Below are 121353 nucleotides of genomic sequence, written 5' to 3'. Positions count from 1 at the left end.
ACAGACCACTTCTCAGTTCCTATGCTTCCTGGCTGATGTTTTGGTCACTTTTGAATGCTGGCGGTGCTTTCACTCTAGTGGTAGCATGAGACCGAGTCTACAACCCACACAAGTGGCTCAGGTAGTGCAGCTCATCCAGGATGGCACATCAATGCGAGCTGTGGCAAGAAGGTTTGCAGTGTCTGTCAGCCTAGTGTCCAGAGCATGGAGGCGCTACCAGGAGACAGGCCAGTACATCAAGAGACCTGGAGGAGGCCATAGGAGGGCAACAACACAGCAGCAGGACCGCTACCTCCGCCTTTGTGCAAGGAGGAGCAGGAGAAGCACTGCCAGAGCCCTGCAAAATGACCTCCAGCAGGCCACAAATGTGCATGTGTCTGCTCAAACGGTCAGAAACAGACTCCATGAGGGTGGTATGAGGGCCCGACGTCCACAGGTGGGGGTTGTGCTTACAGCCCAACACCGTACAGGACGTTTGGCATTTGCCAGAGAACACCAAGATTGGCAAATTCGCCACTGGCGCCCTGTGCTCTTCACAGATGAAAGCAGGTTCACACTGAGCACGTGACAGAGTCTGGAGACGCCGTGGAGAACGTTCTGCTGCCTGCAACATCCTCCAGCATGACCGGTTTGGCGGTGGGTCAGTCATGGTGTGGGGTGGCATTTCTTTGGGGGGCCGCACAGCCCTCCATGTGCTCGCCAGAGGTATCCTGACTGCCATTAGGTACCGAGATGAGATCCTCAGACCCCTTGTGAGACCATATGCTGGTGTGGTTGGCCCTGGGTTCCTCCTAATGCAAGACAATGCTAGACCTCATGTGGCTGGAGTGTGTCAGCAGTTCCTGCAAGAGGAAGGCATTGATGCTATGGACTGGCCCGCCCGTTCCCCAGACCTGAATCCAATTGAGCACATCTGGGACGTCATGTCTCGCTCCATCCACCAACGCCACATTGCACCACAGACTGTCCAGGAGTTGGCGGATGCTTTAGTCCAGGTCTGGGAGGAGATCCCTCAGGAGACCATCCGCCACCTCATCAGGAGCATGCCCAGGCGTTGTAGGGAGGTCATACAGGCACGTGGAGGCCACACACACTACTGAGCCTCATTTTGACTTGTTTTAAGGACATTACATCAAAGTTGGATTAGCCTGTAGTGTGGTTTTCCACTTTAATTTTGAGTGTGACTCCAAATTCAGACCTCCATGGGTTGATAAATTGGATTGCCATTGATTATTTTTGTGTGATTTTGTTGTCAGCACATTCAACTATGCAAAGAAAAAAGTATTTAATAAGATTATTTCATTCATTCAGATCTAGGATGTGTTATTTTAGTGTTCCCTTTATTTTTTTGAGCAGTATATATTCTTAATTCCATTCCTTTACTTTAGATTTGTGTGTACTGTGGCAGGTTACCTTAGTGTTCTTGGGCACAGGGACTATGGTGGTCTGCTTGAAACATGTTGGTATTACAGACTCAGTCAGGAAGAGGTTTAAAATGTCAGTGAAGACACTTGCCAGTTGGTCAGCACATGCTCGGAGTACACATCCTGGTAATCCGTCTGGCCCCGCAGCCTTGTGTATGTTGACCTGTTTAAAGGTCTTACTCATATCGGCTACGGAGAGCGTGATCACACAGTCGTCCGGAACAGCTGGTGCTCTCATGCATGTTTCAGTGTTACTTGCCTCGAAGCGAGCATAGAAATAATTTAGCTCATCTGGTAGGTTTGTGTCACTGGGCAGCTCGCGGCTGTTCTTCCCTTTGTAGTCTGTAATAGTTTGCAAACCCTGCCATATGCGACGAGTGTCGGAGCAGGTCTAATTTGATTTGATCTTAGTCCTGTACTGACGCTTTGCCTGTTTGATGGTTCGTCAGAGGGTATAGTGGGATTTCTTAGAAGCGTCCGGGTTAGAGTCCCGCTCCTTGAAAGCGGCAGCTCTACATTTTAGCTCAGTGCGGATGTTGCCTGTAATCCATGGCTTCTGGTTGGGGTATGTACGTACGGTCACTGTGGGGATGATGTCATCGATGCACTTATTGATGAAGCCAGTGACTGAAGAATCCCGGAACATATTCCAGTCTGTGCTAGCAAAACAGTCCTGTAGCGTAGCATCTGCTTCATCTGACCACTTTCTTATTGACCGAGTCACTGGTGCTTTCTGCTTTAGTTTTTGCTTGTAAGCAGGAATCAGTAGGATAGAATTATGGTCAGATTTGCCAAATTGAGGACGAGGGAGAGCTTTGTAAGCGTCTCGTGTTTGTGGAGTAAAGGTGGTCTAGAGTTGTTTTCCCTCTGGTGGCAGATTTAACATGCTGGAAGAGATGAGGTGAAACGGATTTGAGTTTCCCTGCATTAAAGTCCCCGGCCACTAGGAGCTCCGCCTCTGGATGAGCGTTTTCCAGTTTGCTTATGGCCGTATACAGCTGGCTGAGTGCGGTCTTAGTGCCAGCATCGGTCTGCGGTGGTATTAAGGAATCTACAAAAAATATAGATGTAAACTCTCTTGGTAAATAGTTTGGTCTACAGCTTATCATGAGATACTCTACCTCAGAACCTCGAGACTTCCTAAGATTTCGTGCACCAGATGTTGCTTACAAATATACATTAGGCCGTCACCTCTTGTCTTACCAGAGGCAGCTGTTCTATCCCGACGAAAAAGCTTAAAACCCGCCAGCTGTATGTTAATCATGTTGTTGTTCAACCACGACTCTGTGAAACATAAGATGTTACAGTTTTTAACGTCCCGTTGGTAGGATATACGCGCTCGTCTATTTTTATTATCGATTGATTGTACGTTGGCTAATAGGATCGATGGTAAATGTAGATTACTCTCTCTGCAACGGATCCTTACAAGGCACCCGGACCGTCGTCCACGATATCTCCGTCTTTTCCTCCTGCGAATGACGGGGATGTCCGGCGTCCGTCAGAAACATTATGTACAAAATAAGTTACAAATAAAGCAAATAAACATACACAACTGCACAATTGGTTACTGGATCGTAAAACGGCAACCATCTCCTTTGGCGCCATTATCCTTCTCAGCCATTATTATGCAGTGTCTAAGGCACTGCATCTCAGTGCAAGAGACGTCACTACAGTCCCTGGTTCGAATCCAGGCTGAATCACATCCAGCCGTGATTGGGAGTCCTAAAGGTGGAGCACAATTGGCCCAGCGTCGTCCGGGGTAGGCAGTCATTGTAAATAAGAATTTGTTCTTAACTGACTTGCCTAGTTAAATAAAAAAAACTTACATTTAAAATGGCAACATTTTCTCTATGCCCCATGGCAAAATGTGTACAATTGCAGGAAATTAACTCTAAAATGTATTTTTTTTCCTATCCGCTGTCAAGAGGGGGGGCTGCTAAAAAAATAATATCAAGGTGGTGGGGGAAACAAAATTTTGCTTTGGGCCCCAAAAGGATAGGGCCGGCACAAGACAACTTACTGTTAAAAAGTTTAGAAAGCAGAGAGGTTGAAGATCTTTTCCTCATGAAATGAATTATGTGACGGCAGCAATGACATCGTGTTTTTTTTGTCTATCTTGAACATACTGTATGTAGATATGACTGTATCTAGTCTCTGAATAATGTCTCTCACACTCGGAACTATTTATTATGTAGTCATTTTACCCCAAGCGTAGAAAGCCGGTGCACTATGTCCCACCCTCTCTTTCCTCCCTCTTTTCGCGTGTTTCAGAATGGCTACTCGCAAGGAATCAACGTCGACACCAACCGCCCCGATGGCTTCCACGTCTCCGGGAGCAACTTTAGATTCGCCCGTGAAGCAAATTCAGATCGAGGGGCTGGTGAGTTATTAACTACGAGGTTATTTGTTCCCGGGTTTTGGAGGCTGTGGGACGGGAAAGGCTGGGTTGAAAGTGTGGCTAGGCTAGCTAGCTTTAGCATCATGGCGGACACAAGCGGGATGTAGGGAATGTGTTATAACTGTTCAATGTGGTTGGATAGTATCGCTGTCTGTACATTTTAGTTGTTGTGACAACAAAACCCCGATGACCAGACGGTGACCGCGGTCTTGTTGCTAAAATAAAGAAATAAATTATAACGTTATGGTGGTTAGTACTGCCATACTGAGTTTCATCTTGTCTCAAGAGGACCACAATGGAAACAAGTCCCAGACTTTGTGTGTTATCCTCAGTGATTTTATTCATGTGCATGTATGGCTTTTAAGTTTTATGTGTGCTTGTTTTTGTTAGTTTTTTTTTTAATGGTCGAATTAATAAACTAAACTAAAAGCCATATTTTCCCCCCTTCTAGTAAATGGTAGTGACGTCACTCCCTCCATATGGCAGAATATCCATCTCAAACTATGTAGTTAACAGCTGTGGACAAAAATACCCCGTTTTCATACCTGAGTGAATGTAGACACCTTTTAAAAGAAAATTACTCAAGTAAAATACTACTAGAGTAAAAATCTAAAAGTATTTGGTTTAAAATGTACTTAAGTATCAAAAGTAAAAGTATACATGTAAAATGTCTTATATTAAGCAAACCAGACCAGATTTTTTTACATTTACATTTACGGATAGCCAGGGTCACAGTTAAACACTCAGACAATTTACAAACAAAGCATTTGTGTTTAGTGAGTCCTCCAGATCAGAGGCAGTAGGGATGACCAGGGATGTTCTCTGTTGAGTAAGTCCTCCAGATCAGAGGCAGTAGGGATGACCAGGGATGTTCTCTGTTTAGTGAGTCCACCAGATCAGAGGCAGTAGGGATGACCAGGGATGTTCTCTGTTTAGTGAGTCCTCCAGATCAGAGGCAGTAGGGATGACCAGGGATGTTCTCTGTTTAGTGAGTCCACCAGATCAGAGGCAGTAGGGATGACCAGGGATGTTCTCTGTTTAGTGAGTCCTCCAGATCAGAGGCAGTAGGGATGACCAGGGATGTTCTCTGTTTAGTGAGTCCACCAGATCAGAGGCAGTAGGGATGACCAGGGATGTTCTCTGTTTAGTGAGTCCTCCAGATCGGAGGCAGTAGGGACGACCAGGGATGTTCTCTGTTTAGTGAGTCCTCCAGATCAGAGGCAGTAGGGACGACCAGGGATGTTCTCTGTTTAGTGAGTCCTCCAGATCAGAGGCGGTAGGGATGACCAGGGATGTTCTCTGTTTAGTGAGTCCTCCAGATCAGAGGCAGTAGGGATGACCAGGGATGTTCTCTGTTTAGTGAGTCCTCCAGATCAGAGGCAGTAGGGATGACCAGGGATGTTCTCTGTTTAGTGAGTCCTCCAGATCAGAGGCAGTAAGGATGACCAGGGATGTTCTCTGTTTAGTGAGTCCTCCAGATCAGAGGCAGTAAGGATGACCAGGGATGTTCTCTGTTTAGTGAGTCCTCCAGATCAGAGGCAGTAGGGATGACCAGGGATGTTCTCTGTTTAGTGAGTCCTCCAGATCAGAGGCAGTAGGGATGACCAGGGATGTTCTCTGTTTAGTGAGTCCTCCAGATCAGAGGCAGTAGGGATGACCAGGGATGTTCTCTGTTTAGTGAGTCCTCCAGATCAGAGGCAGTAGGGATGACCAGGGATGTTCTCTGTTTAGTGAGTCCTCCAGATCAGAGGCAGTAGGGATGAACCAGGGATGTTCTCTGTTTAGTGAGTCCTCCAGATCAGAGGCAGTAGGGATGACCAGGGATGTAATCTGTTTAGTGAGTCCTCCAGATCGGAGGCAGTAGGGATGACCAGGGATGTTCTCTGTTTAGTGAGTCCTCCAGATCAGAGGCAGTAGGGATGACCAGGGATGTTCTCTGTTTAGTGAGTCCACCAGATCAGAGGCAGTAGGGATGACCAGGGATGTTCTCTGTTTAGTGAGTCCTCCAGATCAGAGGCAGTAGGGATGACCAGGGATGTTCTCTGTTTAGTGAGTCCTCCAGATCAGAGGCAGTAGGGACGACCAGGGATGTTCTCTGTTTAGTGAGTCCTCCAGATCAGAGGCAGTAGGGATGACCAGGGATGTTCTCTGTTTAGTGAGTCCTCCAGATCAGAGGCAGTAGGGATGACCAGGGATGTTCTCTGTTTAGTGAGTCCTCCAGATCAGAGGCAGTAGGGATGACCAGGGATGTTCTCTGTTTAGTGAGTCCTCCAGATCAGAGGCAGTAGGGATGACCAGGGATGTTCTGTGTTTAGTGAGTCCTCCAGATCAGAGGCAGTAGGGACGACCAGGGATGTTCTCTGTTTAGTGAGTCCTCCAGATCAGAGGCAGTAGGGATGACCAGGGATGTTCTGTGTTTAGTGAGTCCACCAGATCAGAGGCAGTAGGGACGACCAGGGATGTTCTCTGTTTAGTGAGTCCTCCAGATCAGAGGCAGTAGGGATGACCAGGGATGTTCTCTGTTTAGTGAGTCCTCCAGATCAGAGGCAGTAGGGATGACCAGGGATGTTCTCTGTTTAGTGAGTCCTCCAGATCAGAGGCAGTAGGGACGACCAGGGATGTTCTGTGTTTAGTGAGTCCACCAGATCAGAGGCAGCAGGGATGACCAGGGATGTTCACTTGACAAGTGTGTGAATTAGACCATTTTGCTGTCCTGCTAAACATTCAAAATGTAACATACTTTTGGGTGTCAGGGAAAATGTATGGAGTAAAAAGTACATTATTTTCTTTAAGAAAGTAGTGGAGTAAAAGTTGTCAAAAATATAAATAGTAAAGTACAGATACCCCCCTATAAAATGTAAGTACTTTACAGCACTGGTAGTTAGTCTGTAGCTCCCTGTGGCTCAGTTGGTAGAGCATGGTGTTTCCAACGCCAGGGTTGTGGGTTCAATTCCCACGGGGGGCCACTATGAAAAAATAAATAATAATTATAATTATGAAATTAATTGAAATGTATGCATTCACTACTGTAAGTCGCTCTGGATAAGAGCTTCTGCTAAATGACTAAAATGTAAATGCAATAACTGGAAACACGTGCGTAGTTAAGAGAGATGTTGCCATGTCTGTCAATTTGAGACACATTCATGTTCAGCCGTCACACAAAACACACGACTGACAGTCAGAGCCAGAAGTGGCCCCTGCTGTGTCCACAGTACAAAACACACGACTGACAGTCAGAGCCAGAAGTAGCCCCTGCTGTGTCCACAGTACAAAACACACGACTGACAGTCAGAGCCAGGAGTAGCCCCTGCTGTGTCCACAGTACAAAACACACGACTGACAGTCAGAGCCAGAAGTAGCCCCTGCTGTGTCCACAGTACAAAACACACGACTGACAGTCAGAGCCAGGAGTGGCCCCTGCTGTGTCCACAGTACAAAACACACGACTGACAGTCAGAGCCAGAAGTAGCCCCTGCTGTGTCCACAGTACAAAACACACGACTGACAGTCAGAGCCAGAAGTAGCCCCTGCTGTGTCCACAGTACAAAACACACGACTGACAGTCAGAGCCAGAAGTGGCCCCTGCTGTGTCCACAGTACAAAACACACGACTAACAGTCAGAGTCAGAAGTAGCCCCTGCTGTGTCCACAGTACAAAACACACGACTAACAGTCAGAGCCAGAAGTGGCCCCTGCTGTGTCCACAGTACAAAACACACGACTGACAGTCAGAGCCAGAAGTAGCCCCTGCTGTGTCCACAGTACAAAACACACGACTGACAGTCAGAGCCAGAAGTAGCCCCTGCTGTGTCCACAGTACAAAACACACGACTGACAGTCAGAGCCAGGAGTAGCCCCTGCTGTGTCCACAGTACAAAACACACGACTGACAGTCAGAGCCAGGAGTAGCCCCTGCTGTGTCCACAGTACAAAACACACGACTGACAGTCAGAGCCAGAAGTGGCCCCTGCTGTGTCCACAGTACAAAACACACGACTGACAGTCAGCCAGAAGTGGCCCCTGCTGTGTCCACAGTACAAAACACACGACTGACAGTCAGAGCCAGGAGTAGCCCCTGCTGTGTCCACAGTACAAAACACACGACTGACAGTCAGAGCCAGAAGTGGCCCCTGCTGTGTCCACAGTACAAAACACACGACTGACAGTCGGAGCCAGAAGTGGCCCCTGCTGTGTCCACAGTACAAAACACACGACTGACAGTCAGAGCCAGAAGTAGCCCCTGCTGTGTCCACAGTACAAAACACACGACTAACAGTCAGAGCCAGGAGTGGCCCCTGCTGTGTCCACAGTACAAAACACACGACTGACAGTCAGAGCCAGAAGTAGCCCCTGCTGTGTCCACAGTACAAAACACACGACTGACAGTCAGAGCCAGAAGTAGCCCCTGCTGTGTCCACAGTACAAAACACACGACTGACAGTCAGAGCCAGGAGTGGCCCCTGCTGTGTCCACAGTACAAAACACACGACTGACAGTCAGAGCCAGGAGTAGCCCCTGCTGTGTCCACAGTACAAAACACACATTACACAAACAAACAAAAAAAAGCTCACAAATGAACTGGAAAACCAGAAATAACAGATTTACATCGAGGCTACATTGACCTTTTCTCCTGCACTACCTCTGTTTTGCCAACAGAGGGCGAAATTGTTTTACTGGTAATAAAATCTCCTAATCAATCTGCAGTAGAAAAATACAGAATTAGTTTTTTACGCTTCTTCACGTTCCATCAGAGGAGAGGAGAGGAACTTGACTGAGCAGCTGCTGCTAGAACACGATTTGATCATCCTCATTAAATCAACAGCCAGACTAGAGGACTAGGGTTCAATAAGAGTCTACTGTGTACGGTTGAGTGCTTGGCTGTTTAGATCCAAGGAGATTGTTATGAAGAAATATGGACTCATTTTGGGATATAATTGGCTGGGCCGCATCTCAAATGGCACCCTATTCCCTAATGTAGTGCACAGTGTCCCATGGACGAAAGTAGTTCGCTATATAGGGAATAGAGTGTTATCTGGGATGCAAGCCTGTGTTTTTTTGTCTTTTGAAATACAAAACAAAATCTGAATTTTTCTAAAGGACAGTTTTGATCATTGTGAAGGACAGTTATTCCTAGTGTAGCTAAACTATTCACCAGCTCTGAGTACTTGGAGACAGCTAGCTATTTGCTATTCCATTGCATCACGTTAACTCCAGAGATGTAGAGAGAGGCTGGCTCGCAAACAGAAACCAGGAAGTCCTGTTGTTATGCAATGAGAGAGAGAGAGAGAACATTTTGAAGAAGAGCACGGGGATTCTCCAAACTAGAGCAGGGATACAAAGGACTAACTTTTTTTCGGTTATATTCACCGTTTCTATGTCAACATAGGTCATCTACATGAAACGTGTAGAGGGGGAGGTCTGACAAAGTACGCAGAGGAGTGATGGGAAGTTGGGCTCTCTTTACTGACTCGGATCAGTGATTGGTTGATACAGTATCCTCTATATTGGAATATTATTTTTCTGCTTGTTTGCAACAGTGTAAAAAAATAACTAAATAAATTGTAAATAAAGTAATACCATTCTGTTCTAACCCAGAGAATTATACATTATATTAAAAATTATACTTAGATTAAAAACGGCAGAATCTTGTTTTAGCTGATATTTTTCCGTTGTTTGATGCTTGGTGCTCGTAGGCTGTTAACCTCTAAGGGCTACTCAACAGCCAGTGTAATCCCGTGGCGCGTTATTCAAATTCCTCAAAAATGCAAAAACTTCAATTTTTCAAACATATGACTATTTTACACCATTTTAAAGACAAGACTCTCGTTAATCTAACCACACTGCCCGATTTCAGAAAGGCTTTACAACGAAAGCAAAACATTAGATTATGTCAGCAGAGTACCCAGCCAGAAATAATCAGACACCCATTTTTCAAGCTAGCATATAATGTCACATAAACCCAAACCACAGCTAAATGTAGCACTAACCTTTGATGATCTTCATCAGATGACAACCCTAGGACATTATGTTATACAATACATGCATGTTTTGTTCAATCAAGTTCATATTTATATCAAAAAACAGCTTTTTACATTAGCATGTGACTAGCATTCCCACCGAACACTGCCGGTGAATTTACTAAATTACTCACGATAAACGTTCACAAAAAGCATAACAATTATTTAAAGAATTATAGATACAGAACTCCTCTATGCACTCGATATGTCCGATTTTTAAAATAGCTTTTCGGTGAAAGCACATTTTGCAATATTCTCAGTAGATAGCCCGGCATCACAGGGCTAGCTATTTAGACACCCAGCAAGTTTAGCACTCATCAAAGTCAGATTTACTATAAGAAAAATGTTATTACCTTTGCTGTCTTCGTCAGAATGCACTCCCAGGACTTCTACTTCAATAACAAATGTTGGTTTGGTTCAAAATAATCCATAGTTATATTCAAACAGCGGCGTTTTGTTCGTGCGTTCAAGACACTATCCGAAAGGGTAAATAAGGGTGACGAGCATGGCGCAATTCGTGACAAAAAAAATCTAAATATTCCATTACCGTACTTCGAAGCATGTCAACCGCTGTTTAAAATCAATTTTTATGCCATTTTTCTCATAAAAAAGCGATAATATTCCGACCGGGAATCTGCGTTTAGGTAAACAGACGAAATAAAATAAAGCATTCGGTCGACTCGGGCACGCGCCTAAGCCCATTGTCCTCTGATCGGCCACTTGCCAAAAGCGATAATGTGTTTCAGCCAGAGGCTGCCTCGATATCGTTCAGCTTTTTCCCGGGCTCTGAGAGCCTATGGGAGCCGTAGGAAGTGTCACGTTATTGCAAAGATCCTCAGTCTTCAATAAAAAGAGCCAAGATGAAACACAATTTGTCAGACAGGCCACTTCCTGCATGGAATCTTCTCAGGTTTTGGCCTGCCATATGAGTTCTGTTATACTCAGACACCATTCAAACAGTTTTAGAAACTTTAGGGTGTTTTCTATCCAAAGCCAATAATTATATGCATATTCTAGTTACTGGGCAGGAGTAGTAACCAGATTAAATCGGGTACGTTTTTTATCCGGCTGTGTCAATACTGCCCCCTAGCCCTAACAGGTTAAACAAACAGGCAACAGAAGTGATTTTATAAAGCCAGGCGCAATTCAAATCTAATGTTATTAGTGACGTGCAGCGAATACAACAGGTTACAGTGAAATGCTTACTGATGAGCACCTAACCAACAATGCAGTTAAAACTAATATTGATAAGAATAAGAGATAAAAGTAACAAGTAATTAAAGAGCAGCAGTAAAATAACAACAGTGAGACTATATACAGGGTGTTACGGTACAGAGTCAATGTGGAGGCTATATACAGGGTATTACGGTACAGAGTCAATGTGGAGGCTATATACAGGGGGTACCGGTACAGAGTCAATGTGGAGGCTATATACAGGGGGTACCGGTACAGAGTCAATGTGGAGGCTATATACAGGGGGTACCGGTACAGAGTCAATGTGGAGGCTATATACAGGGTGTTACGGTACAGAGTCAATGGGGAGGATATATACAGGGAGGGTACCGGTACAGAGTCAATGTGGAGACTATATACAGGGGGTACCGGTACAGAGTCAATGTGGAGGCTATATACAGGGGGTACCGGTACAGAGTCAATGTGGAGGCTATATACAGGGGGTACCGGTACAGAGTCAATGTGGAGGCTATATACAGGGGGTACCGGTACAGAGTCAATGTGGAGGCTATATACAGGGGGGTACCGGTACAGAGTCAATGTGGAGGCTATATACAGGGGGTACCGGTACGGAGTCAATGTGGAGGCTATATACAGGGTGTACCGGTACAGAGTCAATGTGGAGGCTATATACAGGGTGTTACGGTACAGAGTCAATGTGGAGGCTATATACAGGGTATTACGGTACAGAGTCAATGTGGAGGCTATATACAGGGGGTACCGGTACAGAGTCAATGTGGAGGCTATATACAGGGTGTTACGGTACAGAGTCAATGTGGAGGCTATATACAGGGGGTACCGGTACAGAGTCAATGTGGAGGCTATATACAGGGGGTACCGGTACAGAGTCAATGTGGAGGCTATATACAGGGGGTACCGGTACAGAGTCAATGTGGAGACTATATACAGGGGGTACCTGTACAGAGTCAATGTGTGGGGGCACCGGTTAGTTGAGGTAATATGTACATGTAGTTGGAGTTATTAAAGTGACTTATGCATAGATGACAACAGAGAGTAGCAGCGGAGTAAAGATTAACACTTAGGCTATTGATTATAGACCTAATTAAATTGGGGTGTCCTCTCTCTCCTCCATTTTCTTAGCCTAATTGTCTAAGGGCTGTTTCCTCGTCTCTGCTGCTGCCTCATTGTTCTCCATCTCAATATGCTGGTTCATTTAGTTATTATGCACGTAGCTACATAGGGAAAGGTGCCAATTCTACAGTGCACTGAAAATGATGTTTTAGAACCGTGGACAGCCACTGTATACAATGACACGGGAGAAAGTGCTTTTGTTGTGAGGGGGGGGGGCTTGGTGTGAGAAGCAGGGGGGGCTTGGTGTGTGAAGCAGGGGGGGGGGGGCTTGGTGTGAGAACAGGGGGGGGGGGCTTGGTGTGAGAAGCAGGGGGGGGGGCTTGGTGTGAGAAGCAGGGGGGGGGGGCTTGGTGTGTGAAGCAGGGGGGGGGGGGGGCTTGGTGTGTGAAGCAGGGGGGGGCTTGGTGTGTGAAGCAGGGGGGGGGGGCTTGGTGTGAGAACAGGGGGGGGGGGCTTGGTGTGAGAAGCAGGGGGGGGGGGGGGGCTTGGTGTGAGAAGCAGGGGGGGGCTTGGTGTGAGGCGAGGGGGGGGGGGGGCTTGGTGTGAGAAGCAGGGGGGGGGCTTGGTGTGAGAAGCAGGGGGGGGGCTTGGTGTGAGAAGCAGGGGGGGGCTTGGTGTGAGGCGAGGGGGGGGGGGCTTGGTGTGAGGGGGCGGGGGGGGCTTGGTGTGAGGCGAGGGGGGGGGCTTGGTGTGTGAAGGGGGGGGGGCTTGGTGTGAGCGAGGGGGCGGGGGGGGCTTGGTGTGTGAAGGGGGGGGCTTGGTGTGTGAAGGGGGGGGGCTTGGTGTGTGAAGGGGGGGGGGCTTGGTGTGAGCGAGGGTGCGGGGGGGGCTTGGTGTGAGCGAGGGGGCGGGGGGGGGCTTGGTGTGAGCGAGGGGGCGGGGGGGGCTTGGTGTGAGCGAGGGGGGGGGGCTTGGTGTGTGAAGGGGGGGGGCTTGGTGTGTGAAGGGGGGGGGGCTTGGTGTGTGAAGGGGGGGGGGGGCTTGGTGTGTGAAGGGGGGGGGGGCTTGGTGTGTGAAGGGGGGGGGGGCTTGGTGTGTGAAGAGGGTTTTACGCTTGCTAAAATCTGTCCATAATATGCCCAGTGTGTTTCTATAGGCTTATTTCTGGACCTAAGCTTGTTGCCCGTCTTCCCTCCTTTGGGTCAACGACTCCCATTGTTAGGGCAGAGACGTGCATCTCTTCAATATCTACAGATCTCTGGTGTAAATGGGGAGGTGAACCCAGCAGAGGAGCGAAGGAGATGAGACCAAGAATACAATATGAGAACAAGCAGACACACTCAGACAGATTAACAAAACCTTGATTCTTCAGATACAGGCATTTTGGAATGTCGCACAAAAACATACATTTTGAAGGAATCAATTTAATGCAATATATCGTCCATGTTGTGTTTTTATATTTTTGTTCAGTGTAGATATACCGTACCAGTCAAAGGTTTGGACACCTACTCATTCAAGGGTTTTTCTTTATTTCTACTATTTTCTACATTGTAGAATAATAGTGAAGACATCAAAACTATGACAAAATATATATTTAGTTTCTTCAAAGTAGCCACCCTTTGCCTTGATGACAGCTTTGCACACTCTTGGCATTCTCATTCACTGGTAGTGTATATCGGGAATCACCCTTAAGTCTGAAAAAATGTAGCTATGATTTTTAGGTCATATGACCCGGCCCCCTCCACAGAGGCCCGCTGAGGCCCGCTGAGGCCCACTGAGGCCCGGCCCTCCCAACAGTTCTATTTAGCGTTACACCAGATTAACAGGTAATGGAGGTAGAGGCCTCAGTTAGCTACTTCCAATGCTTGGCAGGTACAAACCTTCCAACATCATAGATTCTGAGTCCCTAACATCCAGGCTACTCAAAGCTAACTTTGTATTTCAGACAGTGTGTTGCATTACCTTCAGAATGTATTGTCTGTGTGGGCTATTGATTTATGGCCTGGAATTAAGGATGGAAGCCAGCAGTGATTTCGCCTACCATTTAGATTTTTTTTTGCTTCATTCAATTTTAAACCTGTTGATTTTTTTTACAATTTTAGTGGCCCACATATCAATCTCTCGTCTCCACATGAAGTTTGCCCCACCAGCTGTTGAGCGAGATCGATCTGAAGTAGTAGAGAAACTTACCTTATAAAAGTCCGACGGGCTTTACTTGCAATACGTAGTGGTATTTGTATGAAGCCTGGATATCATAACAAAGCCACTAGCACCTGATTTAACCCGTAGTCCTTCAGGAGATGGGTTACATCGATCTGTCAGGGTTCCAGCTCTGTTGTGACGTGATGAAAGGATCGGCGTGGCTGGGTGAAGGTTTAGAATACGTTAGATGAGAATTTACAGACTTTAATCTGACCCTGTGGCTTTGAGAGAGAGAAAAAAAGGACATTTGCAGCAGTGATGGAGGGGAATAGGCTTGAGAAGGTGTCCATTCCGTCCACGATAAAACGTGGGCGGAATCCAGACGTTAAAACACAATTTTTTTTCAACAATATAAAACAAATGTGTTGAACTCGGGAATCAAGTAAAATGTATTGAAAATAAATGATTTTGTCCAAGTTTATCATGACATGAACAGAATCCTTCAGTGATTTGTAATTCCTGCAACTTTCTGAAGAGGTGAGTGTGTGTGTGTGTGTGTGTGCAGTGCACGAGTCTACCACTTAATGTAGCCGTTAGCGATGATGCTAATGAAAAGTGTTCTGGTAGATTGAAAGTTCCCCTCTCACCTTCTCTGTTAAATGTTAACTACGAAGTAGCCTATGCTTACCTGGCAGAATGACCTCATTAATATTTTCATATGTCCACTGGGTATTTGTTTTGCTAACTCTACTATCACGTGCGCTATTAAAACCCCGAGCACAACAGCCTCTTGCTAGTTGTTGAATTGCCTAAACACGACTATTTTAGTTATCAATGTTTTTTTTTATTTAAAAAGATATAAACGTTTTCTTCCGCTTTGTCGCTTGTTGACAAAAAAAATGACAATTATATCCATTTTAATCCCACTTTAACACAAAATGTGAAGCAATCCCTTTCACACTGTAGAACATCCAATGTTATTGTTACAGTAGCCTACCAAGAAAGTCATTTCTCTGTTCTAAGGACCCCCCCTGGTCTGTTATTAAGACTAACGCTGTTCTAAGGACCCCCCCCCCCTGGTCTGTTATTAAGACTAACGCTGTTCTAAGGACCCCCCCTGGTCTGTTATTCAGACTAACGCTGTTCTAAGGACCCCCCCCCCCGGTCTGTTATTAAGACTAACGCTGTTCTAAGGACCCCCCCTGGTCTGTTATTCAGACTAACGCTGTTCTAAGGACCCCCCCCCCCTGGTCTGTTATTAAGACTAACGCTGTTCTAAGGACCCCCCCCCTGGTCTGTTATTCAGACTAACGCTGTTCTAAGGACCCCCCCTGGTCTGTTATTCAGACTAACGCTGTTCTAAGGACCCCCCCTGGTCTGTTATTCATACTAACGCTGTTCTAACGACCCCCCCCCCTGGTCTGTTATTCAGACTAACGCTGTTCTAAGGACCCCCCCTGGTCTGTTATTCAGACTAACGCTGTTCTAAGGACCCCCCCCCCTGGTCTGTTATTCAGACTAACGCTGTTCTAAGGACCCCCCCCCTGGTCTGTTATTCAAACTAACGCTGTTCTAAGGACCCCCCCCCTGGTCTGTTATTCAGACTAACGCTGTTCTAAGGACCCCCCCCGGTCTGTTATTCAGACTAACGCTGTTCTAAGGACCCCCCCCGGTCTGTTATTCAGACTAACGCTGTTCTAAGGACCCCCCCCCCCCCCCCCGGTCTGTTATTCAGACTAACGCTGTTCTAAGGACCCCCCCCCCCCCCCCCCCTGGTCTGTTATTCAGACTAACGCTGTTCTAAGGACCCCCCCCCCTGGTCTGTTATTCAGACTAACGCTGTTCTAAGGACCCCCCCTGGTCTGTTATTCAGACTAACGCTGTTCTAAGGACCCCCCCTGGTCTGTTATTCATACTAACGCTGTTCTAACGACCCCCCCCCTGGTCTGTTATTCATACTAACGCTGTTCTAAGGACCCCCCCTGGTCTGTTATTCAGACTAACGCTGTTCTAAGGACCCCCCCTGGTCTGTTATTCAGACTAACGCTGTTCTAAGGACCCCCCCCCCCTGGTCTGTTATTCAGACTAACGCTGTTCTAAGGACCCCCCCCCTGGTCTGTTATTCAAACTAACGCTGTTCTAAGGACCCCCCCCCCCCCCCCTGGTCTGTATTCAGACTAACGCTGTTCTAAGGACCCCCCCTGGTCTGTTATTCAGACTAACGCTGTTCTAAGGACCCCCCCCCTGGTCTGTTATTCAGACTAACGCTGTTCTAAGGACCTCCCCCCCGGTCTGTTATTCAGACTAACGCTGTTCTAAGGACCCCCCCCGGTCTGTTATTCAGACTAACGCTGTTCTAAGGACCCCCCCCCCCCCCCCCCTGGTCTGTTATTCAGACTAACGCTGTTCTAAGGACCCCCCCCCCCCGGTCTGTTATTCAGACTAACGCTGTTCTAAGGACCCCCCCCCCCGGTCTGTTATTCAGACTAACGCTGTTCTAAGGACCCCCCCTGGTCTGTTATTCATACTAACGCTGTTCTAAGGACCCCCCCTGGTCTGTTATTCAGACTAAGGCTGTTCTAAGGACCCCCCACGTCTGTTATTTCAGACTAACGCTGTTCTAAGGACCCCCCCTGGTCTGTTATTCAGACTAACACTGTTCTAAGGACCCCCCCTGGTCTGTTATTCAGACTAACGCTGTTCTAAGGACCCCCCCCCTGGTCTGTTATTCAGACTAACGCTGTTCTAAGGACCCCCCCCTGGTCTGTTATTCAGACTAACGCTGTTCTAAGGACCCCCCCTGGTCTGTTATTCAGACTAACGCTGGTTCTAAGGACCCCCCCCCCCCCCCCCCCCGCGGTCTGTTATTCAGACCTAACGCTGTTCTAAGGACCCCCCCCTGGTCTGTTATTCAGACTAACGCTGTTCTAAGGACCCCCCCCCCCCCCCCCCCCCCGGTCTGTTATTCAGACTAACGCTGTTCTAAGGACCCCCCCTGGTCTGTTATTCAGACTAACGCTGTTCTAAGGACCCCCCCCCCCCCTGGTCTGTTATTTCCCATGGTGCCACATGGCTCCCTGGTATTGTAATAACCAACAGGGGGCCTCTCCTCTGTTCCAGCCGTGTGAGGTTGTCTGTTGTCTTGACCTGCTTCTGCTCTTATCAATGTGATTTATGAGGAACTCCATGACTTGTTGTCTTTCAGCTTGTTACTCTTGTGTATTCACACTGTTGTCCTCTTTTGATTTTTCACCTTTATCTTCCTCTTCTCCGGCGTGTTCTCTCTGGAACAACAGAGCAGTAGGTCTTTGCCCTGTCATCTCTCTATGGTGTCCCTTTTATTTTGATTTGATTTCACCTTTATTTAACCAGGTAGGCCAGTGGAGAACAAGTTCTCCATTTACAACTGCGACTTGGACAAGAATAAAGCAAAGCAGTTCCACACAACAAACAAACAACACAGAGTTACACATAAACAAACATACAGTCAATAATACAATAGAAAAATCTACATACAGTGTGTGCAAAATGAGGTAAGATTAGGGAGGTAAGGCAATAAATAGGGCCGTAGTGGTGATGTAATTACAATATAGCAATTAAAACACTGGAATGATAGATGTGCAGAAGATGAATGTGCAAGTAGAGATACTGGGGTGCAAAGGAGCAAGATAAATAAATAAATACAGTAGGGGAAGAGGTAGGTAGATAGATGGGCTGTTTACAGATGGGCTGTGTACATGTGCAGTGATCTGTGAGCTGCTCTGACAGCTGGTGCTTAAAGCTAGTGAGGGAGATAAGTGTTTCCAGTTTCAGAGATTTTTGTAGTTCGTTCCAGTCATTGGCAGCAGAGAACTGGAAGGAGAGACGGCCAAAGGAGGAATTGGCTTTGGGGGTGACCAGAGAGATATACCTGCTGGACGCGCGTGCTACAGGTGGGTGCTGCTATGGTGACCAGTGAGCTGACTAGGATTTCTATATAGGATCTTAAATCTGCCACTTAAACCTGCAATCAAGAGAAGGACACCTATTATTTGGTTCTTCGGCCAAAATCTTCCAGAGAAGCCGTGGAAGACTGGAGGATAACCTGTCCATGGACAGTCAGAATTATTCCCCTGAGTCCAGTGGAAACCAAGACTGGAGGATAACCTGTCCATGGACAGTCAGAATTATTCCCAGGGTCCAGTGGAAACCAAGACTGGAGGATAACCTGTCCCATGGACAGTCAGAATTATTCCCCTGAGTCCAGTGGAAACCAAGACTGGAGGATAACCTGTCCATGGACAGTCAGAATTATTCCCAGGGTCCAGTGGAAACCAAGACTGGAGGATAACCTGTCCATGGACAGTCAGAATTATTCCCCTGAGTCCAGTGGAAAACCAAGACTGGAGGATTACCTGTCCATGGACAGTCAGAATTATTCCCCTGAGTCCAGTGGAAACCAAGACTGGAGGATTACCTGTCCATGGACAGTCAGAATTATTCCCAGGGTCCAGTGGAAACCAAGACTGGAGGATAACCTGTCCATGGACAGTCAGAATTATTCCCCTGAGTCCAGTGCAGCCCAATAATCCACGACAGTGTCTGGCTTGGTCCAGTTTCTGACAAATACTTTCTCTTGCCCTTTTTCTGAAATCATCTCACATTCTCTCTCTCTCTCTCTCTCTCTCTCTTTTTCTCTTTCTCTTTCTCTCTCTCTCTCTCTCTCTCTCTCTCTTTTCTCTTCTCTCTCTCCTCTCTCTCTCTCTCTCTCTCTCTCTCTTCTCTTTCTCTTTCTCTTTCTCTTTCTCTTTCTCTTTCTCTTTCTCTTTCTCTTTCTCTTTCTCTTTCTCTTTCTCTTTCTCTTTCTCTTTCTCTTTCTCTTTCTCTTTCTCTTTCTCTGTCTCTGTCTCTGTCTCTGTCTCTGTCTCTTTCTCTTTCTCTTTCTCTTTCTCTGTCTCTCTCTCTCTCTCTCTCTCTCTCGTTCCCTCTCTCTCTGTGTCTCTCCAGGTGGTCCTGAAGATGATCAAGCATTACCAGGAGGAGGGTCAGGGCAGTGAGGTGGTCCAGGGTGTCCTGCTGGGCCTGGTAGTGGAGGACAGGTTAGAGATCACCAACTGTTTCCCCTTCCCTCAGCACACTGAGGACGACGCTGACTTTGATGAAGGTACACGAGAGCACTGTGCTTGGAATTGGAAACCTACTGCTCTTCTCTCTCTCTCTCTGTGTGTGTGTGTGTGTGTCCTCTCAATGTTCAGTGTTTCTCATTATATCTCCTGTGTGTCTGTCAGTACCTCATCAGAGATCATTCCTCTCTGACCGGCGCCCCTGCTGCTTCCTGTATCAAACCCTGTTTCTCTGGGCAGCTTGTTGGCACACAGTCAAACTGACTGACAGGCGTAGTCTGACACCAGGAAGGGAAAGGTCTCTCTAATCATGTCTCTCATTTGTCTCACTAACAAGCTACTGTCCTGAATTCTGGGTAATAACCGAGCATGAAAGATTGCTAAAGGTCGTTAGTATCAGAGGTCTGTCTGTAGTAGTGAGCCAATCAGAGGTCTGGATGTAGTAGTGAGCCAATCAGAGGTCTGGATGTAGTAGTGAGCCAATCAGAGGTCTGTCTGTAGAAGTGAATGGAGAACAGTAACAGAGATATCTAGTAGGTCTGTCTGTAGTAGTGAATGGAGAACAGTAACTGGGATATCTAGTAGGTCTGTCTGTAGTAGTGAATGGAGAACAGTAACTGAGATATCTAGTAGGTCTGTCTGTAGTAGTGAATGGGGAACAGTAACTGAGATATCTAGTAGGTCTGTCTGTAGTAGTGAATGGAGAACAGTAACTGAGATATCTAGTAGGTCTGTCTGTAGTAGTGAATGGAGAACAGTAACTGAGATATCTAGTAGGTCTGTCTGTAGTAGTGAATGGGGAACAGTAACTGAGATATCTAGTAGGTCTGTCTGTAGTAGTGAATGGAGAACAGTAACTGAGATATCTAGTAGGTCTGTCTGTAGTAGTGAATGGAGAACAGTAACTGAGATATCTAGCAGGTCTGTCTGTAGTAGTGAATGGGGAACAGTAACTGGGATATCTAGCAGGTCTGTCTGTAGTAGTGAATGGAGAACAGTAACTGGGATATCTAGCAGGTCTGTCTGTAGTAGTGAATGGAGAACAGTAACTGGGATATCTAGTAGGTCTGTCTGTAGTAGTGAATGGGGAACAGTAACTGAGATATCTAGTAGGTCTGTCTGTAGTAGTGAATGGAGAACAGTAACTGGGATATCTAGTAGGTCTGTCTGTAGTAGTGAATGGGGAACAGTAACTGAGATATCTAGTAGGTCTGTCTGTAGTAGTGAATGGAGAACAGTAACTGAGATATCTAGTAGGTCTGTCTGTAGTAGTGAATGGAGAACAGTAACTGGGATATCTAGTAGGTCTGTCTGTAGTAGTGAATGGAGAACAGTAACTGAGATATCTAGTAGGTCTGTCTGTAGTAGTGAATGGAGAACAGTAACTGGGATATCTAGTAGGTCTGTCTGTAGTAGTGAATGGAGAACAGTAACTGAGATATCTAGTAGGTCTGTCTGTAGTAGTGAATGGAGAACAGTAACTGGGATATCTAGTAGGTCTGTCTGTAGTAGTGAATGGAGAACAGTAACTGGGATATCTAGTAGGTCTGTCTGTAGTAGTGAATGGAGAACAGTAACTGAGATATCTAGTAGGTCTGTCTGTAGTAGTGAATGGAGAACAGTAACTGGGATATCTAGTAGGTCTGTCTGTAGTAGTGAATGGGGAACAGTAACTGAGATATCTAGTAGGTCTGTCTGTAGTAGTGAATGGGGAACAGTAACTGGGATATCTAGTAGGTCTGTCTGTAGTAGTGAATGGAGAACAGTAACTGAGATATCTAGTAGGTCTGTCTGTAGTAGTGAATGGGGAACAGTAACTGAGATATCTAGTAGGTCTGTCTGTAGTAGTGAATGGGGAACAGTAACTGGGATATCTAGTAGGTCTGTCTGTAGTAGTGAATGGGGAACAGTAACTGAGATATCTAGTAGGTCTGTCTGTAGTAGTGAATGGAGAACAGTAACTGGGATATCTAGCAGGTCTGTCTGTAGTAGTGAATGTGGGCCACGTCCTGGATACTCCACTGATTGGGAAGTCATGTGTTCTAATAAGCCCAGTCGCTGCACGACAGTGACCCATGACCCCAACATATTTAGCCCTCTAGTGTACAGAACACATTTAAATGAACAGACAGCATTGAAACGGGTCAAAGTGGTATAGGGCAGTAGAGGCGCTTGAAGATTTGTTTTTGTAGTCTTGGGTCTGGGAAAAATTTGACTTTTTTTTTTTTTTTTTATAAACTCATTTAATGCAATTCCAAGTAATTATACATGACTGGAGACTTTTTAAAATAGTTTTATACTCAAACGATTGGCTGCTTTGACACTGACAAATGGAGAATGTGAGATCATTAAAGAACAACGTGGTCTTGAATCCATCAATAGCCGAGGTCGAGGTGTGTGGAAGAGAGAGACATGGTACAATATGAGGAAACTATAGTCCTAAACAAGCTTTCCTGTTTCACCGTCTCACCCAATGAGGTGCAGCTCACTCACAGGCGGTGGCCAATGGGCTCGTGCCTAAAGCCCATCTCTCCTGTTTTAGTTTGGTAAACCAATACTATTCGCTCAATAGGTCTATTTGGAAGTTAATCAAATATTTTTGGTGGACTACGTACAGTCTTTGTCTCGGCGGGAGCCATTTGCTTTCCAAACTGTCTTATCCCGCGATTTGTATTTATAATATTGCGAAAGGCCTGTTTTTTTGTTGCTGCTGCTGCATGCGGTTCACTGACAGATTTGTTAAGCGTTCCAGACTGTAGGCGATGCCTTGTGATTGGACTATACACCATCCACAGCTAGGCTATTAAAAAAATAAATACCCTATTGATCCTCCGTGGCTAAATTATACACCTCCTCCTAGTGTAGTATTTCTGAATTATAGACCTCCTCCTAGTGTAGTGTTCTGAATTATAGACCTCCTCCTGGTGTAGTGTTCTGAATTATAGACCACCTCCTAGTGTAGCATTCTGAATTATAGACCTCCTCCTAGTGTAGTATTCTGAATTATAGACCACCTCCTAGTGTAGTATTCTGAATTATAGACCACCTCCTAGTGTAGTATTCTGAATTATAGACCTCCTCCTAGTGTAGTATTCTGAATTATAGACCTCCTCCTAGTGTACTATTCTGAATTATAGACCACCTCCTAGTGTACTATTCTGAATTATAGACCACCTCCTAGTGTACTATTCTGAATTATAGACCTCCTAGTGTAGTATTTATGAATTATAGACCTCCTAGTGTAGTATTTATGAATTATAGACCTCCTCCTAGTGTAGTATTTATGAATTATAGACCTCCTCCTAGTGTAGTATTTATGAATTATAGACCTCCTCCTAGTGTAGTATTTATGAATTATAGACCTCCTCCTAGTGTAGTATTCTGAATTATAGACCACCTCCTAGTGTAGTATTCTGAATTACAGACCACCTCCTAGTGTAGTATTTACGAATTATAGACCTAGTGTAGTATTGTGAATTATAGACCTAGTCTAGTATTCTATAATTCTATAATTTAGCCCAAACTACTACCTCTTCCCCTACTGTATTTATTTATTTTATTTATTTTGCTCCTTTGCACCATATTATTTATATTTTATCTCTGAACTTTCTTCAAACTACAAATCTACCATTCCAGTGTTTTACTTGCTATACTTTATTTACTTTGCCACCATGGCATTTTATTGCCTTTACCTCCCTTATCTCACATCATTTGCTCACATTGTATATAGTCTTATTTTTCTACTGTATCATTGATTGTATGTTGTTTTACTCCATGTGTAACTCTGTGTTTTTGTATGTTGTCGAACTGCTTTGCTTTATCTTGGCCAGGTCGCAATTGTAAATGAGAACTTGTTCTCAACTTGCCTACCTGGTTAAATAAAGGTGAAATAAATAAATAAAATAAATAAAAATCTGAATTATAGACCTCCTCCTAGTGTAGTATTTATGAATTATAGACCTCCTCCTAGTGTAGTATTTTGAATTATAGACCTCCTCCTAGTGTAGTATTCTGAATTATAGACCTCCTCCTGGTGTAGTGTTCTGAATTATAGACCACCTCCTAGTGTAGTATTCTGAATTATAGACCTCCTAGTGTAGTATTTATGAATTATAGACCTCCTCCTAGTGTACTATTCTGAATTATAGACCTCCTCCTGGTGTAGTGTTCTGAATTATAGACCTCCTCCTGGTGTAGTGTTCTGAATTATAGACCTCCTCCTAGTGTAGTATTCTGAATTATAGACCTCCTCCTGGTGTAGTATTCTGAATTATAGACCTCCTCCTAGTGTAGTATTTATGAATTATAGACCTCCTCCTAGTGTAGTGTTCTGAATTATAGACCTCCTCCTGGTGTAGTGTTCTGAATTATAGACCTCCTCCTAGTGTAGTATTCTGAATTATAGACCTCCTCCTAGTGTAGTATTTATGAATTACAGACCTCCTCCTAGTGTAGTATTTACGAATTATAGACCTAGTGTAGTATTGTGAATTATAGACCTAGTCTAGTATTCTATAATTCTATAATTTAGCCCAAACTACTACCTCTTCCCCTACTGTATTTATTTATTTAATTTATTTTGCTCCTTTGCACCATATTATTTATATTTTATCTCTGAACTTTCTTCAAACTACAAATCTACCATTCCAGTGTTTTTCTTGCTATACTTTATTTACTTTGCCACCATGGCATTTTTTTGCCTTTACCTCCCTTATCTCACATCATTTGCTCACATTGTATATAGTCTTATTTTTATTTTATTTATTTTTTATTTATTTTTTTCTACTGCATTCATTGATTGTATGTTGTTTTACTCCATGTGTAACTCTGTGTTTTTGTATGTTGTCGAACTGCTTTGCTTTATCTTGGCCAGGTCGCAATTGTAAATGAGAACTTGTTCTCAACTTGCCTACCTGGTTAAATAAAGGTGAAATAAATAAATAAAATAAATAAAATTCTGAATTATAGACCTCCTCCTAGTGTAGTATTTATGAATTATAGACCTCCTCCTAGTGTAGTATTTATGAATTATAGACCTCCTCCTGGTGTAGTATTTATGAATTATAGACCTCCTCCTGGTGTAGTATTTATGAATTATAGACCTCCTCCTGGTGTAGTATTTATGAATTATAGACCTCCTCCTAGTGTAGTATTTATGAATTATAGACCTCCTCCTGGTGTAGTATTTATGAATTATAGACCTCCTCCTAGTGTAGTATTCTGAATTATAGACCTCCTCCTAGTGTAGTATTCTGAATTATAGACCTCCTCCTAGTGTAGTATTCTGAATTATAGACCACCTCCTAGTGTAGTATTTATGAATTATAGACCACCTCCTAGTGTAGTATTCTGAATTATAGACCTCCTAGTGTAGTATTTATAAATTATAGACCTCCTCCTAGTGTAGTATTCTGAATTATTAATTATAGGGTTGTGTTGGCTCCACCAGGACCCTTCCCATGGCTATGATTCTATCAGGAAGTAAATGATGAAGGACCCTTCCTTCCCATGACTATGATTCTATCAGGAAGTAAATGATGAAGGACCCTTCCTTCCCATGACTATGATTCTATCAGGAAGTAAATGATGAAGGACCCTTCCTTCCCATGACTATGATTCTATCAGGAAGTAAATGATGAAGGACCTTTCCTTCCCATGGCCATGACTCTATCAGGAAATAAATGAAGGACCCTGACTATGAATTAGCTACACAGCCTGATAATACCAGTGATGGTGTAGACCTTAAATCAGCATGTTTGTGAAACAGTATCTTCTAAATCAAATAGGAATACAAGAAGCATGAATATGTTAGCTACATGTGGTGCTGGTCAAAAGTAGTGCCCTACATGGGGAATAGGGTGCCATTTGGAACACACTGTGTATTCAGACAGGGTACACCCTCTGTATAATCTCCAGATTTGGTATTCTTTAAAAGTTTCAGCTACATGAAGTAGCTAAGAGAGAACGTTCAATGTAGCCCCAGATTATAGGGTCACCTAGGAAACACTTATCAACACTTTGGTTCCTACCCTGTCACAATAACTCCTCCCTGGCATTTTCATTCGTTGTCATGTCAAACACTGTATTCAAAGTGCCCACTATTATTTATATTCTGACTATAGAATTAGAATAATCATCATATTTCCAACATTTTACCCAAAGTTTTTTGATCTAAATCACAAGTCAAATCGTTATTGCAACATTTGGTTATAAATTGTCCGTATCATGCAGCCCTACACGGCAGTGTGGAAATTCTCTCAAATGACTGCAGGAAATGTATGAAAATGCAAAAGAATATATATTTTTGGTTGAAGTTGAATTGGACAATATAAACCAATCAGAATGGAGAAAGACCCATTGACATCACTTGGAGTGGTAACACCTACATCCTGAGGTCATACACTACTTATAAAGCAAATTTAGACATTTTATCATCTAAAAACATAAAATACTGTCAAATACCGTCAAATTCTGTTTATTTTTTTTATTCTGTGATATATTTTGGCCGTATCACCCAGCACTAAAGAGGACTGAGATCGGTTATTTTTAAAGGGGACTGTTTTTAGTGTGTGTGTGTGTGTGTGTTTTTAGGAATTGTGTAGCTAATGTTGAATCTGTTTTGACATGTGGATTTCCTCTTGTTGGTTTAACAGGGACAGGTCTCTCTGCCAAGGCAGCGTCACACAGTAAAAACACACACACACACTGCCTGTAGTGCACTACTTTTAACCAGTGCCCTATGGGTTTCTCTATGGGTGCTGGTCAAAAGTAGTGCACTACATGGGTAATGGGGTGCTATTTGGGACATTCTGTGTATTCAGACAGGGTACACGCTCTGTATAATCTCCAGATTTGATATTGTTTAAACGTTTCAGACGTGAAGAGCGACTGGAATAAGACTGGGCTCAGATGGGTAAGACTGGTCCTCCAGAGACGACCAACAAGGAGAATCAGGGTCGCTCAGTCCTGGCAACTTTCCCCAAATGTAAACTAGAGGACATTCAGCAGCTCTTGAAGGACAATGGAAGTAAATAAAAAAACATCTTTATTGTTACAAGTAAACATTATTATGGCTTTTGGCCTTAAGGGCTTTACCCAAATTCCCTGTTTTTCCAGAAATCCTGATTGGAGGATATAGCGGGACTAGGGAGATGGGCAGAAAGAGAGACTGTGTTATGGGGAGAGAGAGAGAGACTGTGTTATGGGGAGAGAGAGAGACTGTGTTATGGGGAGAGAGAGAGAGACTGTGTTATGGGGAGAGAGAGAGAGAGACTGGGTTATGGGGAGAGAGAGAGAGAGAGAGACTGGGTTATGGGGAGAGAGAGAGAGAGAGAGACTGGGTTATGGGGAGAGAGAGAGAGACTGGGTTATGGGGAGAGAGAGAGAGACTGGGTTATGGGGAGAGAGAGAGAGACTGGGTTATGGAGAGAGAGAGAGAGAGACTGGGTTATGGAGAGAGAGAGAGAGAGACTGGGTTATGGAGAGAGAGAGAGAGAGACTGGGTTATGGAGAGAGAGAGAGAGAGACTGGGTTATGGAGAGAGAGAGAGAGAGAGAGAGACTGGGTTATGGAGAGAGAGAGAGAGAGAGAGAGACTGGGTTATGGGGAGAGAGAGAGAGAGACTGGGTTATGGGGAGAGAGAGAGAGAGACTGGGTTATGGGGAGAGAGAGAGAGAGACTGGGTTATGGGGAGAGAGAGAGAGAGAGAGAGACTGGGTTATAGAGAGAGAGAGAGAGAGAGACTGGGTTATAGAGAGAGAGAGAGAGAGAGAGAGAGAGAGAGAGACTGGGTTATGGGGAGAGAGAGAGAGAGAGAGAGAGAGAGACTGGGTTATGGGGAGAGAGAGAGAGACTGGGTTATGGGGAGAGAGAGAGAGAGAGAGAGACTGGGTTATAGAGAGAGAGAGAGAGAGAGACTGGGTTATGGGGAGAGAGAGAGAGAGAGAGAGACTGGGTTATGGGGAGAGAGAGAGAGACTGGGTTATGGGGAGAGAGAGAGAGAGAGACTGGGTTATGGGGAGAGAGAGAGAGAGAGACTGGGTTATGGGGAGAGAGAGAGAGAGAGACTGGGTTATGGGGAGAGAGAGAGAGAGAGACTGGGTTATGGGGAGAGAGAGAGAGAGAGACTGGGTTATGGGGGGAGAGAGAGAGAGAGAGACTGGGTTATGGGGGGAGAGCGAGAGAGAGAGACTGGGTTATGGGGGGAGAGCGAGAGAGAGAGACTGGGTTATGGGGGGAGAGAGAGAGAGAGACTGGGTTATGGGGGGAGAGAGAGAGAGAGAGACTGGGTTATGGGGGGGGAGAGAGAGAGAGACTGGGTTATGGGGGGAGAGAGAGAGAGAGACTGGGTTATGGGGGGAGAGAGAGAGAGAGACTGGGTTATGGGGGGAGAGAGAGAGAGAGACTGGGTTATGGGGGGAGAGAGAGAGAGACTGGGTTATGGGGAGAGAGAGAGAGAGAGAGACTGGGTTATGGGGAGAGAGAGAGAGAGAGAGACTGGGTTATGGGGAGAGAGAGAGAGAGAGAGACTGGGTTATGGGGAGAGAGAGAGAGAGAGACTGGGTTATGGGGAGAGAGAGAGAGAGAGACTGGGTTATGGGGAGAGAGAGAGAGAGAGACTGGGTTATGGGGAGAGAGAGAGAGAGAGACTGGGTTATGGGGAGAGAGAGAGACTGGGTTATGGGGGGAGAGAGAGAGAGAGACTGGGTTACGGGGAGAGAGAGAGAGAGACTGGGTTACGGGGGGAGAGGGAGAGAGAGACTGGGTTATGGGGAGAGAGAGAGAGACTGGGTTATGGGGAGAGAGATGGGGTCTCTGACTGTGATAAACAACCAAGTCACATGGAATTCTAAAGGACGTCTCCTGCAGTTGGAACCCAGCCAGGGAACCCAGCCAGGGAACCCAGCCAGGGAACCCAGCCAGGGAACCCAGTTCCACCCAACCATCCCTCTCTATAGAGGTTTAATTAAGGAATGGAAATATTTCAACCAGATTTGAGTAAAGAGAGCGAGGGGGGGAGAGGAAGACTGAGAGGGGGAGACAGAAAGTGAGGGAGAAAGAGAGAGAGAGGAAAATAGTGAGATGGAGGGAACAGGCAGAGTGAAATATCCTGTTGGCATTTGTTTTAATTGGCCAAATGAATGCACTTAAATGACCAAATGTACTTTATGGCACTGCAGTGAAGCCATCCCAAAACAAGGCCAGTATTTATATGGGGGAGCAGTAATTATGGAGGAGGGTGGAGAGGAATACTTACTGGAGGAACCCTGCTCTTATGGCTCAGAGTGGAGGAGAGGAGGCCCATCTCCTCTGCAGCCCTTAACACGGAGGGGCCCCGTCTCCTCTGTAGCCCTTAACACGGAGGGGCCCCGTCTCCTCTGTAGCCCTTAACACGGAGGGGCCCCGTCTCCTCTGTAGCCCTTAACACGGAGGGGCCCCGTCTCCTCTGTAGCCCTTAACACGGAGGGGCCCCGTCTCCTCTGTAGCCCTTAACACGGAGGGGCCCCGTCTCCTCTGTAGCCCTTAACACGGAGGGGCCCCGTCTCCTCTGTAGCCCTTAACACGGAGGGGCCCCGTCTCCTCTGTAGCCCTTAACACGGAGGGGCCCCGTCTCCTCTGTAGCCCTTAACACGGAGGGGCCCCGTCTCCTCTGCAGCCCTTAACACGGAGGGGCCCCGTCTCCTCTGCAGCCCTTAACACGGAGGGGCCCCGTCTCCTCTGTAGCCCTTAACACGGAGGGGCCCCGACTCCAATAGGCCGCCTCCTCTCTCTCCCTTACTAATTCCATTCCTTCAGCTTATTGGCAGGCAGAGGCAGTACTGATTGTTTGTGTATTGAACTGCACAGCGTTTGTTACAATGTAGTTCTGTTTGACTGAAATGGCTGCACCGTAGGTCACCAGACTGCAGAGACAGATGGATCACAGGGATGTGTTCTTCTATCTAGCCTCTATACCGCTACAGTATAATGTGGGGGTTCTATCTAGCCTCTATACCGCTACAGTATAATGTGAGGGTTCTATCTAGCCTCTATACCTCTACAGTATAATGTGGGGGTTCTATCTAGCCTCTACAGTATAATGTGAGGGTTCTATCTAGCCTCTATACCTCTACAGTATAATGTGGGGGTTCTATCTAGCCTCTACAGTATAATGTGAGGGTTCTATCTAGCCTCTACAGTATAATGTGAGGGTTCTATCTAGCCTCTACAGTATAATGTGAGGGTTCTATCTAGCCTCTACACCACTACAGTATAATGTGAGGGTTCTATCTAGCCTCTACAGTATAATGTGGGGGTTCTATCTAGCCGCTACAGTATAATGTGGGGGTTCTATCTAGCCTCTACACCGCTACAGTATAATGTGGGGGTTCGATCTAGCCTCTACACTGCTACAGTATAATGTGAGGGTTCTATCTAGCCTCTACAGTATAATGTGGGGGTTCTATCTAGCCTCTACACCGCTACAGTATAATGTGGGGGTTCTATCTAGCCGCTACAGTATAATGTGGGGGTTCTATCTAGCCTCTACACCGCTACAGTATAATGTGGGGGTTCGATCTAGCCTCTACACCACTACAGTATGTGGGGGTTCTATCTAGCCTCTACACCACTACAGTATAATGTGAGGGTTCTATCTAGCCTCTACACCGCTACAGTATAATGTGAGGGTTCTATCTAGCCTCTACACCACTACAGTATAATGTGAGGGTTCTATCTAGCCTCTACACCACTACAGTATAATGTGGGGGTTCTATCTAGCCTCTACACCACTACAGTATAATGTGAGGGTTCTATCTAGCCTCTACACCACTACAGTATAATGTGGGGGTTCTATCTAGCCTCTACACCACTACAGTATAATGTGGGGGTTCTATCTAGCCTCTACACCGCTACAGTATAATGTGAGGGTTCTATCTAGCCTCTATACCGCTACAGTATAATGTGAGGGTTCTATCTAGCCTCTACAGTATAATGTGGGGGTTCTATCTAGCCTCTACACCACTACAGTATAATGTGAGGGTTCTATCTAGCCTCTACACCACTACAGTATAATGTGAGGGTTCTATCTAGCCTCTACACCACTACAGTATGTGGGGGTTCTATCTAGCCTCTACACCGCTACAGTATAATGTGAGGGTTCTATCTAGCTTTTACACCACTACAGTATAATGTGAGGGTTCTATCTAGCCTCTACACCACTACAGTATGTGGGGGTTCTATCTAGCCTCTACACCGCTACAGTGTAATGTGAGGGTTCTATCTAGCCTCTACACCACTACAGTATGTGAGGGTTCTATCTAGCCTCTACAGTATAATGTGGGGGTTCTATCTAGCCTCTACACCACTACAGTATAATGTGAGGGTTCTATCTAGCCTCTACAGTATAACGTGAGGGTTCTATCTAGCCTCTACACCACTACAGTATGTGAGGGTTCTATCTAGCCTCTACACCACTACAGTATGTGAGGGTTCTATCTAGCCTCTACACCACTACAGTATGTGAGGGTTCTATATAGTCTCTACATCACTACAGTATGTGGGGGTTCTATCTAGCCTCTACACCACTACAGTATGTGAGGGTTCTATCTAGCCTCTACACCGCTACAGTATAATGTGGGGGTTCTATCTAGCCTCTACAGTATAACGTGAGGGTTCTATCTAGCCTCTACACCACTACAGTATGTGAGGGTTCTATCTAGCCTCTACACCACTACAGTATGTGAGGGTTCTATCTAGCCTCTACACCACTACAGTATGTGAGGGTTCTATATAGTCTCTACACCACTACAGTATGTGGGGGTTCTATCTAGCCTCTACACCACTACAGTATGTGAGGGTTCTATCTAGCCTTTACACCACCACAGTATAATGTGAGGGTTCTATCTAGCCTCTATACCGCTGCAGTATAATGTGAGGGTTCTATCTAGTCTCTACAGTATAATGTGGGGGTTCTATCTAGCCTCTACACCGCTACAGTATAATGTGGGGGTTCTATCTAGCCTCTACACCACTACAGTATAATGTGAGGGTTCTATCTCGCCTCTACAGTATAATGTGGGGGTTCTATCTAGCCTCTACAGTATAATGTGGGGGTTCTATCTAGCCTCTACACCACTACAGTATAATGTGAGGGTTCTATCTCGCCTCTACAGTATAATGTGGGGGTTCTATCTCGCCTCTACAGTATAATGTGGGGGTTCTATCTAGCCTCTACAGTATAATGTGGGGGTTCTATCTAGCCTCTACACCACTACAGTATAATGTGAGGGTTCTATCTAGCCTCTACAGTATAATGTGAGGGTTCTATCTCGCCTCTACAGTATAATGTGAGGGTTCTATCTCGCCTCTACAGTATAATGTGGGGGTTCTATCTAGCCTCTACAGTATAATGTGGGGGTTCTATCTAGCCGCTACAGTATAATGTGGGGGTTCTATCTAGCCTCTACACCGCTACAGTATAATGTGGGGGTTCGATCTAGCCTCTACACCACTACAGTATAATGTGAGGGTTCTATCTAGCCTCTATACCACTACAGTATAATGTGGGGGTTCTATCTAGCCTCTACACCACTACAGTATAATGTGAGGGTTCTATCTAGCCTCTACAGTATAATGTGGGGGTTCTATCTAGCCTCTATACTGCTACAGTATAATGTGAGGGTTCTATCTAGCCTCTACAGTATAATGTGAGGGTTCTATCTAGCCTCTACACCTCTACAGTATAATGTGAGGGTTCTATCTAGCCTCTACACCACTACAGTATAATGTGAGGGTTCTATCTAGCCTCTACACCACTACAGTATGTGGGGGTTCTATCTAGCCTCTACACCGCTACAGTGTAATGTGAGGGTTCTATCTAGCCTCTACACCGCTACAGTATAATGTGAGGGTTCTATCTAGCTTTTACACCACTACAGTGTAATGTGAGGGTTCTATCTAGCCGCTACACCGCTACAGTATAATGTGGGGGTTCGATCTAGCCTCTACAGTATGTGGGGGTTCTATCTAGCCTCTACACCGCTACAGTGTAATGTGAGGGTTCTATCTAGCCGCTACACCGCTACAGTATAATGTGGGGGTTCGATCTAGCCTCTACAGTATAACGTGAGGGTTCTATCTAGCCTCTACACCACTACAGTATGTGAGGGTTCTATCTAGCCTCTACACCACTACAGTATGTGAGGGTTCTATCTAGCCTCTACACCACTACAGTATGTGAGGGTTCTATATAGTCTCTACATCACTACAGTATGTGGGGGTTCTATCTAGCCTCTACACCACTACAGTATGTGAGGGTTCTATCTAGCCTCTACACCGCTACAGTATAATGTGGGGGTTCTATCTAGCCTCTACAGTATAACGTGAGGGTTCTATCTAGCCTCTACACCACTACAGTATGTGAGGGTTCTATCTAGCCTCTACACCACTACAGTATGTGAGGGTTCTATCTAGCCTCTACACCACTACAGTATGTGAGGGTTCTATATAGTCTCTACACCACTACAGTATGTGGGGGTTCTATCTAGCCTCTACACCACTACAGTATGTGAGGGTTCTATCTAGCCGCTACAGTATAATGTGAGGGTTCTATCTAGCCTCTACACCACTACAGTATGTGAGGGTTCTATCTAGCCTCTACACCACTACAGTATGTGAGGGTTCTATCTAGCCTCTACAGTATAATGTGAGGGTTCTATCTAGCCGCTACAGTATAATGTGAGGGTTCTATCTAGCCTCTACACCACTACAGTATGTGAGGGTTCTATCTAGCCGCTACACCGCTACAGTATAATGTGGGGGTTCTATCTAGCCTCTACACCGCTACAGTATAATGTGAGGGTTCTATCTAGCCTCTACACCACTACAGTATGTGAGGGTTCTATCTAGCCGCTACACCGCTACAGTATAATGTGGGGGTTCTATCTAGCCTCTACACCGCTACAGTATAATGTGAGGGTTCTATCTAGCCTCTACAGTATAATGTGAGGGTTCTATCTAGCCTCTACACCACTACAGTATAATGTGGGGGTTCTATCTAGCCTCTACACCGCTACACTATAATGTGAGGGTTCTATCTAGCCTCTACACCACTACAGTATAATGTGGGGGTTCTATCTAGCCTCTACACCACTACAGTATAATGTGAGGGTTCTATCTAGCCTCTACAGTATAATGTGAGGGTTCTATCTAGCCTCTACAGTATAATGTGAGGGTTCTATCTAGCCTCTACACCACTACAGTATAATGTGAGGGTTCTATCTAGCCTCTACACCACTACAGTATAACGTGAGGGTTCTATCTAGCCTCTACACCTCTACAGTATAATGTGAGGGTTCTATCTAGCCTCTACACCACTACAGTATAACGTGAGGGTTCTATCTAGCCTCTACAGTATAATGTGGGGGTTCTATCTAGCCTCTACAGTATAATGTGGGGGTTCTATCTAGCCTCTACAGTATAATGTGGGGGTTCTATCTAGCCTCTACACCACTACAGTATAACGTGAGGGTTCTATCTAGCCTCTACACCACTACAGTATAATGTGAGGGTTCTATCTAGCCTCTACACCACTACAGTATAACGTGAGGGTTCTATCTAGCCTCTACAGTATAATGTGGGGGTTCTATCTAGCCTCTACACCGCTACAGTATAATGTGAGGGTTCTATCTAGCCTCTACAGTATAATGTGGGGGTTCTATCTAGCCTCTACACCACTACAGTATAACGTGAGGGTTCTATCTAGCCTCTACACCACTACAGTATAACGTGAGGGTTCTATCTAGCCTCTACAGTATAATGTGAGGGTTCTATCTAGCCTTTACACCACTACAGTATAACGTGAGGGTTCTATCTAGCCTCTACAGTATAATGTGAGGGTTCTATCTAGCCTCTACACCTCTACAGTATAATGTGAGGGTTCTATCTAGCCTCTACACCGCTACAGTATAATGTGAGGGTTCTATCTAGCCTCTACAGTATAATGTGAGGGTTCTATCTAGCCTCTACACCACTACAGTATGTGAGGGTTCTATCTAGCCTCTACAGTATAATGTGGGGGTTCTATCTAGCCTTTACACCACTACAGTATAACGTGAGGGTTCTATCTAGCCTCTACAGTATAATGTGAGGGTTCTATCTAGCCTCTACACCTCTACAGTATAATGTGAGGGTTCTATCTAGCCTCTACACCGCTACAGTATAATGTGGGGGTTCTATCTAGCCTCTACACCACTACAGTATGTGAGGGTTCTATCTAGCCTCTACAGTATAATGTGGGGGTTCTATCTAGCCTCTACACCGCTACAGTATAATGTGGGGGTTCTATCTAGCCTCTACAGTATAACGTGAGGGTTCTATCTAGCCTCTACAGTATAATGTGGGGGTTCTATCTAGCCTCTACACCGCTACAGTATAATGTTAGGGTTCTATCTAGCCTCTACAGTATAATGTGAGGGTTCTATCTAGCCTCTACAGTATAATGTGAGGGTTCTATCTAGCCTCTACAGTATAACGTGAGGGTTCTATCTAGCCTCTACAGTATAATGTGAGTGTTCAGTGTAGTTGACAGCTATAATTCAGGACAGATGAGTCTGGCAGGGAAACATGAATAATAACTGAATGTAACCAGCTTGATTAGATCACTGCTGGTTCACAGGTTTGCCCTCTCCCTCCATCTCTCTCTCTCTGCAGCGGTAATTGTGGAGACTGGAGACACACACACACACACACACACACACACACACACACACACACACACACACACACACACGCCCGCGGATGCACAGAAGAACAAGCACACACCCCTCTCTCTCTCTTCAGGGTGTTTATTTTAAGTCAAGGGATTAGTTTGCTCAGACATGATCTCTTCAACTGTTCTACCCATTTTTTTTCTCTCTCTCTCTCTCCCCTTTCTCGCTCTCTCTCTCTCTCTCCCCCCTTTCTCGCTCTCTTTCTCCTCTCTCTCTCCTTTCCTTCTCCCCTTTCTCTCGCTCTCTCCTTTCCTTCTCCCCTTTCTCTCTCCTCTTTCTTTCTCTCTTTCTCCTTTCTCTCTCTCTCCCCTCTCTCTCCTTTCCTTCTCCCCTTTCTCGCTCTCTCCTCTTTCTTTCTCTCTTTCTCCTTTCTCTCTCTCCCCTTTCTCTCGCTCTCTTCTTTCTCTCGCTCTCCCCTTTCTCTCGCTCTCTTCTTTCTCTCGCTCTCCCCTTTCTCTCTCTCCCCTTTCTCTCTCTCGCTCCCCCTTCACTCTTTCTCCTTTCTCTCTCTCTCTTTCTCTCGCTCTCCTCTCTCTCCCACAATTCAGTATCCAATATGCATTAACTTCATTCTCCTTTCGTAATGCATCAGCCGTCCTTCCCTTCCTTCCTTCCAGAGTTACACATCCATTAGATCATTGATTCAGTCTTGTTTCTCTCTCTCTGAGCTTCGCTAATTCAAATCATTTGTCCTTCAAAAGATGTCAACTTGAGAAAGAAACTGCTATTTTGTATTGGAACACCGGCCGCATGGCACCGAAGTGTCCGGAACGGTCCCAAGCCAGCCAATCCCAACCCTCTTCTGAGGCTGGTTACCAGACCTGGCTTTAAATAGTATTTGAAATCATTTCAAATATTTTAGCTGTGCTTGATTGAGCTTGCCTGGCTCCATGGACCAAATAGAGTAGTTTCTGAACTGGGAACCTGGCCTTTCTGACTCTCCAGGCAGGCTCAAACAAAAGCTAAAAGTATTTGAACACAGGGCTGCTGGCTTGCTAGTCCCAGTTTGAAATGTAATCCATAAATCAGGTCCCGGGGCTGCTTGTCGTGGGCTGCTTGTCGTGGGCTGCTTGCCGGGGCTGCTTGTCGTGGGCTGCTTGCCGGGGCTGCTTGTCGTGGGCTGCTTGTCGTGGGCTGCTTGTCGTGGGCTGCTTGTCGTGGGCTGCTTGTCGTGGGCTGCTTGTCGTGGGCTGCTTGTCGTGGGCTGCTTGTCGTGGGCTGCTTGTCGTGGGCTGCTTGTCGTGGGCTGCTTGTCGTGGGCTGCTTGTCGTGGGCTGCTTGTCGTGGGCTGCTTGTCGTGGGCTGCTTGTCGTGGGCTGCTTGTCGTGGGCTGCTTGCCGGGGCTGCTTGCCGGGGCTGCTTGTGTAATATGACCAACCCACTACATGTTAGTCATACTCATACTGTGGAGTCTTTATTCAATAAAGGAATTCTGTTCTTCAATAGACAGGAAGAGAAAGCAGGAACACAATCACAAGGACACCATCGGTCAGAGAGACAGACAGAGGGGGAGAGAGAGAGAGAGAGAGAGACCAAGGGAGAGATGGGGACAGAGGGAGAGACGGGTGGAGGGGAGGAGAGGGAGCTAGAGAGCCAGGGGGAGGGGAGGAGAGGGCTAGAGAGACGGGGGGGGGGGGAGGAGGAGAGAGAGCTAGAGAGCCAGGGGGAGATTGGGGGGTGGAAGGGAGCTAGAGAGCCAGGGGGAGAGCTGTTCTGCAGCATCCACATGTCTGTAGCGTGGTGATAAATGTACTGCTGGAAGTAAAGGAACGTGGAGGTGTTGTTATGCTGGGTGTTGGTGAGGGTTCCTCTGGTTCTACTGCTGGAAGTAAAGGAACGTGGAGGTGTTGTTATGCTGGGTGTTGGTGAGGGTTCCTCTGGTTCTACTGCTGGAAGTAAAGGAACGTGGAGGTGTTGTTATGCTGGGTGTTGGTGAGGGTTCCTCTGGTTCTACTGCTGGAAGTAAAGGAACGTGGAGGTGTTGTTATGCTGGGTGTTGGTGAGGGTTCCTCTGGTTCTACTGCTGGAAGTAAAGGAACGTGGAGGTGTTGTTATGCTGGGTGTTGGTGAGGGTTCCTCTGGTTCTACTGCTGGAAGTAAAGGAACGTGGAGGTGTTGTTATGCTGGGTGTTGGTGAGGGTTCCTCTGGTTCTACTGCTGGAAGTAAAGGAACGTGGAGGTGTTGTTATGCTGGGTGTTGGTGAGGGTTCCTCTGGTTCTACTGCTGGAAGTAAAGGAACGTGGAGGTGTTGTTATGCTGGGTGTTGGTGAGGGTTCCTCTGGTTCTACTGCTGGAAGTAAAGGAACGTGGAGGTGTTGTTATGCTGGGTGTTGGTGAGGGTTCCTCTGGTTCTACTGCTGGAAGTAAAGGAACGTGGAGGTGTTGTTATGCTGGGTGTTGGTGAGGGTTCCTCTGGTTCTACTGCTGGAAGTAAAGGAACGTGGAGGTGTTGTTATGCTGGGTGTTGGTGAGGGTTCCTCTGGTTCTACTGCTGGAAGTAAAGGAACGTGGAGGTGTTGTTATGCTGGGTGTTGGTGAGGGTTCCTCTGGTTCTACTGCTGGAAGTAAAGGAACGTGGAGGTGTTGTTATGCTGGGTGTTGGTGAGGGTTCCTCTGGTTCTACTGCTGGAAGTAAAGGAACGTGGAGGTGTTGTTATGCTGGGTGTTGGTGAGGGTTCCTCTGGTTCTACTGCTGGAAGTAAAGGAACGTGGAGGTGTTGTTATGCTGGGTGTTGGTGAGGGTTCCTCTGGTTCTACTGCTGGAAGTAAAGGAACGTGGAGGTGTTGTTATGCTGGGTGTTGGTGAGGGTTCCTCTGGTTCTACTGCTGGAAGTAAAGGAACGTGGAGGTGTTGTTATGCTGGGTGTTGGTGAGGGTTCCTCTGGTTCTACTGCTGGAAGTAAAGGAACGTGGAGGTGTTGTTATGCTGGGTGTTGGTGAGGGTTCCTCTGGTTCTACTGCTGGAAGTAAAGGAACGTGGAGGTGTTGTTATGCTGGGTGTTGGTGAGGGTTCCTCTGGTTCTACTGCTGGAAGTAAAGGAACGTGGAGGTGTTGTTATGCTGGGTGTTGGTGAGGGTTCCTCTGGTTCTACTGCTGGAAGTAAAGGAACGTGGAGGTGTTGTTATGCTGGGTGTTGGTGAGGGTTCCTCTGGTTCTACTGCTGGAAGTAAAGGAACGTGGAGGTGTTGTTATGCTGGGTGTTGGTGAGGGTTCCTCTGGTTCTACTGCTGGAAGTAAAGGAACGTGGAGGTGTTGTTATGCTGGGTGTTGGTGAGGGTTCCTCTGGTTCTACTGCTGGAAGTAAAGGAACGTGGAGGTGTTGTTATGCTGGGTGTTGGTGAGGGTTCCTCTGGTTCTACTGCTGGAAGTAAAGGAACGTGGAGGTGTTGTTATGCTGGGTGTTGGTGAGGGTTCCTCTGGTTCTACTGCTGGAAGTAAAGGAACGTGGAGGTGTTGTTATGCTGGGTGTTGGTGAGGGTTCCTCTGGTTCTACTGCTGGAAGTAAAGGAACGTGGAGGTGTTGTTATGCTGGGTGTTGGTGAGGGTTCCTCTGGTTCTACTGCTGGAAGTAAAGGAACGTGGAGGTGTTGTTATGCTGGGTGTTGGTGAGGGTTCCTCTGGTTCTACTGCTGGAAGTAAAGGAACGTGGAGGTGTTGTTATGCTGGGTGTTGGTGAGGGTTCCTCTGGTTCTACTGCTGGAAGTAAAGGAACGTGGAGGTGTTGTTATGCTGGGTGTTGGTGAGGGTTCCTCTGGTTCTACTGCTGGAAGTAAAGGAACGTGGAGGTGTTGTTATGCTGGGTGTTGGTGAGGGTTCCTCTGGTTCTACTGCTGGAAGTAAAGGAACGTGGAGGTGTTGTTATGCTGGGTGTTGGTGAGGGTTCCTCTGGTTCTACTGCTGGAAGTAAAGGAACGTGGAGGTGTTGTTATGCTGGGTGTTGGTGAGGGTTCCTCTGGTTCTACTGCTGGAAGTAAAGGAACGTGGAGGTGTTGTTATGCTGGGTGTTGGTGAGGGTTCCTCTGGTTCTACTGCTGGAAGTAAAGGAACGTGGAGGTGTTGTTATGCTGGGTGTTGGTGAGGGTTCCTCTGGTTCTACTGCTGGAAGTAAAGGAACGTGGAGGTGTTGTTATGCTGGGTGTTGGTGAGGGTTCCTCTGGTTCTACTGCTGGAAGTAAAGGAACGTGGAGGTGTTGTTATGCTGGGTGTTGGTGAGGGTTCCTCTGGTTCTACTGCTGGAAGTAAAGGAACGTGGAGGTGTTGTTATGCTGGGCGTTGGTGAGGGTTCCTCTGGTTCTACTGCTGGAAGTAAAGGAACGTGGAGGTGTTATGCTGGGCGTTGGTGAGGGTTCCTCTGGTTCTACTGCCGGAAGTAAAGGAACGTGGAGGTGTTGTTATGCTGGGCGTTGGTGAGGGTTCCTCTGGTTCTACTGCCGGAAGTAAAGGAACGTGGAGGTGTTGTTATGCTGGGCGTTGGTGAGGGTTCCTCTGGTTCTACTGCCGGAAGTAAAGGAACGTGGAGGTGTTGTTATGCTGGGTGTTGGTGAGGGTTCCTCTGGTTCTACTGCCGGAAGTAAAGGAACGTGGAGGTGTTGTTATGCTGGGTGTTGGTGAGGGTTCCTCTGGTTCTACTGCCGGAAGTAAAGGAACGTGGAGGTGTTGTTATGCTGGGTGTTGGTGAGGGTTCCTCTGGTTCTACTGCCGGAAGTAAAGGAACGTGGAGGTGTTGTTATGCTGGGTGTTGGTGAGGGTTCCTCTGGTTCTACTGCCGGAAGTAAAGGAACGTGGAGGTGTTGTTATGCTGGGTGTTGGTGAGGGTTCCTCTGGTTCTACTGCTGGAAGTAAAGGAACGTGGAGGTGTTGTTATGCTGGGTGTTGGTGAGGGTTCCTCTGGTTCTACTGCCGGAAGTAAAGGAACGTGGAGGTGTTGTTATGCTGGGTGTTGGTGAGGGTTCCTCTGGTTCTACTGCCGGAAGTAAAGGAACGTGGAGGTGTTGTTATGCTGGGTGTTGGTGAGGGTTCCTCTGGTTCTACTGCTGGAAGTAAAGGAACGTGGAGGTGTTGTTATGCTGGGTGTTGGTGAGGGTTCCTCTGGTTCTACTGCTGGAAGTAAAGGAACGTGGAGGTGTTGTTATGCTGGGTGTTGGTGAGGGTTCCTCTGGTTCTACTGCTGGAAGTAAAGGAACGTGGAGGTGTTGTTATGCTGGGTGTTGGTGAGGGTTCCTCTGGTTCTACTGCTGGAAGTAAAGGAACGTGGAGGTGTTGTTATGCTGGGTGTTGGTGAGGGTTCCTCTGGTTCTACTGCTGGAAGTAAAGGAACGTGGAGGTGTTGTTATGCTGGGTGTTGGTGAGGGTTCCTCTGGTTCTACTGCTGGAAGTAAAGGAACGTGGAGGTGTTGTTATGCTGGGTGTTGGTGAGGGTTCCTCTGGTTCTACTGCTGGAAGTAAAGGAACGTGGAGGTGTTGTTATGCTGGGTGTTGGTGAGGGTTCCTCTGGTTCTACTGCTGGAAGTAAAGGAACGTGGAGGTGTTGTTATGCTGGGTGTTGGTGAGGGTTCCTCTGGTTCTAATGGGCTCAGTGGCTCCTCTCCTCTGTTCTCCTCTGTTCCACCTGCTTTCTCTGATTGGCTGTAATTCATCTTAGTTAAGCAAGGCTCTGTGGAGAGCTGCCACCCTGTCTGCTGCAGGGGTGCTGAGGCACACACACACACACACACACACACACACACACACACACTGAACACACACTGAACACACACACACTGAACACACACACACTGATAAGGAAAAACACAAACACACACACACGCACACACACACACACACACACACACACACACACACACACACACACACACACACACACACACACAGAGAGAACACACACACACACACACACACACACACAGAGAACACACACACACAGAACACACACACACAGAACACACACACACAGAACACACACACACACACAACACACACACACACACTGAACACACACACACACACACTGAACACACACACACACACTGAACACACACACACACACACTGAACACACACACACACACACTGAACACACACACACACACACTGAACACACACACACTGATAAGGAAACACACACACACACACTGAACACACACACACACACTGAACACACACACACACTGCTCAGTGATAGATATCCTGCCTTGTGCTGTCGTCGCAAATGTCCCCCTATTCCCTCCATAGTGCACTACTGTTGACCAGGACCTCTAGGAAAACCCACAGGGGTCTGACTCAAAACCACTGTTGACCAGGACCTCTAGGAAAACCCACAGGGGTCTGACTCAAAACCACTGTTGACCAGGACCTCTAGGAAAACCCACAGGGGTCTGACTCAAAACCACTGTTGACCAGCAGTGGGCTGTGACTGACTGGCGCCCTGGTCACGGCCCGGGGTCACGGCCTGGGGTCACGGCCTGGGGTCACGGCCGTGGGGTCACGGCCTGGGGTCACGGCCTGGGGTCACGGCCTGGGCCCTGGTCACGGCCTGGGGTCACGGCCTGGGGTCACGGCCTGGGGTCACGGCCCTGGGGTCACGGCCCTGGGGTCACGGCCCTGGGGTCACGGCCCTGGTGTCACGGCCTGGGGTCACGGCCCTGGGGTCACGGCCCTGGGGTCACGGCCCTGGGGTCACGGCCTGGGGTCACGGCCTGGGGTCACGGCCTGGGGTCACGGCCTGGGGTCACGGCCCGGGTTCACGGCCTGGGGTCACGGCCTGGGGTCACGGCCCTGGGGTCACGGCCTGGGGTCACGGCCCTGGTCACGGCCCTGGTCACGGCCCTGGTCACGGCCTGGGGTCACGGCCTGGGGTCACGGCCTGGGGTCACGGCCTGGGGTCACGGCCCTGGTCACGGCCTGGGGTCACGGCCCTGGGGTCACGGCCCTGGGGTCACGGCCCTGGGTCACGGCCCTGGTCACGGCCCTGGGGTCACGGCCTGGGGTCACGGGCCTGGGGTCACGGCCCTGGTCACGGCCCTGGTCACGGCCTGGGGTCACGGCCCTGGTCACGGCCTGGGGTCACGGCCCTGGTCACGGCCCTGGCCGGCCCTGGCACGGCCCTGGGGTCACGGCCTGGGGTCACGGCCCTGGGGTCACGGCCCTGGTCACGGCCTGGGGTCACGGCCCTGGTCACGGCCCTGGTCACGGCCTGGGGTCACGGCCTGGGGTCACGGCCCTGGTCACGGCCCGGGGTCACGGCCCGGGGTCACGGCCTGGGGTCACGGCCCGGGGTCACGGCCCTGGGGTCACGGCCTGGGGTCTCAGCAGCAGGTTCCTGGTTAGAAAGACATTAGGACATTTATAAAGAATTAACTTCCTGCTTGTCGTGGTCTGTAGTGATGATTACATATTAACATTAGGACATTTATAAAGAATTAACTTCCTGTTGTCGTTGTCTGTAGTGATGATTACATATTAACATTAGGACATTTATAAAGAATTAACTTCCTGTTGTCGTGGTCTGTAGTGATGATTACATATTAACATTAGGACATTTATAAAGAATTAACTTCCTGTTGTCGTTGTCTGTAGTGATGATTACATATTAACATTAGGACATTTATAAAGAATTAACTTCCTGTTGTCGTTGTCTGTAGTGATGATTACATATTAACATTAGGACATTTATAAAGAATTAACTTCCTGTTGTCGTGGTCTGTAATGATGATTACATATTAACATTAGGACATTTATAAAGAATTAACTTCCTGTTGTCGTGGTCTGTAGTGATGATTACATATTAACATTAGGACATTTATAAAGATTTAACTTCCTGTTGTCGTGGTCTGTAGTGATGATTACATATTAACATTAGGACATTTATAAAGAATTAACTTCCTGCTTGTCTTTACTCACTCACTTCCTTTCCCTTTCAGGTTTATTCTATGTCACTTTCTGACAATGTAAATAGTCCCCCCCTTTGTTTTTACACTGCTGCTACTCGCTGTTTATTATCTATGCATGGTCACCTGTACCCCCGCACATTGACTCTGTACCGGTACCCCCTGTATATAGCCTCCACATTGACTCTGTACCGGTACCCCCTGTATATAGCCTCCACATTGACTCTGTACCGGTACCCCCTGTATATAGCCTCCACATTGACTCTGTACCGGTACCCCCTGTATATAGCCTCCACATTGACTCTGTACCGGTACCCCCTGTATATAGCCTCCACATTGACTCTGTACCGGTACCCCCTGTATATAGCCTCCACATTGACTCTGTACCGGTACCCCCTGTATATAGCCTCCACATTGACTCTGTACCGTAATACCCTGTATATAGCCTCCACATTGACTCTGTACCGGTACCCCCTGTATATAGCCTCCACATTGACTCTGTACCGGTACCCCCTGTATATAGCCTCCACATTGACTCTGTACCGGTACCCCCTGTATATAGTCTCCACATTGACTCTGTACCGGTACCCCCTGTATATAGCCTCCACATTGACTCTGTACCGGTACCCCCTGTATATAGCCTCCACATTGACTCTGTACCGGTACCCCCTGTATATAGCCTCCACATTGACTCTGTACCGGTACCCCCTGTATATAGCCTCCACATTGACTCTGTACCGGTACCCCCTGTATATAGCCTCCACATTGACTCTGTACCGGTACCCCCTGTATATAGCCTCCACATTGACTCTGTACCGGTACCCCCTGTATATAGCCTCCACATTGACTCTGTACCGGTACCCCCTGTATATAGCCTCCACATTGACTCTGTACCGATACCCCCTGTATATAGCCTCCACATTGACTCTGTACCGGTACCCCCTGTATATAGTCTCCACATTGACTCTGTACCGGTACCCCCTGTATATAGCCTCCACATTGACTCTGTACCGGTACCCCCTGTATATAGTCTCCACATTGACTCTGTACCGGTACCCCCTGTATATAGCCTCCACATTGACTCTGTACCGGTACCCCCTGTATATAGCCTCCACATTGACTCTGTACCGGTACCCCCTGTATATAGCCTCCACATTGACTCTGTACCGGTACCCCCTGTATATAGCCTCCACATTGACTCTGTACCGGTACCCCCTGTATATAGCCTCCACATTGACTCTGTACCGGTACCCCCTGTATATAGCCTCCACATTGACTCTGTACCGGTACCCCCTGTATATAGCCTCCACATTGACTCTGTACCGGTACCCCCTGTATATAGCCTCCACATTGACTCTGTACCGGTACCCCCTGTATATAGCCTCCACATTGACTCTGTACCGGTACCCCCTGTATATAGTCTCCACATTGACTCTGTACCGGTACCCCCTGTATATAGCCTCCACATTGACTCTGTACCGGTACCCCCTGTATATAGCCTCCACATTGACTCTGTACCGGTACCCCCTGTATATAGCCTCCACATTGACTCTGTACCGGTACCCCCTGTATATAGCCTCCACATTGACTCTGTACCGGTACCCCCTGTATATAGCCTCCACATTGACTCTGTACCGGTACCCCCTGTATATAGCCTCCACATTGACTCTGTACCGGTACCCCCTGTATATAGCCTCCACATTGACTCTGTACCGGTACCCCCTGTATATAGCCTCCACATTGACTCTGTACCGGTACCCCCTGTATATAGCCTCCACATTGACTCTGTACCGGTACCCCCTGTATATAGCCTCCACATTGACTCTGTACCGGTACCCCCTGTATATAGCCTCCACATTGACTCTGTACCGGTACCCCCTGTATATAGTCTCCACATTGACTCTGTACCGGTACCCCCTGTATATAGTCTCCACATTGACTCTGTACCGGTACCCCCTGTATATAGTCTCCACATTGACTCTGTACCGGTACCCCCTGTATATAGCCTCCACATTGACTCTGTACCGTAACACCCTGTATATAGCCTCCACATTGACTCTGTACCGGTACCCCCTGTATATAGCCTCCACATTGACTCTGTACCGGTACCCCCTGTATATAGCCTCCACATTGACTCTGTACCGGTACCCCCTGTATATAGCCTCCACATTGACTCTGTACCGGTACCCCCTGTATATAGCCTCCACATTGACTCTGTACCGGTACCCCCTGTATATAGCCTCCACATTGACTCTGTACCGGTACCCCCTGTATATAGCCTCCACATTGACTCTGTACCGGTACCCCCTGTATATAGCCTCCACATTGACTCTGTACCGGTACCCCCTGTATATAGCCTCCACATTGACTCTGTACCGGTACCCCCTGTATATAGCCTCCACATTGACTCTGTACCGTAACACCCTGTATATAGCCTCCACATTGACTCTGTACCGGTACCCCCTGTATATAGCCTCCACATTGACTCTGTACCGGTACCCCCTGTATATAGCCTCCACATTGACTCTGTACCGGTACCCCCTGTATATAGCCTCCACATTGACTCTGTACCGGTACCCCCTGTATATAGCCTCCACATTGACTCTGTACCGGTACCCCCTGTATATAGCCTCTTTATTGTTATGTAAATGTATTGTTAGTTTTCGATTAGATTCAATTTTTTTTAACTTTTAGTTTAATTTAGTAAATATTTTCTTAACTCTATTTCTTGAACTGCATTGTGGGTTAATTAAGGGCTTGTAAGTAAACATTTCATGGTAAGGTCTACGACCTGTTGCATGTGACAAATAAAATTAGATTTGGTTTGAGAATGTAGCGATGCTGTTGTCAGTGTGACGTTGAATATCTAGAAGTTTGACCGTTTTTATAAGGAAATGCGTAATAATGTAAATATTTCTCACTTTCTCTGCTGGTCTTTTAGACTCAGGTAGTCGTCTGCCGCACCACCTTTCCCTCTGAATCTTTTCAGTTGAATGAGAATCACAGAGCGTGTAACTACCTCCTCACAGGCCTCATTATAGAGCACAGGCTTTCAAAGGAGCCATTACCCATAGTCCTCTCTGCTCTCCCATGGAATGTTATTGAAGACACTTCCATCATCACTCCCACTTAAACCTCATCTCTCTCTCTCTGTCTCTGTGTGTGTGTGTGTGTGTGTGTGTGTGTGTGTGGGGTGTGTGTGTGTGTGTGTGTGTGTGTGTGTGGGGGGGGGGTGGTGTGTGTGTGTGTGTGTGTGGGGGGGGGGTGGTGTGTGTGTGTGTGGGGGGGGGTGTTTGCACCAACCACTTTCCTGTATGGCTGACATTCACCTGCTCCATATGTACGGTACGATGAGGATTTGACTAGACCGTTCACCTGCTCCATATGTACGGTACGATGAGGATTTGACTAGACCGTTCTCCTGCTCCATATGTACGGTACGATGAGGATTTGACTAGACCGTTCTCCTGCTCCATATGTACGGTACGATGAGGATTTGACTGCTCCATATGTACGGTACGATGAGGATTTGACTAGACCGTTCTCCTGCTCCATATGTACGGTACGATGAGGATTTGACTGCTCCATATGTACGGTACGATGAGGATTTGACTAGACCGACAGTCTTAACATTTACATTTACATTTAAGTCATTTAGCGGACGCTCTTATCCAGAGCGACTTACAAATTGGGCGAGAGAGAGAGAGAGGGGGAGAGAGCTTCCTTGAACTGCACCCTATTCCCTATATAGTACACTACTGTTAACACTAGCCCTGTGTACGGAATAGGGGACCATTTGGAACCCATCTGTTGATATGTGACTCGCTCTATACTTGGATTTTCTCTCACTGATTCTCTTCCACTTGTTGGTTCTAGTGTGTTTAGCAGAAATACCAGTTATTATGACCTACTTAACCAAACGTGAGAGAAATGTACATTAAGTTGCAGTGGAGAGGAGAGCTACGTTTAGTTTATAAACCTACATGTTTATTTGGCTGAAGAGTGTTTGAGTCTAGTACTACCAGTTTGCCTTATGAATAAACATGTATATTAGACTACCAGTCTGCCTTATGAATAAACATGTATATTAGACTACCAGTCTGCCTTATGAATAAACATGTTTATTAGACTACCAGTCTGCCTTATGAATAAACATGTTTATTAGACTACCAGTCTGCCTTATGAATAAACATGTATATTAGACTACCAGTCTGCCTTATGAATAAACATGTATATTAGGCTACCAGTCTGCCTTATGAATAAACATGTTTATTAGACTACCAGTCTGCCTTATGAATAAACATGTTTATTAGACTACCAGTCTGCCTTATGAATAAACATGTTTATTAGACTACCAGTCTGCCTTATGAATAAACATGTATATTAGACTACCAGTCTGCCTTATGAATAAACATGTTTATTAGACTACCAGTCTGCCTTATGAATAAACATGTTTATTAGACTACCAGTCTGCCTTATGAATAAACATGTTTATTAGACTACCAGTCTGCCTTATGAATAAACATGTATATTAGGCTACCAGTCTGCCTTATGAATAAACATGTTTATTAGACTGTAGACTGATGTTATACTGGGGGGGGGGAATGAAGAACAGAATAAAAACAGTTGCTTGGTGAGAAGATGTTAACCATCGACAGTGGAAACCCATGTTCACAGTTAGCTGTTATGTAAATGCCCAGCTGAAAAGTACCGAGGGGCTTGTCTCCAAGTCAGAGCAGGTCCGCCGTGGCCCAGCGAGACACTGGTGCCGGCCCACAGAGACGGAAAAGTCTGAGCCTTTCGGGTAGAACACCGTTGGAATTTCTCGGTGAAAATGCTCCCTTAGAGATCCTCCCTGGTATTTAACCTGGTTCTGTCTGTAAGGCTGAGAGATCCTCCCTGGTATTTAACCTGGTTCTGTCTGTAAGGCTGAGAGATCCTCCCTGGTATTTAACCTGGTTCTGTCTGTATTGCTGTAAGGCTGAGAGATCCTCCCTGGTATTTAACCTGGTTCTGTCTGTATTGCTGTAAGGCTGAGAGATCCTCCCTGATATTTAACCTGGTTCTGTCTGTATTGCTGTAAGGCTGAGAGATCCTCCCTGGTATTTAACCTGGTTCTGTCTGTATTGCTGTAAGGCTGAGAGATCCTCCCTGGTATTTAACCTGGTTCTGTCTGTATTGCTGTAAGGCTGAGAGATCCTCCCTGGTATTTAACCTGGTTCTGTCTGTAAGGCTGAGAGATCCTCCCTGGTATTTAACCTGGTTCTGTCTGTATTGCTGTAAGGCTGAGAGATCCTCCCTGGTATTTAACCTGGTTCTGTCTGTATTGCTGTAAGGCTGAGAGATCCTCCCTGGTATTTAACCTGGTTCTGTCTGTAAGGCTGAGAGATCCTCCCTGGTATTTAACCTGGTTCTGTCTGTAAGGCTGAGAGATCCTCCCTGGTATTTAACCTGGTTCTGTCTGTAAGGCTGAGAGATCCTCCCTGGTATTTAACCTGGTTCTGTCTGTATTGCTGTAAGGCTGAGCGATCCTCCCTGGTATTTAACCTGGTTCTGTCTGTATTGCTGTAAGGCTGAGAGATCCTCCCTGGTATTTAACCTGGTTCTGTCTGTAAGGCTGAGAGATCCTCCCTGGTATTTAACCTGGTTCTGTCTGTATTATTTTAAGGCTGAGAGATCCTCCCTGGTATTTAACCTGGTTCTGTCTGTAAGGCTGAGAGATCCTCCCTGGTATTTAACCTGGTTCTGTCTGTAAGGCTGAGAGATCCTCCCTGATATTTAACCTGGTTCTGTCTGTAAGGCTGAGCGATCCTCCCTGATATTTAACCTGGTTCTGTCTGTATTGCTGTAAGGCTGAGAGATCCTCCCTGGTATTTAACCTGGTTCTGTCTGTAAGGCTGAGAGATCCTCCCTGGTATTTAACCTGGTTCTGTCTGTATTGCTGTAAGGCTGAGAGATCCTCCCTGGTATTTAACCTGGTTCTGTCTGTAAGGCTGAGAGATCCTCCCTGGTATTTAACCTGGTTCTGTCTGTATTACTGTAAGGCTGAGAGATCCTCCCTGGTATTTAACCTGGTTCTGTCTGTATTGCTGTAAGGCTGAGAGATCCTCCCTGGTATTTAACCTGGTTCTGTCTGTATTGCTGTAAGGCTGAGAGATCCTCCCTGGTATTTAACCTGGTTCTGTCTGTATTGCTGTAAGGCTGAGAGATCCTCCCTGGTATTTAACCTGGTTCTGTCTCTCTAAGGCTTTGGGTCCATAGTTGCGCTGCTGTCCTTGTTGAACTGCCAGGATGAGACACTGTCTGGCTGGCTGCTGCTTTGTCTGCCTTAACAATGGCCTGGTTCTGCCTGGTTCTGCCAGGGCCTGGGGCTGTGTGACGGAGGCTAGCGTTGGGTGGGTGGGCGCCAAGGCCAGCACCTCTCCTAAATGTGTTCTATTATCTGTCACATAATCTGCTTTAAGCCAGCCTGTAGTCATGGGTTCTCAACTTCAGTCTGAATCACTCCTCCTCCTCTCTGTCTCCCTCTCCTGTCCCTCCTCCTCCTCCTCTCTGTCTCCCTCTCCTGTTCCTCCTCCTCCTCCTCTCTGTCTCCCTCTCCTGTTCCCTCCTCCTCCTCCTCTCTGTCTCCCTCTCCTGTCCTCCTCCTCCTCCTCCTCCTCTCGTCTCCCTCTCCTGTCCTCCTCCTCCTCCTCCTCTCTGTCTCCCTCTCCTGTTCCTCCTCCTCCTCCTCTCTGTCTCCCTCTCCTGTTCCTCCTCCTCCTCCTCCTCTCTGTCTCCCTCTCCTGTTCCTCCTCCTCCTCCTCTCTGTCTCCCTCTCCTGTTCCTCCTCCTCCTCCTCCTCCTCTCTGTCTCCCTCTCCTGTCCCTCCTCCTCCTCCTCTCTGTCTCCCTCTCCTGTTCCTCCTCCTCCTCCTCTCTGTCTCCCTCTCCTGTCCCTCCTCCTCCTCCTCTCTGTCTCCCTCTCCTGTTCCTCCTCCTCCTCCTCCTCCTCTCTGTCTCCCTCTCCTGTCCCTCCTCCTCCTCCTCTCTGTCTCCCTCTCCTGTCCCTCCTCCTCCTCCTCTCTGTCTCCCTCTCCTGTTCCTCCTCCTCCTCCTCTCTGTCTCCCTCTCCTGTTCCTCCTCCTCCTCCTCCTCCTCTCTGTCTCCCTCTCCTGTTCCTCCTCCTCCTCCTCCTCCTCTCTGTCTCCCTCTCCTGTTCCTCCTCCTCCTCCTCCTCTCTGTCTCCCTCTCCTGTCCCTCCTCCTCCTCCTCTCTGTCTCCCTCTCCTGTTCCTCCTCCTCCTCCTCTGTCTCCCTCTCCTGTTCCTCCTCCTCCTCCTCCTCCTCTCTGTCTCCCTCTCCTGTTCCTCCTCCTCCTCCTCCTCCTCCTCTCTGTCTCCCTCTCCTGTTCCTCCTCCTCCTCCTCTGTCTCCCTCTCCTGTTCCTCCTCCTCCTCCTCCTCCTCTCTGTCTCCCTCTCCTGTTCCTCCTCCTCCTCCTCCTCTCCTCTCTGTCTCCCTCTCCTGTTCCTCCTCCTCTCTGTCTCCCTCTCCTGTTCCTCCTCCTCCTCCTCTGTCTCCCTCTCCTGTTCCTCCTCCTCCTCCTCCTCCTCTCTGTCTCCCTCTCCTGTCCCTCCTCCTCCTCCTCTCTGTCTCCCTCTCCTGTTCCTCCTCCTCCTCCTCTCTGTCTCCCTCTCCTGTTCCTCCTCCTCCTCCTCTCTGTCTCCCTCTCCTGTTCCTCCTCCTCCTCCTCCTCCTCTCTGTCTCCCTCTCCTGTTCCTCCTCCTCTCTGTCTCCCTCTCCTGTTCCTCCTCCTCCTCCTCCTCCTCTCTGTCTCCCTCTCCTGTTCCTCCTCCTCCTCCTCTCTGTCTCCCTCTCCTGTTCCTCCTCCTCCTCCTCTCTGTCTCCCTCTCCTGTTCCTCCTCCTCCTCCTCTCTGTCTCCCTCTCCTGTTCCTCCTCCTCCTCCTCTCTGTCTCCCTCTCCTGTTCCTCCTCCTCCTCCTCTCTGTCTCCCTCTCCTGTTCCTCCTCCTCCTCCTCTCTGTCTCCCTCTCCTGTCCCTCCTCCTCCTCCTCTCTGTCTCCTTCTCCTGTTCCTCCTCCTCCTCCTCTCTGTCTCCCTCTCCTGTTCCTCCTCCTCCTCCTCTCTGTCTCCCTCTCCTGTTCCTCCTCCTCCTCCTCTCTGTCTCCTTCTCCTGTTCCTCCTACTCCTCCTCTCTCTCCCTCTCCTCTTCCTCCTCCCTTCCCTCCTTTCCTCTCTTGTCTCCCTCTCCTGTTCCTCCTCCTCCCCTCTGTCTAGCTCCCTCTCCTGTTCTTCTTCATCATCCTCCTCCTCCCCTCTGTCTAGCTCCCTCTCCTGTTCTTCCTCATCATCCTCCTCCTCCCCTCTGTCTCCCTCATGTAGCCTAGCTCCCTCTCCTCTTCCTCCTTCTTCCACTCCTCCCCCTCCTCCCTCTTCTTGTCTCTCTCCTCCATCTATTTATGTTTCCCCCAGTCCTCCTCCCATCAGTTTAACTGTTGCTAAGGCCAGAGCAGCCAGTCACTGAATCCCCAGTCCTCCTCCCATCAGTTTAACTGTTGCTAAGGCCAGAGCAGCCAGTCACTGAATCCCCAGTCCTCCTCCCATCAGTTTAACTGTTGCTAAGGCCAGAGCAGCCAGTCACTGAATCCCCAGTCCTCCTCCCATCAGTTTAACTGTTGCTAAGGCCAGAGCAGCCAGTCACTGAATCCCCAGTCCTCCTCCCATCAGTTTAACTGTTGCTAAGGCCAGAGCAGCCAGTCACTGAATCCCCAGTCCTCCTCCCATCAGTTTAACTGTTGCTAAGGCCAGAGCAGCCAGTCACTGAAACCCCAGTCCTCCTCCCATCAGTTAAACTGTTGCTAAGGCCAGAGCAGCCAGTCACTGAATCCCCAGTCCTCCTCCCATCAGTTAAACTGTTGCTAAGGCCAGAGCAGCCAGTCACTGAATCCCCAGTCCTCCTCCCATCAGTTTAACTGTTGCTAAGGCCAGAGCAGCCAGTCACTGAATCCCCAGTCCTCCTCCCATCAGTTTAACTGTTGCTAAGGCCAGAGCAGCCAGTCACTGAATCCCCAGTCCTCCTCCCATCAGTTTAACTGTTGCTAAGGCCAGAGCAGCCAGTCACTGAATCCCCAGTCCTCCTCCCATCAGTTTAACTGTTGCTAAGGCCAGAGCAGCCAGTCACTGAATCCCCAGTCCTCCTCCCATCAGTTTAACTGTTGCTAAGGCCAGAGCAGCCAGTCACTGAAATCCCCAGTCCTCCTCCCATCAGTTTAACTGTTGCTAAGGCCAGAGCAGCCAGTCACTGAATCCCCAGTCCTCCTCCCATCAGTTTAACTGTTGCTAAGGCCAGAGCAGCCAGTCACTGAAACCCCAGTCCTCCTCCCATCAGTTTAACTGTTGCTAAGGCCAGAGCAGCCAGTCACTGAATCCCCAGTCCTCCTCCCATCAGTTTAACTGTTGCTAAGGCCAGAGCAGCCAGTCACTGAATCCCCAGTCCTCCTCCCATCAGTTTAACTGTTGCTAAGGCCAGAGCAGCCAGTCACTGAAACCCCAGTCCTCCTCCCATCAGTTTAACTGTTGCTAAGGCCAGAGCAGCCAGTCACTGAAACCCCAGTCCTCCTCCCATCAGTTTAACTGTTGCTAAGGCCAGAGCAGCCAGTCACTGAAACCAGCTCCTTTGAGGGTGTCCAGTATGTAGAGAGCCTAATACAAATGTTCTTTACTGTTGAGTTATTCCTCTTGAAAGGGAATCACAATGTCTTTTAAAAAGCTCAAGGTCTCATCGTCAAGGAAGGAATGATGATATGTCTTTGTCACCTTAATGTCACCTCTCTTTCTCTCTTTGTGTGTCTTTCTCTCAATTTCAATGTAAGGGCTTTATTACCAGGGGAAACATATTGTTAACATCGCCAAAGCAAGTGAAGTAGATAATAAACAAAAGTGAAATAAACAATAAAAAATGAACAGTAAACATTTAACATACAGAAGTTTCAAAACAATAAAGACATTACAAATGTTATATTATGTCTATATACAGTGTTGTAACGATGTGCAAATAGTTAAAGTACAAAAGGAAGTAAATAAACATAAATATGGGTTGTATTTACAATGGTGATTGTTCTTCACTGGTTGCCCTTGTGGCAACATCTCTCATTTTGTTTTTTCGTGTTGTCGTGTCTGGTTTGTCGGTCTTTCTTTTCTCTGTGTGTGTGTGTGTGTGTGTGTGTGTGTGTGTGTGTGTGTGTGTGTGTGTGAGACCTACCCATTAACTCTTCGTTGACTGTAACCAGTATCTAGTCCTGGGTGATATACAGGGCTGTTTGGAAATATCCACGCGGGAGTGTTTCACTACCGTCACATTTTTATATTAAAAGTCAAGTATATATTTTTTATTGCCTCAGAAGAATAATCAGGGGCGTGCGACTGTAGTTTTCCTTCAGAATAATCCATTAGTGCAACACATTCATCAGGAAATAAATTCATTTTTTATCAGATGACAACAGAAGTGCACCGCTGTTTGTCAGCCACAGAGGTAAATGAGCTTATAATGAAAAATAGTATTTTGTTTTGTGTAAAAACGATGCGTATCCATCATATTTCTAATGTTTATCATAGAAAGAATGTAGCCGGCTACATTTCCTGATGTTAATCTTGCGTTTTTAGCTAAAAGGTAGGCTGGACTGAGAACAGTAGCTATACATCAGTCAACAGCCTCTGCTGATTTTTAAAATGCTCGTTTGTCAATTCTCATCCGAGTGGAGAAGTGCAACATCAGTCTGATGCCGAGCATTTTACATCTGCGTTTTCTGAAATATTTCTGCAGAATTCTGCATTAACGCGCGACCCCTTAGTTTAACTTGCTAGTCTTCTAAGTAGAAGTGACGGGGAAACATACAGTGCATTCGGGAAAGTATTCAGACCCCTTGACTTTTTCAACGTTTTGTTACGTTACAGCCTTATTCTAAAATGGGTTAAATAAATAAATAAAATCTCAATCTACACACAATACCCCATAATGACATCACAATACCCCATAATGACATCACAATACCCCATAATGACATCACAATACCCCATAATGACATCACAATACCCCATAATGACATCACCAATACCCCATAATGACATCACCAATACCCCATAATGACATCACCAATACCCCATAATGACATCACCAATACGCCATAATGACATCACCAATACCCCATAATGACATCACCAATACCCCATAATGACATCACAATACCCCATAATGACATCACCAATACCCCATAATGACATCACCATACCCCATAATGACATCACCAATACCCCATAATGACATCACCAATACCCCATAATGACATCACCAATACCCCATAATGACATCACCAATACCCCATAATGACATCACAATACCCCATAATGACATCACCAATACCCCATAATGACATCACCATACCCCATAATGACATCACCAATACCCCATAATGACATCACCAATACCCCATAATGACATCACCAATACCCCATAATGACATCACCAATACCCCATAATGCAAAGAGAAAACAGGTTTTTAGAAATGTTTGTCTGGTTTGGGGATAGATGTTCTGAGTGGTTGGGGGTCCAGAATAAGTGTTTGGGGGTAAGTAGGGGGTTTAGAGGCCACAGCTGGCCAATGAGACTCGGATGAATCCTGTCTGTCTGTCTGTCAATAGCCAGACTGGTGTGTGTCTGTCTCTGGCTGCGTCCTGTGATTGACTGGGATGGTACACACACAAACAGTCACACTCGGAGTGATGTGTAAATGTGCTGTCTGTCCTAGTTAACCTCCCGGTGCTGTCTGTCTCCAGTCTTCCTCTACTCTATTCTGTCTGTCAGTGGGAGGTCAGGGGACCAGCGGTGAGGAATATGGCTGATTCCCCAGCAGAGAGAGATGGTTGATTCAGTCTGCTGTCATGTATTTATAACCCACCTGATGAATGGAAAAAGTAAAAATGTCTCCTCCCTCTTTCTGTCCATTCTCTCTCTCTCTCTCTCTCTCTCTCTCTCTCTCTCTCTCTCTGTCTCTGTCTCTGTCCATCCTCTCTCTCTCTCTGTCCATCCTCTCTCCCTCTCTCTGCCCATCCTCTCTCTGTCCATTTCTCTCTCTCTCTCTGTCCATCACTCTACCTCCCTCTGTCTCTCCTCCATCCCCTCTCTCTCCTCCATCTCTCTGTCCATCCCCTCTCCCTCTCTCCTCCCTCTGTCTCTCTGTCTGTCCTCTCTCTCTCTCCACCTCCCCTTCTCTCCTCCACCCTCTCTCTCTCTCTCTCTCTCCACCTCCCCTCTCCCCCCCACCCTCCCTCTCTCTCTCCACCTCCCCTTCTCTCCTCCACCCTCCCTCTCTCTCTCCACCCTCCCTCTCCCCCCCACCCTCTCTCTCTCTCTCTCTCTCTCTGTCTCTCTCTCTCTCTCTGTCCATCCTCTCTCTCTCTCTCTCTGTCCATCCTCTCTCTCTCTCTCTGTCCATCCTCCCTCTCTGTCCATTTCTCTCTCTCTCCTCCATCTCTCTACCTCCCCTTCTCTCCTCCACCCTCCCCTCTCCCCTCCACCCTCCCTCTCTCTCTCCACCTCCCCTACTCTCCTCCACCCTCCCTCTCCCCCCCACCCTCCCTCTCTCTCTCCACCTCCCCTTCTCTCCTCCACCCTCCCTCTCTCTCTCCACCCTCCCTCTCCCCCCCACCCTCCCTCTCTCTCTCTCCACCTCCTCTTCTCTCCTCCACCTCTCCTCTCCTCTCTCCACCTCCCCTTCTCTCCTCCACCTCTCCTCTCTCTAGTCCAGTATCAGATGGAGATGATGCGATCTCTTCGTCATGTCAACATTGACCATCTTCATGTGGGCTGGTACCAGTCCACCTATTATGGATCATTTGTCAGCCGGGCCCTGCTGGACTCTCAGTTCAGTTACCAGCACGCCATCGAGGAGTCTGTTGTTCTCATCTACGGTAAGTAATCCGTCTGACACACACACACACACACACACACACACACACACACACCCACACCCACACCCACACACACCACAAACCTCACACACCCACACACCACAAACCTCACACACACCACACACACACACACACACACACACACACACCTCACACCACACACACACACACACACCTCACACACACACACCTCACACCACACATCACACACCTCACACCTCACACACACACACACACACACACACATCACAAACCTCACACACACACACATCACAAACCTCACACACACACACACACACACATCACAAACCACACACACACACACACATCACAAACCACACACACACACACACACACATCACAAACCACACACACACACACACAAACCACACACACACACACACACATCACAAACCACACACACACACACACACATCACAAACCACACACACACAAACCACACATCACAAACCACACACACACATCACAAACCACACACACACATCACAAACCTCACACACACACATCACAAACCTCACACCTCACACACACACACACACACACACACACACACACGCGCACAGAAACAAATGAATGTAATCTCCTCTTTCTAATAAGTGTATGGATGTTTTAATTCTGAGAACAGAGAGTGACGTGTCCAGATGATGTCCACTCTCTAAATAGGGTCAGGGTTAGTAATATACTCAAGCTTTCATTGGTACAAAAACCACTTTTAGACGGACCGTTTTTGACAGGGTTTTCTCAGGCCCTGGTCCTAGTATCATGTCTCCTACAGTGCCTTGAGAAGGTATTCACACCCCTTCTGACTTTTTCCACATTTTGTTGTTACAAAGTGGGATTAAAATGTATTTAATTGTATTCTTTTTTTGTCAATGATCGACATAAAATATTTCTGTCAAATTTGGAAGAAAGATGAAATGTCTTTGTAAGCAACTCCAGTCTATATTTGGCTTTGTGTTTTAGGTTATTGGAAGGTGAATTCATCTCCCAGTGTCTGTCGGAAAGCAGACTAAACCAGGTTTTCCTCTAGGATGTTACCTGTGATTAGCTTCATTACGGTTCTTTTTACCATAAAAAAAACTCCCTAGTCCCGACATACTCAACTGGAGGACCCGGACCCAGACCCAGAACCGGGTCAATGCGGACCGCAAGTCCCGAAAAAAGTTTAAAAGAAATATACAGTACCAGTCAAAAGTTTTGACACGCCTACTCATTCAAGGGTTTTTCTTTATTTTGACTATTTTCTACTTTGCAGAATAATAGTGAAGACATCAAAACTATGAAATAACACATGGAATCATGTTGTAACCAAAAAAAAAGTGTTCAACAAATCAAAGTATATTTGAGATTCTCCAAAGTAGCCACCCTTTGTCTTGATGACAGCTTTGCACATGCTTGGCATTCTCTCAACCAGCTTCACCTGGAATGCTTTTCCAACAGTCTTGAAGGAGTTCCTACATATGCTGAGCACTTGTTGGCTGCTTTTCCTTCACTCTGCGATCCAACTCATCCAAAACCATCTCAATTGGGTTGAGGTCGGGTGATTGTGGAGGCCAGGTCATCTGATGCAGTACTCCAACACTCTCCTTCTTGGTCAAATAGCCCTTACATAGCCTGGAGGTGTGTTGGGTCATTGTCCTGTTGAAAAACAAAAGATAGTCCCACTAAGCCCAAACCAGATGGGATGGCGTATCACTGCAGAATGCTGTGGTAGTCATGCTGGTTAAGTGTGCCTTGAATTCTAAATTCATCACAGACTGTGTCACCAGCAAAGCATTCCCACACCATCACACCTCCTCCTCCATGCTTCACGGTGGGAACCACACATGCTTAGATCATCCGTTCACCTACTCTGCGTCTCACAAAGACACTGCGGTTAAAACCAAAATTCTCAAATTTGGACTCATTGGACCGAAGGACAGATTTCCACCAGTCGAATGTCCATTGCTCATGTTTGTTGGCCCAAGCAAGTCTCTTCTTCTTATTGGTGTCCTTTAAAAATAACCAGGCAAGTCAGTTACGAACAAATTCTAATTTTACAATGACGGCCTAACCCGGACAACCCTGGGCCGAGTGGCGCAGCCCATGGGATTCCTGATCACGGCCGGTTGTGATAAAGCCCAGGATCGAACCAGGGTCTGTAGTGACGCCTCTAGCCCTGAGATGCAGTGCTTTAGACCGCTGTGCCACTCGGGAGACCAAAAATAGTAGTGTTTTTTTTTGGCAGAAATTCGACCATGAAGGCCTGATTCACACAGTCTCCTCTGAACAGTTGATGTTGAGATGTGTCTGTTACGTGAACTCTGTGAAGCATTTATTTGGGCTGCAATCTGAGGTGCAGTTAACTCTAATGAACTGATCCTCTGCAGCAGAGGAACTCTGGGTCTTCCTTTCCTGTGGCGGTCCTCATGAGAGCCAGTTTCATTATAGTGCTTGATGGTTTTTGCGACTGCACTTGAAGAAACTATCAAAGTTGTTGACATTTTCCGGATTGACTGATCTTCATGTCTTAAAGTAATGATGGAGTGTCGTTTATCTTTGCCTATTTAAGCTTTTCTTGCCGTAATATGGGCTTGGTCTGTTACCAAATAGGGCCATCTTCTATATACCACCTCTACCCTGTCACAACACAACTGATTGTCTCAAACTCATTAAGACGGAAAGAAATTACTCAGATTAACTTTTAACAAGGCACACCTGTTAATTGAAATGCATTACCTCATGAAGCTGGTTGAGAGAATGCCACGAGTGTGCAAAGCTGTCATCAAGGCAAATGGTGGCTACTTTGAAGAATCTCAAATATAAAATATATTTGTATTTGTTTAACACATGATTCTATGTGTTATTTAATAGTTTTGATGTCTTCACTGTTATTGTACAATATAGAAAATAGTAAAAAATAAAGAAACCCTGGAATGAGTAGGTATTTTATTGTTACTCCGTTGGGCTTCGACCCATGGTATCATATAAACACACACAAGACATGGAAGAATTTGTAGAATTGCAGGAAATTAGCTTTAAAACAGGGAGAGAGAAAAAAACCTGCCCCATGCAAAATGTGTAGAAAACATAATTCCACGTTGACATTATGGGTTAAAAAAAATATATATATATATATATATCTAAATTTGATCAATTTTAAAATCAAGCTGTACCACAACAAAATGTGTAAAAAATCAGAAATGGATGTGAATACTTCCTGAAGGCGCTGTACATAAATTAGGTTTGATTGATCACATGACCCAGGTCATGTCCTCTGCTGTTCTGTCAGTAGCTGTGTTTCAGGAAGTCTTCATGATGGTCTGAATATGATAAAGACTTGAACATCTTGGCCATGTTCTGTTATAATCTCCACCCGGCACAGCCAGAAGAGGACTGGCCACCCCTCATAGCCTGGTTCCTCTCTAGGTTTCTTCCTAGGGTTCTGGCCTTTCTAGGGAGTTTTTCCTAGCCACCCCTCATAGCCTGGTTCCTCTCTAGGTTTCTTCCTAGGGTTCTGGCCTTTCTAGGGAGTTTTTCCTAGCCACCGTGCTTCTACACCTGCATTGCTTGCTGTTTGGGGGTTTTAGGCTGGGTTTCTGTACAGCACTTTGAGACATCAACTGATGTAAGAAGGGCTTTATAAATACATTTGATTTGATTACATCCTCATGCTATTGCTCTGACAGGTTTTCCTCCATTAGTCCCCCTGTTCTCAGACATCTTCAGGGTGACCTCTGTCCCAAATGGTTACCCTATTCCCTCTACAGTAGTACACTACTCTTTTAGTTACCAGCGCTCTGTGGGGACATGTTCCTCAGTTTAACAGTTGAACACTTGAACATGACAGAGGAGACTGATGTTCCCTGACTGTGTGTCAGGAAGACCAGCAGTTCATAACTCACTCAGTCTTCTGCATGTTTAATGAGGGACCACTGTTAATCCGTTGGATATCAATAATGAAGTGAATACCTAGGATTCATTCCAAATGCCACCCTATTCCCTATATAGGGCTCTCTGGTCAAAAGTAGTGGGCCATCTTTATAGGGAATAAGGTGCCATTTACATAGGATGCCATCTATATAGGGAATAGGGTGCCATTTATATAGGGTGCCATCTATATAGGGAATAGGGTGCCATTTATATAGGGTGCCATCTATATAGGGAATAGGGTGCCATATATATAGGGAATAGGGTGCCATTATATAGGGTGCCATCTATATAGGGAATAGGGTGCCATTTATATAGGGTGCCATCTATATAGGGAATAGGGTGCCATCTATATAGGGTGCCATCTAATAGGGTGCCATCTATATAGGGTATAGGGTGCCATCTATATAGGGTGCCATCTATATAGGGAATAGGGTGCCATCTATATAGGGAATAGGGTGCCATCTATATAGGGAATAGTGTGACATCTATATAGGGTGCCATCTATATAGGGAATAGGGTGCCATCTATATAGGGAATAGTGTGACATCTATATAGGGTGCCATCTATATAGGGAATAGGGTGCCATCTATATAGGGAATAGGGTGCCATCTATATAGGGTGCCATCTATATAGGGTATAGGGTGCCATCTATATAGGGTGCCATCTATATAGGGAATAGGGTGCCATCTATATAGGGAATAGGGTGCCATCTATATAGGGAATAGTGTGCCATCTATATAGGGAATAGTGTGCCATCTATATAGGGAATAGGGTGCCATCTATATAGGGAATAGGGTGCCATCTATATAGGGAATAGTGTGCCATCTATATAGGGAATAGGGTGCCATCTATATAGGGAATAGGGTGCCATCTATATAGGGAATAGGGTGCCATCTATATAGGGAATAGGGTGCCATCTATATAGGGAATCGGGTGCCATCTATATAGGGAATAGGGTGCCAATTATATAGGGAATAGGGTGCCATCTATATCGGGAATAGGGTGCCATCCATATAGGGAATAGGGTGCCATCTGTACCGGGAACGGGGTGCCATCTGTACCGGGAACGGGGTGCCATCTGTACCGGGAACGGGGTGCCATCTGTACCGGGAACGGGGTGCCATCTGTACCGGGAACGGGGTGCCATCTGTACCGGGAACGGGGTGCCATCTGTACCGGGAACGGGGTGCCATCTGTATAGGGAACGGGGTGCCATCTGTATAGGGAACGGGGTGCCATCTGTATAGGGAATAGGGTGCCATCTGGGATGCAAACAGCTCTAAATGGATCAAAGCGCCTCAGAGCAATCTCCATTATCACAGTTAGAGAGGAAGTAGTGAGGGGAAATGGCTTTTTATAACAGAGAGGAAGTAGTGAGGGGAAATGGCTTTTTATAACAGAGAGGAAGTAGTGAGGGGAAATGGCTTTTTATAACAGAGAGGAAGTAGTGAGGGGAAATGGCTTTTTATAACACAGAGAGGAAGTAGTGAGGGGAAATGGCTTTTTATAACAGAGAGGAAGTAGTGAGGGGAAATGGCTTTTTATAACAGAGAGGAAGTAGTGAGGGGAAATGGCTTTTTATAACAGAGAGGAAGTAGTGAGGGGAAATGGCTTTTTATAACACAGAGAGGAAGTAGTGAGGGGAAATGGCTTTTTATAACACAGAGAGGAAGTAGTGAGGGGAAATGGCTTTTATAACACAGTTAGAGAGGAAGTAGTGAGGGGAAATGGCTTTTTATAACAGAGAGGAAGTAGTGAGGGGAAATGGCTTTTTATAACAGAGAGGAAGTAGTGAGGGGAAATGGCTTTTTATAACACAGAGAGGAAGTAGTGAGGGGAAATGGCTTTTTATAACACAGAGAGGAAGTAGTGAGGGGGAAATGGCTTTTTATAACAGAGAGGAAGTAGTGAGGGGAAATGGCTTTTTATAACACAGAGAGGAAGTAGTGAGGGGAAATGGCTTTTTATAACAGAGAGGAAGTAGTGAGGGGAAAATGGCTTTTTAAACACCTTGTTCATTAACATGTAGGAATCAAAGTCGACTTTAATCTTTCCCATCGGTGAAGTAAACAAATAATGTTTCTGTTTACTTGTCAGTAGTGTTGCACGGTATACTGAAACTTGGGTACTTCTTCCGATACTGAAACATGAAAAAACGGTTCGGTATTAGAATTTTTTTTTGTTACATTCGGTACTTCTGTCAAATGTGTCTCATATCATGTAAGGATTGAGAGGATCGAGTCCGTCTAGTCATTTGTCTGAATGTTCTCTAGGGGGCAGTAGTGAGCTAGCCAGGCTGCTTGTGCAAGCTAGAATGGATAATTCCCACAGCATGGCTTCTTCCAACTCAAACATCATAACTCCAGCTGGTATAACTGGTTCCAGATGCCAACTAGGGGAATACTTTGCTTTCAGAGCAGATGAGGGTCCGGCCCACCGACACAACGACGCTAAGAAGGTGAACCAAAGCAGTGCAAGGGAGGATTAGGTATTTTACACGTGATATTTCCATTGTAACATTATTGTTATTCTACTAAATTAGATTTGTTTTTAGGTGACAATGGAACAGATATTCAGCTTAACATTCATTAAATCAAATGTTATTAGTCACATGTGCTGAATACAACAGGTGTAGTAGACCTCGCAGTGAAATGCTGAATACAACAGGTGTAGTAGACCTTACAGTGAAATGCTGAATACAACAGGTGTAGTAGACCTTACAGTGAAATGCTGAATACAACAGGTGTAGTAGACCTTACAGTGAAATGCTGAATACAACAGGTGTAGTAGACCTTACAGTGAAATGCTGAATACAACAGGTGTAGTAGACCTCACAGTGAAATGCTGAATACAACAGGTGTAGTAGACCTTACAGTGAAATGCTGAATACAACAGGTGTAGTAGACCTTACAGTGAAATGCTGAATACAACAGGTGTAGTAGACCTCACAGTGAAATGCTGAATACAACAGGTGTAGTAGACCTCACAGTGAAATGCTGAATACAACAGGTGTAGTAGACCTTACAGTGAAATGCTGAATACAACAGGTGTAGTAGACCTTACAGTGAAATGCTGAATACAACAGGTGTAGTAGACCTTACAGTGAAATGCTGAATACAACAGGTGTAGTAGACCTTACAGAGAAATGCTGAAGACAACAGGTGTAGTAGACCTTACAGAGAAATGCTCACTTACAAGCCCTTAACCAACGATGCATTTGCTGGTCAAGAAATAGAGTTAAGACAAAATTTACTAAGTTAACGGAAGTGAAAATAATTAAATCAAATCAAAAAGTAACACACGACATTTACATAACAATAAAGAGGCTATATACAGGGTATTACGGTACAGAGTCAATGTGGAGGCTATATACAGGGGGTACCGGTACAGAGTCAATGTGGAGGCTATATACAAGGGGTACCGGTACAGAGTCAATGTGGAGGTTATATACAGGGGGTACCGGTACAGAGTCAATGTGGAGGCTATATACAGGGGGTACCGGTACAGAGTCAATGTGGAGGCTATATACAGGGGGTACCGGTACAGAGTCAATGTGGAGGTTATATACAGGGGGTACCGGTACAGAGTCAATGTGGAGGCTATATACAGGGGGTACCTGTACAGAGTCAATGTGGAGGCTATATACAGGGGGTACCTGTACAGAGTCAATGTGGAGGCTATATACAGGGGGTACCGGTACAGAGTCAATGTGGAGGCTATATACAGGGGGTACCTGTACAGAGTCAATGTGGAGGCTATATACAGGGGGTACCGGTACAGAGTCAATGTGGAGGCTATATACAGGGGGTACCGGTACAGAGTCAATGTGGAGGCTATATACAGGGGGGCACCGGTACAGAGTCAATGTGGAGGCTATATACAGGGGGGTACCGGTACAGAGTCAATGTGCGGGGGTACAGGTGACTATGCATAGATAATAAACAGCGACACAGCCTATTATATAGGTCCTTGATGGCAGGAAGCTTGGCCCCATGATGTACTGGGCCCTTCGCACTACCCTCTGTCGTGCCTTATGGTCAGATGCGGAGCAGTTGCCATACCAGGCGGTGGTGCAACCGGTCAGGATGCTCTGGATGGTGCAGCTGTAGAACCTTTTGAGGATCTGGGGACCCTTGTCAAATCTTTTCAGTCTCCCGAGGTGGAAAATGGTGTTGTCGTGCCTTCTTCACGACTGTCTTGATGTGTTTGGACCATGATAGTTGGTTGGTGATGTGGACACCAAGGAACTTGAAACTCTCGACCCGCTCCACTTCAGCCCCGTTGGTGTGAATGGGGGCCTGTTCGGCCCTCCGTTTCCTGTTTTCCACGGTCAGCTCCTTTTGTCTTACTCACATTGAGGGAGAGGTTGTTGTCCTGGCCCATACTGCCAGGTCTCTGACCTCCTCCCTCGAGGCGGTCCCATCGTTGTCGGTAATCAGACCTACCACTGTTGTGTCGTCAACAAATTGAATGATGGTGTTGAAGTCGTGCATGGCCGCGCAGTCGTGGGTGAACAGGGAGTACAGGAGGGGACTAAGCACGCACCCCTGAGGGACCCCAGTGTTGAGGATCAGCGTGGCAGATATGTTGTTGAGATGTGTTGTTACCTACCCTTACCACCTGGCGGTGGCCCGTCAGGAAGTCCAGGATCCAGTTGCAGAGGGAGGTGTTTAGTCCCAGGGTCCTTAGCTTAGTGATGAGCTTTGAGGGCACTATGGTGTTGAACGCTGAGCTGTAGTCAATAAATAGCATTCTCACATAGGTGTTCTTTTTGTCCAGGTGGGAAAGGGCAGTGTGGAGTGCAATAGAGATTGCGTAATCTGTGGATCTGTTGGGGCGGTATGCGAATAGGAGTGGGTCTAGAGTTTCCGGCATTCTGGTGTTGATGTGAGCCATGACCAGCCTTTCAAAGCACTTCGTGGCTACCGACGTGAGTGCTATGTTGCGCTAGTCATTTAGGCAGGTTAACTTCGCTTTCTTGGGCACAGGGACTATGGTGGTCTGCTTGAAACATGTTGGTACTACAGACTCGGTCAGGGAGAGGTTGAACATGTCAGTGAAGACACTTGCCAGTTGGTCCGCGTATGCTTTGAGTACACGTCCTGGTAATCCGTCTGGCCTCTTTGGATTTGTGAATGTTGACCTGTTTAATAAGGTCTTGCTACGGAGAGCGTGATCACACAGTCATCTGGAACAGCTGATGCTCTCATGCATGCTTCAATGTTGCTTGCCTCGAAGCGAACATAAAAGGCATTTAGCACGTCTGGTAGGCTCGCGTCACATGTGAGCATTATAATATGATTACACAACCCAAAAGTAATGTGAAATACACTCATAACCTGACAGCAATATACTGTATGTAGACTGCTTCATGTTTGTCTGGGCTTGCTAGCAGTAGCCAATAGCCAGTCAGCAGCCCTGGGCGGAGCATAGCACCCTGGGAAGTGAAATGTACTCTGGGAATTGTAGTATGCGGTGGAAATTCCATTGTATTTCTATGGCGTGTAGACTACATGTCCTCCGTCGCGACTTCCCCCGAAGGGCCATCCGCTAGCCTGCTAGCCGCAGCCCGCTAGCTGTCTAGAGCATATCAGACTGTTAACTGAAGAGGTCCATCAGCCAATTTCTTGGGCTACAATACCTATTAATAGGCCTGGACCCTTTTACTGCCTACACCTTTTTCTGCCTAGCCCTGCCGATCCATCACGACTGGTCTGCCGACGTAACCGCCAGAGGGTGCTGCCGCAGACCCTTCCGTCGCGACGTCCCCCTTCTGCTAGCCCCGGCCCGCTAGCTTTCTGAATCGCCGTGTCCCCAGTCCGCCTAGCTACCCACTGGTCCCTATGATCTCTCGGCTGCGCATGCTTCTCCCTAATGTCAATATGCCTTGTCCATTGCTGTTTTGGTTAGTGATTATTGTCTTATTTCACTGTAGAGCCTCCAGCCCTGCTCAATATGCCTTAGCTATTGTTTCACCTCCCACACATGCGGAGACTTCACCTGGTCTAAATGATATCTCTAGAGACAAAACGTCTCTCATCGTCACTCAATGCCTAGCTTTACCTCCACTGTGTTCACATCCTACCATACCTTTGTCTGTACATTGTGCCTTGAATCTATTCTTCCGAGCCCAGAAACCTGCTACCTTTGCTCTATGTTCCGAACGCACTAGATGACAAGTTCTTATAGCCTTTAGCCGTACCCTTATCCTTGTCCTTCTCTGTTCCTCTGGTGACGTAGAGGTGAATCCAGGCCCTGCAGCGCCTAGCTCCACTCCCGTTCCCCAGGCGCTCTCATTTGCTGACTTCTGTAACCGTAAAAGCCTTGGTTTCATGCATGTTAACATCAGAAGCCTCTTCCCTAAGTTTGTTTTATTCACTGCTTTGGTACACTCTGCCAACCCGGATGTCCTAGCCGTGTCTGAATCCTGGTTTAGGAAGAACAAAAAAAATCCTGACATTTTTACATGGTGTTTTTCTCATCTCTCTAGATTCTATACATGGTGTTTCTCTCTAGATTCTATACATGGTGTTTTTCTCTAGATTCTATACATGGTGTTTCTCTCTAGATTCTATACATGGTGTTTCTCTCCTCTCTCTAGATTCTATACATGGTGTTTCTCTCTAGATTCTCTACATGGTGTTTCTCTCTAGATTCTCTACATGGTGTTTCTCTCCTCTCTCTAGATTCTATACATGGTGTTTCTCTCTAGATTCTATACATGGTGTTTCTCTCTAGATTCTATACATGGTGTTTCTCTCCTCTCTCTAGATTCTATACATGGTGTTTCTCTCCTCTCTCTAGATTCTATACATGGTGTTTTTCTCTAGATTCTATACATGGTGTTTCTCTCTAGATTCTATACATGGTGTTTCTCTCTAGATTCTATACATGGTGTTTCTCTCTAGATTCTATACATGGTGTTTCTCTCTAGATTCTATACATGGTGTTTCTCTCTAGATTCTATACATGGTGTTTCTCTCTAGATTCTATACATGGTGTTTCTCTCTAGATTCTATACATGGTGTTTCTCTCTAGATTCTATACATGGTGTTTCTCTCTAGATTCTATACATGGTGTTTCTCTCCTCTCTCTAGATTCTATACATGGTGTTTCTCTCTAGATTCTATACATGGTGTTTCTCTCTAGATTCTATACATGGTGTTTCTCTCCTCTCTCTAGATTCTATACATGGTGTTTCTCTCTAGATTCTATACATGGTGTTTCTCTCTAGATTCTATACATGGTGTTTCTCTCTAGATTCTATACATGGTGTTTCTCTCTAGATTCTATACATGGTGTTTCTCTCTAGATTCTATACATGGTGTTTCTCTCCTCTCTCTAGATTCTATACATGGTGTTTCTCTCTAGATTCTATACATGGTGTTTCTCTCTAGATTCTATACATGGTGTTTCTCTCTAGATTCTATACATGGTGTTTCTCTCTAGATTCTATACATGGTGTTTCTCTCTAGATTCTATACATGGTGTTTCTCTCTAGATTCTATACATGGTGTTTCTCTCTAGATTCTATACATGGTGTTTCTCTCTAGATTCTATACATGGTGTTTCTCTCTAGATTCTATACATGGTGTTTCTCTCTAGATTCTATACATGGTGTTTCTCTCTAGATTCTATACATGGTGTTTCTCTCTAGATTCTATACATGGTGTTTCTCTCTAGATTCTATACATGGTGTTTCTCTCTAGATTCTATACATGGTGTTTCTCTCTAGATTCTATACATGGTGTTTCTCTCTAGATACTATACATGGTGTTTCTCTCTAGATTCTATACATGGTGTTTCTCTCTAGATTCTATACATGGTGTTTTTCTCATCTCTCTAGATTCTATACATGGTGTTTCTCTCTAGATTCTATACATGGTGTTTTTCTCTAGATTCTATACATGGTGTTTCTCTCTAGATTCTATACATGGTGTTTCTCTCTAGATTCTATACATGGTGTTTCTCTCTAGATTCTATACATGGTGTTTCTCTCTAGATTCTATACATGGTGTTTCTCTCTAGATTCTATACATGGTGTTTCTCTCTAGATTCTATACATGGTGTTTCTCTCTAGATTCTATACATGGTGTTTCTCTCTAGATTCTATACATGGTATTTCTCTCTAGATTCTATACATGGTGTTTCTCTCTAGATTCTATACATGGTGTTTTTCTCTAGATTCTATACATGGTGTTTCTCTCTAGATTCTATACATGGTGTTTCTCTCTAGATTCTATACATGGTGTTTCTCTCTAGATTCTATACATGGTGTTTCTCTCTAGATTCTATACATGGTGTTTCTCTCCTCTCTCTAGATTCTATACATGGTGTTTCTCTCTAGATTCTATACATGGTGTTTCTCTCTAGATTCTATACATGGTGTTTTTCTCTAGATTCTATACATGGTGTTTCTCTCTAGATTCTATACATGGTGTTTCTCTCTAGATTCTATACATGGTGTTTCTCTCTAGATTCTATACATGGTGTTTCTCTCCTCTCTCTAGATTCTATACATGGTGTTTCTCTCTAGATTCTATACATGGTGTTTCTCTCTAGATTCTATACATGGTGTTTCTCTCTAGATTCTATACATGGTGTTTCTCTCTAGATTCTATACATGGTGTTTTTCTCCTCTCTCTAGATTCTATACATGGTGTTTCTCTCTAGATTCTATACATGGTGTTTTTCTCATCTCTCTAGATTCTATACATGGTGTTTCTCTCTAGATTCTATACATGGTGTTTCTCTCCTCTCTCTAGATTCTATACATGGTGTTTCTCTCTAGATTCTATACATGGTGTTTCTCTCCTCTCTCTAGATTCTATACATGGTGTTTCTCTCTAGATTCTATACATGGTGTTTCTCTCTAGATTCTATACATGGTGTTTCTCTCTAGATTCTATACATGGTGTTTCTCTCCTCTCTCTAGATTCTATACATGGTGTTTCTCTCTAGATTCTATACATGGTGTTTCTCTCTAGATTCTATACATGGTGTTTTTCTCTAGATTCTATACATGGTGTTTCTCTCTAGATTCTATACATGGTGTTTCTCTCTAGATTCTATACATGGTGTTTCTCTCTAGATTCTATACATGGTGTTTCTCTCTAGATTCTATACATGGTGTTTCTCTCCTCTCTCTAGATTCTATACATGGTGTATGTGTTAGGTCTTATGGTGTGTTGTCCCAAATTGTAAGAGAACCACTTAATAGAATGTTAGACCTTTGTTTTAATCTTAACATCTTTTTCTCTCCTGCTTGCTCGCTCTCTCTCTTTCTTTCTCTCTCTCTCCCCCCCTGCCCCCTCTCTCTCTCTCCCCCCTGCCCCCTCTCTCTCTCTCTCCCCCCTGCCCCCTCTCTCTCTCTCCCCCCTGCCCCCTCTCTCTCTCCCCCCCTGCCCCCTCTCTCTCTCTCCCCTTGCCCCTCTCTCCCTCGTTTGCTCTCTCTCCCCTTGCCCCTCTCTCCCTCGTTTGCTCTCTCTCCCCTGCCCCCTCTCCCTCATTTGCTCTCTCTCTCCCCTTGCCCCTCTCTCCCCTGCTTGCTCTCTCACCCCTTGCCCCTCTCTCCCCTGCTTGCTCTCTCCCCCCTGCCCCCTCTCCCTCATTTGCTCTCTCTCCCCCTGCCCCTCTCTCCCTCCCTACTAGATCCCATTAAGACCGCCCAGGGCTCCCTGTCCCTGAAGGCTTACAGGTTAACACCCAAACTGATGGAGATCTGCAAGGAGAAGGACTTCTCAGCAGAGGGGTGAGCTCACACACACACACACACACACACACACACACACACACACACACACACACACACTCACACTCACACACACACACTCTCACACACACACTCTCACACACTCTCACTCTCACACTCACACACTCTCACTCTCACACACTCTCACTCTCACACACACTCTCACACACTCACACACACACACTCTCACACACACTCACTCTCACACACACTCTCACACACTCTCACACACACACACACTCACACACACTCTCACACACACACACACTCACACACTCTCTCTCTCTCTCTCTCACTCACTCACTCACTCACTCACTCACACACATATACACACACATATACACACACATATACACACACATATACACACACACACACAAAGGCAGAAATACCAACTGCACCTTTCCTGATAAGAATTCAGCATCAATGCGGTGCTTTTGAAAGTCCCTTCAATAGATTCCAGTGATGTTATTTTCCCCATGGGCAGGGAGAGCCTCATCAGAGGCTCTTACTGATGTGATGATTGGGGTTTATAACTAGTGTGTGTTGGGGCTGTCAAACAACTATACTGCCGTGTTGATCTGCTGCCTGGCTGGCGTTGACCCTCAGGCTGCTGGCCATTGATTTTAAACTGCATCTGAATAAAGCCTAATGAGAGAGAGACATTTCAAATAGCTCTGAGTTCCCACAAGCTGAGTTTATGAAAAATGGAATCCCAACAGACTGCTATTAAATTGACTAGAAAATAAACTGCTTTTGGATTTTAAAATAGGTGCACTTAGTCAATATTAGGAAGTGTTTGCTTTGGCTTGGATTTCTCCTTATTCTTTAGTTAGTTTCATGTTCATACTCATACCTACCCTTATCTACCTACCTACCCCTACCTTTACCTACCCTTATCTACCTACCTCCCCCTACCTTTACCTACACCTACCTACCTACCTACCTACCTACCTACCTACCTACCCCTACCTTTACCTACCCTTACCTACCTACCTACCCCTACCTTTACCTACCCTTATCTACCTACCTACCCCTACCTTTACCTACCCTTACCTACCTACCTACCCCTACCTTTACCTACCTACCTACCCCTACCTTTACCTACCCTTATCTACCTACCTACCCCTACCTTTACCTACCCTTACCTACCTACTCACCTACCCTTACCTACCTACCTACCCTTACCTACCTACCTACCCCTACCTTTACCTACCCTTACCTACCTACCTACCTACCTACCCCTAGCCTTACCTACCCTTACCTACCTACCTACCCCTACCTTTACCTACCCTTACCTACCTACCTACCCCTACCCTTACCTACCTACCTACCTACCCCTACCTTTACCTACCCTTACCTACCTACCTACCTACCTACCTACCTACCTACCCCTACCTTTACCTACCCTTACCTACCTACCTACCCCTACCCTTACCTACCTACCTACCCCTACCTTTACCTACCTACCTACCCCTACCTTTACCTACCCTTACCTACCTACCTACCCCTACCCTTACCTACCCTTACCTACCTACCTACCCCTACCTTTACCTACCCTTACCTACCCTTACCTACCTACCTCCCCCTACCTTTACCTACCCTTATCTACCTACCCCTACCCTTACCTACCTACCCCTACCCTTACCTACCTACCTACCTACCTACCTACCTACCTACCTACCTACCTACCTACCTACCTACCTACCTATCTACCTACCTACCCTTACCTACCTACCTACCTACCTCTACCCTTACCTACCCTTACCTACCTACCTACCCCTACCCTTACCTACCTACCTACCCCTACCTTTACCTACCCTTATCTACCTACCTACCCCTACCCTTACCTACCTACCCCTACCCTTACCTACCTACCTACCTACCTACCTACCTACCTACCTACCTACCTACCTACCTACCTACCTACCTACCTACCTACCCTTACCTACCTACCTACCTACCTCTACCCTTACCTACCCTTACATACCTACCTACCCTTACCTACCTACCTACCCATACCCTTACCTACCCTTACCTACCTACCTACCCCTACCCTTACCTACCCTTACCTACCTACCCCTACCTTTACCTATCCTTATCTACCCTTACCTACCTACCCCTACCTTTACCTACCCTTATCTACCTACCTACCCCTACCTTTACCTACCCTTACCTACCTACCTACCCCTACCCTTACCTACCCTTATATACCTACCTACCCCTACCTTTACCTACCCTTACCTACCTACCCCTACCTTTACCTATCCTTATCTACCCTTACCTACCTACCCCTACCTTTACCTACCCTTATCTACCTACCTACCCCTACCTTTACCTACCCTTACCTACCTACCTACCCCTACCCTTACCTACCCTTATATACCTACCTATCCCTACCTTTACCTACCCTTACCTACCTACCCCTACCTTTACCTATCCTTATCTACCCTTACCTACCTACCTTTATCTACCTACCTACCCTTATCTACCTACCTACCTACCCTTACCTACCTACCTACCTACCTCCCCCTACCTTTACCTACCCTTATCTACCTACCTATCCCTACCTTTACCTACCCTTACCTACCTACCTACCCTTACCTACCTACCTACCCCAACCTTACCTACCCTTACCTACCTACCTACCCCAACCTTTACCTACCCTTACCTACCTACCCCTACCTTAACCTACCCTTATCTACCTACCTACCTACCCCTACCTTTACCTACCCTTACCTACCTACCTACCCCTACCTTTACCTACCCCTACCTACCCCTACCTTTACCTACCCTTACCTACCTCCCTACCTTTACCTACCCTTACCTACCTACCCCTACCTTTACCTACCTACCTACCTCCCTACCTTTACCTACCCTTACCTACCTACCTACCCCTACCTTTACCTACCCTTACCTACCTACCTATCTACCCTTACCTACCTACCTACCTACCCCTACCTTTACCTACCCTTACCTACCTACCTACCCCTACCTTTACCTACCCCTACCTACCTACCTACCCCAACCTTTACCTACCCTTATCTACCTACCTTTACCTACCCTTACCTACCTACCTACCTACCCCTACCTTTACCTACCCTTATCTACCTACCTACCCCTACCTTTACCTACCCTTACCTACCTACCTACCCCTAACTTTACCTACCTACCTACCTACCTACCTACCTACCTACCTACCTACCTACCTACCCTTACCTACCTACCTACCCCTACCTTTACCTACCCTTATCTACCTACCTACCCCTACCTTTACCTACCCTCACCTACCTTTACCTTCCCTTACCTACCTACCCTTACCTACCTCCCCCTACCTTTACCTACCCTCACCTACCTACCAACCCCTACCTTTACCTTCCCTTACCTACCTACCCTTACCTACCTACCCCTACCTTTACCTTCCCTTACCTACCTACCCCTACCTTTACCTTCCCTTACCTACCTACCCTTACCTACCTACCCCTACCTTTACCTTCCCTTACCTACCTACCCCTACCTTTACCTTCCCTTACCTACCTACCCCTACCTTTACCTACCCTTACCTACCTACCTACCCTTACCTTTACCTTCCTTTACCTACCTACCCTTACCTTTACCTTCCCTTACCTACCTACCTTTACCTTCCTTTACCTACCCTTACCTTTACCTTCCCTTACCTACCTACCCTTACCTACCTACCCCTACATTTACCTACCCTTACCTACCTACCCCTACATTTACCTACCCTTACCTACCTACCCTTACCTTTACCTTCCTTTACCTACACTTACCTACCTACCTTTACCTTCCTTTACCTTACCTACCTTTACCTTTACCTACCTACCTTTACCTACCCTTACCTACCTACCATCCCTACCTTTACCTTCCCTTACGTCCCTACCTACCCCTACCTACCCTTACCTACCTACCAATCCCTACCTTTACCTACCCTTACCTTTACCTACCTACCCCTTCCTTTACCTACCCTTACATACCTACCTACCTACCTACCTACCCTTACCTACCCTTTACCTACCTACCCCTACCTACCTACCTACCTATCCCTACCTTTACCTACCCACCCCTACCTTTACCTTCCCTTACCTTAACCTACCCTTACCTTTACCTACCCACTCCTACCTACCCCTACCAACCCCTACCCACTCCTACCTACCTACTAGAGTGCGACCGATTATGATTACTAGGTTGTAGTTATTATAGGAATTATGACGCGTCGACTATTTTTCTCTCTACCATTTTGTTATTTCATATACCTTTTGATTATTGGATGTTCTCCTAGGCAGCCTAATCTCAGGAATTGATAGGCTTGAAGTCATAAACAGCGCTGTGCTTCAAGCATTGCTAAGAGCTGCTGGCAAACACAGTAAAGTGCTGTTTGAATGAATGCTTACGAGCCTGCTGCTGCCTACCACCGCTCAATCAGACTGTTCTATCAAATATCAAATCATAGACTTAATTATAATATAATAAACACAGAAATACGGGCCTTAGGTCATTAATATGGTAGAATACGAAAACAAAACATTTATTCTTTCAAGAAAATACGGAACCGTTCCGTATTTTATCTAACGGGTGGCATCCCTAAGTCTAAATATTCCTGTTACATTGCACAACCTTCAATATTATGTCATTATTATGTACAATTCTGGCAAATTAATTAGGGTCTTTGTTAGGAATAAATGGTCTTCACACAGTTCACAGCGAGCCAGGCGGCCCAAACTGCTGCATATACCCTGACTCTGCTTGCACTGAACACAAGAGAAGTGACACAATTTCCCGGGTTAATATTGCCTACTAACATGAATTTCTTTTAACTAAATATGCAGGTTTAAAAAAAATATACTTGTATATTGATTTTGAGAAAGGCGTTGATGTTTATGGTTAGGTACATTGGTGCAACGATTGTGCTTTTTTCGCGAATGCGATTTTGTTAAGTCATCACCCGTTTTGGCGAAGTTAAAGTAGGCTATGATTCGATGATAAATTAACAGGCAACGCTTTTATTATATGCAACGCAGGACACGTTAGATAAACTAGTAATATCATCAACCATGTGTAGTTAACAGGTGATTATGTGAAGATTGTTTTTTTTATAAGATAAGTTTAATGCTAGCTAGCACCTTACCTTGGCTCCTTGCTGCACTCGCGTAACAGGTAGTCAGCCTGCCACGCAGTCTCCTCGTGGAGTGCAATGTAATTGGCCATAATCAGCGTCAAAAAAGGCAGATTACCGATTGTTGTGAGAATTTGAAATCGGCCCTAATTAATCGGCCATGCCGACCTCTACTACCTACCCCCATCCCTACCCACCCACCTACTACCCCCCCACCCCTACCATCCCCCCTACCACTACACACCTACCTACCTACCCACCCACACATCTACTACCCACCCCTACCTACTACCCCCCCACCCCTACCATCCCCCCTACCACTACACACCTACCTACCTACCCACCCACACATCTACTACCTACCCCTACCTACCTACCCACTTACCTACCTACCCCTACTCACCCACCTACCTACCGACCTAACCACCAACCCTACCTACCCCCCTTCCCTACCCCCCCTTCCCTGCCTACCTCTACCTCCCTACCTACCCACCCACCCCTACCTACCTACCAACCAACCAACCAACCTACCTACCCCTACCTACCCACTTACCTACCTACCCCTACCTACCCACTTACCTACCTACCCCTACTTACCCACCTACCTACCTACCGACCTAACCACCAACCCTACCTACCCACATACCTCCCCCCCCCCCTCCCCCCCCCACCTACGTATCAACCTAGTAGTTATTTCCTCTCTGAGTTCAGTTGCTGATTTATTGTCTGGCTGCTTAGCCACTGACTCTATCTGACTCTCTGTCCAGTTCATTGTTGAGCTTCTCCTTCGTTTTGCTGGTCCGTGTTTATTATAGGCACCAAGTGGGAGAAAACCAGACTGAAACAACCAGACTGAAACAACGAGGGACTACCTGCATTTTGTCCAATAAGAAATGTTCTTTTTAGGTTTCTGTTTTGTGATAATGTTAATGACCTGTTTTTATGCACCGGGTCCTCATCAGTGTCTCTCAATCCGCTGCTGATTGAAAGGCCAGGAGGACAATAGCAGCTCTATTTGCTAGGCTAGCGAGGCTCATTTCACCACCGTTATTATGAGCACAATATGAATAATATATTATTTCAAAGGAGCGCTTCAGTTTTCTATGATGGGTTCTTCCGTGTGGCGGTATTTGATGTTTTATAAGCTGCTGTTTTTTTGTTCTTTTAAATGAAAGGCAGGAAGAGAGACTGCACAGAATTATACTAGACACTACTGTTATGTTATGTTGTCTCGCCTGTCAGTTTACCATGACTGCTGTCTATATGATCCAGCTTTATACTAGACAATACTGTTATGTTATGTTGTCTATATGATCCAGCTTTATACTAGACAATACTGTTATGTTATGTTATATTGTCTATATGATCCAGCTTTATACTAGACAATACTGTTATGTTATGTTATGTTGTCTATATGATCCAGCTTTATACTAGACAATACTGTTATGTTATGTTATGTTGTCTATATGATCCAGCTTTATACTAGACAATACTGTTATGTTATGTTATGTTGTCTATATGATCCAGCTTTATACTAGACAATACTGTTATGTTATGTTATGTTGTCTATATGATCCAGCTTTATACTAGACAATACTGTTATGTTATGTTATGTTGTCTATATGATCCAGCTTTATACTAGACAATACTGTTATGTTATGTTATGTTGTCTATATGATCCAGCTTTATACTAGACAATACTGTTATGTTATGTTGTCTATATGATCCAGCTTTATACTAGACAATACTGTTATGTTATGTTGTCTATATGATCCAGCTTTATACTAGACAATACTGTTATGTTATGTTGTCTATATGATCCAGCTTTATACTAGACACTACTGTTATGTTATGTTGTCTATATGATCCAGCTTTATACTAGACAATACTGTTATGTTATGTTATGTTGTCTATATGATCCAGCTTTATACTAGACAATACTGTTATGTTATGTTGTCTATATGATCCAGCTTTATACTAGACAATACTGTTATGTTATGTTGTCTATATGATCCAGCTTTATACTAGACAATACTGTTATGTTATATTGTCTATATGATCCAGCTTTATACTAGACAATACTGTTATGTTATGTTATGTTGTCTATATGATCCAGCTTTATACTAGACAATACTGTTATGTTATGTTATGTTGTCTATATGATCCAGCTTTATACTAGACAATACTGTTATGTTATGTTATGTTGTCTATATGATCCAGCTTTATACTAGACAATACTGTTATGTTATGTTATGTTGTCTATATGATCCAGCTTTATACTAGACAATACTGTTATGTTATGTTATGTTGTCTATATGATCCAGCTTTATACTAGACAATACTGTTATGTTATGTTGTCTATATGATCCAGCTTTATACTAGACAATACTGTTATGTTATGTTATGTTGTCTATATGATCCAGCTTTATACTAGACAATACTGTTATGTTATGTTATGTTGTCTATATGATCCAGCTTTATACTAGACAATACTGTTATGTTATGTTGTCTATATGATCCAGCTTTATACTAGACAATACTGTTATGTTATGTTATGTTGTCTATATGATCCAGCTTTATACTAGACAATACTGTTATGTTATGTTGTCTATATGATCCAGCTTTATACTAGACAATACTGTTATGTTATGTTATATTGTCTATATGATCCAGCTTTATACTAGACAATACTGTTATGTTATGTTATATTGTCTATATGATCCAGCTTTATACTAGACAATACTGTTATGTTATGTTATATTGTCTATATGATCCAGCTTTATACTAGACAATACTGTTATGTTATATTGTCTATATGATCCAGCTTTATACTAGACAATACTGTTATGTTATGTTATGTTGTCTATATGATCCAGCTTTATACTAGACAATACTGTTATGTTATGTTGTCTATATGATCCAGCTTTATACTAGACAATACTGTTATGTTATGTTATATTGTCTATATGATCCAGCTTTATACTAGACAATACTGTTATGTTATGTTATGTTGTCTATATGATCCAGCTTTATACTAGACAATACTGTTATGTTATGTTGTCTATATGATCCAGCTTTATACTAGACAATACTGTTATGTTATGTTATGTTGTCTATATGATCCAGCTTTATACTAGACAATACTGTTATGTTATGTTATGTTGTCTATATGATCCAGCTTTATACTAGACAATACTGTTATGTTATGTTGTCTATATGATCCAGCTTTATACTAGACAATACTGTTATGTTATGTTGTCTATATGATCCAGCTTTATACTAGACAATACTGTTATGTTATGTTATGTTGTCTATATGATCCAGCTTTATACTAGACAATAATGTTATGTTATGTTGTCTATATGATCCAGCTTTATACTAGACAATAATGTTATGTTATGTTGTCTATATGATCCAGCTTTATACTAGACAATACTGTTATGTTATGTTATATTGTCTATATGATCCAGCTTTATACTAGACAATACTGTTATGTTATGTTGTCTATATGATCCAGCTTTATACTAGACAATACTGTTATGTTATGTTGTCTCTACTGTCAGTTTACCACGACTGCTGTCTATATGATCCAGCTTTATAAACACACATGGCAAATTCGTACATTCAACTACATTTTGTGGAGCTGGCAATCAAATCGAATTGAACCGGATTGAATGTAATTGACTTTGGATTGAACTGGATTGAATGTAATTGACTTTGAATTGAATGTAATTGATTTTGGATTGAATGTAATTGATTTTGGATTGAATGTAATTGACTTTGAATTGAATCTAATTGACTTTGGATTGAACTGGGTTGAATGTAATTGACTTTGTATTGAACTGGGTTGAACTGGATTTCAGGTAATTGTCTTTGAATTGAACTGGATGGAATGTAATTGACTTTGAATTGAACTGAAGTGATTGTTTTCTCTCCCTCCTCCCCAGATTGAAGAAGGCCATGATTGGTTTTGAACACATGTTTGAGGAGGTTCCCATCGTGATCAAGAACTCCCATCTGATCAACGTTCTGATGTGGGAACTGGAGGAGAAGTGTACTGTGGCCGACAAACACGAACTGCTCAACCTCTCCAGCAGGTATGTGGCTTGGTGCTGGGGCTGTCTATCCTAGTGCCCTAGAAGGTAGGGGCTGTCTATCCTAGTGCCCTAGAAGGTAGGGGCTGTCTATCCTAGTGCCCTAGAAGGTAGGGGCTAGGGGCTGTCTATCCTAGTGCCCTAGAAGGTAGGGGCTAGGGGCTGTCTATCCTAGTGCCCTAGAAGGTAGGGGCTGTCTATCCTAGTGCCCTAGAAGGTAGGGGCTGTCTATCCTAGTGCCCTAGAAGGTAGGGGCTGTCTATCCTAGTGCCCTAGAAGGTAGGGGCTAGGGGCTGTCTATCCTAGTGCCCTAGAAGGTAGGGGCTGTCTATCCTAGTGCCCTAGAAGGTAGGGGCTAGGGGCTGTCTATCCTAGTGCCCTAGAAGTTAGGGGCTAGGGGCTGTCTATCCTAGTTCCCTAGAAGGTAGGGGCTAGGGGCTGTCTATCCTAGTGCCCTAGAAGGTAGGGGCTGTCTATCCTAGTGCCCTAGAAGGTAGGGGCTGTCTATCCTAGTGCCCTAGAAGGTAGGGGCTGTCTATCCTAGTGCCCTAGAAGGTAGGGGCTAGGGGCTGTCTATTCTAGTGCCCTAGAAGGTAGGGGCTAGGGGCTGTCTATCCTAGTGCCCTAGAAGGTAGGGGCTAGGGGCTGTCTATCCTAGTGCCCTAGAAGGTAGGGGCTAGGGGCTGTCTATCCTAGTGCCCTAGAAGGTAGGGGCTAGGGGCTGTCTATCCTAGTGCCCTAGAAGGTAGGGGCTAGGGGCTGTCTATCCTAGTGCCCTAGAAGGTAGGGGCTAGGGGCTGTCTATCCTAGTGCCCTAGAAGGTAGGGGCTAGGGGCTGTCTATCCTAGTGCCCTAGAACGTAGGGGCTAGGGGCTGTCTATCCTAGTGCCCTAGAAGGTAGGGGCTAGGGGCTGTCTATCCTAGTGCCCTAGAAGGTAGGGGTTAGGGGTTGATGTGGGAGCTAGTAGCCTACTGGGACTACTGCTCAGCCTCTCCAGTTAGTGTGTGTGTAGGGGTTCGTGTGTAGGGGTTCGTGTGTAGGGGTTCGTGTGTAGTGGTTAGTGTGTCTGGGGGTTAGTGTGTCTGGGGGTTAGTGTGTCTGGGGGTTACTAAGCCATTTCCCCTCACTACTCTCTCTCTAACTGTGATAATGGAGATTGCTCTGAGGCGCTTTGATCCATTTAGAGCGGTGTACATCCCAAATGGCACCCTATTCCCTATATAGATGGCACCCTATTCCCTATATAGATGGCACCCGATTCCCTATATAGATGGCACCCTATTCCCTATATAAATGGCACCCTATTCCCTATATAGATGGCACCCTATTCCCTATATAGATGGCACCCTATTCCCTATATAGATGGCACCCTATTCCCTATATAGATGGCACCCTATTCCCTACATAGATGGCACCCGATTCCCTATATAGATGGCACCCTATTCCCTATATAGATGGCACCCTATTCCCTATATAGATGGCACCCTATTCCCTATATAGGGAATAGGGTGCCATTTGGAATGAATCCTAGGTATTGACTTCATTATTGATATCCAACGGATTAACAGTGGTCCCTCATTAAACATGCAGAAGACTGAGTGAGTTATGAACTGCTGGTCTTCCTGACAGACATTAAATTCTCTGACCACAGCTCTGGTGGTCATTCCTGCAGTCAGCATACCAATTGCACATTCCCTCAACTTGAGACGTGTGTGTCATTGTGTTGTGTGACAAAACTGCACCTTTTTAATATTTCAGTGTGGCCTTTAATTGTCCCCAGCACAAGGGGCACCTGTGTAATGATAATGCTGTTTAATCAGGTTCTTGATATGCTGCACCTGTCAGGTGAATGGATTATCTTGGCAAAGGAGAAATGCTCACTAACAGGAATGTAAACATATTTGTGCACAATTTGAGAGATGTTTTTTGTGTGTATGGAACATTTCTGGGATCTTTTATTTCAGTTCATGAAACATGGGACCAACACTTTGCATGTTGCATTTATATTTGTGTTCATTATAGTTACTCCACAATGCTAACCGAAATGACAGCTAACAATTTTTCCAAAACATGTATCCTGTTTGCAACAAGGCACTAAAGTAATACTGCAAAAAATTTGGCAATGCAAGTAGACTTTTGGTCCTGAATACAAAGTGTTATGTTTGGGGCAAATACAACACATTACTGAGTACCACTCTACGTATTTTCTAGCATAGTGATGGCTGCATCATGTTATGGGTATGCTTGTAATCGCTAAGGACTAGGGAGTTTTTCAGGATAAAAACAACTTAATGAAGCTAAGCACAGGTGAAAACCTGGTTCTGCTTTCCACCAGACAGTAGGAGATTAATTCACATTTCAGCAGGACATTAACCTAAAACACAAGACCAAAACTACACTAGAGTTGAATACCGAAACTACTGTGAATATTCCTGAGATGCCGAGTTACAGTTTAGACTTAAATCTACTTGAAAATCTATGGCAATGATCAACAACCAATTTGACAGAGCTTGAATCATTAACAAAAATAATAGTGGTGTTTTACACACTCCAGGTGTGGAAAGCTTTTAGAGACATCCCAGAAAGACTCTCCGCTGTAATCACTGCCTAAAGTGCTTTTACAAAGTATTGCCGTGTGTGTGTGTGTGTGTGTGTGTGTGTGTGTGTGTGTGTGTGTGTGTGTGTGTGTGTGTGTGTGTGTGAATACTTATATAAATTAAATATTTCATTTTCCAAAAACACGTTTTCACTTTTTCATTATGGGGGTATTGTGTGAAGATGGGTGACATTTTGTTTTAAATAAATGGAATCCATTTTGAATTCAGGCTGTAGCGCAACAAAATGTAGAATAAGTCAACGGTATGAATAGTTCCCCTGTGGGGCCCTGCTGTGGATTCTAGCCATGAAATGTCTGGCACGGCCAAATCGTTTTCTGAAGTTGTCAGATTGCCTCGTGCGATGCTTCGTCCTTCTGTCCGTGTGGACAGAGATGCTTCATATCTTAACAGGTAATAGATTTGATGTAATTTCCACTGTGTCGTTTTCACATTGGCCACATTTGTCATTGTCATATTCTGAGAACAATGTTTTGTTCCTTCTAAAACCAGGTCACTCTTAACAGTCATCATGACATGTCCTTGCCATTATTTATACCATATTATATCTCATTCCTGTTGGCATGTAGGCCTGTTAGAAGAGAGGATCTCTTGTGTTCTATTAGTCCATAGTGTTGTGGTATTAGTCCATGGTGTTGTGGTATTAGTCCATGGTGTTGTGGTATTAGTCCATGGTGTTGTGGTATTAGTCCATGGTGTTGTAGTATTAGTCCATGGTGTTGTGGTATTAGTCCATGGTGTTGTGGTATTAGTCCATGGTGTTGTGGTATTAGTCCATGGTGTTGTGGTATTAGTCCATGGTGTTGTAGTATTAGTCCATAGTGTTGTGGTATTAGTCCATAGTGTTGTGGTGTTAGTCCATAGTGTTGTGGTATTAGTCCATAGTGTTGTGGTATTAGTCCATGGTGTTGTGGTATTAGTCCATAGTGTTGATCCCTTAGTAGTGTTGTGGTATTAGTCCATGGTGTTGTGGTATTAGTCCATGGTGTTGTGGTATTAGTCCATGGTGTTGTGGTATTAGTCCATGGTGTTGTGGTATTAGTCCATAGTGTTGTGGTATTAGTCCATGGTGTTGTGGTATTAGTCCATGGTGTTGTGGTATTAGTCCATAGTGTTGTGGTATTAGTCCATGGTGTTGTGGTATTAGTCCATGGTGTTGTGGTGTTAGTCCATGGTGTTGTGGTATTAGTCCATAGTGTTGTGGTATTAGTCCATAGTGTTGTGGTATTAGTCCATGGTGTTGGTCCCTTAGTAGTGTTGTGGTATTAGTCCATGGTGTTGTGGTATTAGTCCATGGTGTTGTGGTATTAGTCCATGGTGTTGTGGTATTAGTCCATAGTGTTGTGGTATTAGTCCATAGTGTTGTGGTATTAGTCCATGGTGTTGGTCCCTTAGTAGTGTTGTGGTATTAGTCCATGGTGTTGTGGTATTAGTCCATGGTGTTGTGGTATTAGTCCATGGTGTTGTGGTATTAGTCCATGGTGTTGTGGTATTAGTCCATGGTGTTGATCCCTTAGTAGTGTTGTGGTATTAGTCCATGGTGTTGTGGTATTAGTCCATGGTGTTGTGGTATTAGTCCATGGTGTTGTGGTATTAGTCCATGGTGTTGTGGTATTAGTCCATGGTGTTGTGGTATTAGTCCATGGTGTTGTGGTATTAGTCCATGGTGTTGTGGTATTAGTCCATGGTGTTGTGGTATTAGTCCATGGTGTTGATCCCTTAGTAGTGTTGTGGTATTAGTCCATGGTGTTGTGGTATTAGTCCATGGTGTTGTGGTATTAGTCCATAGTGTTGATCCCTTAGTAGTGTTGTGGTATTAGTCCATAGTGTTGTGGTATTAGTCCATGGTGTTGTGGTATTAGTCCATAGTGTTGTGGTATTAGTCCATAGTGTTGTGGTATTAGTCCATGGTGTTGTGGTATTAGTCCATGGTGTTGTGGTATTAGTCCATGGTGTTGTGGTATTAGTCCATGGTGTTGTGGTATTAGTCCATGGTGTTGTGGTATTAGTCCATGGTGTTGTGGTATTAGTCCATGGTGTTGTGGTTTTAGTCCATGGTGTTGTGGTATTAGTCCGTGGTGTTGTGGTATTAGTCCGTGGTGTTGTGGTATTAGTCCGTGGTGTTGTGGTATTAGTCCGTGGTGTTGTGGTATTAGTCCGTGGTGTTGTGGTATTAGTCCGTGGTGTTGTGGTATTAGTCCGTGGTGTTGTGGTATTAGTCCGTGGTGTTGTGGTATTAGTCCGTGGTGTTGTGGTATTAGTCCGTGGTGTTGTGGTATTAGTCCATAGTGTTGATACCTTAGTAGTGTTGTGGTATTAGTCCATGGTGTTGTGGTATTAGTCCATGGTGTTGTGGTATTAGTCCATGGTGTTGTGGTATTAGTCCATAGTGTTGTGGTATTAGTCCATGGTGTTGTGGTATTAGTCCATAGTGTTGTGGTATTAGTCCATGGTGTTGTGGTATTAGTCCATGGTGTTGTGGTATTAGTCCATGGTGTTGTGGTATTAGTCCATGGTGTTGTGGTATTAGTCCATGGTGTTGTGGTATTAGTCCATAGTGTTGTGGTATTAGTCCATGGTGTTGGTCCCTTAGTAGTGTTGTGGTATTAGTCCATGGTGTTGTGGTATTAGTCCATGGTGTTGTGGTATTAGTCCATAGTGTTGTGGTATTAGTCCATGGTGTTGGTCCCTTAGTAGTGTTGTGGTATTAGTCCATGGTGTTGTGGTATTAGTCCATGGTGTTGTGGTATTAGTCCATGGTGTTGTGGTATTAGTCAATGGTGTTGTGGTATTAGGCCAGCATCCCGGAATCGCCTCTTCACTGTTGACATTGAGGCTGGTGTTTTGCGGCTACTATTTAATGAAGCTGCTAGTTGATGACTTTTGAGGCGTCGGTTTCACAAACTAGACACTCTAATGTACTTGTCCTCTTGTTCAGTTGTGCGCCGGTGCCTCCCACTCCTCTTTCTATTCTGGTTAGAGACAGTTTGCGCTGTTCTGTGAAGGGAGTAGTACACAGCGTTGTACGAGATCTTCAGTTTCTTGGCAATTTCTCGAAATTTCTCAAAACAACAATAGACTGACGAGTTTCAGAAGAAAGGTCTTTGTTTCTGGACATTTTGAGCCTGTAATCGAACCCACAAATGCTGATGCTCCAGATACTCAATTAGTCTAAAGAAGGCCAGTTTTATTGCTTCTTTAATAAGTACAACAGTTTTCAGTTGTGCTAACTTAATTGCAAGGTTTTCTAATGATCAATTAGCCTTTTAAAATGATAAACTTGGATTAGCTAACACAATGTGCCATTGGAACACAGGAGTGATGGTTGCTGATAATGGGCCTCTGTACGCCTATGTAGATATTCCATAAAAAAAATCATCAATTTCCAGCTACAATAGTCATTTACAACATTAACAATGTCTACACTGTATTTCTGATCAATTTGATGCTATTTTTTTTGTGCTTTTCTTTCAAAAACAAGGACATTTTTAAGTGACCCCAAGTGTGTGTGTGTGTGTGTGTGTGTGTGTGTGTGTGTGTGTGTCACACGTGGAGATCCTCCGTTCACCTACTCTGCGTCTCTCAAAGACACGGCGGTTGGAACCAAAAATCTCAAATTTGGACTCATCAGACCAAAGGACATATTTCCACTGGTCTAATGTCCATTGCTTGTGTTTGTTGGCCGAGGGCAAGTCTTCTTATTATTGGTGTCCTTTAGTAGAGGTTTCTCTGCAGCAATTCAACCATGAAGGCCTGATTCATGCAGTCTCCTCTGAACAGTTCATGTTGAGATGTCTGTTACTTGAACTCTGTGAAGCATTTATTTGGGCTGCAATTTCTGAGGCTGGTAACTAATGAACTTATCCTCTGCAGCAGAGGTAACTCTGGGTCTTCCTTTCCCGTGGCGGTCCCCATGAGAGCCAGTTTCATCATAGTGCTTGATGGTTTATGCGACTGCACTTGAAGAAACTTTCTTGAAATGTTCCGTATTGACTGACCTTCATGTCGTTAAAGTAATGGAGCGTCATTTCTCTTTGCTTATTTGAGCTGTTCTTGCCATAATATGGACTTTTACCAAACAGCTATCTTCTGTATACCACCCCTTCCTAGTCACAGCACAACTGATTGTCTCAAACTCATTAAGACGGAAAGAAATTACACAAATTAACTTTTAACAAGGCACACATCTTAATTGAAATGCATTCCAAGTGACTATCTCATGAAGCTGGTTGAGAGAATGCCAAGAGTGAGCAAAGCTGACATCAAGGCAATCTTCTTATTACCCATTTCTTTCAACCAATCATCAGTCACTTGTGTCAGTGCAGTAGATGTTGAGTACCCTTCTTTATAAGCATGCCGAAAGACTGTTGTTAATTTGTTTACAGAGAAATAGCATTGTATTTGGTCAAACACATCCCCCCCCCCCCCCCAACAGTTTTCTAAGAGCTGGCAGCAAGCTGATTGGTCTGCTGTTAGAACCATTTTAAAGGGCTGCTTTACCTCTCTTGGGTAGCGGAATGACTTTGTCGTCAGGCCCGGACGGAAGACAGACTTCCCTCTAGATTCAGATGAAAGATATGACAGATAGGAGTGGCTGTAGAGTCACTTACCATCTTCACTAGCTTTCCTTCTAAGTTGTCAATGCCAGGAGGTTGTTCCACATCTCCCAGACTAAATTTACAAAATTATAACTTGCAATGCTTTCCTTTTCATTATTAGTTTTTTAATGCATGAGCACAATTGCTCACTGGCATTTCCCTCAGTTTTCCCACTTTGCCAATGAAATGATCATAAACATAATTGGCAACATCAAATGGTTTTGTGATGAATAAGCCATCTGGTTCAATGAAAGATGGAGTGGAATTAGTCTTTCAACCCATAATTTAATTTAAAGTACTTTTTATATCGTTGATCTTGGCTTCATAATAGTTACTTCTTCTTTTGATGCGTGGAGTCGTATAATTTCTCAATTTGCAGTAAATCAGCCAGTCAGATGTGCAGCCAGACTTATCAGCCACTCCTTTTGCCCCCATCTCTTTCAACCATACCGTTTTTTCATTTCCTCGTCAATCCATGGAGCCTTAACAGGTCTAACAGTCAGTTTCTTAACAGGTTCATGTTTAGCAATAATTGGGGAAACAGCTATTTTAATATATTCATCAAGAATAGCATCTGGATGCTCCTTTATTAATCACATCAACACATATTTTTAACAACATCCGCATAAGAGTCACAGTTAAATCGTTTGTATGATCTCTTATATACTATTTAAGGCCCAGCTGTTGGAACTTTGTCTTTCCTGGATATAGCCTCTATATTGTGATCACTGCATCCAATGGGTACGGATACAGCTTTAGAACAAAGTTCTACAGTATTAGTAGAAATGTGATAGATACATGTGGATGATCTTGTTCCTGTAGTGTTTTGTAAACACCCTGGTAGGTTGATTAACCTGTTGGGGCTACAGGTTAGCAATGAACCCCGAGCCGGGATTGCTAACAAGGCTGGAAATTCAAAACATCAAAAATCTAATAATTTCAATTTCTCAAACAATCAACTATTTTACACAATTTAAATGATAAACATCTCCTTAATCTAACCACATTGTTCGATTTTCAAAGAGGCTTTACGGCAAAAGCATAAAGTTAGATTATGTTAGGACAGTACATAGCCACAAAAGTACAAACATCCATTTTCAATTCAAGGTCAGGCATCACCAAAAGCAGAAACCAGCTTGAATTATGCACTAACTTTTGTCAATCTCCATCAGATGACACTCCTAGGACATTATGTTATACAATACATGCATTTTTTGTTCCATCAAGTTCATATTTATATCCAAAAACAGCATTTTACAGTAGCGTGAAATTCAGATTTTTTTCTTCTCTGAAATGCTTCCGGTGAACATAACAAAATTACTATTCGAAAACATTGGTAAATTATAATATTGTCATTCAAAGAATAATATATTATCATCTCGTAATTGCTACCGAATGGCCAGATCTCAAAATAACTTTACTGGGAAATCACATTTTGCAATAAACGGGGTGCTATGCTAAGAACAACAGGCTATGCTATACAGTTAGCATCATCTAAAATCGATAATAACATTGTAAATACCCCCTTACCTTTGATTATCTCCATCAGAAGGCACTGCCAGGAATCCCAGGTCCGGAACAAATGTGGTTTCTTTTGACAAAGTTCATAATTTATGTCCAAATAACACCAAGTACTTAGCGTTCATTATGCTCCCACAAAACGTGGTGTGGGGCTGGTAAAATCACGCCGAAAGGCAAAAAAAACCTAGTAAATAATCTATTTATGTTCGTTCAAACATGTCAAATGTTGTTTAGCATTAATCTTTTGGTCCATTTTTAACGTTAAACATCAGTAATATTTTCACACAACCTATCCTATGTCTAGATAAAAAATGATGACAAACTCACGTCTCTCAGATTTATGCGCAGGCGCAAAAAAATGAAGTGATGACATGTCAACTTCCTTGGATTCTAATTTGCTCTCTGTTTATCATAGACGCTTCAAACAACTTTATAAAGATCGTTGACATCTAGTGGAAGCCGTAGGTGTTGCGAAATGAATCCTTTCTCACTATGGTATCTATAAAACAATGACACTAAATAGTACAGTCACAAAATCCACATTTTTTTGGATCTATTTTTCACAGGTTTTTGCCTGCAATATGAGTTTTGTTATACTTACAGACACCATTCAAACTGTTTTAGAAAATTCAGAGTGTTTTCTATCCGAATGTGTTAATAATATGCATATCCTAGCTTCTGAGTTGGTGTAGGAGGCAGTTAAAAATGGGCACATATTTTTTTCAAAATGTCTCAATACTGCCCCCGATCCCCAACAGGTTTTAATAACCTGAACCAGATTACAGGCACTGGTTACAGTAAGAAGCTTCCTCTTGAGCGGACAGCTTGATGAAAACTAGGTGATATTCAGGTCCCCCAGAAAGTAGACCTCTCTGTTTACATCACATACACTATCAAGCATTTCACACATATTATTTAGATACTGACTGTTAGCACTTGGTGGCCAATAGCAACACCCCAAAGGAAAAGGCTTTAGAAGTGCCAAGTGAACCTGCAACCACAACACTTCAATAACACTTGACATAAGATCTCCTCTAAGCATTACAGGGATATGGCTCTGAATATATATATATACAGCAACACCTCCGCCATAAGCATTCCTGTCTCTTCTATAGATGTTATATCCTTGTATTGCTGTATCATCAAAGGAATTATCGAAGTGATTCTCAGAAAAGGCTAATATATTAATGTTATCTGATGTTGGCAAGTTATTTATTTCCTGAACCTTATTTCTAAGGCTACATATAGTAATATGGATTATTATCAGCCCTTTCCTGGGTAGCTTCTCACAGACAGACATAATATGGATAAGAACGAACAACGCAAGAGAAACAAATATACATTCAGCTGTGTGTGTGTGTGTGTGTGTGTGTGTGTGTGTGTGTGTGTGTGTGTGTGTGTGTGTGTGTGTGTGTGTGTGTGTGTGTGTGTGCGTTGTGCTGCGGGGTTGAAGCTACGAACCCCTAGGTTTGGCTGTCTCATCCCTTCCAGGCTTCTGGGAAGGAGGGTAGGTTGGACAATGAGCCTGTCATAGTGGATATAAGCAATGTCCCCGTCCGCTCTGGCAGCTTTTCATGGCTGGGAGAAGTTATTTCCTCTTCTGTCGCACAGCTTCAGGATTTACACACTGGGTATTTACACACTGGGTCAGGGAAAGGTTGAAAATGTCAGTGAAGTCACTTGCCAGCTGATTAACGTATGCTCTGAGTACCCGCCCTGGTAATCCGTCTGGTCCTGCTGCCTTGGCTGTTTTAGAGAGAGAGGAAACAGCAGACCTACGGACGACTGAGTGAACCTGTCCCCCTCGGACTACAGACGTCACTTTCTGTTCGTAGTATCTGTAGTGTGTAGACTAATGTGTAGTTCATCTCCCCTCAGTAACCACCTGGAGAATGTAGTCTAATGTGTAGTTCATCTCCCCTCAGTAACCACCTGGAGAATGTAGTCTAATGTGTAGTTCATCTCCCCTCAGTAACCACCTGGAGAATGTAATCTAATGTGGTGTTCATCTCCCCTCAGTAACCACCTGGAGAATGTAGTCTAATGTGTAGTTCATCTCCCCTCAGTAACCACCTGGAGAATGTAATCTAATGTGGTGTTCATCTCCCCTCAGTAACCACCTGGAGAATGTAATCTAATGTGTAGTTCATCTCCCCTCAGTAACCACCTGGAGAATGTAGTCTGATGTGTAGTTCATCTCCCCTCAGTAACCACCTGGAGAATGTAGTCTAATGTGGTGTTCATCTCCCCTCAGTAACCACCTTGAGAATGTAATCTAATGTGTAGTTCATCTCCCCTCATTAACCACCTGGAGAATGTAGTCTAATGTGTAGTTCATCTCCCCTCAGTAACCACCTGGAGAATGTAGTCTAATGTGGTGTTCATCTCCCCTCAGTAACCACCTGGAGAATGTAATCTAATGTGTAGTTCATCTCCCCTCAGTAACCACCTGGAGAATGTAATCTAATGTGTAGTTCATCTCCCCTCAGTAACCACCTGGAGAATGTAATCTAATGTGTAGTTCATCTCCCCTCAGTAACCACCTGGAGAATGTAATCTAATGTGTAGTTCATCTCCCCTCAGTAACCACCTGGAGAAGTCTCTGCAGCTCCTGATGGACAGAGTGGATGATATGAGTCAGGACATTGTCAAGTACAACACCTACAGCCGTAACCTCAGCAAGCAACAGCAGCAGAAACACCAGGTAACACACACACACACACACACACACACAGAGAGAGACACACAGACACATTCTGTTATCATGATGGGAAAATGTAATCAACACACTGTAGTTGATAATGAGATAATCTACTTCCTGGACAGTGATTGTGTTAGAGGGGCGTTATAGAATTAGGTTCAGACCCCGTCCACAGGGAGTCCTCTCCTCCAGAGAGGAACGGGGGGAGGGGATGGTGAATGAAAGAGAGAGACCACTGGGTTTTCATCTAAACTAGTGCACTATTTAAGAGCTCGGGTACTATTTGGGACTCGTCCTGACTGTCCTGCAGGGAAGCTGCTAAACAGATCCACTATACCAGGGAGACAGAGGTATTATATAATATAACTGTTGATTGATCCAGGGAGACAGAGGTATTATATAATATAACTGTTGATTGATCCAGGGAGACAGAGGTATTATATAATATAACTGTTGATTGATCCAGGGAGACAGAGGTATTATATAATATAACTGTTGATTGATCCAGGGAGACAGAGGTACTATATAATATAACTGTTGATTGATCCAGGGAGACAGAGGTACTATATAATATAACTGTTGATTGATCCAGGGAGACAGAGGTACTATATAATATAACTGTTGATTGATCCAGGGAGACAGAGGTACTATATAATATAACTGTTGATTGATCCAGGGAGACAGGTATTATATAATATAACTGTTGATTGATCCAGGGAGACAGAGGTACTATATAATATAACTGTTGATTGATCCAGGGAGACAGAGGTATTATATAATATAACTGTTGATTGATCCAGGGAGACAGAGGTATTATATAATATAACTGTTGATTGATCCAGGGAGACAGAGGTACTATATAATATAACTGTTGATTGATCCAGGGAGACAGAGGTATTATATAATATAACTGTTGATTGATCCAGGGAGACAGAGGTACTATATAATATAACTGTTGATTGATCCAGGGAGACAGAGGTATTATATAATATAACTGTTGATTGATCCACTATACCAGGGATGCCGTCGTGCCTCAGATCAAGTTGGTACAATGTTACACTGTAATGTGAGTGTCCCAGTAGAGGGGTGGCTGCAGTATGGAATGGAGCACTAAATACCAGTTTGTATTACTTGTATAAAACCTAGAAGTAATTTCTCGTATGAAACCTAGAAGCCATTTCTCGTGTGAAACCTGGAAGCCGTTTCTCGTGTGAAACCTAGAAGCCGTTTCTCGTGTGAAACCTAGAAGCCGTTTCTCGTGTGAAACCTGGAAGCCGTTTCTCGTGTGAAACCTGGAAGCCGTTTCTCGTGTGAAACCTGGAAGCCGTTTCTCGTGTGAAACCTGGAAGCCGTTTCTCGTGTGAAACCTGGAAGCCGTTTCTCGTGTGAAACCTGGAAGCCGTTTCTCGTGTGAAACCTGGAAGCCGTTTCTCGTGTGAAACCTGGAAGCCGTTTCTCGTGTGAAACCTGGAAGCCGTTTCTCGTGTGAAACCTGGAAGCCGTTTCTCGTGTGAAACCTGGAAGCCGTTTCTCGTGTGAAACCTGGAAGCCGTTTCTCGTGTGAAACCTAGTTATACATGAATATTGTGGTGATAGTTTCTGGCAGGCTTGACAGGCTTTGTATGTGTATGCAGGTAGCGGTAGTGTCCTAGCATCTACACCCCACCACCAACCTGTCCTCTGCTCTGCCTCCCCAAATGAAAAAGACTTTTAGGTGCTGACGCGCATCACTGATTTCCACTGTCGTATACCAACACACATCACTCCATCCCTGTCTGTCATGTCTGTCGTATACCAACACACATCACTCCATCCCTGTCTGTCATGTCTGTCGTATACCAACACACATCACTCCATCCCTGTCTGTCATGTCTGTCGTATACCAACACACATCACTCCATCCCTGTCTGTCATGTCTGTCGTATACCAACACACATCACTCCATCCCTGTCTGTCATGTCTGTCGTATACCAACACACATCACTCCATCCCTGTCTGTCATGTCTGTCGTATACCAACACACATCACTCCATCCCTGTCTGTCATGTCTGTCGTATACCAACACACATCACTCCATCCCTGTCTGTCATGTCTGTCGTATACCAACACACATCACTCCATCCCTGTCTGTCATGTCTGTCGTATACCAACACACATCACTCCATCCCTGTCTGTCATGTCTGTCGTATACCAACACACATCACTCCATCCCTGTCTGTCATGTCTGTCGTATACCAACACACATCACTCCATCCCTGTCTGTCATGTCTGTCGTATACCAACACACATCACTCCATCCCTGTCTGTCATGTCTGTCGTATACCAACACACATCACTCCATCCCTGTCTGTCATGTCTGTCGTATACCAACACACATCACTCCATCCCTGTCTGTCATGTCTATCGTATACCAACACACATCACTCCATCCCTGTCTGTCATGTCTGTCGTATACCAACACACATCACTCCATCCCTGTCTGTCATGTCTGTCGGATTTTATATCTGTTCTCTCTCCCCTCCCTCCTCTCTCTCCCCTCCCTCCTCTCTCTCGCTCTCTCCTCTCTCTCGCTCCCCTCCCCCCCTCGCTCTCTCTTTCCCTCTCCCCTCCCCCCACTGCTCTCTCGCTCACCCCTCCCTCCTTCTCTCGCTCTCCTTCTCTCCCTCGCTCTCCCTCTCTCCCCCTCCCTCTCTTGCTTTCTCTCGCTCTCCTTCTCTCTCTCCCTCTCTCTCCCTCCCTCTCTCCCCCTCCCTCTCTCCCCCTCCCTCTCCCCCCTCTCTCTCCCCCTCTCTCTCCCCCTCCCTCTCTCACCCTCCCTCTCCCTCGCTCTCCCTCTCTCGCCCTCGCTCTCCTTCTCTCTCTCCCTCGCTCTCCCTCTCCCCCCTCTCTCTCCCCCTCTCTCTCTCCCCCTCTCTCTCTGCAGTATACCCAGCGGCGTCAGCAGGAGAATGCTCAGAGACAGACCAGAGGAGAGACTCCTCTACCAGAGGAAGATGTTTCCAAGATGTTTAAACCACCACAGCCTCCTCCTCGCATGGACACCCTCCTCATCGCAGGTACCCTCCTCCTCCTCCTAGCAGCTACCTATCTGTTCTGTTCTCTCCTCCTCGCATGGACACCCTCCTCATCGCAGGTACCCTCCTCCTCCTCCTAGCAGCTACCTATCTGTTCTGTTCTCTCCTCCTCGCATGGACACCCTCCTCATCGCAGGTACCCTCCTCCTCCTCCTAGCAGCTACCTATCTGTTCTGTTCTCTCCTCCTCGCATGGACACCCTCCTCATCGCAGGTACCCTCCTCCTCCTCCTAGCAGCTACCTATCTGTTCTGTTCTCTCCTCCTCGCATGGACACCCTCCTCATCGCAGGTACCCTCCTCCTCCTCCTCCTAGCAGCTACCTATCTGTTCTGTTCTCTCCTCCTCGCATGGACACCCTCCTCATCGCAGGTACCCTCCTCCTCCTCCTAGCAGCTACCTATCTGTTCTGTTCTCTCCTCCTCGCATGGACACCCTCCTCATCGCAGGTACCCTCCTCCTCCTCCTCCTAGCAGCTACCTATCTGTTCTGTTCTCTCCTCCTCGCATGGACACCCTCCTCATCGCAGGTACCCTCCTCCTCCTCCTAGCAGCTACCTATCTGTTCTGTTCTCTCCTCCTCGCATGGACACCCTCCTCATCGCAGGTACCCTCCTCCTCCTCCTCCTAGCAGCTACCTATCTGTTCTGTTCTCTCCTCCTCGCATGGACACCCTCCTCATCGCAGGTACCCTCCTCCTCCTCCTCCTAGCAGCTACCTATCTGTTCTGTTCTCTCCTCCTCGCATGGACACCCTCCTCATCGCAGGTACCCTCCTCCTCCTCCTAGCAGCTACCTATCTGTTCTGTTCTCTCCTCCTCGCATGGACACCCTCCTCATCGCAGGTACCCTCCTCCTCCTCCTAGCAGCTACCTATCTGTTCTGTTCTCTCCTCATCGCAGGTACCCCCCCACCCTCCCTCCTCCTCTGTTCTGTTCCCTCATCTCTCCATGGTAACTACCTATCTCCTCTGTTCTGTTCCCTCATCTCTCCATGGTGTTAGTTACATTCATCTACAGCGTTATAGACTTCATCTGACATCCCTGGCTGCCTGCTGTCTCTCTGATGGTTGGCTTCATCCCAAAATAGCACCCTATTTCCTATATAGTGCACTACATGTGACCAGGGTCCATAGGGACACACCCGTAGAACTCTGGTTAGAACTAGTGCACCACATTAGGGGATAGGATGACATTTTGGGCACGGTTGTTGTCTCCCTTCTGACAACATGCGACTGATTGACCTCCAACGCTGCTAATATGATTCCTGCTGTTATTCATACTGCTGTGTTGTCTGTGTGTTTCTGCCAAACAGGGCAAATTAACAATTACTGCCAGAATGTGAAGGAGTTCACCTCCCAGAACCTTGGCAAACTCTTCATGGCCGAGGCCCTTCAGGGACACAACAGCTAAAGGAGAAGACGGGAGGAGGAGGAGAGAACCCCCCCCCCCCTTCCACCCAATCAGAATGTGTTCTAAATGGTATCCTATGCCCTTTTTATATAGTGCACTACTGGTCAAAACTAGTACACTATATAAGGGGAATAGGGTGTGATTTGGGATGCCACCCTATGACTGGAGGATTGATGTGATGCTGTTAGATTTGTTAAGAAATTAAAATTATAACGGTGTGACCACCATTTTGTTTTATTAGTTATTAAGAAAACAACATGTTCCAGGTTCTCCAAAGAAGAGTTTTATTTGAATATTATTGTAACTTGAATAAAATCTTTGCATCTCCCCACATTGTTTTGCGCCTCTCTGTGCTCTTTCTATGTCTATTCATGTACAGTGGGGGGGGGGGAGAGTATTTGATCCCCTGCTGATTTTGTACGTTTGCCCACTGACAAAGAAATGATCAGTCTATGATTTTAATGGTAGGTTTATTTGAACAGTGAGACAGAATAACAACAAAAAATCCAGAAAAAAACGCATGTCAAAAATGTTATAAAATGATTAGCATTTTAATGAGGGAAATAAGTATTTGACCCCCTCTCAATCAGAAATATTTCTGGCTCACAGGTGTCTTTTATACAGGTAACGAGCTGAGATTAGGAGCACACTCTTAAAGGGAGTGCTCCTAACCGCAGCTTGTTACCTGTAAAAAAGACACCTGTCCACAGAAGCAATCAATCAATCAGATCTCAAACTCTCCACCATGGCCAAGACCAAAGAGCTCTCCAAGGATGTCAGGGACAAGATTGTAGACCTACTACACAAGGCTGGAATGGGCTACACGACCATCGCCAAGCAGCTTGGTGAGAAGGTGACAACATTTGGTGCGATTATTCGCAAATGGAAGAAACACAAAAGAACTGTCAATCTCCCTCGGCCTGGGGCTCCATGCAAGATCTCACCTCGTGGAGTTGCAATGATCATGAGAACGGTGAGGAATCAGCCCAGAACTACACGGGAGGATCTTGTCAATGATATCAAGGCAGCTGGGACCATAGTCACCAAGAAAACAATTGGTAACACTACGCCGTGAAGGACTGAAATCCTGCAGCGCCCGCAAGGTCCCCCTGCTCAAGAATACATATACATGCCCATCTGAAGTTTGCCAATGAACATCTGAATGACCCAGAGGACAACTGGTGAAAGTGTTGTGGTCAGATGAGACCAAAATGGAGCTCTTTGGCATCAACTCAACTCGCCGTGTTTGGAGGAGGAGGAATGCTGCCTATGACCCCAAGAACACCATCCCCACTGTCAAACATGGAGGTGTTTTGGGGGTGTTTTTCTGCTAAGGGGACAGGACAACTTCACCGCATCAAAGGGACGATGGACGGGGCCATGTACCGTCAAATCTTGGGTGAAAACCTCCTTTCCTCAGCCAGGGCATTGAAAATGGGTCGTGGATGGGTATTCCAGCATGACAATGACCCAAAACACACGGCCAAGGCAATAAAGGAGTGGCTCAAGAAGAAGCACATTAAGGTCCTGGAGTGGCCTAGCCAGTCTCCAGACCTTAATCCCATAGAAAATCTGTGGAGGGAGCTGAAGGTTCGAGTTGCCAAACGTCAGCCTCAAAACCTTAATGACTTGGAGAAGATCTGCAAAGAGGAGTAGGACAAAATCCCTCCTGAGATGTGTGCAAACCTGGTGACCAACTACAAGAAACGTCTGACCTCTGTGATTGCCAACAAGGGTTTTGCCACCAAGTACTAAGTCATGTTTTGCAGAGGGGTCAAATACTTATTTCCCTCATTAAAATGCAAATCATTTTATAACATTTTTGACATGCGTTTTTCTGGATTTTTTTGTTATTCTGTCTCTCACTGTTCAGATAAACCTACTATTAAAATTATAGACTGATCGTTTCTTTGTCAGTGGGCAAACGTACAAAATCAGCAGGGGATCAAATACTTTTCCCCCCCCCACTGTATATAATTACAGGTCGATCATTACAGGTCAATCAGTGAATACAGCAGGAGGCTTCATACTCATATATACACCGACTGGACAAAACATTAAGAACACATGGTCTTTCCATGACAGCCTGACCAGGTGAAAGCTATGATCCCTTATTGATGTCACTTGTTAAATCAACTTCTATCTGTGTAGATGAAGGGGAGGAGACGAGTTAAAGAAGGATTTTTAAGCCTTGAGATAGTTGAGACATGGATTGTGTATGTGTGCCGTTCAGAGGGTGAACGGGCAAGACAAAATATTTAAGAACCTTTGAACGGGGTATGGTAGTAGGTGCCAGGCGCCCCGGAACTGCAACACTGCTCCCAACAGGTCAACACACTCCCAACAGGTAGATCAGTGGAACACTCTCCCAACAGGTAGATCAGTGGAACACTCTCCCAACAGGTAGATCAGTAGAACACTCTCCCAACAGGTAGATCAGTGGAACACTCTCCCAGCAGGTAGATCAGTGGAACACTCTCCCAACAGGTAGATCAGTAGAACACTCTCCCAACAGGTAGATCAGTGGAACACTCTCCCAACAGGTAGATCAGTAGAACACTCTCCCAACAGGTAGATCAGTAGAACACTCTCCCAACAGGTAGATCAGTAGAACACTCTCCCAACAGGTAGATCAGTGGAACACTCTCCCAACAGGTAGATCAGTGGAACACTCTCCTAACAGGTAGATCAGTGGAACACTCTCCCAGCAGGTAGATCAGTGGAACACTCTCCCAACAGGTAGATCAGTGGAACACTCTCCCAACAGGTAGATCAGTGGAACACTCTCCCAACAGGTAGATCAGTAGAACACTCTCCCAACAGGTAGATCAGTGGAACACTCTCCCAGCAGGTAGATCAGTAGAACACTCTCCCAACAGGTAGATCAGTAGAACACTCTCCCAACAGGTAGATCAGTAGAACACTCTCCCAACAGGTAGATCAGTGGAACACTCTCCCAACGGGTAGATCAGTGGAACACTCTCCCAACGGCTAGATCAGTGGAACACTCTCCCAACAGGTAGATCAGTAGAACACTCTCCCAGCAGGTAGATCAGTAGAACACTCTCCCAGCAGGTAGATCAGTAGAACACTCTCCCAGCAGGTAGATCAGTGGAACACTCTCCCAACAGGTAGATCAGTAGAACACTCTCCCAGCAGGTAGATCAGTAGAACACTCTCCCAGCAGGTAGATCAGTAGAACACTCTCCCAGCAGGTAGATCAGTAGAACACTCTCCCAGCAGGTAGATCAGTGGAACACTCTCCCAGCAGGTAGATCAGTGGAACACTCTCCCAACAGGTAGATCAGGTCAACACTCTCCCAACAGGTGGATCAGTGGAACACTCTCCCAACAGGTAGATCAGTGGAACACTCTCCCAACAGGTAGATCAGTAGAACACTCTCCCAACAGGTAGATCAGTAGAACACTCTCCCAACAGGTACATCAGTAGAACACTCTCCCAACGGGTAGATCAGTAGAACACTCTCCCAACAGGTAGATCAGTAGAACACTCTCCCAACATGTAGATCAGTAGAACACTCTCCCAGCAGGTAGATCAGTAGAACACTCTCCCAACAGGTAGATCAGTGGAACACTCTCCCAGCAGGTAGATCAGTAGAACACTCTGCCACCAGGTAGATCAGGTCAACACTCTCCCAACAGGTAGATCAGTAGAACACTCTCCCAGCAGGTAGATCAGTAGAACACTCTCCCAACAGGTAGATCAGGTCAACACTCTCCCAACAGGTAGATCAGTAGAACACTCTCCCAACAGGTAGATCAGTAGAACACTCTCCCAACAGGTAGATCAGTAGAACACTCTCCCAACAGGTAGATCAGGTCAACACTCTCCCAGCAGGTAGATCAGTAGAACACTCTCCCACCAGGTAGATCAGTGGAACACTCTCCCAACAGGTAGATCAGTGGAACACCCTCCCAACAGGTAGATCAGTAGAACACTCTCCCAACAGGTAGATCAGTAGAACACTCTCCCAGCAGGTAGATCAGTAGAACACTCTCCCAACAGGTAGATCAGTAGAACACTCTCCCAGCAGGTAGATCAGTAGAACACTCTCCCAGCAGGTAGATCAGTAGAACACTCTCCCAGCAGGTAGATCAGTGGAACACTCTCCCAACAGGTAGATCAGGTCAACACTCTCCCAGCAGGTAGATCAGTAGAACACTCTCCCAGCAGGTAGATCAGTAGAACACTCTCCCACCAGGTAGATCAGTAGAACACTCTCCCACCAGGTAGATCAGTGGAACACTCTCCCAGCAGGTAGATCAGTGGAACACTCTCCCAACAGCTAGATCAGTGGAACACTCTCCCAACAGGTAGATCAGTAGAACACTCTCCCAACAGGTAGATCAGTGGAACACCCTCCCAACAGGTAGATCAGTAGAACACTCTCCCAACAGGTAGATCAGTAGAACACTCTCCCAGCAGGTAGATCAGTAGAACACTCTCCCAACAGGTAGATCAGTAGAACACTCTCCCAGCAGGTAGATCAGTAGAACACTCTCCCAACAGGTAGATCAGTGGAACACTCTCCCAACAGGTAGATCAGTGGAACACTCTCCCAACAGGTAGATCAGGTCAACACTCTCCCAGCAGGTAGATCAGTAGAACACTCTCCCAGCAGGTAGATCAGTAGAACACTCTCCCAACAGGTAGATCAGTAGAACACTCTCCCACCAGGTAGATCAGTGGAACACTCTCCCAACAGGTAGATCAGTGGAACACTCTCACAACAGCTAGATCAGTGGAACACTCTCCCAACAGGTAGATCAGTGGAACACTCTCCCAACAGGTAGATCAGTAGAACACTCTCCCAGCAGGTAGATCAGTAGAACACTCTCCCAGCAGGTAGATCAGTGGAACACTCTCCCAGCAGGTAGGTCAGTAGAACACTCTCCCAGCAGGTAGATCAGTAGAACACTCTCCCAGCAGGTAGGTCAGTAGAACACTCTCCCAACAGGTAGATCAGTAGAACACTCTCCCAACAGGTAGATCAGTGGAACACTCTCCCTGCAGGTAGATCAGTAGAACACTCTCCCAGCAGGTAGATCAGTGGAACACTCTCCCAACAGGTAGATCAGTAGAACACTCTCCCAGCAGGTAGTTTAGTGGAACACTCTCCCAGCAGGTAGATCAGTAGAACACTCTCCCAGCAGGTAGATCAGTGGAACCCTCTCCCAACAGGTAGATCAGTAGAACACTCTCCCAGCAGGTAGATCAGTAGAACACTCTCCCAACAGGTAGATCAGAGGAACACTCTCCCAACAGGTAGATCAGTAGAACACTCTCCCAACAGGTAGATCAGTAGAACACTCTCCCAACAGGTAGATCAGTAGAACACTCTCCCAACAGGTAGATCAGGTCAACACTCTCCCAACAGGTAGATCAGTAGAACACTCTCCCAACAGGTAGATCAGTAGAACACTCTCCCAGCAGGTAGATCAGTAGAACACTCTCCCAACAGGTAGATCAGTAGAACACTCTCCCAACAGGTAGATCAGTGGAACACTCTCCCAACAGGTAGATCAGTGGAACACTCTCCCAACAGGTAGATCAGTAGAACACTCTCCCAACAGGTAGATCAGTAGAACACTCTCCCAACAGGTAGATCAGAGGAACACTCTCCCAACAGGTAGATCAGTAGAACACTCTCCCAACAGGTAGATCAGTAGAACACTCTCCCAACAGGTAGATCAGTGGAACACTCTCCCAACAGGTAGATCAGTAGAACACTCTCCCAACAGGTAGATCAGTAGAACACTCTCCCAGCAGGTAGATCAGTAGAACACTCTCCCAACAGGTAGATCAGGTCAACACTCTCCCAGCAGGTAGATCAGTAGAACACTCTCCCAACAGGTAGATCAGTGGAACACTCTCCCTGCAGGTAGATCAGTAGAACACTCTCCCAACAGGTAGATCAGTAGAACACTCTCCCAGCAGGTAGATCAGTAGAACACTCTCCCAACAGGTAGATCAGTGGAACACTCTCCCAACAGGTAGATCAGTGGAACACTCTCCCAACAGGTAGATCAGTAGAACACTCTCCCAACAGGTAGATCAGTAGAACACTCTCCCAGCAGGTAGATCAGTAGAACACTCCCAACAGGTAGATCAGTGGAACACTCTCCCAACAGGTAGATCAGTGGAACACTCTCCCAACAGGTAGATCAGTAGAACACTCTCCCAACAGGTAGATCAGTAGAACACTCTCCCACCAGGTAGATCAGTGGAACACTCTCCCAACAGGTAGATCAGTGGAACACTCTCCCAACAGGTAGATCAGTGGAACACTCTCCCAACAGGTAGATCAGTGGAACACTCTCCCAACAGGTAGATCAGTAGAACACTCTCCCAACAGGTAGATCAGTAGAACACTCTCCCAACAGGTAGATCAGTAGAACACTCTCCCAACAGGTAGATCAGTAGAACACTCTCCCAACAGGTAGATCAGTAGAACACTCTCCCAACAGGTAGATCAGTAGAACACTCTCCCAACAGGTAGATCAGTAGAACACTCTCCCAACAGGTAGATCAGGTCAACACTCTCCCAGCAGGTAGATCAGTGGAACACTCTCCCAGCAGGTAGATCAGTAGAACACTCTCCCAACAGGTAGATCAGTGGAACACTCTCCCAACAGGTAGATCAGTAGAACACTCTCCCAACAGGTAGATCAGTAGAACACTCTCCCAACAGGTAGATCAGTGGAACACTCTCCCAACAGGTAGATCAGTGGAACACTCTCCCAGCAGGTAGATCAGTAGAACACTCTCCCAACAGGTAGATCAGTAGAACACTCTCCCAACAGGTAGATCAGTAGAACACTCTCCCACCAGGTAGATCAGTGGAACACTCTCCCAGCAGGTAGATCAGTGGAACACTCTCCCAACAGGTAGATCAGTAGAACACTCTCCCAACAGGTAGATCAGTAGAACACTCTCCCAACAGGTAGATCAGTAGAACACTCTCCCAGCAGGTAGATCAGTAGAACACTCTCCCAACAGGTAGATCAGTAGAACACTCTCCCAACAGGTAGATCAGTAGAACACTCTCCCAACAGGTAGATCAGTAGAACACTCTCCCAGCAGGTAGATCAGGTCAACACTCTCCCAACAGGTAGATCAGTGGAACACTCTCCCAACAGGTAGATCAGTAGAACACTCTCCCAACAGGTAGATCAGAGGAACACTCTCCCAACAGGTAGATCAGTAGAACACTCTCCCAACAGGTAGATCAGTAGAACACTCTCCCACCAGGTAGATCAGTGGAACACTCTCCCAACAGGTAGATCAGTAGAACACTCTCCCAACAGGTAGATCAGAGGAACACTCTCCCAACAGGTAGATCAGTAGAACACTCTCCCAACAGGTAGATCAGTAGAACACTCTCCCAACAGGTAGATCAGAGGAACACTCTCCCAACAGGTAGATCAGTAGAACACTCTCCCAACAGGTAGATCAGTAGAACACTCTCCCAACAGGTAGATCAGTAGAACACTCTCCCAACAGGTAGATCAGGTCAACACTCTCCCAACAGGTAGATCAGTAGAACACTCTCCCAACAGGTAGATCAGAGCAACACTCTCCCAACAGGTAGATCAGTAGAACACTCTCCCAACAGGTAGATCAGTAGAACACTCTCCCAACAGGTAGATCAGTAGAACACTCTCCCAACAGGTAGATCAGTAGAACACTCTCCCAACAGGTAGATCAGTAGAACACTTTCCCAACAGCTAGATCAGGTCAACACTCTCCCAACAGGTAGATCAGTAGAACACTCTCCCAACAGGTAGGTCAGTAGAACACTCTCCCAACAGGTAGATCAGGTCAACATTCTCCCAACAGGTAGATCAGTAGAACACTCTCCCAACAGGTAGATCAGAGGAACACTCTCCCAACAGGTAGATCAGTAGAACACTCTCCCAACAGGTAGATCAGTAGAACACTCTCCCAACAGGTAGATCAGTAGAACACTCTCCCAACAGGTAGATCAGGTCAACACTCTCCCAACAGGTAGATCAGTAGAACACTCTCCCAACAGGTAGATCAGAGGAACACTCTCCCAACAGGTAGATCAGTAGAACACTCTCCCAACAGGTAGATCAGTAGAACACTCTCCCAACAGGTAGATCAGTAGAACACTCTCCCAACAGGTAGATCAGTAGAACACTCTCCCAACAGGTAGATCAGAGGAACACTCTCCCAACAGGTAGATCAGTGGAACACTCTCCCAACAGGTAGATCAGTGGAACACTCTCCCAACAGGTAGATCAGAGGAACACTCTCCCAACAGGTAGATCAGTAGAACACTCTCCCAACAGGTAGATCAGTAGAACACTCTCCCAACAGGTAGATCAGTAGAACACTCTCCCAGCAGGTAGATCAGTAGAACACTCTCCCTACAGGTAGATCAGAGGAACACTCTCCCAGCAGGTAGATCAGTGGAACACTCTCCCAACAGGTAGATCAGTGGAACACTCTCCCAACAGGTAGATGAGACTGATTACCCCAATATATCACTCCCTGGTCCTGGGATATTGTGCTAACAGATTACCCCAATATATCACTCCCTGGTCCTGGGACGGGGTGCTAACTGATTACCCCAATATATCACTCCCTGGTCCTGGGACGGGGGGCTAACTGATTACCCCAATATATAACTCCCTGGTCCTGGGACAGGATGCTAACTGATTACCCCAATATATCACTCCCTGGTCCTGGGACGGGGTGCTAACTGATTACCCCAATATATAACTCCCTGTTCCTGGGATGGGGTGCTAACCGATTACCCAATATATCACTCCCTGGTCCTGGGACGTGGTGCTAACTGATTACCCAATATATCACTCCCTGGTCCTGGTCCTGGGTGATAACTGATTACCCCAATATATCACTCCCTGTTCCTGGGATGGGGTGCTAACTGATTACCCCAATATATCACTCCCTGGTCCTGGGACGGGGTGCTAACTGATTACCCCAATATATCACTCCCTGGTCCTGGGACGTGGTGCTAACTGATTACCCAATATATCACTCCCTGCTCCTGGTCCTGGGTGCTAACTGATTACCCCAATATATCACTCCCTGGTCCTGGGACGTGGTGCTAACTGATTACCCAATATATCACTCCCTGCTCCTGGTCCTGGGTGCTAACTGATTACCCCAATATATCACTCCCTGTTCCTGGGATGGGGTGCTAACAGATTACCCCAATATATCACTCCCTGGTCCTGGGACGGGGTGCTAACTGATTACCCCAATATATAACTCCCTGGTCCTGGGACGGGGGGCTAACTGATTACCCCAATATATCACTCCCTGGTCCTGGGATGGGGTGCTAACTTATTACCCCAATATATCACTCCCTGGGACAGAGTGCTAACTGATTACCCCAATATATCACTCCCTGGTCCTGGGATGGGGTGCTAACTGATTACCCCAATATATCACTCCCTGGTCCTGGGATGGGGTGCTAACTGATTACCCCAATATATCACTCCCTGGTCCTGGGATGGGGTGCTAACTGATTACCCCAATATATCACTCCCTGGTCCTGGGTGCTAACTGATTACCCCAATATATCACTCCCTGGTCCTGGGACGGGGTGCTAACTGATTACCCCAATATATCACTCCCTGGTCCTGGGACAGGGTGCTAACTGATTACCCCAATATATCACTCCCTGGTCCTGGGATGGGGTGCTAACTGATTACCCCAATATATCACTCCCTGGTCCTGGGATGGGGTGATAACTGATTACCCCAATATATCACTCCCTGGTCCTGGGTGCTAACTGATTACCCCAATATATCACTCCCTGGTCCTGGTCCTGGGTGCTAACTGATTACCCCAATATATCACTCCCTGGTCCTGGGTGCTAACTGATTACCCCAATATATCACTCCCTGGTCCTGATGGTTACAAAGCAACAGAACATGCCTGTGTAGTGCAATAGGACTGTGGTCTGACGTAGTGCACTATATATATATAATGAATCAGGGTGCTATTTGGGACTCGGGAGCCTTGCAGCAGGCAGGGAGAACAGGAAAGCATCATGTGTGTAATCAGACTGGAACAGCTGGACTTATCTCCTTACTGCCAGGTAACGGAGTGTCCCACATAACACCCTATATAGTGGACTACTTTTAACCAGAGCCCCAGGAAACCCCCGTAGGGTTCTGGTTAAAACTAGTGCACTATATAGGGAATAGGGTGTCACGTGGGACATTCGACTCCAGTTTTAATGAGGCTGTCGGGCCGTGTTGATCATGAAATAATTAGCTTTCTGCACTGCCAGAGCACCAACCTCTGGAATATTACTATCTGTTAATACAACTCAGATAGAGGCCGGCGTACAACACACACACACACACACACACACACACACACACACACACACACACACACACACACACACGCGCAGTCACACACACACACACACACACACACACGCGCAGTCACACACACACACACACACACACACACGCGCAGTCACACACACACACACACACACACACACACACGCGCAGTCACACACACACACCAGCTGAGGCAGAGCAGGAAACGTAGGACTTGTTATCTGTTGTGGTGACAATAACGCTGCGTGTGTGCGTGTGTGTGTGTGTGTGTGTGTGTGTGTGTGTGTGTGTGTGTGTGTGTGTGTGTGTGTGTGTGTGTGTGTGTGTGTGTGTGTGTGTGTGTGTGTGTGTGTGTGTGTGTGTGTGTGTGTGTGTGTGTGTGTGTGTGTGTGTGTGTGTGTGTGTGTGTGTGTGTGCAGCAGCAGGAGGTTAACAGTAATTACCAGTCAGATGGCTGAGCTATGTGTAATTGAAAACAGACCTTCTCCTCATAATTCACTGTTTTCCTTTAGACTTTGACAGGACTTCTGACAGGCACAGTTTGGAAATATTCATTTACTAAGTTTCCTGTTTAGTGTTCTTGGATGGCGGACTTTGTCTGTACCTGCACTACCTATCTATCTGTTCTCTCCCTGGTAACTACCTATCTATCTGTTCTCTCCCTGGTAACTACCTATGTATCTGTTCTCTCCCTGGTAGCTACCTATCTATCTGTTCTCTCCCTGGTAACTACCTATCTATCTGTTCTCTCCCTGGTAGCTACCTATCTATCTGTTCTCTCCCTGGTAACTACCTATCTATCTGTTCTGTTCTCTCCCTGGTAGCTACCTATCTATCTGTTCTCTCCCTGGTAGCTACCTATCTATCTGTTCTCTCCCTGGTAACTACCTATCTATCTGTTCTCTCCCTGGTAACTACCTATCTATCTGTTCTCTCCCTGGTAGCTACCTATCTATCTGTTCTCTCCCTGGTAACTACCTATCTATCTGTTCTCTCCCTGGTAGCTACCTATCTATCTGTTCTCTCCCTGGTAACTACCTATCTGTTCTGTTCTCTCCCTGGTAACTACCTATCTATCTGTTCTCTCCCTGGTAGCTACCTATCTGTTCTGTTCTCTCCCTGGTAGCTACCTATCTATCTGTTCTGTTCTCTCCCTGGTAACTACCTATCTATCTGTTCTGTTCTCTCCCTGGTAACTACCTACCTATCTGTTCTGTTCTCTCCCTGGTAACTACCTATCTATCTGTTCTGTTCTCTCCCTGGTAGCTACCTATCTATCTGTTCTGTTCTCTCCCTGGTAACTACCTATCTATCTGTTCTGTTCTCTCCCTGGTAGCTACCTATCTGTTCTGTTCTCTCCCTGGTAGCTACCTATCTGTTCTGTTCTCTCCCTGGTAGCTACCTATCTATCTGTTCTCTCCCTGGTAACTACCTATCTGTTCTGTTCTCTCCCTGGTAACTACCTATCTATCTGTTCTGTTCTCTCCCTGGTAACTACCTACCTATCTGTTCTCTCCCTGGTAGCTACCTATCTGTTCTGTTCTCTCCCTGGTAACTACCTACCTATCTGTTCTCTCCCTGGTAACTACCTATCTATCTGTTCTGTTCTCTCCCTGGTAACTACCTATCTATCTGTTCTCTCCCTGGTAACTACCTATCTATCTGTTCTGTTCTCTCCCTGGTAACTACCTACCTATCTGTTCTGTTCTCTCCCTGGTAACTACCTATCTATCTGTTCTGTTCTCTCCCTGGTAACTACCTACCTATCTGTTCTCTCCCTGGTAACTACCTACCTATCTGTTCTCTCCCTGGTAACTACCTACCTATCTGTTCTGTTCTCTCCCTGGTAACTACCTATCTATCTGTTCTCTCCCTGGTAACTACCTACCTATCTGTTCTCTCCCTGGTAACTACCTACCTATCTGTTCTCTCCCTGGTAACTACCTACCTATCTGTTCTGTTCTCTCCCTGGTAACTACCTACCTATCTGTTCTGTTCTCTCCCTGGTAACTACCTACCTATCTGTTCTCTCCCTGGTAACTACCTACCTATCTGTTCTCTCCCTGGTAACTACCTACCTATCTGTTCTGTTCTCTCCCTGGTAGCTACCTATCTATCTGTTCTCTCCCTGGTAGCTACCTATCTATCTGTTCTCTCCCTGGTAGCTACCTATCTATCTGTTCTCTCCCTGGTAGCTACCTATCTGTTCTGTTCTCTCCCTGGTAACTACCTATCTATCTGTTCTGTTCTCTCCCTGGTAACTACCTACCTATCTGTTCTCTCCCTGGTAACTACCTATCTATCTGTTCTCTCCCTGGTAACTACCTACCTATCTGTTCTCTCCCTGGTAGCTACCCATCTATCTGTTCTCTCCCTGGTAACTACCTATCTATCTGTTCTCTCCCTGGTAGCTACCTATCTATCTGTTCTCTCCCTGGTAACTACCTATCTATCTGTTCTCTCCCTGGTAACTACCTATCTATCTGTTCTCTCCCTGGTAACTACCTATCTATCTGTTCTCTCCCTGGTAACTACCTATCTGTTCTGTTCTCTCCCTGGTAACTACCTATCTATCTGTTCTGTTCTCTCCCTGGTAACTACCTATCTATCTGTTCTGTTCTCTCCCTGGTAACTACCTACCTATCTGTTCTGTTCTCTCCCTGGTAACTACCTACCTATCTGTTCTGTTCTCTCCCTGGTAACTACCTATCTATCTGTTCTGTTCTCTCCCTGGTAACTACCTATCTGTCTGTTCTGTTCTCTCCCTGGTAACTACCTACCTATTTGTTCTGTTCTCTCCCTGGTAACTACCTATCTGTTCTGTTCTCTCCCTGGTAACTACCTATCTATCTGTTCTGTTCTCTCCCTGGTAACTACCTATCTATCTGTTCTGTTCTCTCCCTGGTAACTACCTATCTATCTGTTCTGTTCTCTCCCTGGTAACTACCTATCTGTTCTGTTCTCTCCCTTGTAGCTACCTATCTATCTGTTCTCTCCCTGGTAACTACCTATCTATCTGTTCTCTCCCTGGTAGCTACCTATCTATCTGTTCTCTCCCTGGTAACTACCTATCTATCTGTTCTCTCCCTGGTAACTACCTATCTATCTGTTCTCTCCCTGGTAACTACCTATCTGTTCTGTTCTCTCCCTGGTAACTACCTATCTATCTGTTCTCTCCCTGGTAACTACCTATCTATCTGTTCTCTCCCTGGTAACTACCTATCTATCTGTTCTCTCCCTGGTAACTACCTATCTATCTGTTCTCTCCCTGGTAGCTACCTACCTATCTGTTCTCTCCCTGGTAGCTACCTATCTATCTGTTCTCTCCCTGGTAACTACCTATCTATCTGTTCTCTCCCTGGTAGCTACCTATCTGTTCTGTTCTCTCCCTGGTAGCTACCTATCTATCTGTTCTCTCCCTGGTAGCTACCTATCTATCTGTTCTCTCCCTGGTAGCTACCTACCTATCTGTTCTCTCCCTGGTAGCTACCTATCTATCTGTTCTCTCCCTGGTAGATACCTATCTATCTGTTCTCTCCCTGGTAGCTACCTATCTGTTCTGTTCTCTCCCTGGTAGCTACCTATCTGTTCTGTTCTCTCCCTGGTAACTACCTATCTATCTGTTCTCTCCCTGGTAACTACCTATCCCTCCCTCTAAGTTTCCTGTTTAGTGTTGTTAGATGGTAGACTTTGTCTGTACCTGCACTTCGTAGACGTGTGGTTTTATTATCACGGCACTTTGGATATCTAGTCTTGTTCAAATTACTTTGTGTTTTAAGAAAATGGATTGTCTCACAGAAGGATCAATAAATGTGTTATGCCCAGCAAATCATCACGGGGATTTCAAATCTGTTCTGACATCAATAACGGCTCTTCATTTCATTAGTTTTATGTCAAGGTTAAAACCTCTGCTGCTGTGTAACATCTGAGTCTACCAGCCATTATTATACAGTTACAATACAGTCTGAATCCTTATTGAATCCAGCCGTTATTATACAGTAACAATACAGTCTGAATCCTTATTGAATCCAGCTGTTATTATACAGTCACAATACAGTCTGATTCCCATTATTATACAGTAACAATACAGTCTGAATCCCATTATTATACAGTAACAATAGTCTGAATCCTTATTGAATTCAGCCATGACAGTAACAATACAGTCTGAATCCTTATTGAATTCAGCCATGACAGTAACAATACAGTCTGAATCCTTATTGAATTCAGCCATGACAGTAACAATACAGTCTGAATCCTTATTGAATTCAGCCATGACAGTAACAATACAGTCTGATTCCTTATTGAATCCAGCCATTATTATACAGTAACAATACAGTCTGATTCCCATTATTATACAGTAACAATAGTCTGAATCCTTATTGAATTCAGCCATGACAGTAACAATACAGTCTGAATCCTTATTGAATTCAGCCATTATTATACAGTAACAATACAGTCTGAATCCTTATTGAATTCAGCCATGACAGTAACAATACAGTCTGAATCCTTATTGAATTCAGCCATGACAGTAACAATACAGTCTGATTCCCATTATTATACAGTAACAATACAGTCTTAATCCTTATTGAATTCAGCCATTATTATACAGTCACAATACAGTCTGAATCCTTATTGAATTCAGCCATTATTATACAGTAACAATACAGTCTGAATCCTTATTGAATTCAGCCATTATTATACAGTAACAATACAGTCTGAATCCTTACTGAATTCAGCCATGACAGTAACAATACAGTCTGATTCCTTATTGAATTCAGCCATGACAGTAACAATACAGTCTGATTCCCATTATTATACAGTAACAATACAGTCTGATTCCTTATTGAATTCAGCCATTATTATACAGTAACAATACAGTCTGAAGCCTTATTGAATTCAGCCATTATTATACAGTCACAATACAGTCTGAATCCTTATTGAATTCAGCCATTATTATACAGTAACAATACAGTCTGAATCCTTATTGAATTCAGCCATTATTATACAGTAACAATACAGTCTGAATCCTTATTGAATTCAGCCATGATAGTAACAATACAGTCTGAATCCTTATTGAATTCAGCCATTATTATACAGTAACAATTCAGTCTGAATCCTTATTGAATTCAGCCATGATAGTAACAATACAGTCTGAATCCTTATTGAATTCAGCCATGATAGTAACAATACAGTCTGATTCCTTATTGAATTCAGCCATGACAGTAACAATAGTCTGAATCCTTATTGAATTCAGCCATTATTATACAGTAACAATAGTCTGAATCCTTATTGAATTCAGCCATTATTATACAGTCACAATACAGTCTGAATCCTTATTGAATTCAGCCATTATTATACAGTAACAATACAGTCTGAATCCTTATTGAATTCAGCCATTATTATACATTAACAATACAGTCTGAATCCTTATTGAATTCAGCCATTATTATACAGTAACAATAGTCTGAATCCTTATTGAATTCAGCCATGATAGTAACAATACAGTCTGAATCCTTATTGAATTCAGCCATGATAGTAACAATACAGTCTGAATCCTTATTGAATTCAGCCATTATTATACAGTAACAATACAGTCTGATTCCTTATTGAATTCAGCCATGACAGTAACAATACAGTCTTTATCCTTATTGAATTCAGCCATGATACTAACAATACAGGCTGAATCCTTATTGAATTCAGCCACGACAGTAACAATACAGTCTGAAGCCTTATTGAATTCAGCCACAGTAGTAACAATACAGTCTGAAGCCTTATTGAATTCAGCCACGACAGTAACAATACAGTCTGAAGCCTTATTGAATTCAGCCATGACTGTAACAATAGTCTGAATCCTTATTGAATTCAGCCACGATAGTAACAATACAGTCTGAAGCCTTATTGAATTCAGCCATGACAGTAACAATACAGTCTGAAGCCTTATTGAATTCAGCCACGGTAGTAACAATACAGTCTGAAGCCTTATTGAATTCAGCCACGACAGTAACAATACAGTCTGATTCCTTATTGAATTCAGCCATGACAGTAACAATACAGTCTGATTCCTTATTGAATTCAGCCATGACAGTAACAATACAGTCTGAAGCCTTATTGAATTCAGCCACGGTAGTAACAATACAGTCTGAAGCCTTATTGAATTCAGCCATGATACTAACAATACAGTCTGAATCCTTATTGAATTCAGCCATGACAGTAACAATACATTCTGAATCCTTATTGAATTCAGCCACGACAGTAACAATACATTCTGAATCCTTATTGAATTCAGCCATGACAGTAACAATACAGTCTGAATCCTTATTGAATTCAGCCATGACAGTAACAATACAGTCTGAAGCCTTATTGAATTCAGCCATGACAGTAACAATAGTCTGAATCCTTATTGAATTCAGCCATGAAAGTAACAATACAGTCTGAAGCCTTATTGAATTCAGCCATGAAAGTAACAATACAGTCTTATTGAATTCATCATAAACTTCACAGTGGACTGTTTTCCAAAATGTTGAAATATGAATACATTATTTTGAGTAGCATTGACTGTGAAATCCATTACTTTGACTGTTTAGTGTGTATGCAAGGTGACAGGGTTAGAGTGTATGTTAGATGCTGTCCTGTATAGTAGTTGATGTCCTGTATAGTAGTTGATGTCCTGTATTGTAGTTGATGTCCTGTATAGTAGTTGATGTCCTGTATAGTAGTTGATGTCCTGTATAGTAGTTGATGTCCTGTATAGTAGTTGATGTCCTGTATAGTAGTTGATGTCCTGTATATGTCCTGTATAGTAGTTGATGTCCTGTATAGTAGTTGATGTCCTGTATAGTAGTTGATGTTCTGTATATGTCCTGTATAGTAGTTGATGTCCTGTATAGTAGTTGATGTCCTGTATAGTAGTTGATGTCCTGTATAGTAGTTGATGTCCTGTATATGTCCTGTATAGTAGTTGATGTCCTGTATAGTAGTTGATGTCCTGTATAGTAGTTGATGTCCTGTATATGTCCTGTATAGTAGTTGATGTCCTGTATAGTAGTTGATGTCCTGTATAGTAGTTGATGTCCTGTATAGTAGTTGATGTCCTGTATAGTAGTTGATGTCCTGTATAGTAGTTGATGTCCTGTATAGTAGTTGATGTCCTGTATAGTAGTTGATGTCCTGTATAGTAGTTGATGTCCTGTATAGTAGTTGATGTCCTGTATAGTAGTTGATGTCCTGTATAGTAGTTGATGTCCTGTATATGTCCTGTATAGTAGTTGATGTCTTGTATAGTAGTTGATGTCCTGTATAGTTGTTGATGTCCTGTATAGTAGTTGATGTCCTGTATAGTAGTTGATGTCCTGTATATGTCCTGTATAGTAGTTGATGTCTTGTATAGTAGTTGATGTCCTGTATAGTAGTTGATGTCCTGTATAGTAGTTGATGTCCTGTATAGTAGTTGATGTCCTGTATAGTAGTTGATGTCCTGTATAGTAGTTGATGTCTTGTATAGTAGTTGATGTCCTGTATAGTAGTTGATGTCCTGTATAGTAGTTGATGTCCTGTATAGTAGTTGATGTCCTGTATAGTAGTTGATGTCCTGTATAGTAGTTGATGTCCTGTATAGTAGTTGATGTCCTGTATAGTAGTTGATGTCCTGTATAGTAGTTGATGTCCTGTATAGTAGTTGGTGTCCTGTATAGTAGTTGATGTAATGGAGCAGGAGACGGAGGTAATACACTGACTTCCTGTTTCATCAGTGCGATGTGTGCGTTATGGCCCTGGTCAAAAGTAGTGCCCTATATAGGGTATAGGGGGCTAGTTGGGACACAGGTAGATGTGTTCCTGTACCAAGGACCAGGTAGATGTGTTCCTGTACCAGGTAGATGTGTTCCTGTACCGAGGACCAGGTAGATGTGTTCCTGTACCAGGTAGATGTGTTCCTGTACCAAGGACCAGGTAGATGTGTTCCTGTACCAGGTAGATGTGTTCCTGTACCAGGTAGATGTGTTCCTGTACCAGGTAGATGTGTTCCTGTACCAAGGACCAGGAATACATGGAGAGGGACTGTTATGTTCAGTTATTCATATCTTTATGATTCATAGTTTTCTGAGTTTAGTTTGTCTTTGTATTATTGTATAAATATCTCTCTCAGTTGGTGGTTCTGGGCTACATCACAAATGGCACCCTATGTCCTTCATGCCCTGTGCTCTGGTCAAAAGTAGGGCACTATAGAGGGAATAGGGTGCCATAGGGCTCTGGTCTAAAGTAGTGCACTATATAGGGAATAGGGTGCCATAGGGTCCTGGTCTAAAGTAGTGCACTATATAGGGAATAGGGTCCCATTTGGGACGCATTCTGGGACTGTGGGATCCTCATATAGATGCATGGGAGACTGGGACTGTTGGGATCCTTCTAGAGATGCATGGGAGACTGGGACTGGGATCCTCATATAGATGCATGGGAGACTGGGACTGTTGGGATCCTCATAGAGATGCATGGGAGACTGGGACTGTGGGATCCTCATATAGATGCATGGGAGACTGGGACTGTTGGGATCCTTCTAGAGATGCATGGGAGACTGGGACTGTTGGGATCCTCATATAGATGCATGGGAGACTGGGACTGTTGGGATCCTCATATAGATGCATGGGAGACTGGGACTGTTGGGATCCTCATATAGATGCATGGGAGACTGGGACTGTTGGGATCCTCATATAGATGCATGGGAGACTGGGACTGTTGGGATCCTCATATAGATGCATGGGAGACTGGGACTGTTGGGATCCTCATATAGATGCATGGGAGACTGGGACTGTGGGATCCTCATATAGATGCATGGGAGACTGGGACTGTTGGGATCCTCATATAGATGCATGGGAGACTGGGACTGTGGGATCCTCATATAGATGCATGGGAGACTGGGACTGTTGGGATCCTTCTAGAGATGCATGGGAGACTGGGACTGGGATCCTCATATAGATGCATGGGAGACTGGGACTGTTGGGATCCTTCTAGAGATGCATGGGAGACTGGGACTGTTGGGATCCTCATATAGATGCATGGGAGACTGGGACTGTGGGATCCTCATATAGATGCATGGGAGACTGGGACTGTTGGGATCCTTCTAGAGATGCATGGGAGACTGGGACTGTTGGGATCCTCATATAGATGCATGGGAGACTGGGACTGTGGGATCCTCATATAGATGCATGGGAGACTGGGACTGTGGGATCCTCATATAGATGCATGGGAGACTGGGACTGTTGGGATCCTCATATAGATGCATGGGAGACTGGGACTGTTGGGATCCTCATAGAGATGCATGGGAGACTGGGACTGTTGGGATCCTCATATAGATGCATGGGAGACTGGGACTGTGGGATCCTCATATAGATGCATGGGAGACTGGGACTGTGGGATCCTCATATAGATGCATGGGAGACTGGGACTGTGGGATCCTCATATAGATGCATGGGAGACTGGGACTGTTGGGATCCTCATATAGATGCATGGGAGACTGGGACTGTTGGATCCTCATATAGATGCATGGGAGACTGGGACTGTTGGGATCCTCATATAGATGCATGGGAGACTGGGACTGTGGGATCCTCATATAGATGCATGGGAGACTGGGACTGTTGGGATCCTTCTAGAGATGCATGGGAGACTGGGACTGTGGGATCCTCATATAGATGCATGGGAGACTGGGACTGTTGGGATCCTCATATAGATGCATGGGAGACTGGGACTGTGGGATCCTCATATAGATGCATGGGAGACTGGGACTGTGGGGATCCTCATATAGATGCATGGGAGACTGGGACTGTTGGGATCCTCATATAGATGCATGGGAGACTGGGACTGTTGGGATCCTTCTAGAGATGCATGGGAGACTGGGACTGTGGGATCCTCATATAGATGCATGGGAGACTGGGACTGTGGGATCCTCATAGAGATGCATGGGAGACTGGGACTGGGATCCTTCTAGAGATGCATGGGAGACTGGGACTGTTGGGATCCTCATATAGATGCATGGGAGACTGGGACTGTTGGGATCCTCATATAGATGCATGGGAGACTGGGACTGTTGGGATCCTCATATAGATGCATGGGAGACTGGGACTGTGGGATCCTCATATAGATGCATGGGAGACTGGGACTGTTGGGATCCTCATATAGATGCATGGGAGACTGGGACTGTTGGGATCCTCATATAGATGCATGGGAGACTGGGACTGTGGGATCCTCATATAGATGCATGGGAGACTGGGACTGTGGGATCCTCATATAGATGCATGGGAGACTGGGACTGTTGGGATCCTCATATAGATGCATGGGAGACTGGGACTGTTGGGATCCTCATATAGATGCATGGGAGACTGGGACTGTGGGATCCTCATAGAGATGCATGGGAGACTGGGACTGTGGGATCCTCATATAGATGCATGGGAGACTGGGACTGTGGGATCCTCATATAGATGCATGGGAGACTGGGACTGTTGGGATCCTCATATAGATGCATGGGAGACTGGGACTGTTGGGATCCTCATATAGATGCATGGGAGACTGGGACTGTGGGATCCTCATATAGATGCATGGGGGACTGGGACTGTTGGGATCCTCATATAGATGCATGGGAGACTGGGACTGTTGGGATCCTTCTAGAGATGCATGGGAGACTGGGACTGTTGGGATCCTCATATAGATGCATGGGAGACTGGGACTGTTGGGATCCTTCTAGAGATGCATGGGAGACTGGGACTGTTGGGATCCTTCTAGAGATGCATGGGAGACTGGGACTGTTGGGATCCTCATATAGATGCATGGGAGACTGGGACTGTTGGGATCCTTCTAGAGATGCATGGGAGACTGGGACTGTTGGGATCCTTCTAGAGATGCATGGGAGACTGGGACTGTGGGATCCTCATATAGATGCATGGGAGACTGGGACTGTGGGATCCTCATATAGATGCATGGGAGACTGGGACTGTTGGGATCCTTCTAGAGATGCATGGGAGACTGGGACTGTGGGATCCTCATATAGATGCATGGGAGACTGGGACTGTGGGGATCCTTCTAGAGATGCATGGGAGACTGGGACTGTGGGATCCTCATATAGATGCATGGGAGACTGGGACTGTTGGGATCCTCATATAGATGCATGGGAGACTGGGACTGTTGGGATCCTCATATAGATGCATGGGAGACTGGGACTGTTGGGATCCTCATAGAGATGCATGGGAGACTGGGACTGTGGGATCCTCATAGAGATGCATGGGAGACTGGGACTGTGGGATCCTCATATAGATGCATGGGAGACTGGGACTGTTGGGATCCTCATATAGATGCATGGGAGACTGGGACTGTTGGGATCCTCATATAGATGCATGGGAGACTGGGACTGTGGGATCCTCATATAGATGCATGGGAGACTGGGACTGTGGGGATCCTTCTAGAGATGCATGGGAGACTGGGACTGTGGGATCCTCATATAGATGCATGGGAGACTGGGACTGTTGGGATCCTCATATAGATGCATGGGAGACTGGGACTGTTGGGATCCTCATATAGATGCATGGGAGACTGGGACTGTTGGGATCCTCATATAGATGCATGGGAGACTGGGACTGTGGGATCCTCATATAGATGCATGGGAGACTGGGACTGTTGGGATCCTCATATAGATGCATGGGAGACTGGGACTGTTGGATCCTCATATAGATGCATGGGAGACTGGGACTGTTGGGATCCTCATATAGATGCATGGGAGACTGGGACTGTTGGGATCCTCATATAGATGCATGGGAGACTGGGACTGTGGGATCCTCATATAGATGCATGGGAGACTGGGACTGTTGGGATCCTCATATAGATGCATGGGAGACTGGGACTGTTGGATCCTCATATAGATGCATGGGAGACTGGGACTGTTGGGATCCTCATATAGATGCATGGGAGACTGGGACTGTTGGGATCCTCATAGAGATGCATGGGAGACTGGGACTGTTGGGATCCTCATATAGATGCATGGGAGACTGGGACTGTGGGATCCTCATATAGATGCATGGGAGACTGGGAGTGTGGGATCCTCATATAGATGCATGGGAGACTGGGACTGTTGGGATCCTTCTAGAGATGCATGGGAGACTGGGACTGGGATCCTCATATAGATGCATGGGAGACTGGGACTGTTGGGATCCTTCTAGAGATGCATGGGAGACTGGGACTGTGGGATCCTCATATAGATGCATGGGAGACTGGGACTGTTGGATCCTCATATAGATGCATGGGAGACTGGGACTGTTGGGATCCTCATATAGATGCATGGGAGACTGGGACTGTGGGATCCTCATATAGATGCATGGGAGACTGGGACTGTTGGGATCCTCATATAGATGCATGGGAGACTGGGACTGTTGGGATCCTCATATAGATGCATGGGAGACTGGGACTGTTGGGATCCTTCTAGAGATGCATGGGAGACTGGGACTGTTGGGATCCTTCTAGAGATGCATGGGAGACTGGGACTGTGGGATCCTCATATAGATGCATGGGAGACTGGGACTGTTGGGATCCTCATATAGATGCATGGGAGACTGGGACTGTTGGGATCCTCATATAGATGCATGGGGGACTGGGACTGTTGGGATCCTCATATAGATGCATGGGAGACTGGGACTGTTGGGATCCTTCTAGAGATGCATGGGAGACTGGGACTGTTGGGATCCTCATATAGATGCATGGGAGACTGGGACTGTGGGATCCTCATATAGATGCATGGGAGACTGGGACTGGGATCCTTCTAGAGATGCATGGGAGACTGGGACTGTTGGGATCCTCATATAGATGCATGGGAGACTGGGACTGTGGGATCCTCATATAGATGCATGGGAGACTGGGACTGTTGGGATCCTCATATAGATGCATGGGAGACTGGGACTGTGGGATCCTCATATAGATGCATGGGAGACTGGGACTGTTGGGATCCTTCTAGAGATGCATGGGAGACTGGGACTGTTGGGATCCTCATATAGATGCATGGGAGACTGGGACTGTGGGATCCTCATATAGATGCATGGGAGACTGGGACTGTGGGATCCTCATATAGATGCATGGGAGACTGGGACTGTTGGGATCCTTCTAGAGATGCATGGGAGACTGGGACTGTGGGATCCTCATATAGATGCATGGGAGACTGGGACTGTTGGGATCCTCATAGAGATGCATGGGAGACTGGGACTGTTGGGATCCTCATATAGATGCATGGGAGACTGGGACTGTGGGATCCTCATATAGATGCATGGGAGACTGGGACTGTTGGGATCCTTCTAGAGATGCATGGGAGACTGGGACTGTTGGGATCCTTCTAGAGATGCATGGGAGACTGGGACTGTGGGATCCTCATATAGATGCATGGGAGACTGGGACTGTTGGGATCCTTCTAGAGATGCATGGGAGACTGGGACTGTTGGGATCCTCATATAGATGCATGGGAGACTGGGACTGTTGGGATCCTCATATAGATGCATGGGAGACTGGGACTGTGGGATCCTCATATAGATGCATGGGAGACTGGGACTGTTGGGATCCTTCTAGAGATGCATGGGAGACTGGGACTGTTGGGATCCTCATATAGATGCATGGGAGACTGGGACTGTTGGGATCCTCATAGAGATGCATGGGAGACTGGGACTGTGGGATCCTCATATAGATGCATGGGAGACTGGGACTGTGGGATCCTCATATAGATGCATGGGAGACTGGGACTGTGGGGATCCTTCTAGAGATGCATGGGAGACTGGGACTGTGGGATCCTCATATAGATGCATGGGAGACTGGGACTGTTGGGATCCTCATATAGATGCATGGGAGACTGGGACTGTGGGATCCTCATATAGATGCATGGGAGACTGGGACTGTTGGGATCCTCATAGAGATGCATGGGAGACTGGGACTGTTGGGATCCTTCTGGAGATGCATGGGAGACTGGGACTGTTGGGATCCTTCTGGGAGCAGATGTGATTGTCAAAGTGCCGTTCCCATTCTGTGCTGCTGAACCGCCCATGGTGTGACACTGCATCAGAGAGCGAGAGGGAATGTCAATGTCCATGATACCATTTTAAAGGAAGGGAAGGTTTTTTAATGTCCGTACTATTTGAAGGAATTCAAGCAATTTTTGGGGGGTATGAAATCGTGTTGGAGACCTAGTCTACTTATTAATGCACACAATTAAACATTTAAAGCCTCCATGCTGTCTTTTTAACTGTATTTTTAAATCATCACTGTATGTCTAATAAATCATTGTTTATTTATTGGAAATAACTCCAAATATTCAGTATTTAAAAAAAAAAATGTATTTCCCTGAGCCTCCTTTTGCCATCGAAATGCTCAGTCTGATCGTGTAGGTCCATCGATACAAATGTAAATATATTTACATACACAGCCCTGATTGGCGGAGAGGATCGTCTGGAGTTTACCCCATCAGAGTAGGAGGATACATTTGCAAATAAAAGATTGTGATGTCATGATGTGGGCCAAAAACTTCATCCCACTTGAACAAGCTGGAATTCCAGGATTTTTGTAAAAACAGCTCTTACACAAAATGAGCATTATCATAATTGTCACAATTTCAGAGTGACTTTTTTGGACCACATAGTGTGGAAATATATCACACCCCAAAAGAAGGAAAACACATTTTTGACTCCACTGCCCCTTTAACCTTCCCCTGAAAGCACATTCCTTTAAACTTCCCCTGAAAGAACATTCCTTTAACCTTCCCCTGAAACCACATTCCTTTAACCTTCTCCTGAAAGCACATTCCTTTAACCTTCCCCTGAAAGCACATTCCTTTAACCTTCCCCTGATACCACATTCCTTTAACCTTCCCCTGAAAGCACATTCCTTTAACCTTCTCCTGAAAGCACATTCCTTTAACCTTCCCCTGAAACCACATTCCTTTAACCTTCCCCTGAAAGAACATTCCTTTAACCTTCTCCTGAAACCACATTCCTTTAACCTTCTCCTGAAAGCACATTCCTTTAACCTTCTCCTGAAACCACATTCCTTTAACCTTCTCCTGAAAGCACATTCCTTTAAACTTCCCCTGAAAGCACATTCCTTTAAACTTCCCCTGAAAGAACATTCCTTTAACCTTCCCCTGAAAGAACATTCCTTTAACCTTCCCCTGAAAGCACTTTCCTTTAACCTTCCCCTGAAAGCACATTCCTTTAACCTTCCCCTGAAAGAACATTCCTTTAACCTTCCCCTGAAAGCACATGCCTTTAACCTTCCCCTGAAAGAACATTCCTTTAAACTTCTCCTGAAACCACATTCCTTTAACCTTCTCCTGAAAGCACATTCCTTTAACCTTCCCCTGAAAGCACATTCCTTTAACCTTCCCCTGAAACCACATTCCTTTAACCTTCCCCTGAAAGCACATTCCTTTAACCTTCTCCTGAAAGCACATTCCTTTAACCTTCCCCTGAAACCACATTCCTTTAACCTTCCCCTGAAAGAACATTCCTTTAACCTTCTCCTGAAACCACATTCCTTTAACCTTCTCCTGAAAGCACATTCCTTTAACCTTCTCCTGAAACCACATTCCTTTAACCTTCTCCTGAAAGCACATTCCTTTAAACTTCCCCTGAAAGCACATTCCTTTAAACTTCCCCTGAAACCACATTCCTTTAACCTTCTCCTGAAAGCACATTCCTTTAAACTTCCCCTGAAAGCACATTCCTTTAAACTTCTCCTGAAAGCACATTCCTTTAACCTTCTCCTGAAAGAACATTCCTTTAACCTTCTCCTGAAACCACATTCCTTTAACCTTCCCCTGAAAGCACATTCCTTTAACCTTCCCCTGAAAGCACATTCCTTTAACCTTCCCCTGAAAGCACATTCCTTTAACCTTCCCCTGAAAGCACATTCCTTTAACCTTCCCCTGAAAGCACATTCCTTTATCCTTCCCCTGAAACCACATTCCTTTAACCTTCCCCTGAAACCACATTCCTTTAACCTTCCCCTGAAAGAACATTCCTTTAACCTTCCCCTGAAAGCACATTCCTTTAACCTTCCCCTGAAAGAACATTCCTTTAACCTTCTCCTGAAACCACATTCCTTTAACCTTCCCCTGAAACCACATTCCTTTAACCTTCCCCTGAAAGCACATTCATATAACCTTCCCCTGAAAGAACATTCCTTTAACCTTCCC

General features: G+C 45.6%; 1 protein-coding gene and 1 non-coding gene across 2 annotated transcripts; both read left to right on the top strand.

The window, feature by feature from the left end:
- Window positions 1-3619: 3619 nt before the first annotated feature.
- On the top strand, window positions 3620-95109 carry LOC100196680 (eukaryotic translation initiation factor 3 subunit H-like). The gene is made up of 8 exons (XM_082975997.1): window positions 3620-3804; window positions 19233-19389; window positions 55781-55948; window positions 69533-69632; window positions 78714-78863; window positions 90179-90299; window positions 93220-93352; window positions 94681-95109. The coding sequence occupies exons 1-8, from the start codon at window positions 3697-3699 to the stop codon at window positions 94776-94778; spliced, it is 1035 nt and encodes a 344-aa protein (XP_082832123.1). The 5' UTR covers window positions 3620-3696; the 3' UTR covers window positions 94779-95109.
- trnag-ucc (transfer RNA glycine (anticodon UCC)) lies at window positions 6714-6787 on the top strand. The gene has a single exon. It is a non-coding gene; the product is annotated as a tRNA-Gly (tRNA).
- Window positions 95110-121353: the final 26244 nt, after the last annotated feature.

Source organism: Salmo salar, chromosome 05 (genome assembly GCF_965601325.2).
Source record: "Salmo salar chromosome 05, fSalSal1, whole genome shotgun sequence".
Classification (NCBI taxonomy): domain Eukaryota; kingdom Metazoa; phylum Chordata; class Actinopteri; order Salmoniformes; family Salmonidae; genus Salmo; species Salmo salar.
This window is presented reverse-complemented; position numbering and strand designations above follow the sequence as displayed.

What these genes read in the sequence shown, in the direction of transcription:
- LOC100196680 (XM_082975997.1), top strand. Translation starts at nt 3,697, where the DNA reads ATGGCTACTCGCAAGGAATCAACGTCGACACCAACCGCCCCGATGGCT. An exon ending in CTGCTCAACCTCTCCAGCAG is followed by an intron (nt 78,864 to 90,178) that starts GTATGTGGCTTG and finishes ATCTCCCCTCAG; the next exon opens with TAACCACCTGGAGAAGTCTC. An exon ending in GGACACCCTCCTCATCGCAG is followed by an intron (nt 93,353 to 94,680) that starts GTACCCTCCTCC and finishes TCTGCCAAACAG; the next exon opens with GGCAAATTAACAATTACTGC.